Here is a 144,179-nt window from a genome sequence, read left to right on the forward strand (position 1 = left end):
AAGCGTGGCGGGAGAGGTAAATAACGACCTGGCGTCACACAATGCGAATTATCTAACTACTGGGTAGTTTAGAGCTTCCAACCCATTAAAAAGAGCTCAGCCATAATTCTTCATCGTCATCAACCGTCGCATCAACAAAGTGCACATAATGCCTTACAGATGGTACCTCGCTTTTCCGCAGAATGACGGATAATGCCGCGGTGACTGCTTCCCAACTTCACAAAAATTATGATTTGTGGCGTAGTGGGTACGTTGCTAATGTACTTGTATTAGTAGCCACAAGAGAGTTTACATTGGGCTATGGAAATGCCCCTCTTCCAGCTTTCGCTGTTATTGCGCTGCGCCTTCCGCGCAGGCCTGGCGTTTTTTGCGGTGAGCGCTGAACTACAAGCTCGCAAGGAACGAGAACGCGCCCTCGCCCGCGAAAGACAACGCCGGCGCAGGCAGCGTCTTCTAGCGAGATTCTTATTGAAGAAACTGACTGATCGCGCTGCACAACCGTTCACCGGCCACCGCGTATATATAGGCACTGGATCTTGACGTGCAATGTAGTGCCGGTGGGAGATTTCTCTCGTGCGTAGTTGAACAATAACGATTCGCAGCGTGCATGTTAACTAAAAGCGGATTGCAGGTCTCTGTATGTAATCTCTCTTCTGTCTCTCATTGCCAATTAGCAGTGATTTTGCTGTGGGAAACACCGGCGCACACTGCATGTTTCGCCACTCCAGAGGTTTCACGTTAGTGGAGCTGAAACACACTTCCCTGCATGCTTCGCCGCTCCCCAAAGTTTTCTCGGGGCCAGCGTAAGCGGGGAACGCGGTTACAGAGGCAGGCGCGCGTCGCAGAGCTTTTTTTAGTTGGGTGGATGTTATGAGCGGGGCCGAGGCTAGGGCTAAGTCGCCACCTCGCGGTGTGTTAATTCATTGACAAAATTGCACTTCTGCGATTGGAAACGCAGCGGATGTGACGGATGCGTAGCAGACTTCACTTTACCGCTCCCAGACGGCGACACCACCCCATTAAGATATAAAACTCTGAGCGCAAATAAACGACGTAGGAGGAAGAAGTTCATTTGCGCTCAAAATTGTATATCATAATGCAATACCAACTAGCCCACCTAGCTATCCTGCCATCACCCTGCCGACGAAGAGCACTGCGAGAGGAAAGTGTGAGATATAAAATGCGCGTTTGTAAAGCTTCCAGAGCGTGTGACGGTACAGAGTGTTAATGCGGGTTTGTTGGTACATACTGAATTACGGGTAAACACCGCTACAACAGGAAAAAGAAAGTAAGGACAAGACCAAGCACTTTGTCTTGTCCCTTTTTTTTATGTCCCGTTGTTGACCCGTAGGTCAGTCTGTGACAGTGGCGCAGGAGATAGCACGCCGGGCATCTGTTGTCGGGAACGGAGAGGTCGTGGGTTCGACTCCCGTTGACGAAACTTTTCTTATTCGCCATCTGATCATGTGCATTTTTTCGGCGTCATTTCCGTGACGGAAATGTGTCACTGGAGTCTTGGTGGAGCCCGGCGTAAAACACTTTCGTGTTAAAAAGAGCACGTTTGATCCCTCCGTCATAGGAATCGGTATAACACGAAAGGGAACCGGGTCTTCACCTGAGTAGTTGGCTATTTATTGCGCACTTATGTGAGAGCTTGCTCAATGTCTATAGGTGTCTGGCAGCTATAGCACTGTTGGAGGTGGATGCACCCACGTTGACGCTTAGTGGCACATGTCCATCCGGACGACTAACGTCCATTTTCTTGACTTAACCCTTGTGGTAGCCGAAGTAGTCAACATACACCAGGACACATCATAGGGTGGATCTCGCGAAAAATGGCCTTAACAGGCACATAGTAAACACATAGTATACACTGGCATTCGATATGCGCCTATGGAAACCGTCGTCATCTGAGGAGAGAATTGGCAAGGTGGGCGCTCTCCAAAAACGGGGTAACCTAAACCTTTGCTTGTGTGTACAGCATCACACAGGGCCTATTCTTACCATTTTGTACGGCGTCATTGTCTTAGACAATCCCGCGAGGAGGTTTTTTTCACCCCGGCCCTGAGCATCCCGATTGATGGAATGTTGAAATCGATAAAGTTTCAAAGTCTCAAGCATGCCCGGTGAGAGCGACGAAATGAATACTCAGTATGCGCAAACGCAGCCGAGGATGGCTGACTAGTTGGCATGATGAAATTATGAAAGTGTGGTCAACCCGGAGAGTTACGAGCTGGTACTATTGATTAAATACCTTACAGTAATGCACAATAGGACCGGATTAATAGCGTAAAAGGAGACGGGGACGAGCAGAGGAAACACTGTGGTCCCGTGTTGCTTCTCGCCCTTGTTTCTTTTAGGCTAGTAATCACGTCCTATTATTCTTGATACCAACTAACTGAACTTTACGCCTTAACTGTTACAGTATAGTGTCAGTACAGCTGAATGGCAAGCATCTGGTATTTACAAGAATATCATCATCAGCCTGTCTACGCCCACTGCAGGGCAAAGGCCTCTCCCATGTTCCGCCAATCAACTCGGTCCTGTGCTTTCTGCTGCCACGTTATACCTGCAAACTTCTTAATCTCATCTACCCACCTAATTTTTTGTCTCCCCCTCACGCGTTTGCCATCTCTTGGAATCCAGTCAGTTACCCTTAATGACCACCGGTTATCCTGCCGACGTGCTACGTGGCCGGCCCATATCCATTTCTTCTTCTTAATTTCAACTATGATATCCTTAACCCCCGTTTGTTCCCTGACCCACTCTGCTCTCTTCCTGTCTCTTAAGGTTACACCTATCATTTTCCTTTCCATCGCTCGCTGCGTCGTCCTCAATTTAAGTTGAACCCTCTTTGTAAGTCTCCAGGTTTCTGCTCCGTAGGTAAGTACTGGTAAGATACAGCTGTTATATACCTTCCTCTTGAGAGATAGTGGTAGACTACCATTCATGATTTGATAGTGCTTGCCGAATGAGCCCCATCCCATCCTTATTCTCCTAGTTATTTCACTCTCATGGTTCGGCTCCGCGGTTACAAGAATATGGCGCCGCTGTAACCTACAAGTAAGTACCAGGATCATGGCCGTGTAGTACAATATGCGGAATACCATGTATCCGGGGAGGCAGTGTGCTTGAACCTAGCAGTGATACGACGCCGTGGCCCCAACCAGGGTCACGATGTACAGCAGGTCCAAATGACTGTGTCACATAGACTCGCAGCAGAGTCTGATACGCCTGCCGGTGGGACTGCGGGCCTGTTCCATTCATCATTGATGAGTTGTAGGGCTGCAGCAAGATTCTGGATTAGCTGTCCACAAGAAAGCGCAACAATGTCCCACTATTTAAGTTTTTTTTGGAGGTGTACGTGAAGCCGCTATAATGTCCTGAGATGCCATGCGATGTATCACTTCGTGGTACAATGTGCCGGTGTACAACATGAAGAGTGCAGGCAAATGTACACCCCATTTAAGAGAAGATTTAGAAGGAGCAGGAGGAGGATACAACGTTTATGAATGGGAAGACGGAAAAAGGTTAGAAAAAATAAATAAATAATAGGAGGGGGAAATGTCAAGGGTGGGTTCCCCATTCCAGGACACCAGTGACCGCCGCTGCTCGCCCGGCTTCATTCAGGAGGGCGGCTGTCCTCGCCCGAACTGACCTAAAGGCCCAAAGAAAAGATTTAGGGCGTCGCCCTCAGCCCTACGATGTTCGTCGCGTAAATGAGTTGATAAAGTATCTAGAAACGAGAGCGCATCTTTTGGATTAAGTTTCCTGTTTGAGATGGTCCTACGCAAAAGTGGTAAAGGGGTATCATCTTAGAAACGATAATAAGCAGGAGTGCAGAAATTCATGAAAAAAAAAATATGTTTATCGTGTGTTCGGCTTCTCCTGGCGATTAGGTACACGTTAAAGAACCCTAGGTGGTCGAAATTTTCTGGAGCCGTCTATTACTGTTGTTGTTATTATTATATTCTCCTGGCGAGGTCGCGTTTCCCGCATTGCCTCATTTTAAAAATATTTTTTTTTCTGTTTCTCGTAGTCTTGTCTCTATAAAAAACGGGGTGAATATTCTTCTGGACACGAATAAAGTTAACTATCTATCTATCTATCTCCTTGGTGTGTTGACTCCAGGTATGAGAACGACACTCATCTAGTACGACAGCGAAAACTTTAGGGCTATCGTGATAATCACGTATGAAATTTCAACAAAAAGAATAACAAAAATGAATTGGTACACAGCACGAAGCATAAACTAATCCAGCATTTCTCGGTGACCACCAAGTGACGTCAAAAAAGGGCAAAGTCGTAATGCGATAGTGAATGGGTGGTTTCGAAGGACGACGAACAAAAAATGCAGCAAGTTCTGAAGCTCGAGAGCGATGGTTCTTCGAAAAACAGAAGCAGTTATTTCATATGTTAATTTCCTGTCAGTGACAGCTTCGTACGGGGAAGAGAAATAGGACAAGTGCCGAGTTGCTTGCATGAAGCTCAGTGGTTTTTGCGCCATTATAGTAAGCAAGTAAGGCATCTCTCACTACCGCCTGTAGGCTTTACTTTTCTTACTATACACCATTTTCCGGACGCGCTCAAGCGCCGCCATCTTGGACTGATAACGTTGCAGTTTTGTATCAGTATCAAATAAGCAAACAGTGCTACGGTGAACTAGCACCCACGAAAACGCTTGGGGCGGTACATTCCACGTTTCATGACCATGATGATTTCATATTACGACGTAGAAAATCGGCAAAACAATCGCTTATCAGCCAAAGATGGCGGCGCCCATGAATCGAAAATAAAATCCCGTTTAACAGGTAACTGCATAAACGAGAAGCGTGCTTGGAACTTCAAGATACTGGGGAAGTTCAATTGGACCCTCGTTTTTCACATTGCATGTCATTCGCGTGTTGGGCTTTGTGCGCAATCAGGAGAATAGAATACGTTCTGTAAGTTGAGGAAAAATGTGACTAAGTGCGTATAAGATGTCACACCTGGTACAGCAACTTTTTGAATTTTTTTATACAAGTCCGCACATTCAGGTGTTCGAGCACATAGACAATGTAAATAATAAATACAGGGTGCTCTGAATAGATGGATCTAAGCGATTTTGATTCCCACCAGCAAAACACTCACGGTCTACGGGCCAGCCCTGCATTATGCTGCACTGTCCGGCCGTGCACTGACTCCACTGTACTGCCCTGACCTGACATGCACTGCCCTCACATACCCTGCATTTCCCGCTCGTCGTACATCCGTCCGTTTGTTTCTGGAAAAGCGCGTATCTCACTAACATACCAAATAGCATGGGCCAAAAATCTCGTGGCAGAGATTTGTGACAATGAACAGTTTTAGTTGGGCGTACGCAGGAGCTCTGCAAGAGACCAACTAAAACTTTGTAATAAAGAACTTTTTGTACGTTATCGAGATGTTTAGGCGCACGATATAGTGCAATCTTCTAAGCCTTTTGCACGCACTAGCCACATGTTAAGTGCTACCGTGTTTTTATTTGCAAGTGGGAATTATTCTTAGCTGCTTGCAGACAGACCCGAAAGGTATGGCGTTTTCCTACGTTCATGACTAAGCAACGTCTTTCGTTTTGAAAAAAATTCCCTTATTTTTGCTGATTATCTTGACAATGCTTTTTTTTGTTAATTTTCTACTCTCATAGCGCCGCCAATATTCTATCTTCCATTTCGGCCGTTTTATTCACGAAATCTTGTAAACGAAAATGTTTAATAAATTTTAAGTAAGTGTGATAGGTTAAGAAATGATTTACTTTCTATGGACACATCTAAACAGGGTGTACAGAGGCCAAACATGAAGCAAAGAGAACAATGGGATGTAGAATAACGCGTTGAATCATCGCCCCGGAAGAAGTAAACAGCAAACAGGTCGCATTGTATTGATAAGTTTAAAAAAAGCATGATAGGCTACGAGAACATTCAATTTCTGTATACATATGTGAACATGCCAGGAGTACTGACTCCAAATATAAATCAATATAAGGCACGGAGGTGAAAGAACACTGGCTCCTTATGCGTTGTGTTTATCTATGTTTGCTCGTTGGGGGCGGGCGGAAATTGGGGGGGGGGGGGGGGCAGCTGCACCCCGCGCCCCCCGCTGGCGCCGCTCCTGGCACCGCTTTGTCGTTCAAGCACATCGCATAGTGCGTTTGGCGCCGTCCTAAACAAGAGAAGCAATAAATGTCCAAGTGTGAATGCAGAATTTTAGTGATACCATCTCGTGAATTGTTAGCGATGTCTAAATCTTTTTGTTACTGCAAAGAATGATCAAGCGTCTGCAAAGACTGGTTAGCGGCAAAAGAGGTATTAAGTCATGCACTTCTACAGCGTCGCACTTGTTATTACGAGTATAATTTCGCGAGTGTCGCTTAGCGTTTACGCGACGAGCTTTAGCTGTGCTTAAGATATCCTTTTATTGTGTGGTCCTTGTCCTACTTCAAGAAGTATTTATTTTCGCCAGTGATGTCCGGCGCTTTTGTTCATCAGTTGCCTGCTAGAAAGAACAAAAAATGGAATGGAATGAAATACAGTATTACATGTCGGTTATGCATGAGACGGACATCATAACACTGAGTTACCGGAGGCTATTATAGCTAGTGAGAAATTAATATACAAATGCAGCCGTTTGCTTAAACTTAGGTACGCTTTAAAGAATTCAAGGCGATCAAAATAATCATGACGGCGTACCTGTCAATCATATCGTGGTTTTGACGCAAGCCTCACCTTTTTTTATATATATACATATTGTAACGTGGGCTTCTGAGTGGCGTTCTTGTAGAGTGAAGGACGGCAGCGGCCATTATTTTCTGAAGAACAAAAAAATAGTTTGGTCACACAGAATAACTGGAGTGTAGGTGCGCCATTGACCTTCAAGTAATCATACATAAAGAAACCATCGTGCTGCACTTTTACGTGTATCTATTTAGACTTTTGCTGCAACAGGCGTGTTCAACAATTTCATTGCGTTACTAATGCATTATGAGCACCGTAGTTTTTATTTAATTATTTAATTATTTACATAGTTCCTGCAACGCCGTAGTGGTATTACTGCAGGGGGGTATACATACAAAGTCGATATGGCTGATAACATTTCTGCGATAGTACACCAAAACATAGTGGAAAATTGAATTATAACAACATATAACGATTACAGCCCATAAAGAAAAATATTTTAGTACAATATGGCACGTGACAGACAGGCAAAGAAAAGGGAAATACGCATGTCACAATTTCACAACGATGAGAAAAAAGAACTGTTGTCACTCAAGTTTACTATATCTTCGGGAAGTTCATTCCAGTCTCTAATTGTTTTTAAGAAGAAGGAGTTGGCAAAAGTCGTGGTTTTTAATGCGTATTCTCGTATTTTATGTGTGCGTTGGCATCTTGTGGAACGATATGTTGGTGCTAGTAGGTATTCCGACTTATCAGTTCCTGTTAGGTTATATTATATACTATGCAGAAGTTTTAATCGAAATTTCCGTCTTCTACACTGACTAATCTTATTAACTGTGCTGTAGTTTGCGGATAATTAAAAAAAGAACAAAATCGAGATGCGTATTTATGCAAACAGAAAAGCAGCATGCACAAAGTTCTACAATTGACTCACTGCGCAGAAAAGTAAGTTTTTTTTTTCTTTCGATAGCCGTTCAATCGAAGTAAATACTTACTTGGTCTTCGCGCGACACTATTGATATCGTAGCATAGTGACAACACAAGCTAAAGATGTACAAATAATACAAGAAAATAAATCGAGCACAGTGTTAAAACGCACGACTATCGCCGAAGGTCGGAACCCCCATTCATTGAGACGTCGCGCTTCTCTCAACGTAGTAGGAACGTTAGGCCGGATTCATCCATTCATGTGGAAATGTAGAGCGCGTGTATTGCAAGTAGGCTGGCTGCGGTCAAAGAGCTTTATTCGACAACAATCGGCTCAGATCGCTCACAACGAAGCGCCGCTGCGTACAATTACAGATACACGCCAAGGAGTACATAAACTGGTAGCGAAACTTTATAGAAGTCGATGTGTCAAGTACTTGGAGGCTCGTTGCAACCGTCGCTATCTACGTATCGCGGGGACAACTAACAGCAAGCTATATATATATATATATATATATATATATATATATATATATATATATATATATATATATATATATATATATATATATATATATATATATATATATATATATATATATATATATATGACGTCACAAACGGAAGCGGTAGCGACGTCGCAAACTTGCACTACTTGGCGCGAAATTGATTTTTTTTAATTCCTGACCTTTTACATGATTTTGATCACTACGCGATTTCCCACTCATAAGTACTCACTCACGTTCACACTCACTTCTACTCACACTCATGAGTACTCAGTCACGTTCATACTCACCTCTACTCACCTCTACTCACACCCCTCTTCACTCACTCATACTCATACTGACAACTTTCAAATGAGTGTGAGTGAGTGAATGTCGTCATGAGTGAGTATGGCGAGCTATGGTTATGACGATAAATTCCGTTCGTACTATCGCTATGGAAAGAAACTCCAACAGTGCGACATCTGTGCGCTGTGCTGTTTCGCATTACTTTTCAAGCGGTTGTAGCTTGGATGGCAATAAAAAGCCACTGGCGTTATCCATTATACATTTACGACCATTCTAGCATATTGTTATTGTCACCAAAGTCAGAGCGCGATGAAAAGAGCGCGAAGCACTGTTCTCGTTTCTTTCCATACCCCCGCTTATACGCACGAACTACCTTTTTCAGTTTGCAACAGAGCGCCAGTGGTGCGGGTACAACTGAGGAAGAATAACCGGCGGAGCATGTAGACGTGTCACGTGGTTCAGAAGCGCTCAGAGGCAAAAGTGAGAGGGGGAGACCGAGCTTTACTTCCACGAGCGAAGAAAACATCCATCGACTCATGTCACGTACTCACAGGGCTCATAATAGAGGGAGTGGCGGGGAGGAAGGTTATCGCATTATCACGAGAGGCTGTAATGGCTTCCCGATTGGGACACGGAGTTCGCTAATAATACACTAGAGGGAAATCTGGCACCAGTGCCTATGGGAGCTGCAAAGCATGGCGCTTCAGCCAGCATGAAATGATTGGTAGTCGACGAATTTGTGTAAACTTCGTTCTTTCGGCTCCGTTTGCCTCCGTGCGGCCTGCCGCCGCTTTGTCTCAAGACAAAGTTCAGCAAACGCGGAGCGTTTCCGCTTCATCACCTTAACCTTTTTAGGCTCACAAATTCAAATCGAGTCATGAAGTTCACAATGATCTATTCTTTTATTCGAAATAAACGCCAAAATACAGCAATAAACAAAGCCACCAGTGCGTTCGAAGGCGCAAGCACAAATATCAGGCAAATCCATGTACTGCTCGTTATTCCTGAAAGATCACAGCGCCAGAGTTCCTTCTAGTAAATCTTGTAGGAAACTCTATGCAATGCGCGACACAATCAGCGAAGGGCAAGTGGCAAAACGGAAACAACGAGACGCCCCACTATATCTTTCTAAAGTGCGCAACACATCGCAAACCCCATTCATGGTATCGATCATAATGCCGACAAATAAGAGGATAAAAAAATGTCTTAAAGACTCCGTGAGACAGCACTGTATCTTTCTCATTCACTGTATTGTTATTTCGTTATGTTGTGTTTTCTTCGCAGCACGCCTCACTAACCCCGATGCATGGTCTTAGCATGTGACCGCATCGCAAAGTTTCGCAGTTTTTAAAGAGAGATGGAGTACCCAGTTGACAAGCCTCGAGCAAAGATGACAATGTTGCGGAGTGTCTATGAGCGTACACATGAGCCACCGCGAGTTTGTAGAGTCTCTCAAAAACACGACAACGCACTTCGTCGCTTTTAGCTTCTACTCATAACTTGTCACTTGCTAGACAAATCAATGAAAGAAACTTCACTTTGTTTCTAAATTTTCTTACTAGAGCTAATGAGACTTGACTGATCATTCTGCTCACTGCCGCACGTCAGAAGCTTCCCGGGATGATTGATCGGCGAGCGCGTGGTCCTTATAAAAAATTTGAAAGCCCGCCTCTTGAAAAGCCGTTCCGGTGCGCACGATGCATATAAGTTTCCAAAAGCTTCCATGTTCTGTGCTTTTTTTTTGTCATCACAGTTTCTGCTGCGCTATGTATTTGGATCAGACTTGGCTGCTGTCTATTTTCTTCTCTCGATGTGTTGTGCACCATCGAAAAAAAAAAAAAAGAAAGCCATCGTAAAGAAAGAAACTTGCTCGCTTTCACGCGTCTGACAACGTCCAAATGCGGTGCGAGGGACTCGAGATTAATGACGTATACTCGCGCTATCTGGAATGCTGTGCGCCCATGGAATAGAAATTGAAGAAATTACGTCGCATATATAAAAGTTGACGATCAATCCTGGAGTCGTCAGCCTCGGTGGTACAGTTGTTAAGGTGTTCGGCTGATCACCTGAACGTCGCTGGTTCGATCCCGACCACGGCGATCACATTTCGTTGGAGGCGACATGCTAGAGGCCCGTGTGCTGTGCGATGTGAGTGCACGTTAAAGAAGATCAGATGACCCAAACATCCGGAGGCCTCCACTGCAGACTGCCTCATAATCATGTCGTGGTTTTGGGACGTTAAACACCTGATATTGTTATTACTAATACTCAAGTTATCCGACTGAAAGCAATGTTTCGACAGCGCTACTTCTTTTTGTCAGACGCTGATGATATTGATTATCCAAGTGAAAGTGCTGGCTTCAGATAAGGGCTTTTTGGGCTCACTGTCTTTGGGTATCTTTGATTCCTAAAGTTCCTATCATTTGTTTGCTTCGTTCATAGAGAGCGAGAAAGAAATAAAGAAACAACAAGATGTAGGTTAACCGGAGGAGATATTCAGTTGGCTACCTGTGCTTGGCAAAAGGAAATGAACCACGAGACTCTGTGAAGGCGCCACAATTTAATGATTACTACCGCAGTGTAAATGAGAACCAAAATACAACCAAGACAAGGAAAGTATAGCGGACGTTATCTGTAGCCTTTCCCATTCAACAGCATGTCGTTTCTTGTGTAAGCGTACCTTCAATTTCCCTTCACTGCAGTGAAATTAGGTATCTAAGGGGTTCTAGTGTGACAGCTTTCTGATATTATGCTCGAGCTGATTATCATTGTTGCGTGGATGTGCATTTCTGCTTATGTTTCGTTGGTGTTCGCTGATACCTGCTTCCTATATATTGCACTTGTTTTGAAATAAACCTTGTTTGTTAGTTCAGCGCCGTGTCTTCATCTGTGTCTTCATCTCGTCCCGCCTTAAGCGCCGTTGTAACGCGATAACGTGAAAGAGCGCGTTTCTCAGAAATTCCGGCGTCGGCGTCGTTGGTTGCGAGCGAAAAACAATCATCTTGTACGTGACCAAAAGAATCTAGAAAGATGCAAAAAAATAAATAATAAAAACTTCGGTTTGAGTGAGAATTGAACCCAGGCTACCTGCGTGGCAAGCAGGCGTTCTTTGACAGAGCCACACCATTTTTTTTCTTTCATGGTATTTATTACAAATGTGCGTAACGTACATACATAGCTAACAAAATGCTCAAGGGAGCCTCAACAAGCGTACATTAAGCGATGCACAGAAAAGAAGATTCAAGTAGCACTGTGTTCTAAAAGGTAATCAGAGAAGTGCATTTCATGAGCATGGATACCAGTCCGGCTGGAACTGTAGCTGTTGATAAAAGTATTTTTTGATAAAAGTATGCATCCGTGATGATAAAATTTGTTCCGCATGCCTGTCTAACATGCGAGTTTTCCATAAACTGTGCATACCCATTAGCAAAAGCATGTCAAAGGGCATAGAATTGCTTTTGTGTGGCACGAGATAACGTATGCTATAAGAATTTAAATAAATATGTTTTTTTTAAATACCTTTGTGGGATGTCCCATAGGAGGATGGCATCCTTACAGCTGATGAAACAATGTTCAGTAGTTTCTGGAGCTTCACAGAGGCGACAATTAATTGATACAAAGATGCCTTTTCTGCTTAACCCGGCCTTTACAGGTAGCGTTTCTGTCTGCACTTCGTAGAAAAATGACTTGCATATTGGCGAAACAGGCATTTTCTTCACACGCACAAGCACGTCATGTCCAGATAATTCATTATATAGACATCGGTATAATGGTACAAGAAGTAACACAAATATTATATCATTATATAGGTATTTCCTTGAGCTGGAAAATAAATAGTCATTAGAAGATCTGACTGTCAGAAAACACACTGAGTCATACACTTCACGCATGAATCCTTGCAAATAAGGGAGCGAGGCGCAATTTGCAGACACTACTAAAATTAGCAAAACGTCGGCGAGATTCACTTGTAACAATGTTCGAAACAGCGGATGAGCGCAGTCCCGAAAATAGAAGAAACGAGACATCTATTGTGCAACAAAGAGCCACGACCTTTCTTGAAACTCCTTCGGAAAAAGCAATGTCATCTAGCGGAAGGAGTCTCCTTAACGCGAGTAATGTACCATGGCAGAAGCGTAGAATCGCGCCAGGCGTCAAAACATGTGAATTCCGCAACGAGCGGGTGTTTTAAAGGTCCACCCATTACAAAGCGCTCAGACATATTTAACCATCATCATCACTAACAACATCAACAAAGTGAACAGCTGCGTAGGATCGCGTGCTGCCTTGAGGACACGTAGTGGGCCCTTCGCTGATTCGCAAAAGGAATAATTATGGCGTAGTGGGCACTTAACAACTTTCCTTGCAGTAAGCATTCTAGGATACATTGAAACGGCCAACGTTACGCGCACAGTCGTTCGTTTCCTTACGGCACGGTTGAGGCATGCGCCGGGAACCGAAGCTATAAGCTAGCAATTGAGAAGGCGCTGCGCACGCGACCCGATTAAGCTATCGCGTACCACTCCTGAAGGCGAAGCTCAAGCGCCCTGCAAGTTTTTACAGCGAAAGCTGTTATGAGATCATTTCACCGGCCGTTTTTGGTGCCGTAGTTGTCCGCCGCCGCCGCCGCCGCCGCCGCTGCCGCCGCCGCCGCCGGTGTCCGTAACCAGTATCGCTCGAAATAAGAAAAAGAACTAAATAAGAAAAAATTCCAGGATGGAACGAGGTTCGAACCTGGGTCCTCTGCGTGGGAGCCCAGTATTCAACCTCTGAGCCATGCCGGTGCTTGAAACTGCTTTGCAAAAAGGTCCTATACAGGCTTCATGTCGGGAAGGAACCACATTATCATATGCAATATAGCGTGGTAAAAGAGTAGAATAAGCACCAAGCGTCGCACAACGCGAATTCTGTAACCAGGCGTCACACAATGCGAATTGCGCAACGAGTAGGTTGTTGAATGCTGCCAACCCATTACAAAGAGCTCTGCCATAATTCTTCATCGTCATCATGCACAGCATCAACAAAGTGCGCATAATGCCTTACATGCGTTTAGCAGGTACCACGGCTGTCTGTAGAATGACGAAAAATGGCACAGTGCCTACTGCCCTACTTCTCAAAAATTACAATGATTTATAGCGTAGTGGGTTCCTCGCAAGTGCACTTCTGTTGGTTGCCAAGGAAGCCCATAAGGCTCCGATGATCCATTTCCTCAGGGTCTCAATAAAGTCAATTCTCTCTCTCGCTCGCTCTACGTTTCTCCGGTTAAGGTATGTTATAAAGCGTGGTGGGACAGTTAAATAACGACCGGGCGTCACACAATATGCATTACGTAACTAGTGGGTCGTTTAAAGCTTCCACAAAGGGCGCAACCATGATTATTTATCGTCATCAACCGCCGCATCAACAAACTGAACATAATCGCTTACGTATGGTACCTCGCTTCTCCGCAGAACAACGAATAATGTCGTGCTGGGTGCTTCCCAGCTTTGTGGCGTAGTGGGTACGTTGCTAATGTACCTGTATTAGTAGCCACAGGAGAGTTTATAACGGGCTCTAGAAATGCCGCTCTTCCAGCTTTCGCTGTGACTGTGCTGCGCTTTCCGCGCAGGCCTGGCGTTTTTTTATTCTTCATCGACTATACACCAACTAGCCCAAACAAGCACACTGCTAAATTGCAATATAAATGTGAAGAAATCAATTTCGACAAAGAGACAACTTGCCGCCGGCCGGGACCGAACCTGCAACCTTCGAATAATGCGTCCGATGCTCTACCGATTGAGCTGTGGCGGCGGTCGTCTTCCCGTACACTTTATGAGGTATATATGTGCATTTAAACCTGGGAGTTTTAGTCTGCGCCGCTCGTAGCCATGACGGCGAGTGTGAACCGCTCTTCTTTTGCCTGCTGGCGTCACGTAACACATGGTATTTTACGAGCTGGCTTAAAGACTTATTGACTTATAGGGCATAGACTACGAACTATTACCTGTCGAGGACTGCGCCGGTTAGTGTCGCAGAAAGTTTGACAAAAGCGGATTTTCTTTGATCCTATCTCCATTGGTACATGAAACGGTGATATCTGCGACCAAAGACTGATTTCCTAGAACTTGAGACAATAAGCTCTTACCCTTGAATGTCTGTGGCTGAATGGTACCCCACGGATGGGGCCGTTATGAGAAGTTAAGGTTGTCTCTAGCTGCGACTTTTCGAAATTACACTGAGGTGTCGGCTTATGCACCTAAGAGGGTACAAGTATTCAATGACTCGAGTTTGTAACACAACAATAGGGGATAAGAAATAGGCTTAAAGGACAATTAGGTGCAGGAGCGGAATAATGGTCTTAGGACTCTAATATTCAGCTTTGCTCTGTACATTTAAGACATGCTCGGGCATGAGAGGTGACCACGACCCACGGCTACCTGGAATAAGGAGGCCACCGACCGAGAGCGCACATTGCGCTTGCAAAGTATAAAAGTTTATTCTCATATTTCTCTCAAAAATCTTCGGAAAACCGAAAATGCGTATCGCATAGCACGTTGCAAAGCAAAAGCTCTACAAATCATCACCATTATCATCATCATCATTATCATCATCATCATCATCATCAGCAGCAGCAGCCTTACTGAGCCCATTGCAGGGCGAAGGCCCCTCTCACGTTTATCCAATGAACTCGGTCCTGTGCTTGCTGCGGCTAGGTTATACCCGCGAGCTTCTTAATTTCACCTGTCTCCCCGTCGCGCCTTTGCCTTCTCTTAGAATCCCGTCTGTTGCTCTTAATGACCAGCGGTTATCTTACCATCGTGCTACCTGCCCTTCCCATGCCCATTTCTTGATTTCGACTGGGATGTCCTTAACAAGCGTTTGTTCCCTGACCTAATCTGCTATCTTCTTGCCCCTTAAAGATGCACCGATCGTTTTTCTTCTTTCTTCTCATGGATCTCTCTAGGCTCTACAAATATACAAGCAATATTGCTGTAAAAAGCATAATTCGTGAGAATTCGCGAACAATTACGGAATATGCCTTCGTTTGAAGGAAACTTCAGATGTGCCGAACAGTCTTACTTTCCCAGTGTTCCATCAAAGCTGAATCTATAGTTTGTAAGCTGTTGCTGTGTATTGTGGCACTTTGTGGTCGTGCGAAGCCTTCGACGGTTCCTAGTCACACTTCTATACGTGCAGAAAGGCTGCTATAAGGTATGGGAACAACGACGTCGAACAGCTTCAGAGAGCGATCAGTTGAATGCGCCAGCCTCATGACGATATCCCCGTATCCAAAGTCAGGAAAGCGTCGATATACAGGCAACCATGGAACCGCACGCGGAACAGCGCTGATTCAGTGAGAACTGTCATCGGAGCCGAGCTCAATTGCGCGAAACGGATAAGGGGGGGGGGGGAGGGAACAGACGTTGTGTGGCCTCTGGAGGCTAGCGCTTAATGAAGACGTTTCGGCTAGAAGGACGTTTCGCCGTTATACCACGTATGGGCACGAATAGTGCGCGGCTGCAATCTATGGTGTGTGGGGGACAGGGTAGTTTCGCGACTTGCCGCGGTGAGAGTCAAGTGCGAGGAGCGCGGTCATTTATCAAGGGCTAGGCGCAACCACCATCACCACTGTTCTCCGGTGGGCTGCCGAAACGTCATTACACAGCAACAGGAAGCGAGTGGAGGTAGATAAAAAGGGTTTTCTTCCCCATCCCTTTGTCCTCGTAAAAGGCACAGGCCGTGTTGGCGTGGGCAATCTAGTGGCTGACCAGGCGATGAAATTAGAAGCTTCGGTGGCGTCAACTCAAAGCACGGTCTTAACATGAAACAATGCGGGATGCCAGTAGTGAAGCACGCAGTTCCTGTTAAGAATTGTTGTAATCTAACTATATTGAGGGAAAGTTCAGCACAGTGGCTTCACAGAACTTTGTTTTATACTTGAGGTAACGAAACCGGCAATTTTCTTCATTTGGCAAGCGCATTCATAGCTATACCAAATTCAGACTCAATAGCCCTGAAGTTGATTTTCTTGAGTTGATTTAGTAGGGTGTGCTGGGCCGTAAGTTAAACATTAAATTAAATCCCGTGGTTGCAGGCGCCAAATCCATGACAGGATTACGAGGCATGCCGTTATTGACAGCTCTGGATTAAGTTTGATTACCGGTGTTCCTTTAACGGGCACCTCAATATAAGTACATGGGCGTTTCCGCATTTCACTCTTATCGAAATCCCGCCGCCATTGCGGGGAATCGAACCCGTGTCTTGAAGCTCAACAGCATGATACCTCGACCACTAAGCGACCAAAGTGGACGTCTGGGTGACAACGACAACAGCGCATGGGACAGAGACGATCTGGACTACAACGGCTGCGTTCCAAATCCAGGACCCATTTCTCGGTGATGGAGCAGTTTGGTAATGCTGTTGTAACTGGCATCTAGAACCATGGCAATGTTACAGGGATTGTGATTCAATGCCGTAAATTTACATTCAAGCCGAATAGATAGAAAGGAAGACAAACACGTGGGCTGCGGCGCAGATTAACTATATTAAAGTAAACTTGAAGTTAAACTAAAAACGGATTATAAATTGGCGGAAACTTCGAAGAGGCAAAAACTTTAATCTCATTTGATAACTTAAGTACGCCACAATTTATGCCTTCGTAGGTCCTGGCTTATGACGTACCGAACTTTTTCTTCCGAAAGGTGTTTCTCGCATCTTTACAAATGCAAAGAACATCCGTGTGCTTAGAGATAGGTGCACGTTAAACAACCCCGAGAGATCAAAATTCATCCGGGCCTATCCACTACGGCGTCCCGCATGATAAGATAAGAGGTTTCGGCAACGTAAAACCTCACAAATTATTATTATTGAGATATTTCTCCGCAATACTGGAGACGTTGCAAAGCATACTACAAGTATTTCGCCCGTCGGTTTGAGCAATTTAGCTTAAACGGGCAAGCTTATCTTTGCTATGGATATACTAAACTGTGGACATTTCTTCCAAAGTGTATTCATCTTTTATTTTGATGCTTTAGATTTACTAGAAACAACGGAAGCGTACAGTGTTTTCGGAATGAAACGCGAAATCATGGTGTAAAAGCTGCTATGAGCAATCACTCGAAATAACCTGGTCATGTTGCTGAGAATCTGGCCGCTAAAGTTGTTGTTGTTTCTGGTGTCCGTGCATGAGCCAATATTGCGCCGGTATGATACGAATTACTGGCGGTCGAAACGAAACTACGTCCTACACACAGCCATGAATTGTCATGTTTCGTTGCGTACACAATGTATACCTCTAGGAGGGGCATTCGGGGCCACCAATATCACCGTTGGATTGGCTCACTCCAGATTGATGGATGGATGGGGCCATACCCTTTTGATCGGGCGGCGGCTCAAGCCACCTAGCCGTAACTCACGATGTAGTGCTGACTCTATGTAGTGAAGGAAATAATTTTCTTTCTGCAGAATTGTGGCGATTTGGCCCAGTTGGTTGTACATCAGAAACGATATCTAACGCAATAAACATTTGTTGGTAGTCAGCGCTCATGTGTCGTCTTTTGTCTTCTCTTGTGTCTGTGTGCCTTGTTTTTATGATGCATTAATGCCGTCATGTTAGCCGCCAATCAAGTAATCTCCTCGTAGCTATTTATACACGCTTAAAGTCTTGCCTTCACTGTCCCTAACCCTAAGGCATTGACAAACTCAGCCCCGTGCATTGCATTGGACTGTAGGGCGAGTTCGTTTAGATGTCAGTACGTGGCGTGACTAAGATGCATTCCGATTATACTTAGTCATGTCCCCATTACTTTTCTGTTCACAGGTACCGTTTTCAGCTACCGTTTACAGCTGTCATCTTCGAAGCTTTACGGCGTGTGCGTCCGCCTAAACGAGGGTACTGGCTGGTCGTTAAGCGAAGATTACCGCATATAAGGTCCCGCTTTATGAGCAAAACCTTTTATTTTTGCTCGTCTACTCTTTTCGAGATTATACGGTAAGTGCTTACCAACGGTATCACCACCGGCGGCCGACTCAAATAGGGCGGCAGCAGGAGTGACCCATCATTTCTCAATTACGACCGAAGTTCCCACAGCATTAAAACGCGGCACACTCCTACGCAATAGCGCGCCGCGAAATGACTCATGGTTTTCTGGTCCTGACGTCGGAGAGGGGAAACTCAGCCCGCTGTTTCGGTCCCACAGATGCTTCCCTAACACGAAATTCGGAGATATATTGACAACGTAAACGCAAGCGATATGTGGAGGTTCCATGGCGAAAGGCGCGGAGATGCCAGGATGTAGAATTCCGGAGACTGTTCGTTCTAGCCCGGTGAACAACGACGCAGTATACGTTCATGGCGTAAAATGGACACTTTAGGAAACGGGTCGTAACGCCCTTGTAAGGTTTTCTATCAGTGGCAGATTCTGGGTGAAAGCAGGCACTGTCGGTACGTTTGAGTGTTTTTACGTCGAAGCTGTCTCAGTCTGGCGCGTGCTGTCGTCGTCGTCGTCGTCGTAATCGTAGTAGTAGTAGTAGCAGCAGCAGCAGCAGTAGTAGTAGTAGTAGTAGTAGTAGTAGTAGTAGTAGTAGTAGTGGTAGTAGTAGTAGTAGTAGTAGTTGTAGTAGAAGTAGCAGTAGTAGTAAGCAGTAGTAGTAGTAGTAGTGGTAGTGGTAGTAGTAGTAGTAGCAGCAGCAGCCGTAGTAGTAGTAGTAGTAGTAGTAGCTGTAGTAGTTGTAGTAGCGTTAGTAGTAGTAGTTGTAGTAGTAGTAGTAGTAGTAGTAGCAGCAGAGCAGCAGCAGTAGTAGTAGTAGTAGTAGTAGTAGTAGTAGTAGTAGTAGTAGTAGTAGTAGTAGTAGTAGTAGTAGCTGTAGTAGTTGTAGTAGCGTTAGTAGTAGTAGTTGTTGTAGTAGTAGTAGTAGTAGTAGCAGCAGAGCAGCAGCAGCAGTAGTAGTAGTAGTAGTAGTAGTAGCTGTAGTAGTTGTAGTAGCGTTAGTAGTAGTAGTTGTTGTAGTAGTAGTAGTAGTAGCAGCAGAGCAGCAGCAGCAGTAGTAGTAGTAGTAGTAGTAGTAGTAGTAGTAGTAGTAGTAGTAGTAGTAGTAGTAGTAGTAGTAGTAGTAGCAGCAGTAGTAGTAGTAGTAGTAGTGGTAGTAGTAGTAGTAGTAGCAGCTGATAGTACAACCACAAAACAGGGTAGTAGTAGTAGCAGTAGTATTAGTAGTAGTAGTAGCAGCTGATAGTACAACCACAAAACGAGAGTTTCTAAACTGTCACGAGCTCTAGGGTTCCGCGTGCCACATCGTGTATAAGTGACGTAACAAGATAGCGCAAGGGTTGCACCCCGGCCAATTAGCTGTGGACCACTGAGCACCGCTATCACCCGTTGCGTATCGCCGGAAGGGTGAGGCGATGAATACCCCGCCGTCTGCTGAGCGAGCGCTTGTACCATACACCCCTTCCCTTGATGTGCGGCGCACGGCACGCGTGATGCGAGTTAATGAGGTGAAATCACACCGGATCTTTAAGTTCCGGTCTTCCATGGTCTGGGTCGCCCGCGTAAAGTGGTAAAATGTGACCCGCGGGTGACCACGCAGAAACAACCATTTATTGTGCAAGCTGTAGTAGGGAAGAGAAAATATTACGTTATAGAACAAAAAAAAAGACTAGGTGAATCACATTTTGTTCTAACCCTCTGCGACCAAAAAAGAAAGAATGTTAGAAAATTGACTTAGCGGAATGAGAATCACTGCAGACTACTTGCCAATATGCAGTTACGGGCGGTGCTCATATTTCCCTAAGTGAATCAAAAGGCAATAAGCGATGCTCTGCTTAAGAGCGCAGGAAAGTCCTTGTTTCTTTTTCTTTTTAGGCGAACGGAAGGCCATGAAAGGAACAAAATATGGAACAAACTAAAAATAAGACGCGTGGCTTCGTTCCCGTTATACGCGAAGCGGCGGCGTTTTGGTAAAAGGCGTTATAAATATTTTTGTTTCAAAAGCTGTTCGCGAGCTCTTGTGAGCTTTCCGAGCCATCAAATGACGCGTGTAACAACACCAGACGCACACACACACACACACACAAATGCTTTTGGATGCCTGGCAGCTACTCTCCGAGAAATGTTGTATGGGGCCTAATTTCGCAGATCACCCATGACTGAACGCGGCTTTAAACCACAATTGCAAGTGAACAGGAATCGAACGCGCTCTTTACTCATCGACATTAGAAATCGGATATCCGATATTTCAAGTGAGCACTGAAAAAAACAGGAAACAAGTGTTAAAGGCGCGCACAAGAGCTCAGAAGCGCTTTTGTTGCAGTCTTTACCTCTTGTGCACGGCTTTGTTTAGTGGTCTCTTTAGAGTGTCGTACCAACTCGCCGAACACATTATCCTCCTAGGTTTTCCGACAAACTGTTTGTACATTTTATTAGGCATAGTACGGAATGCGACTCTGTATTCATAATCACGGATAAAATTTCGTGAAAGTGGCTTCACTTCACGCTTGAATGCAGTAACGGAGATATTGAGCGTACTCACCACGCCGTACATTCATTTTCATTGTCGCAACTTCTATCCATTCCAAGAAAAGTCATGCAAGACGCTTGGAGGGAGTAATAAGTCAACAACTTATGCTGCAATCTCAAGAATTATGATTCTGAATTATTCATGCAGCACATATTTACATTTTCGCAGAAAGGCTTTTGCACTTAGTCATTTAAATAAAAAATCACAGCATATCCACGGAGTGAATGATGATGAGTGGGCGAAGCTGCGAAGGTTCATCGGTAAACCGTGAATCTTCCGTGAATTCTGCCCAGTACATCATCACCGACGTGAGATCGGGCGCGTTTATACTAAAGGTTCGATGAGTTATGACGACTTGCAGCTCACTTTAATTTTACACGTACGCTGTGAATTTTCGTTGTTTAGAAAACCATTCCTTTAGAAAACATCTGGCGTCTTTCGTTAAGCAGCTGGCGTCTTTTCGTTTTGCTTTAGAAACATCTGGCGTTCTTTCGTTTTGCTTTTACAAAACATCTGGCGTCTTTCGTTGGTTGATTTCATCAATCAACGGCGTTTTGAACAAAATTTTTATTGTTTAATCACGCACAGGAGAAATCTCACCAGGCACTACCTTGGAGGTAAACAATGGCTGCTAATGGGAATGAGAGACAGAAGAAGTCGGCTTTTAGCTAACACTTACACTTCTACTAACGTTTCCTACTGGAACATGCCAATGGCTGCTAATGGGGAATGAGAGACAGAAGAATTCGGCTTTTAGTTAACGCGCACGCTGCGAATTTTTTTTATTGTTCAACAACGCACAGGAGAAATCTCCCACCGGCACCACCTTGCAGGTCAAAGCGTAAGACTGGTTACATACTACGCTACGAGGGACGAACGGGTGCCGCCTTAAAGGGCTTCTCACCAGGCCACATAGCATATTTTAGTTAAACGCTGGAAGCTGTCGTGTGCCGAATTAAGAGCAGTATGCCGCAAGAATTTTTCAAATCGGTTCATTACGAGCTGAGAAAAAGAATAATTTGTAGCGGCGCGAAATCATGATGCGAGGAGGCGAGTTTCAAACCCTTGCCACTCGCCCCGTGTAGCCTTAGCAAGCCAAATCCCTTCCCTGCCCTCTTCACTTGACACATACGCATGAACACGTCATGCGCATGCATGGTCACGTGCGCATGACGTGCCCGAACCAGTCCGAGCACGCGAGCGGCGTTGCACGGCCGCTACCTTTTTTTTTATGTAGCGTCCGTGGGCGTTTTGTGCGCGTTCTCTGTGGTGTACTGCCTGTTTCTGCGGGACGGGCATGAAAGTTGAGACATTTGTACGGGCACGAGAGTGGCGGTATCATGAGCCAGTGCCGCATTAACGTTTACTTGGACGCGGTAGAATAAAGCAGCATAATGAGTGCTCGAACGCGCCAGAACATTACTTTCGTTTCCAGGGCTGGCGTCTGCTCGATGCGCTAACCGTGGGGACACGAACGCATAGGAAAGGGAGGCACATTAGCCCCGCATGACGCTGCAATTCACGAAAAAAAAATGAAAAAGACGCACACATTCCCTTTGTGTGTCTCATTACTTCTTTTAAGTTTTATTATTCTATTCAAGCAACAAATTACACAAACTACACATGTGTCAAATAATTATCGCAGTGTCACGTGCTGCTGTTGGCGACGTCAGAGCACAGTCGTCTACGTAGAGGAGCGATGTCACAGCACTACAATCTACGTAGGGCCATTTTCTTATGTACGTCATCCCCTCATTCTCTAAACCGCGCGCCCGCGAGAGGAAGGGCAAGCAGCGTTCAGCTTGAAATTTGGCCCATTTCCGCGGCGCGTAGCGTTGCAAATTTTGGCAGACGTGATCGTGAACGCCCAGTGTATGCATTGCGCTCGTTAGCTCAAAATTGTCAAACCTGGTGAGGGGCCCTTTAAGGAGCTTCGCCCCTAAAATGTGGAAGTGGTTTTCACACATGCGTGGCTACTTTTGCTACTTTTACTGCCCTTGGCTCAAGTTGGCTACATTTTAGCTAGCTTGTCCAATTTTCTGGCTATTAGTGTATTTTCGACCTGGCAACCCTGAGCCGAACTGTTTAACCTCGACGTTCGCTAAGAGGTATTAACAGAAACTATCATCATCAAGAACGGCCTCTACCTTGTACGGCATCTCGCGTCGCCTGGCACTTGGCAGAGCTACGCCTAGCGTGCACAACGCAATAACTTGGCCGGCGCGCGCTCTCTTCATCCTCTTCTTCAGCTTCTGCCTCGTTCCTCGGCGCGCTCTCTCCTTCGGCACCGATTCATCCGGCGTGGGATGCAATAATTCAGATGGTTGAGAGAACGACTACAGAGAGTGAGAAAAAGGTGGGAGAGAGAGAGAGAAGGAAAGAAAAGAAAGAGAAAAAAGAGAAAAACAGACACAAAGACAGAGAAAGAGAGAGAGAGAGAGATATATATAAAACGTACAAAACAGAGATAAGAAAACAAGCCGCAAGACAGGAAGAGAAATAAATAGAGAGAGAGAGAGAAAAAATGGCCGCGTATCTGCGTGCTACACTGCAAATGCCGCCGAAAGACGATGGACGAACGCTTCGTGAAATATGGGCGCCATCTGGCATACGTCGGAAAACATGAGCTTGTGCAGAGGGTTTCCATCTTCCGTGTTAGAGGACGTTCGTCGCCGTGATAGCATAGCATTTTCAGCGCAGCCGCATTTTCAGCGCAGCTTAAGAAACTAGGGTCTTAAGATTTACGTATCTATGTATTTTCTGATAAAGGAAAACACCACCTAATACTTACGTAGTGGTGTTGCACCTCAGATATGCGTAATGTTTGCTTTTTGATCGACAATGTTCACAAGTTTAAACCTACACACCAGTTCAAGATGGCTGGCCCTTGGGCTAGTGGTTCAACTTTGGCCGGGTGGTTGAATCGGGTGAGACAGACAAACAGAAAGAGAGACAGACAGACCAGAATTTCTGTTCGCCCTATGTGAAAGTGTTAGTTTTTGTGATGTACAATTGTGAAAATGTGAATGTGTCCCTTGAACACTGATATGTCACGCAGGATGTATACTCTGTACATAGTGTAAATAAATTTTTTCTAAACAGAATTTCTGCGTTTGAGTTCCCCAAGAAAGACTATCGTCTTTAAAAACACACGATCTTCCGCTAAAGGGGACCATGAGGCGATGCGAAGCAGTGTTGCGGCATGTCGAGCCCGCGTTTCAGAGGGGGAAGGGGAGAGGGAAAGTGGAAATGGGAGGGGAGAGGGGGAGTGGAGGGAGAAAGTCGAGAGAGGGAAATGGGAAAAGGAAAGTGAATAGGGTGGGGGAGGGTAAGCGGAGAGGGGGAAAGGGGAGAGGAGAAACGGAGAGGAGTTGAGATGGGGAAAGAGGAAAGGGGAGTGAATAGGGGATGTGGAGAGGGGAAATGGTGAGAGGGGGTGTGGGGAGAGGGTTTGCGCATGCGCAGTAAAGGTGGTCACGCCGCACACCACCATCACCGGATTGAACTCCACCATAAGATGGTTCACATCTAAAAAAGAAAGGGAAGAAAAACAGAAAAAAGGAACATGAGACGAACCGCTGGACATAAAAGCACTGCATAGTACCGTTTTGTAGTGATCACTTGCGTAGCACAGCTTTAATATATATTTGCTTTCCTCTTAGATGTTTGCTTGAAAGTCATAAAGGGACCCTTAGGAATACTAACTCTGGGTCTTCAAAACTTGATTGCTCACAAGGTTTCTTAGATATTGTTACGGATATATTTAACTTGTTTACAGTATGGAATAGTCCAGCAGTCAAGATGGCGGTTGTGTATCTTCAGAACACCGACACGTCGTCTGCCTCTTCTTCGCACACCTCACCACAGTCATAGCTGCAACCCCGCTACAATATCCAGCAGTGTCGTGGCGCGAGCTGTTGTACGCAAAAGTGACAAAGGGTAGCGCAACGTCCCAGTCGCGATGATCAGTCGAGACATACATGGCGAGCATGTCAGTGAGCGTGCGATTCAAACGTTCTGTGAGTCCGTTCGTTTGGGGATGATAGGCCGTCGTAAGCTTGTGCTTGGTTGCACAAGACCGAAGTAGGTCCTCGATTACCTTGGATAAAAAGTAACGACCTCGGTCCGTGATAAGTTGACGAGGAGCGCCGTGATGTAAGATGACGTCTTGTATCAAAAACTCGGCGACGTCTGTAGCGCAGCTGCTCGGGAGAGGTCTCGTAATGGCAAAACGGGTCGAATAATCCGTAGCGACGGCGACCGATCTGTTACCGTTGTTAGAAAGTGGGAAAGGTCCCAAAAGGTCGAGGCCGACACGAAAAAAAGGCTCAGCAGGTACGTCGATAAGTTGAAGGAGCCCGGCGGGGTGCACAGCTGGCCTTTTCCGGCGTTGGCACGACTCGCAAGAAGCGACATAACGATGTACGGAACGGTAGAGGCCGGGCCAGAAAAAGCGTCGGCGGACACGGTCGTACGTTCTGGCAACACCAAGATGGCCGGCCGTTGGTACATCATGTAGTTGCTGAAGTACGGTCGAGCGGAGATGAGTGGGTACTACAACTAGTAGTTCCTGTCCCACTGGACGCATGTTCCGGCGGTATAAAATGCCGTCGATGATGACGAACATGCGAAGCGAACTGTCCGTCGAGTCAGCATTCAGGCGGGTGATTCGATCTCGTAGGGACGCGTCACGCTGTTGCTCGTCACCGATGTTGCCGAAAGCGGAGAGCGAAGAAATACAGGTGGACGTGTCATCCGTTACGAGGTCTGGATCGTCGACGGGGTACCGAGAAAGGCAGTCGGTGTCTTGGTGTAGACGGCCGGACTTGTAGACCACTGTGTACGTGAATTCCTGGAGGCGCAGAGCCCAACGAGCTAGGCGCCCTGTTGGATCTTTGAGTGCTGAAAGCCAGCATAGAGCGTGGTGGTCTGTGGTAACGGTGAAAGGTCGACCATATAAATAGGGGCGGAATTTACCAACTGCCCATACAAGCGCCAGGCACTCGCGCTCAGTAATAGAGTAATTGCGTTCGGCAGGAGAAAGGAGCCGGCTGGCATACGCAAGAACTCTATCATGACCGGATTGACGCTGGGCTAACACAGCGCCAATGCCGTAACCACTAGCGTCGGTGCGGACCTCGGTTGGAGCGGACGCGTCGAAGTGGGCGAGGATCGGCGGCGTGGTGAGCAGCGTAATGAGGCGGGAAAAAGCACTGGCTTGGTCAGGACCCCACCAAAATGGCACATCCTTCTTGAGAAGGTCAGTGAGGGGGCGGGCAATATCTGCGAAGTTTCTGACGAATCGTCGGAAATATGAGCATAGGCCCACAAAACTTCGAACGTCTTTGGCACAAGTTGGTACGGGAAAATCGAGGACAGCGCGAAATTTGCCGGGATCGGGTCGGATGCCAGATGAGTCCACGAGATGCCCTAGAATAGCAACTTGGCGATGGCCAAAGTGGCAGTTCGATGAATCAAGTTGTAGCCCAGCCGCACGAAACACGGAAAGAATAGACGAAAGTCGGTCGAGGTGAGACTCAAAGGAGGGAGCAAATACAATGACGTCATCCAGGTAACAGAGGCAGATAGACCATTTAAAGCTGCGCAAAAGCGTGTCCATCATCCGCTCGAACGTGGCCGGCGCATTGCACAAACCTAACGGCATGACTCTGAATTGGTAGAGACCGTCAGGCGTTACAAAGGCGGTCTTCTCACGGTCGAGGTCGTCTACGGCGATTTGCCAGTAACCGGAGCGTAGGTCTATCGAAGAAAAATAGGTAGCGCCATGAAGGCAGTCCAAGGCGTCATCGATACGAGGAAGCGGGTAGACATCCTTTTTGGTGATCTTGTTTAAATGCCGATAATCTACGCAGAAACGCCAGGTGTTGTCTTTCTTTTTAACTAAGACTACAGGGGGAAGCCCACGGACTCGAAGAAGGCTCAATAATGCCTTTTGTGAGCATCTTGTCGACCTCCTGTTAAATAACTTGGCGCACTGATGGTGAAACTCGGTAAGGACGCCTGTGAATTGGAGCTGCATCACCGGTATCTATGCGGTGCTTGACTTGCGAGGTTTGACCTAAGGGCTTACCGTCAAAGTCAAATATGTCAGAGTAGGTCATAAGGAGATCACTGAGGTCTTTAACTTGAAAGGGCAAAAGGTCTAAGGCAATCATCTTGGTTATGTTGTTGTGCAGTGTAGAAGAGGTGACTGCGTCGAGTCGATGCGGGTTTGGAGAGACGACAGCGGGCAGTTCGGGTGACACCATATGTAGGCGAATTTGTTCTTCTAAGGGGAGTAAGTATGAAGGCTTTTAATAATGCAATACGTTGGCACTCCCTACTTATTTGGGTCCGCAAGCAGACATTGCGTCTAGAGTGCAGTCTATAGTGCTCTAAACAGTCGACACATTTAGATGCGAATCAGCTTTTGCGCTGGGCTTTGTCCGTAGTTCCATTGGCGACCGTCCGCTTTCTAAAACCTACCATAGCCATCTGTAACATATTGAGCGCGCGCTCGTGCCAAGGAGAAGTCTTCTTCGTCTTGTTCTTCGACCGCCTTGATGATGATACGTGCAGAGCACTTTAGGGGCCCGGGCTGCCGTATGCGGTCCTAGCTTGGCGTAATACAGATAAAACCAGGTGTGCTGGCGCGCGCTCGCGTTCGGGCCTGTTTAAGGGGCTGGGTAAGACGCTGTGGCTTCTCCCCTTTACACTCCCTCAGCAATCATGTGGTGGCGTCGGCGAACGAGATTCTGCAGACGCTGCCGACGCGCAGAACGCATTGAATCCTAGTCAGAACGCGCTCGCACGCGCTAGCGCGTTCAGGCCTGTGTAAAGGCCCGAACACACGTACGCGTTGCAGCGCATCAACGCGCGACTTTTTGACGCGGCGTCGCGCCCTCTCCCTATAAAGAGGGAGGGCGCGCAGCTTCGCGTAGCCGCGCGCCCTCTCTCCCCATAGGGAAAGGGCGCGACGCCGCGTCAAAAAGTCACGCGTTGACGCGCTGCAACGCGTACGTGTGTTCGGGCCTTAAGGGGCTGGGTAAGACGTCGTGGCCTCTCCCCCTTACAGTCTCTCAGCAATCACGTGATGGCGTCGGCGAACGAGATTCTGCTGACGCGCGATGAACCCGCGTGGGGTGCTCCAACAGGAGTTCGGGAAGAGTAACAGCAACAGCAACTACAGTGAATTCATGGTGTGCTCCACATGCAAAGACGCGTTAACATCGGGCAAGTTGCCCGTGATGAACGGAACTTTAAATCGACCCATGCGCTCCTTCGCATCCCCACATGGTCCCCTTTAGTGGCAGATGGTGAATTTTTTTTTCTGAGCAGAAAGACTGTAGTTTCCAGTAGTGCAATATTCCTTTACGACAGAGACAAGAAGTTCTGTGGGCTTTGACGAAATGTGGCGTTCATTTCAACAAAAAAACTTACAACTAGGGGTGTGCGGATATACGAATTTTCGAATATTTTTCAAATAGTGTTTGCTATTCGATTCGCACCGGAAGTTGACTATTCGAACTATTGGAACTTCCGGAAGATAAATACGTCCGATTTTCGGAGTCTCTAGGGACCGCGAAATCCTCCGAGAAATGGGGCTGTCCGAAAAAAACGAATTCATGCTTTCTTTATTCCGCTCACGCGGTCAAATAGCCACAGCCACGTCCGAAAAAGCTTTAATGTCTCCCAGTACACTAATCAGCAATTTTGGTGCGCGCCCAGGCTCTCGCGAATACATTCGGCGCCTGCCGCAAACCCCGCTTAACTACGTGCCAACCAAGGAGGTTAAAAAAAGTGCCCACCACCAATTGCAAACTAGCGTCTCGTGATGAGCGCCGCTGATACCAGCAAAGCGCGCGATATATTACGGCAATCACGCATAGAGCGTTTGGAAACGATGACGCGGAACGCAAAGACTGAGGGAAGAGCGGACGATTCGTCCGGCTTTCGCCGATGCGTATGCGCGCACGCATCGCCGAATTTCCGCCGATTCGCAGCATTTGCTGCCGCGTGAAGCCGATCGTTCCTAATTGTGTGCGGCACATCGCCAACCAAGCTGACGCCGTCACTGCCGGGGCGCTTGCTGTACCGTACGCACGCGTTTACCGTGATAGCGTTCGTTCGGATAGGCCTAGTTATGACAGGGCCACCAAGGTCAATATAAATAGGTCGCGAAAGTCGGAACGAAAAGTGGTCGGAAACCTATTGCGACAAACATCAACACCCGCGTGACGATTAAAGCGCTACTAGGTGAGGGGGGGACAAATAATGAAAACAAAAAATTATTTAAACGTTTATTTTCATTAGTTTTAATTTTATTTGTCACGAATTAAATTAGTAGATTACTTTAATCAAACTTTAGTCTTGGGTATGTGGTTGAGTGGCCAATTTTTTTCGTTTATTTTCAGAAACAGCGGGCACATGCAGGCAGTCAGGTAACATGGGCCAACGGTTTTGCGCATTTTCAGATGCAAATGGCGTCGCTCGTTTTTGCGCAGTAGGTTTGTGCCTGTCGTCCGTAGGTGATTTCCTCGCATAAGCGTTGTTTTCCAGTCGTGGTACTTGGCAGAAGGTAATATAGCCCATCGCAGCCATCGGGAACCGTTTCAGTGACTGTGTTTTGACAGCGCACGGCCGGCGTGCTGTCGCCCTTCGGGACGATGAGTCCGCCACGCTACGCGAAGAAACGCTGCGCTGTCTACGGATGCAAGAGCAACACGTGTGCAAGGTTTGTGTGCACGTTGAATTGTTATGCTACTTCTGATTTCCGTGTTATATATTTTGGGGTAATATCCTGTTCAACTGCAATGTTTCGCCAATAAAATACACCTTATTTATCAAATCTGTCTTTTTCGTCTTCCCGTTATCTTGCAGGCTTCCATTGTGGAGCCGTCATAGTGATAAGAAAAAGAACGTGCAGCTATAAAAAAAAGTAAGAAGCGGCGCCTTGTCAAAAATTTTCATAATTTCGCGCCGATCGCGTTAAAACGTGACGTCATTACCTCTTCCGGTTGTGACGTCATTTTTTTTTCTTTTTTTTAATTCTGTTTGTCCCCTCCTCACATAGATGGCGACTGTTGCAACAACTAGCCACCGGCTTGACACGTGGGCTTCTACGGAAGTAATACCCCTGACACACGGGTACTCTAAAGTCCTTTAGACAAGGGGACATCTTCCGGAAAGGCGTTCGGGCGCAGTGACACACGACAAAGGAGTAACTCCTTTCCGGCAAAGGATCTTTTCCGAAAAGCAGATCCCGCATCTACTTTTCGGGCAGTAAGGGAGTACTCTCGCACACAGTGTGCAGAGCTGATCAATAAAGAAAGCGTGTCACAACGCTAGGTTGCCCCTTGATTTCTTCCCCTAGAGAAAATGTTTTCATTTTCAGTAGTGAAACGATTTGTTGAAGAGTAAATGTTTACAGTAGCTATACTCTCGCACGCCCGCATCACGTCACTGGCGCCGCCACGCTGGTGTCTTCAGTGTGTGTTGTTATCACCGTGCCTGCAAAACCCGATCTGCAAGGTCAACTCGCTTATCGAGGAACACGCGACTCCACGCTACCTGCGAGTGCGCTGCAAGGGACGCTCATCGGCGTGTTTGCCATACACGGTCCGCGTCCCACAAGAACGCTCAGCGAGAAGTGCGTCGGGTGTGCGCTGGCTTCGGTCGCCTCTGTTGTGTGCATTTGTTCGCTCATATTGTAATGTGAAGGCGCGTCTCTGCGCTCTTTTGTAAAGGCTCTGGCGAGTAGTGGTCTGACTTTCTCCTGCGCTGCGGTAATCTAACCACCAAGAAATCCGAGAGCAACAAGCGGCAGGGTTACCAGAACTCTTCCTTTATCGCTACCGCTAATTACTCCGCTAATCTGTCACGTGGTCACAGTTGTTTGAATAACGCTATCAATAAAACGCGGCACGCCGGCACTGACACAAACGTGAGAAAGGACGGCAAGAACGTGGGTACCAAAACACCGGCTGTTCATAGTTGCAAAACTAATCGAGGTCGCTGCTAAAATGCAAAAAAAAAGAAAAGAAAATATACGAACGTGAGCAATATAAGCCGTCAAACATTAAAAACAAACGTTTTCGAGTTCTGGTATCGCTAAAAGTGATCTACATGCGCAGGTTTTTTAAAAATACATCGCTCGCACAAGACGCGCCATTTATTTTCAGCGTTCTTCTGAGGAACCACCTAAAGCACTAGTCCGGTGCCGTGTGTCATCGGCGCAACTCCTTTCTGCAAATGGTCCCTTTGGGCGACAAAAGTGGTTTACTTCAAAGCACTTTACTTTTGCCCGTGTGTCAGGGGCATTACGCTACCAGTTTACATATACCTTGGGGCCACTCCGTTCCCGATCGCATACGGGCGCCGCGATGGCGAGCTGCTTTTGTTCGTGAATGCAACACGTCTGTACGGCGCACTTAGCGGTCTCGCACAAAGAGGCAGCATGAACGGTGGCGCATACAACTGCGCATACATATTACATTATACGCATACAACTGCGCTAGGCCACATGCACCACTGAGCAGTTAGCTGAAGATGCTTATCTTAAGGGTTGGGCGCGTTTGCCGCCTGCCGCCATCACGCCTACCAGGATTTCCTGTGCTTATCTGTAGACATCGCCGCACTGCGCCCTGACAGTGGCCCCTTCAGATTTTCTATATACTTCACCCCACGACTACGTAGAACTGCGGCAAAGCTGCCTTTCGGACTCTGCTACGGCCGCAAACAGGATGACTTACGAAAGCGCTGGTTCGAACCGACGAAATTATCGATAGACGCGACAGAGGCGGGGGCTTTAATTAATGCCGTTTTGTACCTGAAATTTGGGCAGAAAGTCCGAGAAATCGGACGCCGAAGAGTTTCAGCGTCCGAAATTCCAGATGTTCTTATAGATCGACGTCTACACGGGCCAGCTTACGAACTCCGGACTCAAAGGGAGGGTGTAATTGCCCATTACATTAGTTGGGCCTCCACAGAAGTTGAAGGAGGAGGACTGATTGAGGAAATAACAATTTTTCCTTTCGAATGCAAAGTGTTGTCGACACCACTTTGGTTGCACCAAATAATATAAATAAATAAAATTCGGCATCTGCATTGCGTCATTCTTGATAAGACAACTAGGGAACATTACTCCTTCAGCGCTTCACCAACCTCGCCACAAGAAACGCTTTCATGTTGCTGCCTCATAAGAATATGCTTAGGGGTCCCTTGCAACTTTTCTAGCGTGAGCTACACTGGCCGAGGTTGAGCCGTTTCGCGCGGCCCCTGGAGAGCAGTGCTGCGCATGCGCGAGGAGCGATGACGTCACACGGCGAGCAGCAGGCGCGCCGGAGCCGCCGCCGCCGCGCGCCTCGCGGGTCTGCGCATTCCAGAGTGACGTCATAGCCGCGACAGACACCCTGGCGCGAACGCGTGCCCAGCTGTGCACCTCCGTTGCACTGTAGCCAGGTCTGACACTGGGCCGCAGCCGCTTTATAGCGTCTCTCATTTTGTGTGCATGCGCAGAGGTATCAGTGGGGGTATACATATAGCGGGGCGTTTGCCATTGCGGTATAGTCATGAAGAAGGAGAGCGAAATTGCTGCTCAGCGGCGCAGAATAGCGGAGAAACTTAACTCATCGGATCCCGAAGTAGTTGCCTGGCATTTAGCTGTTGAGCATAGGACGAACGAAGAGAAGAAGGCTGAAGGTGCTGATACACCGGAACAAAGGGAGGAACGTCTATAGGACTCTAAGCGCGGTAACGTTTACTAAAGGTGCACATTTTCACAAATGTGTGTACCTACAAAATAGAAGTTATCTGCTAACTTTTACGAAATTAACCTTTAATAAAAATGCACAAATTTACTTTTAAAAGAGAAGTTACGGAAATAACCTTTAGTACCCGTTTACAATATCGAGCGTTCTCACGTAAAAATAGAGATGACGTTGTACAGTACCCCGTATACTGTTTACACAAAACGGCTTGCAGGAGCTTTTATAAGGCCACCGCTCTGAGACTCTTCCCGTTCGTTCGCTCTTCTTTCTTCGACGCATTCCAGGAGGTAACGCTCATCGCATGCTTTCATCAGCCTGGTGTACCGCAGCAACGGAAGCACGGCTTTCCACTCTTTAGCGCTTCTTGCTGCGTGTGCCTCGTGTTTTTTTTCTCGCTTCCTTGTGCGGTTTTAATACACCGTCTATATATGTACGTACGCTGAGAAATGTGAACTTTTGCGGAAGATGTCACATAGAAGGTGCTTCTCGGCACACAGGTGCTGGCGCATTGTAGTAATTCAAGTGCATGACTGCTTACAGAACGAGACAATTGCGGTGAGCGAGGCCAAACGCGTCACTTTTGCTCATTAGAAGAGGAAGCAAAAAATATATATATATCGCATACTCCAGGCGACTTATAGTTAGCATGCACTGTACAGTAATGATGCCTCAACCGTGATTATTATTAAAATGTGGTCGACTCGTCAGTATCAATGCAGACCAGAAATTTTATAACAGTATAATGATATACGTGTCAGGCTATCCTCCATTTGTTCAACTTCTGTGCTGTTTAAGCATCAGGTTGGCGTGATTATAACACGTGAACTAGCCCAACGGTTCACCCAACGGTTAACACTTCTACAGCAAACTTCTTGTTAGAATACGTGCTGGTTACGGCCCTCTGAGTTAAAACACGATAAAATACAACATGAACACTGACGCATATGTTCGCCCCGGTTAGTTTCTATAAAGGCTCCTCCTCCTACGGTATAGTCCCGAAATGTGGGTGTGTGCCACCATTTGTGATCCTCGGCATCATCATCATCGTTATGATGGCGACGCGCGGACTGAACGAGGCGGCACGAGCCCCAGAGGAAGATAAAGCAGAAGAAGCCCGGTGGTTCGCTCAGTCAAGAACCAATGTTTTTCTAGCCTTGAATATTAGTGTGAGTTTTTCCTTACATATCCTTATTATAAACATATTTGAAATGTAAAACAATTTTATCTCAAAAATAAGGTGCCGCCCGTTTCATGGCCGATCCCCCACAGTGGGTTGCGCCAGGTTGACAAGGTCCAACCAACCAACCAACCTGTCCGGATCACCGACCTCAAGTGCTCGACCTGCTAAGTTCAGCGGCGTCCCACATGGACCAAGAAATGGCCGACACGAGGCAGGCTAGCGTGGCCTCTACTGCCACCAAGTCTTTCTCGTCGGGGAAGTCGTCCTCTTCGACTAAGTCCAAGGACAGCGCGAAGGTCAGGAAACCGAAGAAGTCGCGAGTTCACGACGTAAGCAAGGTGAGTTGCGAGGGCGATTTGAGACCGCCTCTTCAAATATGCTGGTAGTATAGACATTGAGTATAAAATCAAGGTACTCTGCGAAGCAGGAGGGCACATGTTCGGCTCTCGGTCACGCTATAGCGGTATTTCAGCGAGGGTGAAACGTAAAAAAAGAAAACAACAAAAAAAACAATCTTAATTCGCGTGCTTACGTTTAATTGCATGTTGCGTAACCAATTCTGCATAAAAAGATCGTTCGCCCTAAGCTTGACCACGCCGCGTCGGTTAGGGATGCATATCGTAATTGGTGCATTCACTAGAAATTGTAAAAAATAGATCACCGTCCGGTTGGTACTTTCTAATTACAACCTAATCGCGAGTGTCACATTAATGAAAGCTAATCTTATATTACATACGCTTGCTTATTGTCGTACAACGCTCGGCTTAGGGCTTTTCCACAAACTATTATCATCATTCCCACTTACGTGAATTATTACTAATACTTCCTCCTCGTTATGTTTCGCGTCGTTTGCATAATGCTCTCAGGGTTCCTACAGTCCTACTTGCCACTCATATCAAGTGGCTGCATTTCTCTCCAAACTTTTAGTAACAATTTCAGATCATGACACACTTGTGCCTTTATCAGCCAATGTTTCATGATATCTTGTTCTATTTTGTATCTTAACAGGCATTACAGTTTAATTAAGAACAATGCGCTCTTTGCGAATGGGTATATGTTTTAAGATAATGTTGCATTGATCCTCTTGACAACTATTATTGGATAATCCTAAAGATTAAACTGATTCGTTCTGTTTTTTATCTTCTTTTTCAAGTTTTCTACCACACCGCACTGCAGTCTCTGTTTACATGGGAAAAAAATTTAGACGCCTAAGTTCCACCAAAAGAAAGACGAACACATGAAAAGAGGTGCTTATGCGTCTAAATTTTTTCCTCAAAGTTATGTACCGACTGGCCCATCAACAAGTTGTTCTAAGTCACTCTGGGATATCGTACTGCGCACTACGGCAGGTTGCCTAAAGGTCACGGTGACTTCAAGTGAGAACTCATGCCACGAGATGCTTTGGAAACTTTCGCGATGGCATTGAAGAGATGCAAAACTAATTTTAGGGAAACATCTGTGCGACGTTGTTAGCATATACGTACCTACCACTTTCCTCCCGTCCTCCTCATAAACCTTCGTAACTCTCTTTCCTCGTTCTTCTGTAGTCTCTGGGCAGCGTAGGATACGGGAATGTGTTTGCTCATGAGCAAGCATGTGCTGGGCTGCTACGCTGTCCATGTCGATCTTCCTGCTTGCCTTTGACGAACTTCCAAATTGTTCTTGATCAAATGAACACTTAAAACCAAATCCGAATAACAAATAAGAAAAGCAACATAGATAATCGCTGAATACTAGATACGTGATATATTATTTTGTGACGCTGTTTTGAAGCAGGATTGCACGAAGGACAGCACATTGCATGATTCCAAATAATCAACAGTGATTTAACTGGAAAGAAATTCGTTATCTGGGCGTTGCGTCGCAGTAACGAAGAAACCGAACTCGCCAACACGACCGCACGAAATCGCAGCAGAAAACCTATAGGATTGAGGTTCGGCAACAAGGTCAAATTGGTCTTACGGATCACTATTCCTACGCGCGATACAGAGTTATTTGTAGCAAGAAGTGACTTGCGTCCGTATAGGTAACATTTGTTATAATACGTAGTCTATGCGGATGTGCTATGCGGTCAAAGGCGTCTCCGAGGAGGGGGCACAACTGGTGCGTCCGCTTCCCCATCCGCCGACCAGCCCTCCTTCGCTCCTAAAAGTTCTGCTAATGGTAGTGTAGCGGACATAAAATGACGCCCGACAACACCGGCCTGACCAGCCACGCCTCCCTGGAAATGCCGTGCATTCCAGGGAAGAGCGTGCATTCCTTCTCCGATAGAATAACAATTTCTGTTAAACGTGCTGCATCAAACTCGCCCAAATATCAGTTCTTCCGTAGCAGTTTCTGGTCGCGCCACAAACTCGTTTACTCTGATACTCACTCGCTTATTCCCGTGCAGAATCGTTTAAAACCCCATAATCGTTTTTTGAACTCAGAACCACTGTCGCAGCAAGACATTTAAAAAAGCCCTGCAACCCTTTTCAAGTATTCATGAAGTGACCTCTCCGTTGGAGTCTATTGCCACACGAATCGATTGCCGCAAATTTTTTTTCCTCCTCAAATATGAGGCTAGTTAGAGATTTGGCACACGCTTTCAGAGCTTTCTCTCTCCTTTCGTCCCGGCGAGCGAGCTGAAAAGTTACACAGGGGAGGAAGGGGGGGGGTGGAGGGATGAAAGGATGCGCTTTCTTGGTTTTCTTGAACGCACGCGCGGCCAACATATAAACGTTGCCCGCGGGCATGTCGCGCAACACCCCGGCGGCCGCGGTAGCTTTGCGTTTCACGATGTTCAAATCAGCCAATGGCCGTGTATTTTAGGTTATGTGACGCAGTTGATTTGGGTATAGGGCATCGTTTGCCAAAAAAAAAAAGGCGAGCGATTTCTCACTGACTTTGACCTTTATTTGATAGATCCCTGCCGCATGCTGCGCTATGGCCTCTGACTCGCATGCTCACAAGCGCATCGACTTCGGATCGGCAGCATTTCCTGATAATGATCAAAAAGTAGTGCAGAGGCCCTTTAAGAAAAACTTAAGGCCTGCGCTGAACACGCAGCACAGTCGCAACGCAAGCTGCAGGAACGACATGTGAAGATGTCGTCTTCGGCTCCTAAATTTTAAGTTGCTTAATAGCACTACTGAGCATAGAATGTAGAGGTTTATTATGCACGCATCTATCCAAATGCATTCATGTGTGGTCCTCCTATCACACAAATTATGTGACGTGAGCTTGTGTAGCGTTTAAATGAAATGTGTGACGCTATACGTTTCCAGACTGCAGATGGCTCAGTTGCACCGGAAGTGCCACCCACGGAAGTCCGTGCATTGTCTGGTCATTCAAAGGAGCCTTTGAAGGGGAAGAAATCGAAAGAGAAGGTACGAATCCACTTTATACAGATTACGACTGGATGACATTGTCAACAAAGCACGTAACGGCGTACACTTTGAGAATGGTAACTTCTGTACAGTGTTGCATATTGTCACAGTTGCAGAGAAGCGTGGTTCTTCTTACATTCATTTATTCTAATACTCCGCGCGGGTTAAATATCACTGAAACAATATGATATTAATTTGCGCAAAGGCCTTTAAAAAACCCAGAGGCAGGTGTTATGCTGCAGCAGATTATAACATGAAGCTTACGGCTGCAGTTGTCTGCTGTTCCCTTTTACAACTTTAAGCTCGATTGCTCTTAAGTTAGTCGTTATAACCAACGCCATAAGACATAATTATTTAAAACACTGCTCAATCACAAATTGCGGAAATGCACGTTCGTGACTACTGATTGTGTCAAATGTGTGGTCACAGCTTTTGACCGCGGCGGGTCGAAATCCAGAGGCCAGATTTTTCCCACGTCATATCAAAGTGGTGCTTATAGGATCGTGTTAGAAGTTGTTTCGGCTTTTAACTTCCCAGTCTTTATTTCTTTATTTAACGGAAAAGAACTACGCTTAGAAATGTCGTGCTTGACATTATTTTTAATGGAATTGCTTCTGTAAAAATTTACCTATGTTATATTTACTTCATAACGCTCAATTTTCTTTCAAGCCGGGCTTGTATGAACGCCAGTTACGGCACGTACTGAATTTTATAAAAAAGGTCTGTCCAAAAATGTTGATTCAGTAAGTCAGCAAAAAAGAAAGCGAGTGTTTACTGTTGCCCCTCTATCGCTCTTTCACATGAAATCACTCGGGTGACATAAAGTACGAGCTCAGATGGATGAACGAAAGAAGGGGAATTTTAAGGGCTCGCTTTTCTTTGTTAAGCACTACATTAATTAGAAGTAACAGAGAAGAAAGCCAAGGAAGGTATAGGGGGTGTTATTTATAGTAATTATGATGTAAATGCGACAAATTACAATATACAACCTGCGAATAACTCGTTCGAATAACGCGTCCGATGCTCTACCAATTGAGCTACGGTGGTGGTCGCCCTCCAGTTCATTTCAGTGGGTTTATCTGTAGATTTGCATCAAAATGTCTTCAAATAACATCCCATATGCTTTCCTTTGCTTCATTGTCAGCTAGTGATCATTACACTACAGTTAGAAAACAACTAATAATCTTTCCCTATTGCTTTCTTGGCCTAACTGTCCGCAGGTTTCATTGCTTGTGTTTAACGAAGAAACTAGCCCCGCGAGCAATTTCCCTTCTTGCGTACTCTACGAATGACGTCACACATGACGTTTCTGCTCAAGTCACATGATCTCGGGCTCTTGGGCTGTAAATAGGTGTCGCGCGTTAACAGCAATTGATTACTCTTTATGCCATTCGCGCCAAATTTCACAATAAATCGGATAGTGACACTTCGTTCCGTCCGTGCGCCGATTCTCATTTGGAGAAACGCTTGAAATGCGCTGCGCAAAAAGTGTGCGCATGAAATTCTGCCTTGTCATACACTCAATTAGGCTCAACATTGATACATTCAGGAGAATTCTAGTCTCGTAGCAAGTACGTATTTTCAACTATAACGAGCGACATATTGCGTGCTTGAACACAGAGTATACCTAGGGCTGTGGTCAAATTATCGCGGCTGACTATGTCAGATGTTCGATGTTCCATGTAAAAAAATGCACGTTTATACTGTTCAGTGAATGATAAAAGTTGTTTCAACGCTGTTGTTGCTACATTCTCTGCCCTTTCGACTACCGATGTCTTGTTTTAGGCATATATTTTTGCTGGTTTTTCTGTTCTATAGAAATGTCGTATCGTCCGCCTGCTGTGCCCGCATGTGTCAAGATAAATAATTAAAAGAAATAAAGCAGAGTGCCGGTTATCTACAAGACTAGAAAAATGATGCACTTATTATAAGTCGATCTCGTTTGATAATGCGGGGCGATAACTTCTGACCGCAACAGTTGACGAAACGGGTATACGCTTTTCTGTTAAGCACCCAGGTTGTGGGATCGATTCCCATCCGCGGCGGCGCGAGCGCGGCGTCCGTGTTCCATGGGCCATATTGCAAGGAACACTTATACACTAATCCGAAGTTCTCATCCTTGGTGTCTTTCCTTTACTATTTTGCAAGTTTGAGATGTTCAGTTTTCAAAATATTAGAAGCAGAACGTGCTTATCGCGTCGCAATATACAGTTTTAAAACTGCGTCGCGTGCATTCTGATGCTCGACTCTGCGTAGACAACGCCATTATAGGGACAGAATGCCACTACGTCACTTGCAAACATCCGGTACTGGGGCTCCGACGCAAACTTGCTAAAGCAAATGTTTGCCTTCAGTTTGTCTCTTTGGAAACCACTTTTCTTTCCTATTCCGCTTTCCGCTTTAATCCTCGCTCCTTACACTTGCATAGTTTTGCAGAGGTAAATGTACTTGACTGCATCACAACTGCTTATGTTTGGATTGTTGGTTGCATTTTGTACATTATAGCGAGACGTACCGTTGCATTGTTTGCACTAAGGACCTATTTCGGTACATATTCCTCTATATGGAACCCTACATAAAGCCGCAACCTACATTCAAACTATACGCTTATGCGTCACTCGGATGACTCCCAAAGAAAATGCAGCGTGAATATTTTTTACTATGTCTTTCTTAGGCTTCTTTCCAGCTATCGTGCCAGTTCCCCACCCCAGTGCAGGGTAACAGACCGCCTACTGGCGCGATAATTAACTTCTATGCCTATCCCCTTTGTCTATTCCTCTGTGCTCATCCATCAGACTGCAACCGACGAGTGACAACGATTTCTCGCTTTGCAGGCTAGTGTTACACCGGAACCGCCACAGCAGTCGGAAGTGCCCAAAGCGCGCGCCCCGTCGAGGGAATCTGCAAAGGCGACCTTCATGACGGAGAAGGTGCGACTCATTTACGTATGATTGATGCGAGACTTTTACACGTAGCAAGAATGAGGAGTATAGTATAGTAGGACTGACAATTCGGCTAGTTGGTAACGATTCACATTTACCTTGTGTTTCGTGTGCTTCTTCGTGTTTTCGTCTTACTTCGTGGCGCCGTTTCGTAAACATGAAGAATGATGAGCAGCAATTACTTCCTTTAAAATATAATTGATTACAATTACTAATCACCGACTCTTGATAGAAGCGGAGTGAAAGCTACAATGAAACCGATTATATCTTCGTTACATTCGTTCTAGCCCTAGCAGTGTACAAAGCTACAGTCTGCGATAAAATAACCTGGTCTTCGTTTCTTATAGAAACTAACCTTCATGCTAACAAATGGCAGTTTAGTAATTTGTGAAAGCAGCGTGCACAAACGGAGTTTTCTAGAGCTATGACCATGGAAATGTCCTCTCGGCTGGCGTGATAAAAACAAGCACGAAAGACAAGCTCCGGCACGCGCAGTTAAAACTTTGTGTTCATTCGAACCTTCGCAGATGCTGCCATATTTTGCTCGGCGAATGTACAATACAGAAAAGCGCACTTTTGATTTATGGAAAGGGCCTGCCTATAGGAGATGCATTCGGGGATGGAAAGTTGCCGAAAAGTCGATGGGCCCACTTGGATTGGAAACTTACCGTAAAACCTCGAAAGAAGCGGTGCGCAACGGTACGAGTAAAGCTTCTTTTGCAGCCAGAGAAGTCGCGAGTAAGACTTGCATCAATAAGAAAATTCGGGAAGCGTGAGGAGCCAAAGTGAATGTACATAATAGTACTTTCAAAGCATGGACATCATATGTAGGAAAAAAAAACAAGAAAATTTGTGACCAAATGAGGAGTGGATGAGATAGAAAATAGAGGACTCTACCAGGCGCCTGCCTTTGTCCGTGTTTTTTCGTGTGCTATAAGCTTAATCCGCCTTTGTTGCTGCTGCTTCCGCAACAGATATATGCGCAACAGACCTGAGGTGGACATGACGGGTAAATGTGCGTAGGCAAGTCCGCATAATGTAGTACTTTAGAGAACATCCATCTTCCAGATGCACTCCGCTTGAAAAGCTTTGGGGGCGTCGACCAGGCAGCGGTCGAGACACGGAACATATTGCCAAGGGCATTAGCAGTTTAGTGCAGCGGTGCTAAAAAAGTGAGGATGGCCTAGAGCAGGGTGTCGGAACGAAATGTTTTTCGTGTAGGTTTTAGTTTCGTTCTACTGCAAAAAGTTCCGTTCCGTTTCTGTTCCGGAACGAAACAAAAGTGTTCCGTAACTGTTCGCAACGTTTTTTTTTGTATGCAAAAATTTGAGGTTAAGGTAATCATAAAAAAACGTTAGATTTTTTTATGTTGTTACATGTACCACGAATTCCTACCAACTAGCACAAACCAGTATACTCTTCAGAGTCATAGTATTTATTTTCTCAAAAGTCAATTACGAATGTTTTGAGCAGACACAGTGCTTTGTGTCAAGGGAATGAGAATTCCGACACCGGCCTCAGTATTCTCTGATGCGCAAGGCCGCTGTTCTGATAGAAAGATCGCCAGGCCTGCACGCAGCACAGTCACAGCGAAAGCTGGAAGAGCGGATTTTGTAGAGTCCGTTGTAGAGTCTCTTGGAGCACCTAATACAAGTACGCATGCAAGGTACCTACTACGCGATAAATCGTCTAATTTTTCTGAAGTAGCGAAGTTCCCACTATGCCATTTTTCGTGATTCTTCGGAGAATCGTGGTACCTGCTACATATCTGTAAGGCATTATGTGTACTTTGTGTTGTGGCTGATGACGATGAAGAATTATCGCTGAGCACTTTGCAGTGGGTGAGAACCATTAAACCACATAACTCTTTGCGCAATTAGCATTGTGTGGTGACTGGTTGTCATTTTACTATTCTGCCACGCGATATTACATATGTTAACACGATTCCTTGCATAGCATGACACCTGTATAGAATATTTTACAGCGAAAGCTGTTATGAGATCACAAGGGCCGTGTCTGGCGCAGTAGTTGTCCGCTGCCGCCACCGCCGCCGGTGTCCGTAACCACTGTCGCGCGAAATGAGGACAAAAAACGAAATAAGAAAAAATAGCCAGGACGGAACGAGGTTCGAACCTGGGCCCTCTGCGTGGGAGCCCAGTATCGACCTCAGAGCCATGCCGGTGCTTGTAACTGCTTTGCAAAAAGACCCGTTACAAGCTTGATGTCGGGAAGGAACCACATTAACATATGTAATGTAGTGTGGTAGAAGAGTAAAATAACAACCAGGAGTCACACAACGCAAATTTTGTAACCAGGCGTACACAACGTGAATTGTGCAACGAGAGGGTTGTTGAATGCTTGCAACCCATTACAGAGGGCTCTGCCATGATTGTTCATCGTCGTCAGCCACAGCATCAACAAAGTGCACATAATGCCTTACAAGTGTTTAGCGGGTACCACGGTTCTCCACAGATTGATGAAAAATTCCATAGTGGCTGCATGCCTACTTCACAAATATTATGATGATTTACAGCGTAGTGGGTTCCTCGCACGTGTACTTCTATTGGTTGTCAAGGAAGCCTATAAGGCACCCACGATCCATTTCCTCAGGGTCTTAATAAAGTTGATTCTCTCTCTCTCTCTTTCTCACTTTAACGTATGTTATAAAGCGTGGTGGGAGAGTTCAGTAACGACCATGCGTCATGCGCGCAATGTGAATTACGTAACTAGTGGGACGTTTAAAGCTACCAACCCATGACAAAGAACTCAGCCACAATTCTTCATCGTGTCAACCGTCGCATCAACAAAGTGCACATAATGGCTTACAGATGGTACCTCGCATCTCCGCAGAATGACGAATAATGTGGTGGGTGCTTACCAACTTTAAAAAATTATGATTTCTGGCGTAGTGGGTACGTTGCTAGTGTACTTGTATTAGTAGCCACAATAGGGTTTATAACGGGCTCTAGAAATTCCGCTCTTCCAGCTTTCGCTGTGACTGTGCTGCTCTTTTCGCGCAGGCCTGGCGTTTTGAGTTACAAGCACCAGCATGTCACTGTGGTGGAAGACTCGACCGCCACGCAGAGGGCGCGGGTTAATATCCCATCCGATCCTAGAAATTTTTTCTCATTTCATTTTTTTCTTATTTCACGCGATAGCGGTCACGGACCCTGGCGGCGGTGGCGGACCACTATGGCGCCAAAATCAGTTGTTGTGATCTCATAAAAGTTTTTGCCGTAACAAACTTCAGCGCCTACAATGCCCTGTTTACTTTGGCCTGCGTGACAGGCGCGCAAAAGTCCACTTGCGTTAATATAAATATCTCTGGCTGCCACTGTTTTCGTTTTTCGCACAATTTCAACATATCTGTGCTTTGGAATTTCTTCCTAAGGTACGCGTTAATACTTTACCCTAGATATGCTCACATTGCATGAGCGCAGTTGTTCCGGATGGCGAAGTTTTCTCGTGAACCGAAAAACGATTGAAAAAATTTCGGTTTCACTCCGGAACGAAATAATAGATAAAGTTTCGGTTACGTTTTCGTTCCGGTCAAAAATATCGTTTTTTTTTCGTTTTTCGTTTTCGGTTTTCGTTCCGTTCCGATACCTTGGCCTAGAGTGATGCCGGCACGGTATACATTTGTGCGATAAAGCAAGGTTGATATTTATTTATTTATTTATTTATTTATTTATTTATTTATTTATTTATTTATTTATTTATTTATTTATCACATACCCCCACATTCGCTCCAAGACCATTATAGCAGAAAGAGGGGGGGGGGGTGTATACATAGGCATCTGTGAACGCAAATACAAAACACAGTGTGACACAAAGCAAACAAGGTTTTATAAACAGCAACAGACACAAGCTTAATATTGCTAGTAGCATACACATATTGGCCTCGAGGAGTTACGGAGTCGTCCTCTATCGGACGCGCCTCGATTGCGTGCTAGGCAGGATACCGCCGGCGCGCTCCCCATAGGTTTTGCTGCCAGCGCTCTACAAAAACACCTCGCGGAAGCCCTCCGGGGCATTTCTGTAAGTACTTTCGAAATGAACTGTGTTCTTTACTGTCAAAATAATCATTTTCGACGAACTGAAAGCACAAGATAGTCTACAGTCGCTGTCTCTTTGCAGAAAACCGAGCACCCGCTTCACGCTGTCACCGCGTTGGAGACCCCTGAACCGGCTTCTTGCGTGAAAGGTAGTCACTCGCTGAGTGAAAACTACGTGACATATCTCGTTAGAGTAGACTGCCTGTATAACCAAACGGAGCATAACAGAAAGAAGCCTCAAGCCAGCGATCGCACGGGTTCGCGACGACTGACGGTGCCTCTGCATGCATGAGCGTCTGCATGTATGTTCGTATACTGATGGTTTCGCTTTTGTTACGAGCGCGTTTTGGCACCACGCTGTGAACTTTAGGCCGCAAAATATGAGAATTTGTGAGTAAACAAACACCCACTGTTGCGCGGACGCTATGAGAGCAGTTCAAAAACAATTTCCTTACAACTGCGGCTTCGGTGCGCATGGCAACTTTGTGATCTGCCGTCCCGACGATTCAGTGTCTTTTTTTTTTCTTTTTCGGTCTAAATTCGGGTACGTTTCAATGTCATTTGAATTTCATTGTCATTTGTCATTCAATGTCATCGGTCTTCTCAGCGGGCAAATGCCGCTGCTTCTGTTTCTTTATTCAGCGCATTCGTTTCGTTTGGTGCTCACACAAAACGTGAGCAAATGCGACGCCTTTTTTTGATGCTCCTTAATTATTGTTCCGTTTGCATTCCAGTGAACTTGCCGCTGTCTGTCATCAACAAATTCATAGACCAAAGCTTCACCACTTCGAGATTGCTGGTGGAAGGAGAACCAGTCTACGAGACCGAGCATGTAGTAGCTAGCATGCGAGGCCTAGGAAAAGTAAGAAAATACAGTAACGCTCGCCGGACTTGTTCTGCAAACGTCGGCTGTGAACTAGGACCCACATGAACTTGAAATAGCGGTGAATAAAATAGAAGGTATTGCAGCAACCAGCAGCCGCAAAACAGGATAGTAATTATTTGGCGTGTACTCCAGCAATTTTGGCAGCAGTGTCGTGTCTAACGCCAACAGGGTGGCATCTTTCCCTCGTAAATAAATGAGGCTCTAAGAAAATACATGGGGTTGGCCGGTGGGCCGATCATCGGTGGGCCAATCACGGAGGCAATGCAAAATTTATGTAGCTTATGAAGCAATGCATGCCTCATCAAATGGGAAGGTTGCCCGTCGGCGTCCCGTGTTGGCGGCGTCAACACGAGTGATGCAAAAAATAATCGTCACGTGATGGTGTCACCATATGACGTCATCATGACGTCACAGATCGCCAAAATATGTAGCGTCATTATGACGTAACATAATGTGACGTCACATGGTGATGTATTCACACGTCATGGTCGCTTTGCATTGCCTCCGTGATCGGTCACGGAGGCCGTGCAAAACCGCGTTAGGTGCAGAACGCTTTTGGAGGGGGGCGCGGGAGAATCAGTACATCGAGTTACAAGAAGAAGATGGCTTTCGCCTTCTAGTCATCTTTAACGAATGCATAAGGGACCCTGTGCGTTTTTTAATTCAACGTATCTAAACAATGATTTGCGCATCTGCAGCCGATTTTGTGGACGCTGAGCACGGGGCCGACGATCAAGAGGTCGCATTGGAGGGTTCTGAGATGGCATCGCACGTGGTAAAAGGCAGCGCTTTTATCATCCTGTGGCAGATAAGCATCATTTGCCGGCGGGAAGGGCGCGCGAGCCATCGTCTCAGTGCGCGCTGTCTGCTACTCACCGAACATCGCAGGCCCGACGCAGTAACAAAAGTCTTCGTCGCGGAAGTGCTTGTTGCACACAAGACTCGTAGCGGATGGCTACTTGCCGGTTCTTAGCTTTACAACCCATGCTTCACGCTGTTTCTTGTCCCGCGGTTACCAGTGCAGGCTGACACTGGGCTCCTTTGCGTAAGCGCGGCACTGCGGCACCGAGCGGTAGAGCCCCATGTTCGTCGCCTTCGGAGGCAGCCATTCTATTACAATGGTTTCAATTGAGTAAAAAATGAGAGAAAACTTCCGAATTTGAACAGACCGCAGCGCATGTGGGACTTGAAACTTGTTTTCAAAGCACGCGGCAGTGCGCCACAAGCAGCCGACGCGGCCGCTGAGACCACGTGATCCTGCCAAGCACGTCACGCCGACGGTGGCGCCGGCGTTTCCAGTGGTGGGCCTCGAGGCCAATAAAACAAAAGATGTAGAGGACAACGCAGAGGGTTCTGGCGGAAGTAGCCTACGAAGGCTTGTCGACTATTTGTTGTCGCGCCTAGACACATAGGATCCCAAAGAAACCATCATTTTCCCTACAAGGCGTCTTCAGACACATGCCCAAGTTTCTCCATGTTGTTGCTTTTAGTGTTAATGCGACAGCAATCATACTTTGCATTTGATGCTGATGATGATGATAACTCCAGGCGCGCTTTTGTCCTCGCCGTGAAGTTCCGCACAAAGTTTGAATAGAAAACATCACCACGCTCGTCGTATGCTCTATAGACGTCAGACTCTGGAGTTTCCTAGATGTGTGGCGCCACCTGTCGAAGAAGTATTGAGTAGTGCATAGACCGACTCTCTCGCACAGTTTGCTATGGGACCACGTGCAACTAGCGAGTGCGAAACAACGATTGAGCTTAATATCGCGTGTGTTTGCGCATTTAGCACTCAGAACGAGAGCTGTGAATTGCTCTCCGCTAGTCGGACGCGCCACCGAACCGTCGTGAAGTGCTTGCTGGATCACTCGCCTGAACGACGGCGAAAACAGCAGCAGACGAGAGCCCTCCGCACGCTACGAAGAAACTCCGCAAAAGACGCACTGTTGCGTTGTGAATTGCCACGGGCGTAAAAGGCTGAATAACAACGTTCAGTTTTACCGATTTCCATAGTTGTCGTACGAAGAAGAAAGGCGAGAGTGCTGTATACGGGCCGTTGCGAGCGTGTTGGGTAAGCGAAGTACCCGCGTTCTCCACAGCCGGTGGCATGAATGTGTGGCTCTGCTGTTGTTTTGCGTAGCCCTGATGCAAAACCGTGGTAACCTTGACTATGAAGCTCAGCAGAGGCTCTGACCGCGGTGCTTGTCGTGTAACACGAAGTGAGCAGCTAGAGGCAGACTGAAGACGCGTGATACGCACACCGCGACGAGTTGGTCGTCACAACACAGCATCGCGGACGTACGTACGTTTTGAAGGCTCAGAGATCTGGTTCTAACTAGCTAACACCACGTGCGTCATACAAGTAAATCGCAGAATGTTGGTCGTGACCCCTTTCAGGTTTGTTTCGCCCGTGTCCTCCGCGGTTGCCGTCCTATCTCGGAGGCCACGGTTTTGCCTTTGGTTGTACCCCGCGAAAGTGGACACGCACGTATCCCCATTTGCAGTACATACAAACGGAAGACGACCATCAAGAGACCATTTGAGGATGCGTAATAAAACACTCCAGTGCACAGGAAGCGAGAGATGAATTAAGGGAGAATACAACTGAAAAGGCGAAAATCGCCGGAGCCATTCGCCCCTGATGAACCAAGTTTTCTACCAGTGATCGTAAGATGCATAGCTAAGTAAATTGATCGTGTATGTAGGTACTTTATCGCTGTGGCATACGTATATACCCGATTTTAACGCATTTATGCTCTAGAGAACGGATGTCGGAGGGCTTGCCTCGAACTCGGTGTCGTGTGATGCTCGCTTGTACTTGCGAGTTGCAGCGCGCGGGAATAACTAAAACTCGCATTGCATAACTAAAACTTGCATTGTACTCGCGGTTCGCTTTGATCAGCTTCCTTTGTTTCTGAAGCGTGGATTGGCGGAAGAAGCTTTCCAGGTCCTTGATTTTCAGGAAACCGCGCCTCGACACCAACGAAAGAGGAGGGTTATATTGCGGCCTATGCACATTCGCTTGCGGGCGGCTCTCTTTGCACTACCCAGTTAGTGCCAGGGCTACGATGAGGGCGCTGGTGGCGGTGTTTTTCGCAGCGCCGCCTGGGCAGAGTCTGACGTCTATGTGCGAGCGAAAGCGTGCGGTGGCTGCCGACGATTGCGGCTCAAGCGGAGAGGAAATGTGCCTGCCGTCTCTGTCGTGCGAATGGCGCATGGAGGGGTCTCGTAGGGATGGGAGAGAGGGGGGTAGCATGGCTTTAGCTGGAACTGCGTACTCTGACCGACCGGGCTGGGTCGGCCGCGGTCGCACGTGCCGTATCTTTACAGGGATGAGCAGACGGTTCATACTTTTGTACGTGTTGTCTTCTCATCGCAAACCTTGCGTTGAAGCCATAGACAGCATGAAGGTCACTTTGCGCAGGGCAGCGGCCGCGTTTCTCTACGCGAAGGTGTTGTTGAGTGACATCACGTCGAAAGGTAAAGGAGTGAGCTGGTAGGCTTACTTCTAATATCCAAGTTCTTGCTATCGCATTCATCGATTCGCACTTGCGGCGAAAGCGTGAATTTGTTTTTTCATTCGATACTTGCGGTCTCATAATAAGTTATCAGTACCCTATTTTTACACATCTTGCGCAGTCACGTGCAATGTGCAAGATCTTCATTTTATGCGATAGGGAAACATATCAACTTTAGTGTGAAGAAACAATTCCTGAAAAAGTTTTATGATGACCAGAAGCCTCGTCAAATCGCTGTGTATTCGCTTTTTGGCTCTCAAGTGCCACTTTTTGACGTTGAATAAAGTCTAACTCTTCAATCCCTACTTCGCAGATGTCATTCCAGACGACAGATGCTGGCCCGCTGATCCCGACAGTGACCCCTACTGCTTCCCGACAGCAGCCGAGGAAATCGATTAGCGTTAAAGGACAGGTGCGTTTCCGGTACTCGTCTAAAGCAACCGGAACATCACGTGTGATGCGCACGTGGCTGTAGTCAACGCCTCATACATGTTGCTTAAAGGGTTGGTGCCACCAAATTTGTGGCTTGCGCGTTCTTTGCTGTAAGCGTTTTCTATAGCTCCAGGAAGCATGATGCACGCACTAAGGTTCATGTATTCTCGCTAAATAATTTGATATCGCCTTTTGATGTGGACATCTTTCGGTTTCGGTTTCTGGGCGCCGAGGTTAGGCAGTGACGTAGAAGTGTAGGAGGCGTGGTCACGTGACCACACAAGGCTGTGACGCACTTAGCCAGGAAGTTATCGAAACTCGGCGAGTGATGTAGCAACCGATGCTTTGCCGGTACTGTAGTGAACTAGAATATATTCTAGTTCAGTACAGCCCGTACGTGCGTTACGGAAGTGGCGGAGGTCCGGAGGTCACCCACGTTAATACAGCAGATCTGGTGTGACGTCACTACAACTTTCGTTGCCCATCCTACAGATCTACGTCAGTGTTGGCGCGCTAGCGATGGGTTTCGATCGGGAAAATGGGCATTTAGGTACACTTTGGAAGTGAATTAAAATATATTCTAAACGTTTGCTGTGTCCGACCCTTCGTGTGGAATGTCCTTGCATACAGAGGAAACCCACAACAGGCTTGTTATAGCCTCGAAATTTGATGGCACCACCCCTTTAAGGAACACTCAGACGCATCAAAGGCTCATTATGGATAGAGTGGCTAAGATTAGTGCTTTGTAGAAGTTCTTGTTGCGAAACGGCAAAGCTAGGTAATTTAATGGTTAATATTTAAATGCTATTTCGGCGCACCAGGCACAAAACCTGATGCTAAGGACCCCTCGCCAGATTCGGGCACAGAGAACGGTAAAAGCCCGGCACGTAGATCTGTCGATGGCGAATGCGTCCGCGAAATATAATAGATACAAGCAGCGCCGTCAGAAATGGAATATAGAAAGAGAAGCTGCACGCCCTTTCTCTGAAAAGAGATGCACTTTGAGAGAGCGGAGGAGGAGGAAGAGACAAACGGAAGGAGAGATTGTTAGCCGCCTACGTAACAGGCGTGCTATATGCAAAGCATGCGCTCATGAAAAAGTCAAGATCAGGGACCTTGATGCTACATAGAGAGAAAAAAACGGCGCGATGCTGAATAGAGAGAACTTGGAGAACGATTGACCTTCGCTTTCAAGAGTACAACACAATAGTGCAATCGGACCATGTTCGTATCGCCTTCCCAATGGCTAGCCTGGCTTCGCTTCTCGATGGACCATTAAACCGTGCTGCAAGGAAAGCCAAAGAGCGGCAGCCCTCCGACTCCTGAATCCACGCATGCGGCGCGACGAACCACGGCGGGGCGAGCGCGCCCATGGGCCATTTGCGCCATCTCGCGGGTGATAGGCAATCCTCTGCCACGTTGAAGCACCTCCGAGATGTGCGTACCACCAACCGTAAACGGTATATACAAAGAATTCGCCGTTAGTGCGCGAGAGGATGTACGCGTGGTGGCCGAGCGGCTAAACGCATCGAGCCATGGTGCGAGGGCTCGCAGGTCCGAATCCATGGTCCACTCAAACCGCAGATTCTTTATTAGTTCCTTATTTACTTATACGTCGAATTTTCGCTCACGGACAACGCTGGTGTTTTGCTGACAACCAACGATGCGGTCGCCGACACCGAAATTTCTGCGAAACAAGCTCTTTAACGCTATCGCGTTAAGAGAAAGGGTGCGGGGCTCCTCAGGTGAATATCACGCGCTCCCTCGCCTCCGGCAGCTTTCAGTACGCAGCGCTTGCGAACGCTGGCCAACGTAAAGACAGAGAGTCCGCTTTGAAAGTTAGGCCTCTTGGTGGCATGCTAGCAAGGCAGTCAATTTCTCCTTACATCAGCAATAATTAATCTGTTTGAAACATTCACGCGATACATTTGAAGAGCATCTGTCGCAGAAAATGCGGCGTCAGAGTCGGCGATGTTGGTTGTGAGCAAACAATCGGCGTTGCCCATGGGCGAAAAAATACTAACGGATGCAAAGAATAAAAGTCCGGGTTCGACTACGAATCAAACCGAGGCCTTCTACGTGCTAAGCAGGTGTCCTACCACACACTAACGCCAGTGCTTCAATGAGCTTCGGCAAAAAAAATCCCTATGCAGTCTCCATGCAATGTGAGCAGTCGCGTTAACAAATGTAATACTGCGTGGAAGAAGCATAGAATCAAACCACACGTCACGCCATGTCGTGTCACGCCTGCAGACATCAAAATTGCGAGATCGAATCCCGGCCGTGGCGGCCGCACTTCGAGGAAGAGGAAATGCTTGAAGCCTGTATACATAGATTTAGGTGCACCTGAAAGAACACTAGATGGTCGAAAATTTGCGGAGACGGGCACTACGGTGTCCCTCATATTCACGTCGTGGTTTTGAGACGTAAAACCCCAACAATTATTATAAGCTTTGCGCCTTTATTACCAGATAACGATCGCGTCTGAAAAATACCAAGCTCTTGCGTGGAGCGAACATGGCCGAAACTCGAAACAGAACGCGACTTGCCCTTCTTTTCGCGTGGGCCGCGCTTCGAGAGAGAGAGTGATAGGTAACACGCGCGTATCTATGCATTCTTAGAGTACCAGCGCGACATTGACGGAGACACACAAAAGAAGAAGGACACAGGAGGAGCGCTCGTGGTGTGTCCTTCTTTTTCTCTTTGTCTCCATCGTTGTTCGCGCTGGCATTTCAACTGGCCCACCCTTTCACCTTACTACAATTCCTATCAAATGACACCGGTCTGAAACGTCATTGATGACGTCGCGTGCATTTGGTTCTTCATGAATCGCGGTGCGGATAAAGCTGCCGCAGCAAGTATGCCGGAAAGCGAAATAAAAGAGCTGTGGCTCGTTGCGTCACTATGACATGCTCCTTCTCCTTGGACACTTGAGGCAACTCAATGGAGCCAGGCTACGTGATAGCACTAGCCGAAGGGGAAAGAGTGTCGGCTCTCGCAATGAAGCTCGCCTCCAGGAGGTGGCGCTAAGCCGTGCTCTCACATGGAGTACGTGTATGGTTCCCATCAATGGTAACTTATACTCGCGCTTACAGTAACTCTCCACATAGCAATGTCGTGCCACTCTGCACCAGCGTGTGCTGCAGGAAATAGCGTCAGGCCATCCTTCTCATCAATGAGCACATCCCCACTTCTTCTAACATGTTCGAAATTGAACGGATTCAAACAATTATTTCATTAAAACGCTTCCCGGAAAGCCCTTGCATGTTCCATTGGTTCACCAAAATCTGCAACGGCGCCTTGGGAAGGGCATCACTGAGCCTTCGTGCTCGGTGTGCATTACGTGTGTTATAATGTCCGTGCTTTGTACGAACTGAAGCGCTGTTTGTGGTACATGTTGCGATGTTTGGGCCCACCGATTATAGCTAGCAGTTTAATTGTGCAACGGAGGCACCTAGCAGTATGAAGCTCCCTACCAGTTACACACTCGTGCAAAAATGTGCCTGGAGTCATCATTTAAGTGTATTTTGTTTTGTCTCGCAGTACGTCGAAGCGACTGCGAAAGCTGAAGCGCAGTCCAGGTACCACGGCAAGGTGATCATGCTGTTGGTCCTCCCAGCGATCGCCGTCTTCCTCGTCCTGATGACGGTGCTTATCTACGTGGTCACCCTGGAAAAGCCCCGAATGCACGTGGATACGTGCAGGAGCGACGACTGTGCTGCCTTTGGTGAAGAGCTGCACGCTGCCATCAATTGGTCGATCGACCCGTGCCAAGATTTCCACGCCTTCGTGTGTGGTGGTTGGGATGACCCTCGGCGCCAAACGACGACCGAATCACGAATGGTAGCCGCCGCCTTAGATCTGGCGATCGAGGAAGTCAAAGCTGACCTTGCGAGGCAAGGCAACGCACCGCAGCAGCGCAGCAAGGCCGCGCAGTTCTTTGAGAGCTGCGTCATCGCCGGAACGCAGAAGATGCACAACCTGAAAGAGTTCGCTGATTTTCGGCGCTCCCTGGGGCTCTTATGGCCCGAGCACAATCCAGGCGACGCGACCCATCCTCTCGACGTCATGATCAATCTAGCGCTGAACTGGGAAATGAACTTCCTCTTTGACCTCGGTTCTGTCGCCACGCGCGAGTCTATCGCTCTGCTTGTCTCGCGCGGTCGCATGGACGCTGTGTGGGAGGAGAAGCTGCGTGGTGCCAGCATGATCGAAGCGTACGAAAATTACGTGAATGCTTACTACGACGTTCTCAAAGTGAATGGTTCGCAAATTGGCTTGACAGCAGACGAACTCCTCGATATAGAGAAAACCATCCTCAAGGCGAAGTATGAGTTCCTGCATGGCCCATCTCGCCAAGACTGGTTCCAAGTGAGCGCCCTAGATGGAAAGACACCGTCCGTACCGGCGGGACTGTGGCTCACTCTTCTAAAGAAGCACGACAAGCAGTACAACTGGGCGGGCGAGGACACCGTGATAGTTGAGGACGTCAAGATACTGGAGAACCTGGACCACCTTGCTGAAGGCACTGGGCCACGGCAAGTTCATCATCGGAATGTCGTGGATATTCATTCAGACGCACCTCTGGGCGGTTTATGGGGCACCATCGCTCCGATTCAGTGGCACGCAGGAAGAACTGATACATGATGCAGGAACGTGGCTGCATGGAATACGTCGGCTCTCCTCTCGGGCTTCTCGGCTGGGCAAAGAGGCTGACCGACAACTACCGCAACAAAGAGGACCGCCTGCACGTCACCAGTTTCCTGCACCGAATCAACGAGCACACGAAGCGCCTCATTAACCAGCTCAGCTGGATGGATTCCAAGAGCAAGCTGATGGTTTTCTCGAAGCTGGACAAGATGTCCCGCGTCTTACTGCCCAGTGACAGCTTCTTCGACGAGAAAAAGAGGGAAGAAATGTACAGCGTGTTTCCTGATATGAGCGGCAAGACCTTCATGACAAACCTCATTAACGCGTCCAAAGTTTACCAGAGTCTGCGCAACCACGAACACTTCGCCGACGTGTACAGCATTCGCATGGTTCCGCGGTATGGTCGCGAGCTTTACCTCTATTTAGCGAACTCGATGGCGATCGCCTTAGTGACCCTCAGCCCACCGATGTACTACAAGGACGCAACGCTGGCGATTAAATACGGCGCCATGGGCTCCTTTGTAGGCTCGAGAGATGGCCAGGGCGTTTGACGAAATGGGTGTCACGGTGGATGATTCTGGAAAGCGCAAACTGTGGCTCGGGGTCGAGGCGGCAGCGGCGTATGACAACAAGGCTAACTGCGATGTTCACGCAGGCTCGGACAGCGCCGCGTGGCGTACCGATACGCGGCTTTGCCTGTCATTCCCGGGCTGGAGATTGCTTTCGAGGCCTTCCTAGCCGCCGTGGCGGTTGACTTCCGAGCCTTGGTTGATTTCAAGGTTCTTCATTTGGAGGCGTTCACTGACTCGGAGATCTTCTTTCTGGCGTACTGCTACTCACTGTGCGCTAGGAGGCCACACACCTTGCGCGACGAATGCAACGTTCCGGTCATGAACTCTCCTATTTTTGCTGAAGTATTCCATTGTCCCGCGAATTCACCCATGAACCCACCCAAAAAGTGCACGTTTTTCGACAAGTGAACACTTGCAACACAGTCTGTATTTGCCAGCAGCGTCATTGGGAGCCCATGCATATCGCTCAGGCATTAATGCCGACTACATATGAAACAACTACACGTCCCAGTGATGCCTATTTCTATGGATTACTTGTAAACTTCCAGCGTGGACCTTTCTTCTTTCCTTCTGCCATTTGGCACCTAATGTGCCCTTCTTTGTACGTTGACGTTAATTAGCAAATTTACCTCTGTTCCACAGTCATTTTCTCTCTTTTCTTTCATGTAAGCACAGTCGTAACTAGTCTCTCTTAATTTGGTTACTGCTCTAAAGTACGCGGTGTACGCGCACTAAACACATTGTTATCGCTTTGAAACCCTTCAGTAAACTTTATTCGTGCATTTTACTCTTGCTGTATCACTGTGCTCCCCAACCCCATTTTTTTGGCTGTTTTGCCCGTTCACATATTTCACCACGTGTTCTCAGTGCTAAATTCGACTATACCAGGAAGCTTCTGACAGAAAACTTGAAAACAGTAGCTGTTGTACCTATAGTACCATGTGATCAGTATGCTCACGTGTACATGCAAATATACTATACCGAATGAACAGCTAGAACACTTGGGCGCAATCCGCCGGAATTCGTCTGTCGGATTAATCAAAATTATCCGTAAGGGTGCAGTAGAGTACTTTACACAGAAACCACAGTAGCCTAATTCGCTATACCTGTTAGTGACACTGATATTTAAATGCGAAGCATTTCTTAGCGAACCCCAGTCAATTTTAGCGTTTCTATCTATCTATCTATCTATCTATCTATCTATCTATCTATCTATCTATCTATCTATCTATCTATCTATCTATCTATCTATCTATCTATCTATCTATCTATCTATCTATCTATCTATCTATCTATCTATCTATCTATCTATCTATCTATCTATCTATCTATCTATCTATCTGTCTGTCTGTCTGTCTGTCTGTCTGTCTGTCTGTCTGTCTGTCTGTCTGTCTATCTATCTATCTATCTATCTATCTATCTATCTATCTATCTATCTATCTATCTATCTATCTATCTATCTATCTATCTATCTATCTATCTATCTTGCCGCCTACATCTGGGTAGTCATGAACGCCTCCTCAGCTTTCCGTAGACCAAAATTGTCGTGGAAGGGTAAGAGAATTTGACGAATATGACTGTCTAGTCGTGACACGAATAACGCGAAAATCTTGTCGCGTACGACGTCAAACCCTTTCCTACAGAGACGTGTGGCACGTACCCATATACCACGGGCCCCTGTATTAGCGAGTATGAGCCACATGTGATTGACAGTTCATGTCATTCCAGGAATGGCGAGAACAGACTATCGTGATCTAAATGCAAGAGTCCAAAGAAAAACGGACATCGGCAGCGCTGACCCAACGAATGCAAAGAATAAAAATTAGAATCCCAGCAGGAATCGAACCAAAGGATTCTGTGTGGCAGTCAAATATTCTACCACAGAGCCAAGCCACGTCTTGCAACCACTTTGTAGGAAGACCTTATGCGGGCGTAATGTCGGTCCAACGTCAACTGTGCATGCAGTGCTGCCTATCTCATTTTGGAACAAAGCAATAAAGGTTAGACTTATTCTTGTTCAATAAATCTTTTAGTTGTGAGCAAGCGCTTGTCCTGTTGTCTTCCCTTTTTGTATTCGTCTGCGTGCGCTCAGATAAGTAAAACCATGCATTTCACCCAACCAGCCCAGTTGTCGATTCTCTTGCAATAAAGGTTAGATGTTTTCCTTTGATAGAGGCTTCATGCCGGATTAAAGGCAATTGTGGTTCCAGGGTTGGCTTCGTTAATAAAACATTACACTTGTATTCCTATGATTCAGGAAGCTATAATAAAGCGTTGCTCGACTCCGGAGGAATGCGCTAACGAAAGTTACCCGTGATATTCACATCATGGCACTTCGTTTCGACAATGCTGATGTCTGTGCTAAAAATGAGTGCTTACGTTACGTGAGTCCATAGTTACCCTTTAAACGCCACTGTAGTCGACGTGCGGGGTAAAGCGACGATGTGCGCACAACTACTACGCTTACAAAAACACGTCGATGCACCTAAACGCTTGGCTGAAAGCCAAAGGCGTGGGATCCGCCTTTTTTTTTTGGGGGGGGAGGGGGGGAATGAATTTAAATGGTGCATCGGCGTTGGCCCTGTATCCTGTTGTATGCCGCATAAATATGTTTTACGAAACCTTGTTTCACAGCGCTAAAATGGTCGCGCCGAAATAACGTCAAAGTTATACCCTACTTCCCCCTCCCCCCTTTCCGACCACCCCATCTTCCTTACTAGCTTACCGTGCAATATTCTCAAACATATCCTTTTCTCGCCTATATACACTTCCTTGAATGTAACTTGTTCTGTTTTTTCCACCGTCACAACCCGACCTTCGCAAAACCTACCCCTGTGAAACACAACTAACGACTTTTGCGTATAAATTAAATGTTATTTATTCTGAATAAATCTTATTTATCCGACTGCATCTTTCCCAACTCCTCGAAAGCCTTCGACAAAGTTGGCAATGAACTACTGTTTTATAAGCTTGCTCTGCTCAACATTGATCCTAAACATTTCACATGGATTGAATGCTTTCTATACAATCGTTCTCAGTTTGTGCCAGCTATCAAAACTAATTCAGGACTTAGCGCTATGAAATGTGGTGTTCCGCAAGGTTCAGTGCTTGGTCCTCTTCTTATACTATTATACATAGACGACTTACCCTCTTACGTCTCCTCAAATATTCACCTTTCTTCAGGTGATTGCTTAATCCTGAGGAAAATAACTAGTGATAATGAGGTAATCGTTCTCCAATCTGTCGTTTATGGCGCACTCTGTAGCTAATGTAATTAAACATAACTAAATGCAAGTTTGTGCGTAACCAAATTGAAGTCTACGCGACCAGTATACGGACTAAAACACCATTGTAACCTGTGTCATCGTACAAGTGTCCTTGTGTAAATATAACGTCTAAACTAATTGAAATGATATATAACGGATATTTTAAATAATGCAAATCGCAATCTCGCCTGCGTTCATCGAATACTTTCTAGGTCACTTTCTTCCTTAAAGCTTCTCTTACAAAAGTCGCAAACTAGATCAGAACTTGAATATGCTGCATCACCTTTTTCAGGGAAATCTGTCGCATGCACTTGAAATGGTTCAGAAGAATTCCATTCCTTTTATTTGCTCTGAGTACAGCCGCAACGCAAAGTGTAACAGCAATAAAATCCATTCTTCATCTACCTCATCTCGCATCCCAACGTAAAATACACCGTTTAGTTCTTTTCCGTATTCTCCAGTACGATCTGGACTTTGGTAACGAACTAATTTCTCTTTCTCAATATGTTTCTAATAGACTAGGTTACGTTCATGAAGTTGAAATGATTCATGTAGGACTTACGCATTTGTTAATTCATTTATACCGCGCAATTCAAAAGTGTGAGATTGCCTTGCCGCACTAACGGCTGAAAATTGACTATTGTGAATTGTTCATGCGTGCTTTATCAGTGATGTTATAACTCTTTCTTTGTTGCATATGTTGTACACAAATTACTGTTACGTTCATTTTCTTAAAATTACATTCTGTGCGTTTCATTTTTCACTGCTGTACTTCTTGTGTTACCCCTACTTTAGTTCATTTTTTTCTTCCTAAAATGCCAATGTATAGTGCATTAATATTGTGTGACTTATTGTATTATATTATGTTGTTTTTTGTATACACTGTATTATTTTATTTTAACTTACTAATTTAAAATTAGGAGTGACTACTACGCTTGTTCTCATTATTTTTTATTTTTTTTTATTTTTCTCGTTTTTAGTGTTTTTTTGTTAATATTGATACCATCATGGTGGGATAACGGGCTCTAACGTAGCCTAGCTGTCCGAGTTTTTCGTATATGAATAAAAAATACGCTTGTATTCTTAACCACTCTCTTCCTTAATGTCTGTTGACCCTGGGGATAAATAAAAACAAAAATCGCGCCAGACGGGAAGCTTATTTATCAAAGCACACGCGCATGCGCAAGTCTCCCTTCTGGGCATTCATTTTCTTGCGATGCACAATCGCTAGCTATGCTAGCGGGAAGGAAGCGAGATCGGGTTGCCTTAGAACGCGTAGTTATAAAGCGAGATTCATTAAAGAAGAAGAACAATGCACGTGCTGCGGGGAAGATAAGGAAACGGCGGAGCGTGTTCTGATTGAATGTGAGATGTCCAACCAGGTGTACGTTTGGGTACGAGCCTACATGAAGCCTTGGGTTTTAGAGACGACAATGGAAAGCTGAACACACCCGCCATTGAAATAAGTAAGAGACAGAGTATTGGTGGCAGAAAGTTATAGAGAAAGGACAAAAACTAAAGATTGGAAAAAATAAGGACATTATGTCGTAAAGGGCAGAGAACTGGGCTCAGAATTTAAGTTTTTTTTTTTTCTATCGTAAGCTAGATTTATTTGAAGTAGACACACTCGGCCAACACTAAGAAAAAGAAGAGTAAACGGATTTTTGTCGAGCCTGGTAGCACACTTGTCACCACCCCGTTATAAAGGGGACGCTCATAGCATCCATCCATCCATCCAAGGAAGAAGGAACAAACAGCTAGAATGACAGGGAGGTTAGCAAATTTTTTGACCTGCCGGATACTCTGCGATGGGGAAAAGGCGAGTGAAAGAGTATAGAAAATAGACGCTACTAAAAAAAGGAAAAAGAAAACACAAACAAAAATAAAAACAAAAAATAAAATTCCGGAAGTATTTTGCGACATTGTGTAAAGTGTCTTGCTAAGCCCATCATTATCATCAGCCTGACTGCACCCACTTGAGGGCTAATGGTTCCCACACATTCCGCCAATCAACCCGGTCCTGCTCTAGCTGCTGTCATGTTAGCCGCAAACTTGTTAGTCTCATCTGCCCACCTAACTTTCTGTCTCACCCTGATGCGTTTGCGTTCACTTGGAATCCAGTCGGTTACCCTTAATGACCAGCGGTTTTCTTGCCTACACGCTATATGCCCTGCCAAGTTCATTTCTTCTTGATTTCGACTAAGATGTCCTTCACACCCGTTTGTTCCCCGACCCACTCAGCTTTCTTCTTGTCCCTTAAGGTTGCACTTATCATTCTTGGTTTCCAGTGTTCGCTGCGTCGTATTCAGTTTAAGTTTAACCCTCATTGTATGTCACGAATGTATGTTCTTATACCTTGGCTCGAAAAATAACCATGTCCGTATGATAATGGTGTCACTTATTTCAGGCTATGCGTGCATGTCACCCACATTATTACGTGCCAATTAAAGAAACACCTGCACTGGCATCATGTCACGCCAATCACGTCATGACTTGTCTTGCATTCTCATGGTAGGCGGTCGTCATGCGTATGTATAGATATATTGCAACAGGCGGGTTCTTCTGAAGCCTTTCGGCATGGCGCCTGGCAAAATGGTCACGGATACAAGACAGCTTCCGCACAGAAACAGACCACGCGCACAACACACGAACGTCATCGTACTCACTCTCGGTGGTACAGAGCCGGCGTTCTGGTATATATGCCAAGAAAATGAAACGACCACCGTGGCGAAACCGCGACATCTTGGCCTATATGTCATGACATACGACATGCATATGAAGCCGTTTATGTGGAGGCCTGTCATTTATATTGATCATTCACTAGGGGCCTATTCTGAGACGATCACTTTCGGCGACAGTGCCGCTTTGAGTGACTTGGAACCTCGCGTGTCCAGAGGCTATGGCGACCACTTAATAGGCGCACGTAGAAAGCGATATTATGGGCACATCTCCAACACCGAATACGGCCCCTATTGTCATGCCACGCAAATTTCGATATATAGCATTTTACCGAAACGTCCGCGAAAGCACAAAGACTTAGTCAGGCTAGCTAGATAGACACGGAGCATCATCCTATAGCCATCGTGTTGCAGCGCCAATTCTTTGGGACGGCTGCTTGTTTTACGTTATGCGCGAACCATCTGATGCTTCCCGACCAAAAATGCTCTGCCCACGGCAGCCGCCTATCGTTAACACTACCATTCTACATAGGGCTACTCGTGGTCATCGAGTCTCTCTCTTCCTATGAGTCTGGCAACTCCATAGCAAACTTGCTGCTTACTTAGCAAGCTTGTGTTCACTACATTTCTCCTAAAGCTGCTAGCGTTACTAGGCATAAGATTCCAATTTGTTGCTATTGTATTCATTGCTTCGGCTTTGCGGCGAAATTGTGACTTTTCGAACAATATTACACCCTGAACAGAATGAAAACACGGAGAGCTCCACGAATCGCATCACTATCGTTTCACAATAGCTTCGTCCGAAACGGATTCCAACCTTGTGCTTTCATTGGCCAATTTCTCCCCAAATTTTAACAGCAAAGCTGTTTAGAAAATCGTTCTTTGTATCTCGTATCACGAGAGTATCACCATCATAAACGGGTATGGGCCACAGACATTGGGTGAATACCACTATTCATCACTCGTCCACTAAAAAGGAAGCAGGTAACACTTAGGCGAACACAGGAAAGACAACGGCGGCTGCGGGAAGACCCGGAAGCGATGAAATGCCTACGCCAACGACGACCTGCCCGTAGATCTATGACAGGTGTGAACCCTTGGTCACGGTGTTTTAGAAGTACAGGTGGAACGACGCAGCACCGGCGCCATGCGCTTGCTGTGTCGAACTTCGGTTCCTCCGCGCCGCGACGCCGCGAGATGGCAGGAGCAGTCACGTGGCTCACAGCGCCACGCGCCGGCCTCTGTTCTGCCTTAGACATAGCCACGGTGTTAGAAGTATTGGACAAAGCTACGGTGACAAAGCAGTTGTCGCCACGTTGCTTTCTCGTTTAATTCTTTTTGTGCGATGGCAGGTCATGCTATTCGAGTGAGAAAGCCGTGAAATGGGCAAAAACTGTTTTTTGCCGCGGAGCAACTCTGGGTACAAGACCTGCACTGAAAAAGTCGATTTTTGCTGCACCCCAAGATGCGGAACGCCTGAAGGTTTGGCGCCATGTGATTCCGCGCAAGGACCGCGTGCTGCAGTCGACTGATTACGTGGGCGAGAAGCACTTCGATTGTAATGTAGATGCGCTGAGCGAAATGCACAAACGAGAAACATAACAGGAGGACAGCACTTGTGGTGAACTAGTGGACTGTCACGTTTCTTGTTTGTGCATTTCGCTCAGCGCATCCACATTACAATGCCGTACCAACTAGCCCAAATTGAAGCTTTGCTAAGCACCTCTAGTCGAGGTACGTAAGGAAGACGTGGGAAGCAGTCTACAAAGGGCACGTTCATGTGAGCACACCACGAAAGGCGGATCCGGCTAATGACGCGGTGCCGACGAAGTTTCGAGTTCGTTTTGAGTTCATCGTCTTGAGTTCATCCACGCCGTGTGTTTGCCCGTTTTTTTTAACCATACCTACATGCGTGTGCAGTCTTTCTCTCTCCGTGCGAAAGCTACGCTTGTTAACATTGAGAATATTTGGGGTTTTACGTGCTGAAACCACGTTATGATTATTAGGCACGCCGTAGCAGAGCTCCACAAATTTTGGCAATGTGGTGTTATTTTACATGCACTGACATCGTAGAATACACGGGTCGCCTCCATCAAAATGCGACCGTCGCGGCTGGGATCGAACTAGGGAACTTCGGTCAGCAGCCGAGTACCGTAACCGGTGTACCACCGCGGTGGAGTGGCTACTCTCGTAAAGACTCCACACACCGCGATCGGCGTGTTCCTTGAAAGACTAAGTAGTAACGCTGTCTTCGGGTGACTATGCGAGACATAAACAGTGAAATATATTCCTCAGTTGGCAACAGGGAAGAATCGGAAACATATATCCACCATTCATAATGTCTCCGCTTCTCGCAGTGCCAAACCAGGGTGCTTTTTCATGTCCTTCTTCGGTGCCTCAAACTTGGCTGCTGGCATTCGCTAAAATTCAGTATTTTACGCACGACCAGCTAAACAGTCGCATTCGTCACACATTTTTTTATCCGCGATCAACGACCGCAAATTACTTCAAATGCTCGGGACAGCACAGACAGTATGCATTTTCTGTAGTAATACTACGGCTAATACGTTATTTTTTCTAACTATCTAAACTATACTTCTACAAATAGAACTAATTTCTGTCATATTTCAGCGTGACGTCACTGTCATATGTTTAAATGCACGATTTCACATGTCCGAATGAAGAAAGCATCCTCCTATTGCGAACCTTCGAGGTGGCAAATTCAATATATTCAACAGATAACGGCTCTGTCGCCAAAATTTCGATTTATTCGCAGCTTTTATTTATTTGCTTATTTATTCGTTATAGCGCGAACGCACAGTTTTTTTTAATCATTTCGTGGGGCGTTCGCGCTTCCGAAGCGACCATGCCTGATACCGCTCATGAACCGCCTGGAGCCACCTAAAGTCACTGGAACGGGAAAAGTACCGCGACCGTACTGCCCGCCGCCATGTTTGGTTCGGCGCGGCAGCAGCTGCGGCGGCACGGTGTTGATTTCACGCGGAGTGACGCATTTTTTATGCATTGCGTGCGCTTTTGCAGCCCCGAATGAAGCATACCGTTCTTATCTAACTGATTTTGACAGAAATAGCGGCAGTTTTTACGTGCCTACACGCGCACGCACGCGATAAATAAATGCGAACTGCGCGGCATTTACGAACTGGGCTGCCGGTATTATTTATTAAATTCGAAGCCTTTCTTAGCGAATTTCTGCGACTTTGGACATATCCATCCATCCTTCCGTCCGTCCTTCCATACATACATCCATCTATCCATCCATCTATCCATCTAGCCGCCCACGACTTTGTGCTCTCCTGGCCGTTTCGTTAATGGGATGTACACCAAATCTGGTGTGGCATAACATGGCTGTATGACGAATACAAATTATAGGTGATGACATAAAAATAATAACATGCATGCCATTTCCGGCATGATTTACATTCCACGCTCATGGTGCGCTGGCGGCCGCTTCGCTAGCTTGATACACACCAAAATTGGTATGGCGTGAGAAGAGCGTATGACGAACACAAGTTACTGGTTATAACGCGCAAATCAAGAGAGGCATCCCATGTAAAACATGACTTACATGGCATGGCCTCGGGGCGCTCGCGGTCGTTTAATGAAATGCATATATAGCAAAATTAATATGACGAGATATTTCTATATGACGAACGTGAGTGACAGGTGGTAACATGTAAATCATGTCTTAAATGACATGCCTGCCATTATTTTCATGTTACCACCTGGTATTTGTGTTCGTCATATAGTCACGTCACGCAATACCGATTTTGGTCCATATCAAGACAGCGAACCGGCCGCAAGTGCACCATAAGCATGGAATGTAAATCACGCATGCCTTACATGACATGCGTGCCATCATTTTCATGTTACCACCTGGTATTTATGTTCGTCATACACTCACGTACATCACGCAATACCGATTTTGATGTATACGAAGCCAGCGAACCGGCCGCGAGTGCACCATGAGCTTGGCATGTAAATCATGTCCTACGTGACATGCGTGCCATTATTTTCATGTTACCACCTGGTATTTATGTTCGTCATATAGTTACGTCACGCAATACCGATTTTGGTCCATATCAAGACAGCGGATAGGCCGCGAGTGTGCCATGAACATAGCATGTAAATTGCGCCTTACATGACATGCGTGCCATTATTTTCATGTTACCACCTGTTATTTATGTTCGTCATACTGTCACGTCACGCAATACCAATCTGTTGCAGTCAGTTTTCATGGCACGCTGCTCGTTATATGTGTGCCCAAAGGCGTCAGTTTTACGCCAAACATAATTAAAAGCTGCCCGGCAATGTTATTGCGCATGAATTTTATGCGGCAACCACGCGAAACAAGCTGCACTAATGCAGGGGAGAGGCAAACATTCCCCGAAACAACATATGCGAATTCTTAATGAAAGGCTTGCCTCACTAAGGTGGGTATCAGTCGCGGGAACAAATTTTTCCCGCCGTGTTTTGTGCAGTCACAAAGCCCGTCGCTTGGCATCATTGTTCCCGTTGGGAATAGCAAAGAGGGCTTTGCCCGTTTCCCGCCGGTTGCTGCACCCAAAAGCGCAGCACCCAGGCATTCTTGGATGCCTCGACATGCTTGCGACGAAGTGCCAAAACGATACGGGATGTCGTAATGTTCCTCCACCAATTTCTGAGGCTATAAAAGCAATCGCCCTCCAAAGCGCCTTGCATCGCCGGCCGGGAGACACTAGCGAGGTGAGCGAGCTGGACCATTTGTGTGGCGAAGCCACCGAAAAGGCGCGGCGGCGAAGAGAAAACGAACGTGGTACTTTTCCCGTTACAGTGACTTTAGAGCCACCGGTAGTGTAGCGCCCTCTAGGTCTCTGCGCAGAAAGCGCCACAAACCGCGGACAGAAGTTCGCCGCTTCCGGAGGCGCCGCCGGTCCACCTATAATACTTCTAACACCGTGCTCTTGGTTTCAGCGCGAGTTTCTGTCTCTGGAGTCTGAACATCCGTGTCATGTCTGTAACTGCATGGGAGGTGCAAACGCTTGCTTTCAGAGCGAGTTTCTCTCTCTGGAGTCCGGACATCTGTGTCTGTGGCTGTCTGTGTTTTAATACGAACCTCACTGCACTGAGAATCAACGTAGAAACAACCTAGCATCACCTAGCTAAAGCCAAGTAAGAACCTAGAAGCAACCTAGTAACAACCCTCATCAGCTAGATAAGGCCTAGAAGCAACCTCGAAGCAAACAGATTAGTCTTCAGGATCGCCCAGTTGCGCTGTGTCAAGCCTTGCGTGGCTTAGTGCAAGCTTCGCCAATTTTTGTATGTTCGTCAATTAATTTTGTACGTTCGTCAATACGCTGCGTCTACGTGCTCTCCTTTGTCTGTTGTCTAGTGTTTGCGCTAAGTACCATTCTAATGAAATACAAGTTTAGGTGTTTCCATTACCTCCATTTGCTTGACTGTTGAGGAAATGTTATCTCTCCCCAGTAGTTAAACGAACAGCTTTTGGCTTTTGTGTGCACGAGCTCTGCCCCAAGATCAAGCGGAAGACGAAGAAGAATCCAACCCAGATTTCGATGCCGTGTCCCCCCATTAAATCTATACTTACACAGAGCTGGTCTGACGATATCGCCCCTATGTCAATTCTGCGGAGAATTAGAAAATATTGCACATTTCTTTTTGTCATGCAGCAGATATTCAATTATTAGATCACGACTGCTCATTACTCCGCTGTTAAAAATAGGCTTAAACTTAACTGAAGAAATTATACTAAGCTTCGGAGCCTCAGGGTTGGGATACTGCCATAGGGATGCCTTCAATGCCGTGTGTAATTTCATGCAAAACACTAAACGTGTACCTTTTTAATCTTCCTTCAAAAACACTCTTAATTAAAATGCGGTTCAATATATCTGATCTCACCAAATTGTTCTGATAAGGTTAATACGGCTGTCTGAAAGACGAGCGCAATAGCATAATTTTTGAAGTATTAATTTGATGTCTTATTTATTGTTACCATTTCTACTCTTAATTTTTTTTTTTAACCATTTTACATTCTTCGAATAAGATTTTAAGCTTCAACTACATATTCTTGGCCCATCCCCCAGAGTGGGTACGTGCCATAGAAAAGTAGGCAAAACAAACAAACAAACGCTCTCTGTGGCACGCACTTGCCAGGATCCCTGGCTGCAGTCTCGAGTCCCCCAGCATCCAATCTGAACTACAGCGGCTCGTGACACACCATGGCTGAGATTTCAAGGAAGAGCAGTTTGAACTACAGCGGTCAGCGACCCGCCATGGCTGAGAGTTCAAGGAAGAGCAGTTTGAACTACAGCGGCCAGCGACCCGCCATGGCTGAGAGTTCAAGAAAGAGCAGCGTGAACGACAGTGGCCAACCACACGCCACGACCGTGCGCTCAAAGACTCCCAGTTTGTCGTCGAAATCGTCCAAGTCGTCGGAAAAGTCACGCTCGTCTAACGAAAAGACTATCGGTCCTGACAAGAAGCGCCGGAAGCCTTCATTCTCGGAGGAAGCCGCCAGCAAGGTAAATGCACTAGTTAGACAATCAGCTTCAATGTGTCGTTGTTTGAGAAGCGCTGCGCTGCAGATCGTACGTCGTGCCTAATGCTAGGTTGCGTTTACAGCGTTTACATTCATAGGACTTCTAAATATCATTACGACGCATCAACATTTAGTTTAAGAGATACTTTGCTGTGTTTACTATTTTTATATACCACCTTTCGACCTCTTCTGGTAGCTTGCAAAAGAAAAGGTTAAAAACACCGGAAGACACAATGCTAAGACTGGCTATTGTGTCTTCCGCTAAATACCTTTCAACTCTTCACGTAAGGAGAGCTGCTGCAATTGATGGTTTCTGTCTAGGAAGCAACGCAACGGCAACTCCTTAGCAAACGTAGGTAATCCAGCACAGATACCTGCGCTCGATATGTCCCGACAAAGATGTAGACATCTCATTTAAATATTGGGCTTGCAAGCTATCATTGCGTTGATCAAACCCTGCGTAAAAGAGTTCCAGATAATGCTTCCTCTCAATTTACTCCCCGTCGCAGGTTTCGCTGACGTCAGAGAAATCCCTGGACATACCTACGGTGCCCACCCTCTCAAGGCGACTGCCGTCAAAGAGAAAATACAGCGCAGAAAAGGTGAGACTCCTTCGCATATATTCACGACAATAGACCCATCGTACGACCACATCCCGGCAAACTCACTCATGAGTGGACTCGTTCAATCCCTCACCGGATACCCGAGGCCAAAGCTGAGTGATCCGGGAAGCGCAGAGTTTCGGCGATCACAAGCAGTTTCAAACGTTCACGAAAAGAAAGCTTCCTACACAACGTGTGAGGCAAACAAAAAGAGAATGAAAGAGAAATGTTATAGCAGCTTCAGAGCACGATAAGTTGCGCATGATCAACACAAGAAAAAGCCAAAGAAATAGAAATGTTCAATGATTCTAGTATGACCAGAAAATACCTTTTTTTTTTTTCATTGAGCGGCCGTGCTACGGCGCTGCCGTATTAGGAGCGAGCGAGGTCGACGCTGACCATAAAGTTGACAAGCGTCAGTCTCGCTGGCCTACGACAAAGAATGAGGAAACCCCTTACATGCAAAGCAGTCTGCAAGCCGCTGGATACCGTCGATTTTTAAGTGATTAGTCATCGTGTAAATATTGCGTAAGTCCAGTCCATTTTCACCGGCCTTTGCGTAAATGACCATAAAAGAACTCGTGGACTGGGAACCTGCCAAAACACCGCACGTTTCTTCGAGTCGAACTTAACGATATTGCAAAAACATCGGTGCCTACATGGTCATTGCTCGGAGGTATGCGGTTCATGAAATAACTGTAGATACCAGTACCTCTTGCTTCTTGTAAGTAACCGGAATGAATTGTTCAGGGTAGCCCGCTCCACCTCACGGACATCTTCTAGGGAGATCGAAGAGAAATGAATGACCTGTAAAATAGGCCGTAAACCATAGCATTGTAGGACAATAACGAAAGAAGTATGACATAGACATACGACTACTTCTACGCAAGCCCCTAGCTGCACCAGTGAAATGAACACAAACACGTAACCTTGTGTTTGGTTTTAACAGAGCAAAAGGGCTAGCTAAGAGCATCGTGGGCTGTACCGTTGTTTGTGACAGAGACGATATCGCTGTAAACCGTATCAAAACTAATTTCCACCAGATACCTTCCCGTACACCAAACAGAGACTGTGCACGGCGCCATCAGCGTAAAATAAGCGCACATGAGCGTTATACCGTTTGTCGGCTGTTTGCAACGCTGTCGGAAGATGATGCGCGTGTCCAAAAACCTGAGATCTAATCTAATCTAATCTTTCACTCGCAGAGCAGCGCAGAAGCGCCAAGAACCAGTCGCAAATGCAAGGCAGCTGTGCTGCTCGCCGTCGCCCTGCTGCTGCTGCTCATCGGTGCACTACTGGCTGCCTATTTCTTCACGACTGACACGAATAGCAACAACGTGGTCATTTGCACCACCGACGACTGCGCTGCCTTTGGCCATGAGCTGAGCGTGGCCATCAACGAGGCGACAGACCCCTGCCACGACTTCCACGCTTACGTGTGCGGCAACTGGGACGACCAAAGCCGTCAGGAGTCGACCGAAGCTCGAATGAGGGTCGCAGCCCTAAACGCCGCACTCAAGGAGGTCAAGGACTCCCACGACAGCAAGGCGGCGCATTTCTACGACAGCTGCAGCAGCGCCGACAACGACCTCAAGGAGAACCTAAGACTATTTTCAGAGTTCCGGAAATCCCTAGGCCTAGCCTGGCCCGAGCGTAGCGCACAAGGGGCTAATCACCCGGTGGACATCATGGTCGACTTGGCGCTGAACTGGCAGATGAACTTCTTGTTCGACATGAGCGTCATCTTCGTTCGAGAATCCCCTACGCTTCTCATGACTCGTGGTCGCGTGGACTCGATGTGGGAGCAGGACATCCGCAATCCCAGGACACCCGAGGAATTTCAGGCTTACTTGAACGATTACTACGAAATACTCGGCGTAAACGGCTCACAAGGTCGAATTGAAACAGCCAACCTGATTCAGATTGAAGAGGACATTGTCGGAGCCAAGATCGACTTCCTCTACGACGCCCCCCAACAAGACTGGTTCAGTGTGAACGCCCTCAATAGTAAGACACCAACGGTACCGGCGGGCCTCTGGCTAAGTGCCCTTGCTAAGCACGACAAACAGTTCAACTGGACCCGTGACAGCACAGTGATCGTCGAGGACGTCAAAATTCTAGAAAACACAGACAAATTGCTGAAGAAGTTCACTCGCGAGGAGTTAGTCGTCGGGTTGTCATGGATATTCATTCAGACGCACCTGTGGGCTGTCTGCGGTACGCCATCATTAAGGTTTCGCGCATCCTACTCCGAGCTGAAAACAAAGCATGAAGACGGTTGCATGATGTACGTAGAATCCGTTTTCGGTCTGTACGCAACATCGAAAGTGATGACCGTACGCTACGGCAACGCTGAAAGCCGTTACAAGGCCTTCAGCTTCATGCACAGAATGAACGAGCACATCAAACGCCTCGTTAATGACCTCTCCTGGATGGACGAAGAAAGTAAGCGGATGGCATACTTAAAGCTGGACAGAATGAACAGTTTCGTAATGCCAGCTGACAGCTTCTTCGTTAAAAAGGAGCGCGAGGCACTGTACAGCGTCTTTCCAGACATGAAGGGCAAGAATTTTATGACGAACCTCGATGAGCGCTTCTAAAGTTTATCAGCGGCTCCGTAACCAGAAACATTTCAATGACGTGTACAGCGTACGCATGTTTCCCCGTTTCGGTCGCGAGTTTTACTTGTACTTGCCCAACTCCATAACACTCGCTATCGGCGACCTAAATCCGCCGCTCTTCTACCGGAACGCCACACTGGCCATCATGTACGGCGGACTGGGCACTTTAGCTGGTCGACAGATCGTCAAGGCGTTGGATGAAACAGGCGTCACTGTGGACGCCGCCGGCGTTCGCGGACCATGGCTGAAGCCTCCTGCGGCTGCAGTGCATGCCGAGAAGTCCAACTGCGACGTCCGCACGACGACGGACAGCACCCAGTGGAGACCACTACGATTGTTTCCCGCCGTGGTAGGTATGGAAGTTGCCTACAGGAGTTTCATTGCCGCCGTAACAAGGGACTACCGATCGCTGGAAGACTTGCGGGTCATGCACCTCGAAAAATTCACGGACAGCCAGGTCTTTTTCCTCGCGTTCTGCTATTCGCAGTGCTCGAAGCGGCCTCAAAGGAAGGGCGACGACTGCAACGTCCCGGTGAAGAACTCGCCCCGTTTTGCGGAAGCGTTCAACTGCCCTTCAAACACCCCCATGAATCCACCTGAGAAGTGCACGTTCTTTGAGCACTGATCTGCTTTACGGTTTCTTTAATTTTGTCAGTGCGGACTTTTGTAATCGTTGTTTTATTTATTTTCGTGGCTCGGAGACTCGGAATGAATGGATGCTCTGCCCAGCTGTGAATAAACGAACGCGTTTACGTTTGTATAGGTATGCCTTATGTTAAAAAAATCGGCACATCTTTCTTCTGAAGACTGCGTAAACTGCTCGCTCATTAGCGTTCCTCTTGATACTTAAAAGGATGCCTTGTATTCATTAAAAAGGAAAACGTGTGAAATTTTTTTGAATCTCCGTACTGTGTTTAAGAGAATTCTATATGCCAGCGACAAGAGGACACCATCGAATAGCCAGGACAGTCTTGTATCCCAGGTTGCCCCACCTTCTCGCATAGAAATAGCACTTTCCCTGGATAAAATATTATGCAAACAACTAGCTTTTGCGTGCGCTCCGCCAACTTTCTACCCTCTTTCGAGACAAGAGACGACTACTGCAAAGTATCCTGGACTGCTTGGTCCACGGTAACATGCAAGAGGGTGACAGACAAATCTTTAATAAAGAATGAAAATATTGCCCCTAGGGTGGATCTACTCGTAATTCATGGCATCATTGGAGGAAAGAAGGTGACTCTTAAGGGCTCGTTTTTCTTCGTTAGGCAGAATAATAATGAGAACTAACAGACAATAACGCCAAGGAAAGTATAGGGGATGTTATATGTAGTATTTCGAATATAAATGTGAAGAAATTAAAGTGGAAGAAAAGGTAACTTGTTGCCGACAGGGACCGGCAGGGATCTTGGCGTTATTGTCTGTTAGTTCTCATTAATATATGGCATCATTGGGTCATGCCTTTCAGCATGCCCGCTAGATCAGCCGACGTTGTAGGAGCTGCTCTAGGCGCAGCTTTCCAGGAGGGGAAGCACGGTTCCTAGGCTTGCGTATTTGAAGAGCAAACACAGAAACAGATTGAATGTGGCTGCAGAGAGCACGGCTTATTGCCAAGCTGTTGAGATCGAATTGGCGTGTAGTTTGGCCATTCCTTGCCAGTGACAAATAAAACGCTCCTGTTTTACGCTGCATGTTGTGTTCATTTATGACCCCCCCCCCTTATTTCTCACTGCGAGGGGTTCCTCATCTCTTCCAGCGGTCCACAAGGGGTCCCCGAAACATCATGGCTGAGATTCACTGGCCGAGATAGTACGGACGTTGATAAGTTTGCACCTTGAACACAGCGTCTTCCGGGTTATACGGCGAGCTCTGAAGATGGCATCAGGGTAGTGAGCTTTCAGGCTATCGCACGATAACACCGCTACCGACGTTGGACGATAGAAGGCGTGGGGAGGGGGCGCTGTAAAGTTATTGTTACGTGGATACTTCTATGACAAGCTTTTCACGCAAGCTTTATGCCAGCACCGACGCGAGCTTGCACAGGAAGCCGAGATACGTACTTGCTAAGCAACCCAGTCGAAAGATCTCTCTCCGGTTTAAGAACTAATGACTTTGCGTGCTCTTTCCCTATAGTCGCTCGCTATGAGAGGAAGCGTTAGTGGGGCGAACGCATTAAGCGGGGAGAAACCGGAGAGGTGGGCGAGTGCTTGAGCCTCGGACTCCCATGAGGGAGGCACTTTGTCTGTGGTCGGGCTGCTCTCAAGGTAGTTCTGGCTGCTTTGGCCAGGAATGCTTTTTCCTCACCTGAGAGGAAACGCGCATAACACGCTTGACATACCGAAGCGACCGCACTGTTTCATTCCTTACCGCACGCGGGGCCCCGATTTGAAAACTGCGCTTTCAACTACACCAAACGTGACCTTAGGCGCTCTCCCGCTGTGGGGCGCTAGTTTCTTATAGTTTTAGCTAGGCGCTTCGACGTGACGCAGAATTCGTCTCGATTAACGACGCTAGCCTGTTTTATATGAACGTTAGAGCGTTTACGATTCAATTTCGGGATTACCAGACACAAAGCTAGAAATTACCATAAAAAACGTCACAAAAAAATTTCGTTGTAAGGGGCCCTTAAATAACGACTACTTAATTAGCATTGCGTTAATTATCATGGCGCTAATTAGGCCGTTCTTAACAGTGAGGTCGTAATGAACAGGTTCTCACTATGGTGTTCATCAGCATGATTTTAATTAGCAAGGTCCTAGGTAGCGTTGTCTCACTTATAATTGCTTAAATAGCCCTATCTTAATACGCAAGGTCCTCTACCTCTGTTCTTGTCTGTTTCTCTCTCTCTGTCTATTTCTTTCTCTTCCTTCTTTTGCGTTTATCTGTTCTGCGCTTATCTTTTGTTCTCTTCATAACGTACACGCATTGAAGAAACGCCTACATTGCACATACATCGTGTCAGCCTCAATGGACAGGCGATACCGAAAAATGTACTATAACCACCCTGGTTTCTCGAATGTCTGTACGTCCTCAAGAGCAAACTGCCTTTGTTTATAATCAGTCGTAATATATAAAGAAGAGGACGAAGAGAGCGCGCGCTGGCTGAGTTATTGCGTTGCACGCGCTAGCCGCAGCTTAGTTTTCTGGTTACGCGAAACGGTGCAACGAAACATTAAACTGCTGCTATGTTAAAAGAACAAATGCGCCGTCAGATTGCTTAGCACGGCAAGCATTGTCTGGCGAACGATTGCTTAGGGAAACTTCAGTAGACGATCCGCTGCGGCGACCGCTCGCAGCAGTGGGCGCTCACAATTAATCTGTGCCACTTCGATAAGAAGTGCATTCGACCTTTTCGTGAAAACGACGTTTAGATGTCGATTTCGACAAAGGAATGTATCATTGTGAAAAGTAAAAGCTGCTAATCGCCAAGAAGTTTCATATCATGCAACGAAAGCTGCCGGAAGTTTTCAGCGAGAGCCTTCAGTAGAGCACGCATGTATTTCTTCCTCTTCTGTTACGCCCGAAGCCGCGAAATATCGCGAAAAACGTGTGGCTTGTGTTGAATATCATATCTGCAGGCAGTGCACACATTACAAATCTCTACAGCGGTACTTTCACATCGTAAAGTCTTGGAGACTCTTCTGTTAAGGCAACACCTGGCTGAAAGCAGTTTTCCGGCACGATAAACGTATGCATCACTATATACACGTTCAAGTATTCCACCACCGTGAACATGCATGCCAGCGTCTTATGGTATCACAGGCTGGCTTTCTGCGTAATCTGCTACCGATAGAGATGGCCTGATTATTTTAGGCCATCAGAAAGTAGAAAGCAACGCGTTTGTTCTGCACTGGAGGCGCTCACTGCAAACTGGCAACAGAGCCAGGGGAGTGAAACTTCCTATACCATCTATGGAACGCGATATTCGCTCGCAGCGCCAGACGAACACCTGGTGTTTGGGGGCGGTGCTAAAACATGGCGGCGCATTGCAGACACGCACTGGGGGACGCCATCTTGATGAGGACTGAGGATCCGAGTGGCGGTGGGGGGGGGGGGGGAGCAATTTCCCACCAACTTCAATTGGGATGCACCAGGAAGCCAAATTGAGCTAGTGGAAGGTATTCAGATGGTGAGTGTGCGACCGTCTTCCTGTTGCGCAGCCCGCCACATGATCAAAACGGCAATCGTTGCGTTCTGATTGAAGAAAGTTTGCCCATCCACCTATTTTTGCCCCACCTATTCTAAGTAAGACTGTGTTTTTGTTTACGTGTACACATACATTAGACCAAAATAAAGAACAGAATTTGTTTGAATATTTTATTGCCTGAACGTACCATTCATACAGTAAAAACACAACACAAAAACAAAAGCAGACAATCAGAATGTAATAAATAAATCATGTACGCGTATGCTCAATTAAATTACACAGCTACTGCTCCAACCGCATCCTGATATGCCGTGCAAGCGTAGAAAAACAAAACGAGCTGCATGCACATTGTACCTTTCGTCCGCCGGGATCCGGAAGAATTTTATGCCGGTGTGGCGTGAAGAATTTCGACACCGCTCAGCACACACAGCACAATTTGTGATAACGGCGCAAACACATTCATGCGTCTGTTTCGCTGAAGCTTGGAAGGGTTTTTCCAGTTTCGCTGAAACATACTTTACAATGGTAAAAGCGGCCTTTGGGACACCGTAGGCCGTAGCATACACGGGCGCGCGACAAGAAACGCCCCTTTTTCGCCATGAGAGATGGGACGGCGCAGTTCCCGTTTTCCACTACGGGTGGCGCTCGTACTTTCGCAATCTCGAACTGCAGCCTTTAGGTTTACTTGCGTATTAAAAACTCCGGAGTTAATGAGTAAACTGGTAATAAATATAAAATGGAATAACAATGTTCATTTATGCTCGTAGGCATAGTACAGCCCCCAAACATTAGGAGCGCTGCGATCACGGGACAGAAAAACCGCGAAGTTTCATCCCCCTGACAGAGCTTTCGTTGCATGATACGGACAAGCCTGTTGACGATTAACGGAATGCACTTTTCGCAGTTACTTTATACACCACAGCACGCGTGTCTCGCACCCACGCTGCTGGCGAGCCGAGTGGGTACTCTCGCACCCAGACGCCGGGATGGCCGGACTGCCAAGGCGCGCGCGGGTTGCACGAAGTAAACAGGGCAAGCTGCAGTTCTGCGGCTTTAAAGTGCGAAAAAGTACCCGTTCACGCCGCTTCAGCGTATAAGAGCTCGTCTGGGCACTACTGCGTCGTCTTTGGATGCAAAAACAAGCAGCGCAACAGGAGAATATTACTTAGCGTTGTCTGCGGCGATCACGACGCGCCACGGGAATAGCACCGGCGCGGTGTTTTCAGCTTCGCCGCGAATGGATAACTGCGATTCAAGCAGAAAAACTAGGAGCCGAGTGAAAATGCGCGAGTAAGTACACTAGCTGCGTGTATTCTGCAGTGTGATGCCCACCTATTTCATTTTACGAACCTAATTTGCGTGACACGCAGCTGGGTTGAAGGCAGGCGCGAGCTTTGTGTGGGGGTGCACTTCATACCCTTAAGCGTTTCCTTTAACGAAAATGTAGTGCAAGGTAGTGCTTTCAAGCACAAGCAATCAGCATGCTTTGCCACTTTCAACGTAGTATCAAGCTTTAGTGCTTTCGGTGGCATCGACGCCTTCATGGTTACAAGCTTTCGCCTTTAAAAGGTAGTAAATGGTACGGTGTTCCTCAACAGCTGGCCAGATTTTCGTGCTTTCAATTCAGCGTTTGATATTCCCATAATTATTTGGACACGGGGCATCCAGCTGCACATAATACATATATTGGCACGTAAGTAAACAGTACTCGCGCCAGTGTCCTTTACGTCGCAGGCGTAGCGCTAGTTCAAGCAGCTAAATTTTAGCATATTTACACAGCACTCATTTAATAAGAGATAGCTGGATTCCGCCTGTTTCAATATCGGCTTAACTAAAAGAAGCATAGTTTCTCGTGTAAATCATCATCGTTACAGGATTAAAATCGCGCAGATAGCTTCCAAAAGGGATCGATGAACGTCACTGCAGGTGATACTCTCTGACAGCACGCTTTTGTGAGCAAGAAGCATTATTGTAAGAGCGCTCGTGGAACAAAAATTACGTTCTGCGAAACAACGCGCAAAGCCTGCTCTAATTATTATGCGATGCAAGTTAAAATGACGAGTTTTCACAAACCTTTGTGCGCAACTTGTAATATGCGGTAACAAAGCATCGTTTCACTCTTTCGCGAGCTGCACTGCAATTACGACTCATGCGTACTACAGCGAGGACGTTTTATTTACAAATGTAACAGCGTACGTACCTGACAAGGTTGCTTGCGCAGCCTGCTCAGCACGTATAGATAGCGTATACATTGTGTACTTGCATGAGCAAGGTGTTCTTGATGGTCTAATGAAAACGGCGAAAATGTCCAGGCTAGAAAAAACGCGGAGCACGCTCTCCGACGGGCTGAGTTTCGGGAGTTCCGCGTTTGCTCTGTGTAGCGTCTGCTGTAATGGCAGTCCAGGGACGTTGCTTCGTCGAGTTCCCGATAGACGGCGCGACGCGCGATGCCAAAATGGCGCTACGCATGGAATTAGTTGTGTTCTGGTCTATAGTGTAGGGACACGGTACTGTCGAGGTCCCCTCGTGTGGCTGTACTCAACCAACGCCTCCTAGAATGCGTTGGCAAACCTCGCGGAATTGGCCTCTCCTTATAGCGTTGTCTTCCATCCTTTACTACACCGCCTCAGGTTCCATGTTTATATGAAATATTAGTTCTGAAAATCACAAAGAATAAATATAGAGAAGGAGCTAGGTCCGATAGCACTACGTTGTAGGGGGACCTCCTCTCCAAGATTACAAAATAAATATTAACTAATTAGCAGTAACACCAATACTACAAGAAAAGCTTGCGCTGTGATAGTACAATAAAAAACAGTTACAGGTAAACAAAAATGGCACAAGAAGTGATGTTACGGAACGAAGAAATGTACACGTGGTAATTTTCTCTCCACCCGTCATCGTATGCCTCGTTACCTCGCATACCTTTTAAATAGTTTGTTAATGTGTTTGTTTATTTTCCGCCTAATCAACGTAGTGGGGAAGCAACTGCAGTGCAGCTTTAACCATGGGTCTTAGCGTAGCCGCGCATGTGCAGAGAGGTCATGTGGTCTGTGACACTGCGAAAATGCTTTCCGCGCTAAGTAACCGATGCTGCGCCGGCGTCTCCGACAGGTGCGCGTCCGCTGTTTTATCTTGCGGCAATTCATTGATGATGATAATCGCAGCAACCTCCTGATGACACAGATGCTGGCAAAGATAAGTTTGCAGAGCGATATCGTATAGCGTGGCAATATATACACGCGGTCGTTTTTTAGATACGAAGCATCTTATGGCGGAGTTCAGTACTGTGGTGGAGTGCGGCATGACCACCCTTACTGCGCATGCGCAAGCCCTCTCTCCACACCTCCTCTCCTCCTTCCCCCTCTCCACTCCTCCCTCTCCTTTTCCCATCTCCCCTTCCCCCGCCCATCTCCACTTCCCCTCTCCACACCCCTTTCTCCCTCTTCCCTCCCTTCTCGACTTTCCCTCTCCACTCCCCTCTGAAACGGGGGCTCGACATGCCAAAGCGCTGCTTCGCATCGCCTCATGGTCCACTTTAGAGAGAGACGGTGTAATTTTTTAATAGACAATACAGGTTCTGTATATATAGTAAAAGCTCGTTAATTCCGCTCTCGTTAATAAAATTGGATTATATCGACGTGTTCTTTGGCCCCGGAAAAGATATACATTGTTTAATGTCACCAAACTCTCGTTAATTCAGTCATATTTGGCCGCAACCCAGTTAATTCGGACGATCCTCGGAATGCACCAAGCTCGAAGCGCCGCTAATGTGCGACGCATAGTAGCGAAAACTGTTCCGGATAACCGAAACGACTGCGGGACTTCAGACAAGATTCGTCACCAACTACAATCTTTTTTTGGCGACCAAGGGTTCAGCGGCTGCGGCAAACTTGTTCCGTGGGTGCTATGAGCGCTATGTATACGATCGCGTCGATAGCGACTGGGGTATCGTCCGCAGCGACTGCGACAAGCTCGAGTTTCGAGTTCGACACGTGCCTTCAGAACTGCTTAGCCGCCATCCATGATTGCGCATTAGTGAGTGAAGCTTATGAAGCGGCAGATGCGGTAATCAGCAGTTTTGTTTCGACTATGAACGTAGGCCGCGCGCATGTCTTCAGAAGTGCGTGGACGTTATGATCGCGTCGTATTGACCCCGGCTTCGTGCACAGTGGATGCGACACTTAGTAGCTTCGTTTTGACTTGGTGCAATGCGCGCGCAGTGTGACACAACTGAAACATGGTGGAAGCTGTTCGAGAGCCTTAGCCTGGATCAGCAGGTTGGCATCAACTCGCTTGCTACATCGTGATGGACGAACAATCAGTTTGCGGCCAATTTTCCTGCGGAAAAATCGTCACGTGCGCGTGGTGTTGTTGATAGTGGGATAAGTAATAAAGGATCGGTTCAAAGCATGTTTCTGGCTGAGACACGGGGGTCTTGAGCCGCGGTCTTATTGTGAACGAAGCCGCGAATGACAAAAGTTGCTGCTGTTACATTGCTCTTGCGCAAAATAAGTACTGGTTTTACGTATTTTTACGTATAATTTGGCATTCGGTTAATTCGGACATTTTATCTGCTGCTGTGAAATCCGAATGACAGAGAGAGAGAGAGAGAGAATTAACTTTATTAAAGGTCCTGAAGGGGCCTGGGCACCCCTTACGGGGGCCGGCCCGGTGGCTCAGCCCATGTGGGGACTGGGAGTCGGAACACGCCAGCCACCTTTTGGGCCTTCTGGACGGCCTGATGTCGAAGGGCCCTGTCGGGGCTGCTGAGGTGGTTGATCCAGTCTTCCTCGGTGGCAGGAGAGCCGAAGCTAGCGTTTAGCGCGGGACACTGCCACAGCATATGACCGTCACTATTACCATTAAGAAAGGTGCAGTACCAAAAAATTACCTGGGTCCCTGATTCTCTTGAGTCATCTTGAAGGCGAAAGCGTATATGTGGCCGCCAGCAGGTCTAGCCAAGAGAACGCCGCAAAGACGAAGTGAGGTCCCAGCGTGTGCGCCTCCAGTCACGCTCGAGTGGTCACGTGGTATTCAAGCGCAGTTTACGGGCACCTTGCCAAAATGAATGAACAAATGAATGACCGCTTTATACAGTGAAATCTCATTCGGATTTCATGCCAGAACCCCAGGTGCGAAATCCGAATGAGATTTTACTGTATAAAGCGGTCATTCATTTGTTCATTCATTTTGGCAAGGTGCCCGTAAACTGCACTTGAATACCACGTGACCACTCGAGCGTGACTGGAGGCGCACACGGTGAGAGTTCACTTCGTCTTTCCGGCGTTCTCTTGGCTAGACCTACTGGCGGCCACATATACGCTTTCGCTTTCAAGATGACTAAAGAGAATCAGGGACCCAGGTAATTTTTTTGTACTGCACCTTTGTTAATGGTAATAGTGACGGTAATACTGCGTATCTTGAAAATGTAATTTTGTTACTGGATTTTGTATATGGATGTGTATCAATGTGCTTATATATATATATATATATATATATATATATATATATATATATATATATATATATATATATATATATATATATATATATATATATATATATATATATATATATATATGTGTGTGTGTATTTAACACGAAAGTGATTTTTTGCCTGAGTACACCAAGACTTCATTGACGTCGTTTCCGTCACGGAAGTGACGTTTTAAAATACACAAGAATACATGGCAAAGAAAAATTACAAGAAAAAGTTTCATAGATGCTGACGACCTGAGAGCCGAACTCACGACCTCTCTGTACGCGGCAATAGGTGCCTGGCGCCCAACCTACTGCGCTGCCTACACAAATACACGAGGCCCTACAAGCGCGTCGTATATCTTTCACACCTTCTGCGCGAGAGACACGCCAATATTAAGTGGAACGCCTTCGCGTGTTCACGGCTCCAACTATGAACTCTGCCTCTCACGCTCCTAAAGCACTGTGGGGGAGTGTATGCATGAGCAGAGGCATAGGTTACCCTATTACTGGCGGGCGTACACTTTACCGTTTCTCTTCTCAAAATGAAGGCTCTTTAAATGGGTGCATATCGAGTGCCAATGTTTATTGTGTGCTTGTTGATGCCATCTTTGCGGGGATTCACCATATGCTGAGTCTTGGTAATGATAACTACTTCAACTACCACAAACGTTTAATCATGATCATGGGCGTTAGTCGTCGGGATGCACATACACCACCAGGCGTCAACGCCGGTGCGTTCAAGTTAAACATGGCTCTAGCTGCCAAACAACGATAGTCATTGCGGAATCTCTCATATATCAATGTACAATAAGCAGCCAGCTACTTTTGTGAAGACATGCTTCACATTCGTGTTATACCGATTGCTATGACGGAGGAATAAATTATATTTTTGCACATAATCACGTATGCCATTTCCGTAAAAATCACAATGTACTGTTAAATTGGTGCTAGACAAAATAAAATGAACTAATTTTCTCGCTGATCGTATAAATCAGATTTTTCCTCAGAAACCAGACAACATGATTCTCTTCGCTGCACGAGCTTTTGCGGTGACATAAAGCGGAAAACAAAGAAGAATCCAAGTCGCGGTTGGCGTGGCACGCTTCTTTCCGCTGTCCAGGATCCGCGGCTAAAACTCAAGTCCTTCATTGCCCACATTAGAGTACAACGACCAGCAGCACGTCATGCCCAAGAGTTCGAGGAAATCAAGCCTGTCCAATAAGTCCTTCATCACAGCCAGCTCGCACTTCAAGGACAGCGCTGAGGAGGAGAAGCTCCGGAAGTCTTCACTCTACGAGGAACTCGCCCGCAAGGCAGGTGTCGTGCTTACTCATACTGTTTCACTATATCGCTCCTTCAGTACAGCACAACGCCGCAGTTCTCACGTCACACCTAATGCAAGATGGGGGTCATAGTTTGTTAAAAGGAAAGCGACTTACCGCCGGTGAACTACTTTACAGGTTCATGAGTATTGAAAAAAATTGGCATCACCTTACGCCCTCTGTAACATCTGACTGCGAAAGCCTCCTGAGCGCTTGGTAATGCATTAACTAATAGGGACCATACTTCCTGCAAGACATGAATGAGCCGCAGTGAAGATTGGCAACCCCACACTGGAGTGTATATGAGAAAATGAATGCCTAGGATAACTAGCAACAGGCGAGCCTAATCACGAAAAAGAAATTAACCGAAGAAAAAGAATGGGCTGGAGTGCATTCGGCAGGCACTCCCAAATAATCCCAGGAAATATGCCACTGTCATTAAAGCGAAAAGTATACAATCACCGCATACTGCCAGTTTTAACATAAGGGGCTGAAACATGGAGGTTAACAAAGCAACTAGAAATAAAGTGTAGGACTACGCGGCGTGTAATGGAGCGTAAAATGATATGGGTAACAATAAGAGCCCGGAGGATGGGAGAACGGGTCAGGGAACAAAGAGGGCTTGCAGATGTCCTTGTTAACATCAAGCGAAAGAAATTGACCTGGGTTGGCCACGTAGGGCGTAGAACAGACAACCGATGGACAGTACGAGCAACAGAATGGTTACCAAAGAACGCGAAACGCAGTCGAGGTAGGCAGAGAGTTCGGTGGTGTGAAGAGATTAGAAAGTTCGCAGGGATAAAACGGAAGAGGATAGGATAGTATAAATGATAGGATAAACATGGCAGATTAGGATAAACGTGAGATCATTGGGAAAATGCCTTTTCTCCTGCAGTGGGCTAAAACAGACAGAGAATGATGATGATTATAGTGAAAAACGCGCAGTTGAGTTGGCGTTCTCATTCAATTTCAATGTACCTCCCCCTTCCACTGAAGCTTGCTAGATCTCTCGTGGTGTTCCAGCGCCTCCGGGATCGGCCCACACTTGACCGATCGACGATGTCAATTGATGACGCCGTCATGTAGCTAGAGTCATCGCGTGACCTCACGACGACGTCACACATTTTTGCGATTTTTTGCGTCATTGTGACGTCACGTGATGACTTTATGATGTGTCGTCGTCGCTCGCTTGGAGAAGGTCACGTGTGTTTTTGGCGGGGTCTTGCGAGACCATGCGCAAGTTTCGCGAACGGGAGCGCAAACAAAGACACTTAAGACTTTAAGATACTAAGGACGTTTTGCAAACCGATCTACAGCTTATGAACTCAAATTTTTGTCCAGCTTCGTTGCTTCAAATGTTGGTTAATTACTCGTGCCTAATCACACAATTAGGCAGAACATAAAAGCAGTGTGAATTACACCTTCAGCAACATGCATTTGGCTGCTTCGTCATAGAACGCATCATCATATTTTTAAATTGGCGAGAGTTAGGTATGGCATCCTGTATATTTTTCGGAGGTCTCAACATCGATTAAACGTGTGCCCGTTATTCCCAGCTTCGTTGGTGTGAGCAGTGTTTCTATATCCTGTGTTCATAAGCGTGCGCAGGGTACTCCATGTTGTCCATCAGAAGGAGGGCGGGGCAAGTCTCATCACAGCGCCCCCCCCCCCCCGTTTGTCGGGTTAAAAAAAAAATAAACAAGCTCCACCATGTGTGCAAAAAATCATCACAGTTGCACCGCAAGGACGAAGCCATGAATGCAATAGCAACAAATTGTAATAATATACAAAGTAAGGCTGTCAGCTAACTCTTTTGAATCCGATCGCGCGTAACTCTACAAAGCGCTGGTATAGGAGAATACGGGCGCTCCAAGGAGAGAAACACTTTTCGCATAGTCCTTGCGCGTTGAGAGCTCAGCAAGAGTATACGAGCTGTCTGCTAATGCCTGCCGAGATAGCGCACGCGCTAGCGATCGCGACTACGACCTTAAAATCAAAGTTCACAGTTGCTGCTCGAGCGACACATCCCTCCCCCACCGCGTTATCTTATGCTCGTTCAAGACTGGTGGCGCGTTTCCTCTCTGCTTGAGTAGTAATCTACGGCAGGCGTCGCACGCGAGTATGTTGTTATCGCATGCGCCGTCCGTGCAACGGAGATCGGTCGGCTCGCTCAATCTCTGCTTCAGCGTTGTTCGTCGCGCCCTCCTCGCGCGCTTTTACCCGCGGGTAAAACACACGATGCGCAGGGGGAGGAACATTATCGGTTTGGCCTTGATGTGGAACATGACGGCGACGGAGAAAAAGCGTTGAGAGTGTACACATGTTTGCTATAGCAGTGAAATGAAAATGAAGCCATGGCGTGCTTCTCAGAGCTGCCTGCCGTAGGAACCGCCTTTCAGGGATAAAGGTAGGAAGCAATCCGTTCTATGAATACACCATCAAGGTTTCTCGGTCGCTATTGTTGTCAAAAAGCATGCATCGCCATAACCCCGCGAATTAAATGGCGGGAAAGGTTAGACTGAGTAAAAGCATTGTGCAGAATTGGCGCCCTCCACCTTCTTCAGATGACCAGAGGTTCTCGATGTTCTCCATGCCCCGCCCCCGTGCCTTCCTCGTGCGCAAGCCTATGGCTGTGGAGTACTTTGCAGTGCCGCTTATATGGTGTATATTCGGCATATGCCTTGCACCTTTCAGACTCGCTCTGTTGGCACGTTCGTTGTTTTATGATTCGATCGAGCGATGGTTGGTGTCTCCGCAGCGATGCATAGATGATCTACTTTGAAATCATTAGGGTCTCAGCGCTGAACAACGTTGTCTTTATTCTTCACGGAGTCGCGCGAGCCCACGCAGACAAAGAAGAGATACACAAAGACGAGCGCATGTAATCTAACGAATGTCTTTTTTTTTTTTCGAAAACCTTCACTTAACAACCTTCCGATCTGCGCGATCAGGTGAAAGAACTCGCTAAAAGCGCACATTGCACAGCTCGTGAACAAATGCCTTGACGTACAGATTACAACAGCAAAATTTCTTTCTCAAGCAAGGCAACACAGGGGTGGCTAACGCACTTTTCTTTTTGCTTGTCAATGTAAAACGCCTCCACTCTCTCACTCTAAATGTGCGATACCTGTATGCAACACACGTAAGCACACGCATGCAAGCTAACACAAATGTGGGGACATACCTGAGCTCGAAATGTACCATGGAATATAGTGACATTTCAGTTAAGTATGAGCCTCTATCTACATAAGTAGCACATGCGTGTGCAATGACTTCTGCATACGCCAATGCTCCTCACTTCACTCATATTCCAGGTGTCAATGACGACGGAGAGGTCTATGGACATACATACGATATCAAGGCTTTCGAAACCAGTGCACTCAAGGACACACATAAGCACAGATAAGGTAAGACTCTTTAATTGTATTACTTACGGCAATAGAATAGCTGCGCGAATACAGGACACACATGATTCAGTCTGCCATTAAGTGCTTTTCTCTCCGAATTGAATTCAATAACCTGTCAACAGCGTCAATGCTCTGATGATGCTCTGGCGGGCGAGCCCTCACTTGAAATGAAGCCCATGAGATGCGTAATGTCAGTTAGCATCTATTGCTTCATTTCGCGGAGTTATTTGGTCCAAGATATAGCGCGCTGGCCGTCTTAATCATCTTTTGCACAGATCAAGTTGCAACAGATAACTAGATAAAATATATCGTATGCCGTTAACAGCTGAGCTGTTTAGGCCAGCCGTAATCTGTCCAATGCGATAAAAAAAAAGGATAAGCGTGGCTCTGCTATCGCAAGCGCCATAGACCAGCGGAGCTGTGGAAAGCCGCTCTTCCAGAATTTTAATCTTTTTGCTGGGCTTCCTCCAGGTCAGCTCGCCTTTGGCTTTTGCGATAGCACAAGCACGCTTAATCATTTATGCGCTGCGAGAAATTACTAAGCAAACGCAACGCGACCTCTTTTATTCCACTGCGAGAGAAAAAGACCACCGTGAGAGTGAGCGAGCCCAGAAACACGTCTGAACATGCCCACGCAACGATCGTGCTGGAACGCTAGCACAGCGTTGATGATAGAGTTTCCTAAAATTAACTAGAGGGAACTCTGACGCTGCGACCGTTCAGCCACCATGGGAATGATGGGTAGTACACGGATTTGCCTAGTCTTCGTACTTTAGGGCTTCGAACGCACTTCTGGCTTTGTTTATTGCTGTGTTTTGGTTTTCTTTCGGATAAAAGAATGGATCGTTGTGAACTCCGTGAACAGATTTGAATTAGTGAGCCTAAAAAAATTTAAAGTGGTGAAGTGGAACTGCTGACTTTTGCTGAACTTCGTCTTGCTACAAAGCGGATGCAGGCGACGCGGAGCCAAACGGAGCCGAAGAACGAAGTTTAGACAAATCCGTGTACTACCCATCATTCCCATGCTTGCTGAAGCGCCATGCGTTGTAGCTCCCATAGACACTAGCGCCAGAGTTCCCTCTAGCAAGTATTGTAGGAAACTCTATGGCGTTGATAGAGGCGTGCGTTTGTGCACAAACGCTCCTTGCGCGCTAATGGTACGTGTATCAGCGCTGCTCGCAATGGCTTTCTGCACGTGACAGACTGATGACGTCGTTGCGGAGTGCTTTAGCCTTCTGTTGTCTAGATGGTGTTGTGCAGCCGTACCGCTCCTCCTCGCCGTCTATACCCTCGCCACGCCGCTTTCCTCTTCTCCACCTATGCTATCTTTACCTCGGGGAAAACTGCGGACGACGACATAAGAAAAATAGCAAGTTTCTACAGCTGCTTCGTAAAACGCCGCTCCGCGATGACGTCACCGCACATTGCCTAGCAACCGGTTGTACAGCTGCGCGCCTGCTTCGCTAGTCCATAGACGGCTTCACCAACAGCCCTCCTGCCCTACGCGGAACCGCTCGGTCGCGCCAGTAGTGACGTCATGGCCCCATGCCCCATACCTCCTTCACATGCGCTCCTTCATTTCGTACAAAGCCGACACGTGGCGGCGGTGCCCTAGACGCTGGCATCTGGAGAGCGGAGAAGGTTCGATCTGCCGATTAGGAAACCGCTTGCCGGTGTTGGAAGTTGAGGTTCTCGCGGCTGCCCTGGTTTCCTCGCGTCCAGGTAGGCGGTAGCAAACCTCGTCTTCAAGAAGAGCTGCTGTTCGAGGCAACCGCACTGAGGAGCCGATGGAGCATACAAGAGGTTTATTTACATTTGTAATGTTTTACTGTTCATTCCAGAATACGATTCTCATGGATTCGTTTGCGTCTTTTACATCCTTCGCAGTCACTAGATGCCAGACGTAGGGAAACAGGGGACGACGTGTTTTCATCCAATCGGGTGACCAATCCCGCGGGTCACGCTGGAACTGCCCCCGACACACACGCACACACACACAAAAGCCAAACACGCGTATTGTTCTTGCGACGCCATCGCATCGGGGAAAACATGGCTCCAGCATGCGGGGTGTGGTGAGTCCCTCGTTTCGCTGCTCTGGTCGACCACCCATGCTGTTGAATGGCGGCATCAGGCCAGGCAACTCCAATGGCATGTGTATGGGCAGCTGGCGCTGATTTGAGCGTAAGCGGCCTGTCAGCCGGAGACACACAGCGCTGTGGTCCGATGTCCCTCCTCCGTCTTCGGCGGAAAGTCGCCGTCGCGGCCTTTCATGGGGCACAAAGGCGCCACGTGTCGCATTTCCGCTCCGGCACCGGCGACAATGGGCTTGTCTCAAGCAAATTGCAACCATGAACCTCCTGGTGCATGAGAGAGAGAACCGGGCGCCTCCGCTCTCTTCCTTATCGCCGCAAAGTGAGGCAGCTGCCCTTATTCCGTACCGATGCCCCGCGGCAAAGGGTGGCTCGCCGAACGCAACACCGGGAATCGCGGCGCACTGCCAGGCGACAGACGGAGCAGACGCCATGATGTAGTACGTCGTGGCGTCTGCTTCTTCTGCTCCCGCCGTTTCGGCCATCCACGAGGCAGTACGGCTGAAACGGCGAGAGGCGACTTTCGTGGGCTCGACTAGAACTTGGCATGACTAGACATTACTTAACATCACTTTGTATGGCCAGGAACAGCTAGGAATCGATCAGCTCCGCTGTGCATTTAGTCTTGCGCCACTAGTGCAAGCTACGCCCGGCTTTTCTTTAAGTACTTGCATGAAAGTGTTTACATGTATGTACTTGCATGTTAGCAAAGATGAAAGTACTTGCATGTGAAGAACTGCAGCAGCTTAATAATTGCAAGCCCGCAATTGCACAGAATACTGGACGCTCATCATTACTGAAAACCAACATAAGGCAAATAGGCTCGTTCTACGTTCGCGTCAGGGCAATGCCGTTTGCGTGCGTGTTATACCTATTTTACAGCACTGAAACTATACGGACGAATAAATATGCTTTTTCTGCGTGTTTAAGGCGCCGCGAAACAAGGGCGCATCAGCGTGACATCGCCATTTTTGTGGCCCTGTATTCACAACATTAACCACCGTGTTGCTTAAAATTTCAAATTGCCAGTTCCCTGGGCTCGTATACAGTATTGTCTCTCTCCCCATCACGAATGAATGAAAGGCGTCCAGACGCTGGTGCTAGAGCACCAGACGGCAACGTCGACTATCAAATGAATGGGTGCACTGAGGAACCCCACCTCTTGATACGTCAATGGTCTTCAATACTTACAGAAAAACCTGCCAAAATTGTTAGTTACGCATAAGAAAAGACACGGAAAAAACTCGAGCTAAGCAATTTTGTAGGTGACCAGCTACAACGAATTGCCAGAGCGTTTTCTTCGAAACAACTGCTTGCGAAGGAAATTCCTGCTCTTATATGGTTTAGCCGAAATACACAGAACTAACTATATTGCCTGGATGCGAACTACTTGGTACGGTAACATATTGAGGCAGCTGCGGCACAAAATACACGGACGACTAAGAATCTGAAACATAAAAAGCGCTTTGTATGCCCCAGTCCCTTTACCGTCCGTGTCCTTTGCGGTTCACCTGCCTTAACTCGAGGGAAAGATCTTGCCTTCTTGACATTATGAGCAATTTTATCGAGACTGTCTTTTCATCGGAAGTTGACAAATTGTTGCTCTATAACGGATAACCCGAGTTTTAGTCTGAATTTCTGAAATGAAATTGCCCATGGTGCTTTTTTCTGCATCGTGCCTTTGTTTTTGTCAGTAGCCTTCGTCTTCTTGTGTGAATAGTCTTCGTTATCAGATACTAAGGGCATGTTCCTTGTGCGCAAAATAACTTACCAAAGGTCGAATTGGATCATAAGCCTTCATTGGTGCATGAGGCAACTTGATGCCAACAATTGAATCTGAAACACAACGCGGGCGCTCTTTTTCAGGGGCAAGTCGACCGATGCAGCGCGGCAGGATAAAAATAGTTTTGATAGCAGAAGTTTGTGCAGTCTGGTTCTCTTCTCTCGCTGCCGTGTCTTTCTTCTTTCACGAAGAATCACGGCCAACTAACTCAACTTTCTGCCGTTGTAATCTTGCGCTACGACTGTTCGTAAGAGAACATGTGAGCCAATCCTCATTGTCGGCATATGATTAGCAAAGCTATCTGGCCAATAGCAAATGCCGCTTTCGAGCGAAAAGCTTTGCGAATTGTGACCCTCTGTTTCGTGTTGCTTTAAGACAAGAAGCCCTTTCACGGATCTCAACCGAACCATTTTCACTCGCAGATTGCCGATCATAGCACCGCGGAGACACCGAGAACCAGACGCAAACACAAAATCGTCATGGTGCTCGCCACAGTTGGGCTGCTGCTGGTCATCGGCATTCTGCTGGCGGCCTACTTCTACACGACTGACACGAGGCGAAAGAAAGTGGCGACCTGTGTCACCGACGACTGCGTCGCCTTTGGCCAAGAACTGAGCGCAGCCATCAACAGGGCCGCAGACCCGTGCCAGGACTTCCACGCGTACGTCTGCGGCAAGTGGGACGACCCCAGTCGCCAGGTGTCCACCGAAGACCGGATGAGGGTCGCAGCCCTAAACATGGCAGTCAGGGACGTCAGAGAGGACACGTCACTCGTCGGGAAAGCGGCGCAATTCTTTGAGAGCTGCAACAGGGCCGCCACAGACCTCAAGGAGAACCTGAGACAGTTCACCGAGTTCCGCCAATCCCTTGGGCTGACCTGGCCCGAGCGCAGCACACTATACTTGAAGCACCCGCTGGACATCATGGTCGACTTGGCGTTGAACTGGCAGATGAACTTCCTGTTCGACATAAACACTATTGTGGTTCGAGAATCTCCAACGCTTCTCATTCTGCGCGGTCGTCTGGACTCCGTTTGGGAGCAGGACAAGCGTAACCCGAGGACACCCGAGCAGTACGAAGTTTACTTGAGCGACTACTGCGAAATACTCGGTGTCAGTCGCTCACAAGTCAAAATCAAAACGGCCGATCTGATTCAAATTGAAAATAACATTGTCGAAGCCAAGATCGATTTCCTCTATGACGCCCCTCGACAAGATTGGTTCAGTTTAAGCGACCTCGATGGTAAGACACCGACGCTGCCAGCGGGGTTCTGGCTAGACGTCCTCGCTAAGCACGACAAACAGTTCAACTGGACCCGTGACAGCACAGTGATCGTCGAGGATGTCAAGATACTAGGAACTACGGAAAAATTGCTGAAGAGTTTCACTCGCGAAGGTTTAGTCACAGCGTTGTCGTGGATATTTATTCAGACACACCTGTGGGCTGTCGTCGGTATGCCATCATTAAGATTTCGCGGCTCGGACTCTCAACTGAAGACCATAAACGAGCACGGCTGCATGACCTACGTCGAATCTCTTCTCGGTCTGTCCGGCGTGTCGAAAATGATGACCGACCGCTACGGCCACATCGAAAGCCGGCTCCATGCATTCAGCTTCCTGCGCAGAATGAATGAGAATATTAAGCGTCTGGTGAACGACCTGCCATGGATGGACGAAGATAGCAAGCGGATGGCATTTTCGAAGCTGGACAAAATGAACCGCGTCGTAATGCCGCACGACAGCTTCTTCGTCAAAAAGGAACGCGAGGCCCTGTACAGCGTGTTTCCGGACATGAACGGCAAGACTTTTATGACGAACTTATTGGGCGCCTCTAAAGTTTATCAGAGCCTCCGAAACCATGAACGCTTTCAGGACGTGTACAGCGTTCGCACGTTTCCCCGTTTCGGCCGTGCGTTTTATTTATACTTGCCCAACTCGATGACACTCGCGATCGGCGACTTGAACCCGCCGCTCTTTTACCATAACGCCACGCTGGCCATTAAATACGGCGCACTGGGCTCAATAGCGGGTCAACAGATTGTCAAATCGTTAGACGAAACAGGCGTCACCGTAGATGTCGCTGGTGTGCGCGGACCATGGCTGAAGCCCCCGGCAGCCGCAGTGCACGCCCAGAAGTCCAACTGCGACGTCCAGACTACGACGGACACCAACAAGTGGCGTCCGCTGCGAGTGTTTCCCGCTGTGGCGGGCCTGGAAGTGGCGTTCGCCAGCTTTAGCGCGGCGGTAACGCTGGACTACCTCGCCCTGGACGACTTCCGGATTCTTCACCTCGAACAGTTCACGGACAGGCAGATCTTTTTCCTCGCGTTCTGCTATGCGCACTGCTCAAAGCGACCGCAGACGGGAGGCGACGAGTGTAATGTGCCGGTGAAGAACTCGCCCCATTTTGCGGAATCTTTTAAGTGCCCCTCAAATAGTCCCATGAATCCGTCCAAGAAGTGCCAGTTTTTTTTACCATGATCAATGCTACCGTTCTTTTTTTCTTGGTGAATGCGTAGTTTGACTTTTTATTCTTTATTTTAGCGTGATCGAGAGCCTTAAAAACTGCACGCCTGTCAACCCAGCTGGGAATTATCGCACGAATATCAAATGCGTATTTGATATGCTAAAAATTTCTCGAGGTACCATCGGCTCTTCATTTATCCGCTTTCTTTTGAAGCTCTAAATAATGCTTTGCCATAAAACGAATATATTACAAATGCCGAAAGGATTATATTTAAACAAACTCTGTTGGGTTGATGCCTTTACACACATGCTGTATTTAAGCGTGAATACCGGAAAACGTAATTCATAGTCTATATTTTTCGATTCTCCCACCCGTGCGCTTACAAGCAGCCCTGTAGCACGTGCAGTCACTGCGTAAGCTGAAGTCTCCTTGAGTTCGTCAAATACTGTGGAAGGGCTGTGCAAGTACTGTGCACGAAAAGTAGTCGTTTAACATACATATTTTTATTTTTATCAGCTATGCGTTAATTATGGTCCACAAAGAGCTTTAGAAGTTCCTGCCAATGTAACAATTGACCTTGGTAGGATGATGGCGAACACGAGTCATGGACGTTCGTGCACTGCTGTCGATGCTCTCAGTGCGCCCGCGTTAGCCGGGCCATTGAGAAAGCTGTGACCTGCTTCTAGTGTTGCTGCTGCTGCTGATGGTGATGATAAATACTACTTGTAACATAGCCATTCCTAATTGTTGGAAGGTTTTGAAGCACGTGCGCATGGCGCAATTCACACAACGCATGGTACCTTGTACTTGCCACACTAAGCAAGTGCAATTTTTGCGCCTACGCAGCTGTTCACATGAATTATCGAGCGGCAAAATTGTGGCGAAACGAGCGAACGACACAGCCGCGAAGGAACAAACCGGGCACAGCGCTTCGTCCCGTTTTAATGCGATAGCGTTCATCTGCGTTGGTGTCTGCTTCGGTGTCGTTGGTTCTTGTGGGCGAAAATTTAGCGTTGTCCGTGAGCGGAAAATCGAAATTTATGCAAATAAACAATAGAAGTCTTCCGCTATAGTGTCAATCGAATCAAGAACTTCTTCGTGACAAGCAGATGTTCTACCACAGAGCCACGCTGGCGCTTCAAAGTGTCTCGAAAAAAAAATTCGGCAGGCCCCACGCGTTGCAACAATCGGTTTCATTCGAAGCAGTCGGCTAGTAATTTTCTGGGCTGCATTTTTTGGCTTTGAACCAAGCGTTACGATGTGGATCGACATGATTTTGTTAGTGTACTAGTTGTGGGCACATCGTGGGCTTACCAGGAACGTCTACTACATTGGCATTTAAAGGGTAACTTGTGGTCTGATGTTACGTCAGCACTCACGTTAGAGGAAAGACGTCAGTGCTATCGAAACGAAATGCACTTTACAGTGCGATGATGTGAATATAAGTAACTTTCGTTAGCGTATTTCTGCGGGCTCGAGCAGCGCTTCAAGATAGCTTGTTGAACCATCGTTATGCAAATGCAATGCTATAGAAGCGGACCAACAATGAAAACACAAACTTCATTAACCCGACATGACGCCTGTACCATAGGAGTGCAGATGTAATGTTGACTGCTTTGCTATAAAATAATATAACCAGCACTGCAACCACAACTGACGTTGCACCGACGTTACGCCTGCGTAGGGACTTTTTCCAACGCAGTTTCAAGACCTGGCGTGGCTGTGTGGTAGAGTACGTGATCACTACGCAGAATGCTTGAGTTCGATTCCTGCTGGGATCCTCATTTTCATTCTTTCCATTCGTCGGGTCAACGCTGCCGATGTTGGTTTTTCTTAAAGCTCTCGCATTTAAGTTACCAATGTCTGTTCTCGCCGTTCCTAGGTAGATATAAACTGTCAATCATCAGTGGCGCATACCCGTACACCACTGCCCGGGGTAAACGGGTATGTGCCACACGTGTCTGGAGGAAAGGGTTTGGCGACGTGCGCGACAGGATTTTCGCGCTATTCATATCATGACCCGACAGTCATATTCGTCAAATCCTCTTACCCTCCCATGCCAATTTTGGTCTACACCAAGTTAAGGAGGCGATCATGACAGCACCCAGACGTAGGCGGCTAGATAGATAGATAGATAGATAGATAGATAGATAGATAGATAGATAGATAGATAGATAGATAGATAGATAGATAGAAACGCTCAAAGTGCCTTGGTTTCGTTAAGAAATGCTTCACCTTTAAAAAGAAAGCCCTATACGAATGTCATGTACGGCGATGAGACGCCTTAATGCATGCAATATTGCGTGGCAAAAGCGTGTAATCGCACCAGGCGTCAAAACGTGTGAATTGCGCAATGAGTAGTTGATTTAAAGGCCCACCAATTGCATAGCGCACGAGTATTATTCGCATGTTGCACATTTGCATGTTGATGTCACAGATGTGTATAAATGCATTAAAGTCCATCTTCTAATTACCCCTAGCGTTGAATATAGTGCTGCAAGCTGGCAATAAAAACGCCGTGGCAGTGTCGAAAATGCAATTTTTGTTCCGCAACCGCTTCAGGGCCGACTACAAACGGGCGGTCACGCGTAAGCGCAGGCTCTACCTAGCCAGGCAAATTGACCTAAAATCACGCCAAGAGTCTACTAGAACAGGGGAGTGCTCGGAGCGGAAGCAGTACTAATGTACAGATAGTGAAGCCCAAATAGAGTCAATCCACCTGTGGCACTGCAATCGGTAGTCTGCAATGTGTCGTCATTTAGGAGTTGCGCGCGGCTCCGCCAAAGTGGTGCAGGGGTAGAATACCCGCTTCCCCCTAAAAAGGCCCGGGTTCGAATCGCAGCTGTAGATGGTGGATTTTTATTGTTAGTGTCACTTTTTATAGCCGAGTTGGTTTTCCTTTGTTTCTTGAAACTAGCTTCCGTTGCAACGTATTGCTAAAAAAGTAACGTAAAATGTGAAAACTCGTTTCGAATCTCGTATTCACGAAAATCTCGGAGGCCACACTTTACGTTTTTGTTCAATCGCGGGCGGTGGCGCAGCAAATAACTGCACCACTCACTGTCAAATTTCTTCTATTTTACTTCACATTTTGCATTACTTTTTGAACCAACACGTAGCAACTTAAGCTAGTTTTAAGAAACAAAGGAAACCCAATGCAGCTATAAAAGCTGACACTAAGAAATAAACCCACCATCTACAGCTGCGATTCGCCGTTTGAATGGGAAGTGGGCATTCTTCCCCTGCACCTCTTCGGCGGAGCCGCGCGCAACCATAATTTGACCGGATTTCCTGTCTGCGGGCATGTATTCTAGCCTGGTTTTGACTGAAAGTTTACCGGCAGCGTGTAGATATTTTCCTGAACTGCTAAGCTTTCCTTCTGTGGAACACATACAAGAAGTTCCTTGTAGGTTCATTCCACAAGGGGGCGGATTGGAGCTTTAGGGGCGAAGCTCCTTAAGACCTAGCCTTTTGCGCCGTCCGTGTCCGTCACGGTACATGAAAACTAAACCAAAACTGGAAAAAAATATCTGTGAAAAAAATAAGTACATGAGAGGGCGCATCAAAAAACCCAAAGAAAACCACATCTGGGAAAAAAATAATGCACGCGAGGGTGCACCGAAAACCGAACGAAAGTCGAAACTGAATAAAAAAGATAAAACATCTGTGAAAAAGAATACACGACAGGGCGCTGCGGTGCACGCCCTCTCACAACGGAGAACACGCTGCAATAAAGCTACCAACGGAACCGTCATCATGCCCACATGCCTGGTTCCGAATCTCTCCCGAGGCAGCGTAGAAAAGTACATCGATGTAGCAATGAGCGAGTATGAAACAAAGTACAAGCACAACTCCTTCGTGCTAGTCGGTGACTTTAACGTTGACATCACCGACAACGACTGGCTTGTGCAGTATATGACGTCTCGATACGCTCTACAATGCATTTATTATGACTGTAAACAGCCAACAACCATCAGGGGGACGTGCATAGACCTTGTCTTTGCGAACTTCAGGTTAGATTCGATCGAAGAACCATTGCTATATTTCACGGTTCATAAAGCGGTTATATTGAAAGGAAAACGGAATCCAGAACTCAACACGACATAGAAAGTATGACCAATAAACCAATAAAGTGTATATACTCTACACACGTGTTGTCACTCATTTACATGATGAAGACATGGCAATGTCACGGGAGATTCACGGCTACCGGACAATCCGAGCGTCGCCCCATTCTTCATCATTCACTTCGTGGATATGCGCTGATTTTTTTTCATGAAGATTACAGCTCCTTCCAGACTTCCGCTCAATTGACCTAATAGGTACGCCAGGGCTCCTAATGTGTCATACCGCTAAACGAGGCTTTATGAACCACTACTTAAGGATAACAAAAGTTCACATAACAAAAGTTATGCGTTCGCTTAAGGAGACCCGAAGGCAAAATCCTCTTCTTTTTTTTTCTCAGTCGATGTATTGATCCTGTCCGCCACCACCCGAAAGCTTTCTGCACCTAACGTGGTTTTGCACTGCCTCTGAGATCGGAGGCACCCCACCTGGTTTTGCATTGCCTCCGTAATGGGACCATCTTTGAACAAGCTACAATGTCATGTGATGACGTCATCATGCAAAGTTACGTCACGTGACGTCACAGTGATATCTCGATGACGTCATAATGACGTCAGATATTTTGGCGTGCCTGTGACGTAATCGTCACCTCATGACGTGACGATGGTTTTAAATGCGAATGCATTTCTTAGTCGGGCTATGTGAGGCATCCGGCGTTGTCCGCGGTGCCCTCTCCCATACCAACAGCTGCGGGCGCGCCCGCTTATCCTCGCCCCTAGCAACCGGAGCATGTGGTGCGAGAGAGTGTAGGAGAAGGTAGGTGCAACGCTTCGCCGCTCCTTCTCTCGCTGTCTGCTCTCTCACCTCCCTGCGCTCCACTTTCCCGTCCACTCGCGCCTCACTCTCGACCGTTCGCTGGCTGGGCGCCTCTCAAGGCGATGACAGAAGTTGGTGAAGGCGAATGTCTGACGGCAACGGTACCCTCTCTCGGTTCAAGAAATGCATTCCTCACGATTCCCTCCGGGGAGGTGGGGGCATTTTGCATCCCTCGCGCCGACGACGCCGACGTAGGACGCAGGCGCTGAGGGTCAAATCTTGCGTTTGATTTGGCATCTACGGCGTTCGCTTTAAAAATGCTCTTGCAGTTGTGGTGAACGTCGCTTCATTTGCCTCATTTGGATATCTCTATCTGTCGCTATTATGTATATATATATATATATATATATATATATATATATATATATATATATATATATATATATATATATCGAAGTAATGTGTTATGTTGTTTGGAAAAGTTGAATGCGTGAGTTTGAATATGTAGTTAGAGGATATATATATATATATTGTAATGAAGACAGCGGCTAGGGCGAAGCGAAGGAAGACGAGGAGAATAAGAACAGCCGGCCTAGTCAACAGGCGTTGTGTCTATTTCTCTGTGTCTTTCCTTTCCGGCGCAGTCGTCGAAAGGCTTCGGCGAACCCCAGCTGTTAGCTTGATGCGACGCGTCTTCCAGAGGAACGCCGTCACGCTTCCTCGCTGATTGGTTACGAGTCTTTTGAACGCGTGCAAAACGGTGGCAGAGGCGTTGTTACTCTAGTCAAAAGGGGCTTCACAGTCATTGATCACGGAGACATAGATAAGCGCTCGCATGCCGAATATGTCTGTATTGAACTCTTACCAGGAAAGAACATGCGCAGGGGAGTACTTATCCTCAACGTATACAGTTCACCAAGGCGACGAGACGAGCGATTCTGTGGTCTTATCGGTAAAGCAGTAAAGATGGCTACCGATTCCGGCATACCACTCATAGTAGCCGATGACTTTAACGCGCCTCACTCCACATGGGGCTACGTTAGAGACTCACCGAAAGGGACCTCCATATGCAAAGCCATACAGGACTTCAATCTCATGTTGCTCACGGACTGCGGTTTTCCCACTCGTTTAGGCAACTCGGTAACGCGACCCTCGACCCCAGATCTCTCTCTGGTCGCCTATGGCGGCAAGTCGTCATGGCGCAACATGGGTGAAGATCTGGGGTCTGATCACTTCATCATAGAAACGACACTGCATGCTCAATGCAAAACCGTCAGAATTCAGCGTATTATTGATTGGGATCTCTTCAGATCCAGCAGGAGGGACAAAGGCCCTCCTAAAGACTATGAAGATTGGATAGAAACCCTCTTCAGTGACGTCGCTGCCTCCACTAAGGAGATAGAGTTGGAAGATGACTTCTTCCCAACCATAGACAGCCACTTAGCGCACCTTTTTGAAGCTAAAAAGGCTCTCAAAGAACGGTGGCTAAAGAACAAACTTAACAGGTCACTAAGGAAACGAATCGCCAAGATCAATCGCAGAAATTGCCTCGTACTCTAATGTGTTAGAACAGAAACACTGGGTCGAAATGTGCGACAAAGTGGACGGGCAGATGAGGGTGGGCGGCAAGTGGAACTTGCTCAAACACCTTCTGAAACCCACCGACACTCGCGCCGCCCAGAGATCGGCAATCGAGATACTTCTTCACCGAGCTCTTACTCTTCGTAGCAAAGATTCTATCATGACAGATCTCGCCAGAATTCACCTGCCACTGGACACCACCTCGTCTACGCCGCCGCCCCGCTACGCCGGAAGCGATTCCGACGAGTTGGACAAAGACATAGCGGAATGGGAAGTAAGGTCTGCGCTTCACAAACTCAACAGCACCTCGGCTCCGGGTGCTGACCGCGTCACGAACCGTATGCTCAGGAACCTTGACGATGAATCGGTCACTTTCCTGACCGATCTATTTAACAAACATTGGAAGAATGGATCGTATCCACAAGAATGGAAACATGCCACCGTCATACTGATACCCAAACCCGGTAAGAAGTGCACTACAGAAAATCTTAGACCGATTTCACTCACTTCGTGTGTCGGCAAAATTTTCGAACATGTCATAAACGATAGGGTCTCTAAGCACATAGAGCGCAACGAACTCTTCCCACCCAACATGGTGGGCTTTCGCCCACACTTATCGACACAAGACGCCATGCTTCTCATCAAATCGCAGGTCATCGATGCCTCTACTAGAGATCCCAGAGTCATTTTGGCTCTGGATCTCAAAAAGGCTTTCGATACTATACTTCATGACCACATCCTCGAAGCAATCTCTGAGCTTGGTCTCGGAAGGCGTTTCTTCGAGTTCGTTAGGCAGTTCCTGTCAGACAGAACCGCTACCATCCGGTTAGGGGAGATAGAATCAGCCAAGTTCCATCTAGGCAACACGGGCACCCCGCAAGGGGCAGTGATTTCACCCCTTCTATTTAACATCGGTATGACGGCTCTCGCTAGAGAGCTAGATAACAACAGCGACATCGGCTCCGCAATCTATGCCGATGACATTACCATTTGGTGCCGGGGTGGCTCGGTGGGTCACACCGAGACTACGCTCCAAGAAGCCGTACATACGGTCGAGAAACACCTTTCTCGTATTAAACTCGTCCTATCTGACAGCAAGTCCGAGCTCCTAGTCTACCAACCAATCCGCATGGGGCGACGACCCCAAGGTTGGGTACCCACCGCGGAGATCGACATACACTTGATCACAAAGAACGGCGCGGTAATCCCCCGCAAAGACACCATACGCGTGCTAGGCATGCTCATCTCGGAGAACGGCAGGAATGCAGCCACGATACACAAGTTGAAGCAGCACACCGCTGCCATCGTTCGGCTTATTCAAAGGATCTCAGGTAGAAGAGGAGGCATCAAAGAGGACAACCTCCTCCGGCTCTTCCATGGGTTCCTTTTAAGTCATATCAATTACGTCGCCTCCATGCACGCGTGGAGCGCTGCCGAAAAAGCTAAACTAGCAGTCCTTATTAGACAGACTATCAAAAAGGTTTTAGGGCTCCCTTCTAGAATGAGTACCAGAAGACTCGAGGCTTTGGGCGTACACAATAAACTCGACGAATTAATAGAAGCGCAGCGCACTGCTCAGATTTCCAGGCTTTCGTGCACTGGAGCGGGCAAAGCGATTCTAGCCAGAGTAGAAATCACCTCTCCCTTGACTAAGGAGAGAGCAGTTCCACTTCCAGACACCGTAAGGTCGGCGATCATGGTTCACCCCCTTCCCCGAAATATGCATCCGGTATACAATCATGGTAGAAGGAGAGCGCGGGCTAAAGCCTTCCTCTCTCAGTTAAACAGCAGAAGAGAAAACGCTCTCTTCGTCGATGCATCTCGCTCGGGACCGAATAGCTTCGTGGCCGCCGTGGTAGACATGAGCGGCCGCACTGCGAGTGCCGCCTCGGTAAGGACCAGGTCCATCGGAGTGGCCGAGCAGGTTGCCATCTCTCTGGCACTAACAACTAAAGATCCATGCCCAATCTTTTCCGATTCCATGACAGCCGTCAGGTTCGTTTGACGCCAATCAAATCTCCTTGGCTGCTCACAGCATTTTAACTAAATCTACAATATTCCCCCATGAGTTGACGTGGTTTCCCGCCCACATGGGCGCCTCCGTCGACGGCATCGCCAACCCCAACGAAGTGGCTCACGCTCGGGCGCGAGGACTCATTCTCCGCCCCGGGCAAACGAGCCCCCCGCAGGCTGCGGGGGAGGGGAGTGGCGATGGCGCCGACGGAGACCTGTTGACCACCTTTCACGAGGTCACTTCACACTATAGGCTAGGCAGGAAATCCTTTCCAGATCCGCACAGAGAGCTAACTCGGAACCAGGAGATCGCCCTCCGACTCCTCCAGACTAGATCGTTCCCGTCGCCGGCCACTATGGCCGTGTATACAGACATTTCGCCAAAGTGCTCAGCTTGCGATCAGCTAGCAACTTTTTCCCATTTAATGTGGCGGTGGCCCCGCTTGCGCGTTTGCACAAGAAAGCATCACATCAACAAGACAGAATTCTTAAAATGCATCGCAAGTCAGGATCCTGCGAATCAACTCCGGGCGGTCCAGGGAGCCTGTGAAGCGATCGGGAGCCTCTGGCTCCCGACCCTTCGCGGGCGATGCCCTCCGCGCGTTTTTAGGAACCCTCGTCCCAGGACACAATAAAGTTCCTCTGTCTGTCTGTTCCTCGCTGATGGAACCCGCAAGTAGACCACCGCGGCAAGCATCCATCCCACCACCAGCGGACGGCGTCCAGGCCTCCATTGTGGTTCCGGGGAACTACTTGTCCGGTGACGTTCTACTTCGCGGCAACAATGGGCACGGGTCCTCTCGCCCAGGGACGGCGTACATGCCTCCTCGCCACCACCTGCCAATCTGTCGGCGCTTCAGGCACCGTCCGTGGACGGCGTCCAGGCCTCCTCGGCGGCTCAAGCCTCCTTCATCGACGCCGCAGTACCAGTTCACGACAAGACATCGCACGGGTACCGGTTACCTCGGAACGCGGTTGACGCTTCCAACGGCAAGGATCCCGGGAATGGAGGAGCGGGCCTCAAATTCGACGTTGCTCGGACACGCGGAGATGTCGGCTCTTGCCGTTCTTGGCACGCCTCCAGTGAAGGCACCGGAATAACCCATCGCTTCCATTGCCGTGCTCGACTACTCACTGGAGCCGCTTCCTCAGCTTCTAGAGCAGTCACCTACCCAAGGCGTACTCGATCGCCTTGTTGTACGGGAGACTAAAAATATAGGAGTGGTCGTATTAACAACAGATACCCATCGGGAAGCTCGCAGGACACGCCCATGTTTTCTTTGTGTGGAGTTAAAGAAAACCAGAAGACGTGAGCTAAAAAACGACAAGATCGAAGCACCCTCACATGCTCACAGGAGACGTCCTGAAAGGGAAAGGCCCACAGCACATGACGGGAGACCTACCAGGGATGGAAAAAATGAAGTACAACGTGTCCAATACGCCACCGTTGAGCAAGGTCATCCAAGACAAGCGCAAGAATATTACGCCGTCGCACCGTGGCCGAGGTCGACCGCCGGGACGCAGCCAGTGCCTCCCCCCAGAATGTTCAGCAGCTAGCCAAGACAAGTCACCACGTACACAAGACCGACCGTCTAGGCACAGTCAATGCCGCCCGCCAGAGACAATTTCGGCAGCTCGCCATGCAGTGTCGCAGCGTGGCCGTCAGCGGCCTCTGCGAGGCAGCCAAAGCCGCCCGCCAGAAGCATCGGTGTCTCTAGAAGCCGGCGTCTCTATAATGGTTCTGGACCCAGGACCTCTGAATGGTTTACCAGCGAGGAAACGACCACCGCCAGTGAAGGGTCATTTTTTGGCAGGACATCGTGCTCGCAGCGTGCCCGAGTGTAATGAAGACAGCGGCGCTTGGGCACGGGCGCATGCTCGGCTAGGACGAGGAGAAGGAAGACGAGGAGAATAAGAACAGCCGGCCTAGTCAACAGGCGTTGTGTCTATTTCTGTGTGTCTTTCCTTTACTATATATATATATATATATATATATATATATATATATATATATATATATATATATATATATATATATATATATATATATATATATATATATATATATATATATATACGAGAGCTATCCAACAAACAAAGGGCAATTTGCTAATATTTAAATATTTACACATTAGAATGACGATTTAATTGTACAGCGCCATCTGTTACTTCTTCGCGAAGGTACTGGTGTTACTGTTCTGACTCAGTAGTCGTCTGCTTCTCGGGGAATGCCAACGACAATGTCTGCGAAAATCGTTGCTCGCGCCTGTTGTGAAGTTCGAGTTGTAATTAAATTTTTGCTTGCAAAAAGATCATCAGCGTCTAAAATTTATGCGGCATTGTGCGAAGTTTATGGACGTGAAGTGATCAGTCAAGGAAAAGTAATAAAATCATGCCGAGACTTCACAAACGGCCGCACAAATATGCACGACTAAGAGCAGAATGAAAGGGCAAGAATCCAGACCAATGAAACTGTTGAACAAGTGGATCGGGCGTTACGATTAGATCGACGACTGAGAGTCAGTAGTCGGTCGGACGAATTTCCTCTTGAGAGCCGCAATACAATTTGCACAATTGTAACTGAAAAGCCTAGAGATCACAGTGTGTGCAACAGCAAAGAATTCGCAGGCGGCGAACTTCTATGCAGAGGGACCAAAGAAACAGTACGAAAAGGGCTTAGAAGTTAATGGTAGTTATACGGCTCCTATATATATATATGCCGCTACTCTTCTCTGGCCATCCACCATGGCGTTAACAAAATCACAGTCCCTGTGCTTTCTGTGCTGACAGCTCGTAACTGATGTCAGAACAGATGTCCATGCAACCGTCGTTGACTTCATAACTGATGTCAGCGTTATGTATAGGTTGGAAAGTGAAAGAGGCTGGGCTGCAGAACGGATCCGTTTTACCATATCGGCAGTATTATAGATTGCCGATGGCTCTTCGTTGGAAGCATATTGATAAATTTTTGGGTATTTGCAATATCTCTTAGCATTCACGCCTCAAGAGTAAAAAGTAACTATTAGTAACATTATTTTACTCTCTGAAACTTTCTTCTTCTTCTCGCTCTGTCTCTTATTCTGTTCTTCTTCTTTTTTGCTACTGAAGTGTGAGATCCACCACGACACACGGTGGTATTAATGACGATGACGACGGTAATGAGTTCCGACACAATAAAATCGATGAACTGCGAAACATTTATTGAGCATTAATTGTTATTAAGGTAAGAGAACTTCGTCGAAACAAATAGTGTATAACGCAACGCGTCATTACTTACTATTTGGATCAAATTGAATCAAGTAAAGGCGAAGTATTTCAGCGGACTAATTCTACACCGCGTTGGTAATTGTTTCAAGAGAAATGCTCAAATAAATAACGTATAAAATGAACACAGTAATAAAAATATGGCATTTTTTATCGACATTAGCTAGCACTTCGTCTTTTCGCTATTCGAAGGGTTTGCACGACAACGAAGACGAAGAGCATTTTAATTGCGCTGAAGGCATCATGGCATCACAAGACACCGAGGACAAACCGGCCTCCAGTGTGAAATGTAAGCAGTCAGATCACTTCATTTTCTTAATAAGAATGTTATACTAAATTTGCGAAACGTTACATGTCATTGTAGCTAGTGAGCTCTGTTTCAAAGAAGTGTAAACGTGCCCTGCAGTTCTTTAAGCTGATCCTGATGAGCATTCCTAATTATATGGGAATTAGCATGCCTTTGTGTACAACTTCGTTTCCCTAGCCTACGTGCAAGCTACAGCAACATACATAGCAGTGATTTTCACACTTTGTAGTTCAGATTTTTCCAGCCCCGCTTCTAATTTTGCTTATGCCACTATTTTCTCCAAATAAGTAGTAGAAGCAGCACACTAGAAAAGCGCGTGACTCATTTTGGTACGCGTCTGTGCTGTGGGTGTGAACTGCCACTGCGATTGAAGTGAAAAAATTACGTTGGCTGTCTGAAAGACCATCGGTGTAGGTGTCCGGTAATCTTCCGATAAATAATGCTTTGCTTTGAGGAACTAGCCGGGAGCATGCAAAGAAACAAACGCACGTATTAAATCTGGCACGATAGGCCAGAAGGAACTGTTGTAGTACAATTCATATTGCGCCTGATGTTACAGCAGGTCCCGTCAGAAGAACTTTGTGAAACTTTCGCAGATGGATACATTAGGAACTGCTTCAGACTTCTATGCCTTTTGCGCGGCCTTCGTCTTTCTAGTAATACACATAGGAAATTGTTTTATGCGTCATAACCTCTCGCGGGTTAGAACACGTTCAGAACATGTTCAGAACACAAATTTTCCCATGTCCTTAGGTTACCAAATTTCTGCAGAGGAATTGCAGTGGTAATGACATGCCGATGAGATTTATATATTCTAGTTTCGGGCATGGAAACGTTGTAGTCGTGCTTTCTAAAAAGAAATCTGACCAGCGGTATTCCTTTGAGCATATATATAAAGAAGTCTGAGGGCAAGCCGCGCAGTCTATTTCTGCCAATATTAACGTAATATCAATCAATTTTGGTGGCACCTAGAATAGTTTTATTACGGTTTGTAATAATAGACATGTGAATGATAAATTGTCTTTTTATATTTTCAGCGCATGATGACTTGTAAGTACTTAATCGCTCATTGCAGAACTTTCCGAAGTTACTGAAGAAACATGGAACACAACAAAATGAATGATGTTTTGTTTGTGGCACCGATCGCAAGATCCCATTAAAAGGAATCACATTTGGTGCAGATAAAAGAAGCCAATAGCACACATATGCCACGCAACGCGGGAAGTAGATGATACGCGATATGACGTATGATAAAACTTTACTCCCTATTTATTGTTCTGTTTGTAGAAATATTGGCGGCAATTTTGTAGATTTCACTAGAATACTAACAGCGGTTGGGTTGCTGCGCTAAGCCGTTGCTTGAGGAACACATACGACTGATAACTAAAATTTTTGGAAAGCGTAAGAGCTAAATATAGTAGACTGCTCCAATCCTGTGTGAAATAAAATGCGATAGAAATATTTGCCCAACGTGGCCCATTCTGGCTTATTGCTTTACTGAAAGTTTGGTACGATTGAATGCAACGAAGGAAGAAGAGAAAATAAGTCATCTGCGATAGTAGAGGGATGTCTGGAGCTGCGATCGTGATGCCACAATGCAAATTAAGGGTATGTTGTGCAAGAATTTAGTAACTTATGTACTAGTGGATGCACGTTCAGCTTTAGTGACTGCACTTTAACTAAGCGTATTGGCCTAGATTTTAAGCCGATTCCGTTGCTTGAAGCCACAGCTGAGAATGCTGGACACTGTCGGACTCGCCACACACACACGCAATCCATGCGCAAACGACTATTTATGTGTTAGCTGAACCGGCATGCTTGCAGCTGCCGGACACACTGGAACCAGAGTTGCAGATAACATTCGGATGAAATGCGCGGCAAGGCGGGACACAAGAGAAGTGAGGCGCATGCCTCTCTCGTTTATTTCTTTGTCCCATTGTGCAATGTAGTTTGACCAAATATGAAACCGTAGCGGCAAGATTGGATTTAAACGCGACTTGCAGGTAATACGTTTTGTTGGGATCGTCTCCACCTGAAAGGTCTCGAAAGCTGTGATGTGCGTTCGGTTACGCAAGTGATGAAGAAAAGTACAAACATCAGTCATGGTTTCTAAAGCCGGTTTTGTTGGAATCAAGGCAGAGTGCCACATCCCGTTACCGGCGTAAGCTTAATTTCTTGTGTGGTGGCATCGATTTCCCTTGCGTCTCACTTTATGTATCGTGAAGATGTGACGCCTGGTGTATGCTGCGGCATTTCTAATCACGCACTCCGTAACGCAAGACCTCTCAATCGCCGATACTGATTGAACGTGCACCGCGTAACTGGCGAGGGACAAATGATTAGACAATACAAGCGATTTGCCCCTCGTCTGTGTCGTGCGGCATGCTCAATCAAGTAGGTTAATGTACCAACTCGTGCAACTTGCCACGCCGATAATGTTTCGTTTTGGCCAAAACCGCCAATTAGTTTTTTTTTTATATTGGAACTGTAATCGGTATCCCGTGCTGTTTAAACAGATAAGAATCATTCCATCGCAGGCCAATGATATGGGACACCAGGAGCATCCTGCTCACCGTTGGATTTTTCGGCGGTGCCTTAGCAGTGGCCTGGGCTGTCGTAACGGTCCTCGGTTGTTTGGCGGTGAGTGCTTCGCATATCCCCTGGATATTCGCTTTTAAGCATCGCCCCCGATTATAGCACGGCGCAGGACGTCATAGGCAGTTGCTTCATGAATCCGAGGCTGTTATATATAGCGAAAACTTCAGGGTCGACACGGCGAGAGTAGGAACAGGAAGATTTAATCATTCAGAGACGTGGAGCCTCACTGATGTGTTTCACGTCTAGAAACACGTATTGGGTTTGTCACAGGTTATATGTCGCGTCGTCACAGGATACATATGGCTCGTAAAGTGCGCATATTGCCGCTTAGCCAGATCACGTATATAACTGCTACGATTGCTTTCGACTGCGCTTGGAAGTGGTGTCCGAGGCAGTTAATGGCTTAAAGAGGTTGGAGCTGGTAATAAAATGATTGTAGCAGTGTGAAGGTGCCATTAGTCAAGGTAAAAAACTGAGTTTCGCCACAAGGGCGAAGTAATCCATGCAATAGCAACAAGCTCGTATGTTACGCGAAAAAACGCTAGCAGCTCACTCCTTTAAAAAGCGCGACCGCTACAGTGAGTGACGTGACCTTCGTGCTGTGTATGGCTTCAACGCGCACTTTGCGATGAGAAAACAACACGCACAAAGCGATCTGTTGACCACGCTCTGTAAGACACAGTACGCATTTCCTCTCTGATGCACAAGCCCCCTCTTCACTTTGGGTCCTATTTTAAAGCGGTACTGACACGAAACATTTCAGTTGTACTTCTGCATCAAATGAAAGGCGAAGCCCTCAAGAACCCAGAATATGTACTGCTAAGCATGAGCGCACCCTCAAAAAGTAATTACAGTATATTTTAAAAACCTAGTTTCGGTTGCTACTGTACCCGGACGTCAAAACATGGTAGGAGGTTCTCGTCACGTGCTCGCGCAAGATATCGTAACGTTTCCAGGGCCGCTCCGCACCGTGGCTCCATTTGTGACGCATAAGCGGCTTAATTAAGGTTCTGGTACTTGACGTCATTAAAACTAGCCAGACTGCTGCGCGAACTCACCAGAATTAGTACTGTAGCATGCCGTCAAGGCAGTGTCGATGCCCTTAGGTGTACCATGGGAAAATTGACTTTAATATCAAAATAAAGTATCTTATCAGTCTTTCCTGAGCTTCACACTTGCTCAGAGCTGTTTCTGTATACAGGAGATTTGTATGGCACTGTAAACTCACCTACAAATAATGATGTCAGTAGCCCTTTAATGCGCCGCGATGAGAGCAGGGTGGGACGATGCCCTGTTATCATGCCCTAATGCCCTTTACGCCATCTCGTGGGTTAGACAAGACTCAGCGACGCTGAAGCAGCCCAGAGATGCGCGTACCGTTAGTCGTAAAGGATGTCTACAAATAGTCTACACACACACACACACACACACACACACACACACACACACACACACACACACACACACACATATATATATATATATATATATATATATATATATATATATATATATATATATATATATATATATATATATATATATATATATATATATATATATATATATATATACGTTTTTAATACGTTTGTATTGAACATGGTCACCCGAGCAACATCGGTTTCGCATTATTGTTGCTTGATGCGCACCAGTTATGGTCAAAAATCGATTGGGACATTTGCTGCAAAATAGGCGACGTCATTTTTTAAAAACATTGAAGGCTAATCTGACTTCAAATACACATTCTCAGGTTTAAAAGTTGAATTGGAGCAATGCAAACACCGCTAGCCAAGGCAGCGAGAATAGGAAGAGCCCCTTTATGCTCTCACGCGGAAACGTCCTGTCGGAAGAAGCACGACATTTAAGGAATGGTTGATTCCTTCGTCATAAGAATCGGTATAAGATGAAAGTAATACCTGTCCTCACAGAAGTAGTTGAATGTTTATTGTATGTATTGATTTGAGGGAGCTTGCACAATGTATATTTGTATTTGGTAGCCCTAGCACTGTTTACCGTGAATGCACCCTTCTAGCCACAATACCGTGTTCACACTTGGTGGTACATCTTTAACTGGACGACTAACGTCCATGATCGATTATTAAGCGAACCCTTGTGGTAGCTGTTGTACCTAATGATGAGAGCGTAATCAGAAATAGCGCTATTACAGCCCAGAAGAGCGTCGCTGATTGGACTCAGAACTTGGACTAAGGTCGCCATCCCGCGGCATGTTAAAGAGTTATTGAACCCCACGGTCGGACTAGAAGGAAACGCAACGCGCGTTGTGTCTCCCCTGTAGCCTGGCCGTGGTTTTAGGGGCGAAGCTCCTTAAAGCGGCACCCGTTCGTCCCTCGTAGTGCGTAACCAGTCGTAACGCTAGTACCAGATCTTGACCTCCAAGGTGGTGCCGGTGGGAGATTTCTCCTGTGCGTTGTTGAACAATAAACAATTCGAAGCGTGCGCGTTAACTAAAAGCCGAATTCTTCTGTCTCTCATACCCCATTAGCAGCCATTGGCATGTTCCAGTAGGAAACGTTAGTAGAAGTAGAAGTAGAAGTGTTAGCTAAAAGCCGACTTCTTCTGTCTCTCATTCCCATTAGCAGACATTGTTTACCTCCAAGGTAGTGCCTGGTGAGATTTCTCCTGTGCGTGATTAAACAATAAAAATTTTGTTCAAAACGCCGTTGATTGATGAAATAAACCAACGAAAGACGCCACATGTTTTCTAAAAGCAAAACGAAAAGACGCCAGATGTTTCTAAAGCAAAACGAAAAGACGCCAGCGACTTAACGAAAGACGCCAGATGTTTTCTAAAGCAATGGTTTTCTAAACAATGAAAATTCACAGCGTGCATATAAAATTAAAGTGAGCTGCAAGTCGTCATAACTCTCATCGAACCTTTAGTATAAACGCGCCCGATCTCACGTCGGTGATGATGTACTGGGCAGAATTCATGGAAGATTCACGTGTGGCGAAGCAATTGGTACTGTTTAACGGCTGCGTTCTCCAGCGGCTCCTAGTGGGTCGTCCTCTTGAAAACGCCGCTCGCTCTCGGAGCCCGTGCTTTGGCCTGGACTGTCGCCATAGCGAATTGTCGCCGAGTCCCGTCCAATAAACCGCTTAACAAATTGGTGGAGGTGCTGGGTACTCAGGCATGACCTCCGCGATTTCCTGCTCAATCGCTCGACGGAGGGGAGGGAGAAGAGTGGTTGACGGCTGTTGAACGTACTGAGGTTGAGCAAAGTCCAGCAGCGAGAACTGGCGCGCAATTTCCTCGCGCACGAATGACTTCACCTCTGCGAGCAAGGCGGAGTGGTCGGATATGGTCGACAAGCCAGCGAGCTCGGCGTCGCGGGATGGAGAGCGACGGGTCATCGACCGCTGCCGGCGCAGCTCCTCGTAGCTCTGGCAGAGCGTGATGACCTCGGCCACTGTGCTGGGGTTTTTGGCGAGCAGCATCGTGAAGTCATTCGTGCGCGAGGAAATTGCGCGCTGTCCTTGCGCTGTCCTTGCGCAGCGCAAACCAGTGTTCCCCGAATATGTCGTGGCATACGCAAGCCGTACGCTTACCAGAGCCGAGACCAATTACTCAGTCACGGAAAAAGAGTGCCTGGCGATCATATGGGCCCTTACAAAGTTTCGACCTTATTTGTATGGTCGCCCATTTGATGTCGTCACCGACCATCATGCACTATGCTGGCTGTCGTCATTGAAGGATCCCTCAGGCCGTCTCGCCCGCTGGGCACTTCGCCTGCAGGACTACGACATCCGCGTGCTGTACCGCAACGGACGCCAGCATGCTGACGCCGACGCCCTCTCGCGCTCTCCCTTGCCTGACGACAATGCCCCCTGCTCAGTATCTCACATGGCTGTTGCTTCAATCAACGTTCACACCATCGCTACCGAACAGCGCAAGGATAAATGGATCACCTCGCTGATCGACTTGCTCACTGATCCGTCGGCAACACCATCCACTCGCGCGTTGCGTCGTCAAGCCCACCATTTCGCCGTTCGTGACGACCTCCTGCACCGACGCAATTACAACGCCGACGGCCGCCAGTGGCTACTAGTAATACCCCGCAGTCTGCGTTCTGAAATATGCGAAGCCTTCCACTCTGACCCGCAATGCGCGCACTCTGGGGTATCCAAAACTTACCACCGCATACGACAACGATACTTCTGGCGTGGGATGTACCGCTACGTGCAGAAGTTCGTTCGCTCCTGCCTCGATTGCCAACGCCGAAAACCTGCAACGCACGTGTCGCCAGCAGGTCTACAACCATTACCTTGCCCTAACCGTCCGTTTGGGCGCGTGGGCATCGATTTGTATGGACCCCTTCCTCTGACTTCGGCTGGTAACCGCTGGGCCATCGTCGCTGTTGACCATCTAACGCGATACGCCGAAACCGCCGCCCTCCCAGCGGCTACAGCGCGCGATGTTGCCTCCTTCCTACTACACAGATTCATACTGCGTCACGGTCCACCCCAAGAGCTTCTCAGCGATCGAGGCCGTGTCTTCTTATCGGAAGTCGTGGAAGCCATTCTGAAAGAGTGCCATGCTGTTCACCGCAAAACTACTGCTTACCACTCGCAGACGAATGGCCTAACTGAACGCTTTAACCGCACGCTCGGCGACATGCTGTCAATGTACGTCGCCGCTGATCACACCAATTGGGATGCCATTCTGCCCTTCGTCACCTACGCCTTAAATACCGCCCCTCAGAGCACTACTGGTTTTTCACACTTTTTCTTACTGTACGGAAGGCACCCGTCGCACACCATCGACACGATACTTCCATACAAGCCGGATCCATCTGAGTGTGCGCCTATTTCTGACACAGCCAGGCTTGCTGAAGAGTGTCGCGAGCTTGCCAAGACATTTACGACGCAGGAACAAGAGCTGCAGAAGAGCATTCGCGACGGCACCACCACTTCTGAGCCCACGTTCCTCCCTGGAGCGCTCGTATGGCTCTCGGTCCCTACCACTGCAAGTGGCCTCTCTTCAAAACTGCTGCCGAAATACGAAGGCCCATACCGGGTCGTCGAGCGCACATCCCCGGTCAACTACTTGATCGAACCCATCGAACCAGCTTCGGACATGCGCCGTCGAGGGCGCGACATAGTCAACGTGCAGCGCCTCAAGGCCTACTATGACCCACTCATAGTGACGAGCTGTTAGGTCGCCGGACGGCTCCCTTTTCGTACCCGGGGTTATTGTGGCGAAGCAATTAGTACTGTTAAACGGCTGCGTTCTCCAGCGGCTCCTAGTGGGTCGTCCTCTTGAAAACGCCGCTCGCTCTCGGAGCCCGTGCTTTGGCCTGGACTGTCGCCATAGCGAATTGTCGCCGAGTCCCGTCCAATAAACCGCTTAACACACGGTTTACCGATGAACCTCCGCAGCTTCGCCCACTCATCATCATTCACTCCGTGGATATGCTGTGATTTTTCTCGGGGCGAGCTAAGCGGGAAGTTTGGTGTTACAGTTAGGCGAGGCAGGCGCATGTCACAGAGCTATTTTTGGTATGGATGGTGCTATGAGCGAGGCCGAACCTTGGGCTAAGGTGGCCTCCTCGCGGTGTGTTAAGCCATTGACAAAATTGCATTTCTCCTATTGGAAACGCGCCGAATGCGACAGACTCGTAGCAACGACGCGTTGCAGAAGCCAATCGCGGAGGCCACAGCCATGATGCATTACTCAATTTACCATTCCCAGAGGGCAACACCACTCCGCCGACCAAGAGCACTGCGATATATAAAAGGCGCGTTTGTAAAGCATCCAGATTGTGCTACCGTGGCTTAGCGGATAGCGTGCCCGGTATCTGTTGTCGCGGACCAAGTTGTCGTGGGTTGGACTCCCGTTGACAGAACTCCTTTGCCATCTGATCGTGTGCATTTTTTTCGACGTAGTTTCCGTGACGGAAATACATCACTGAAATCTTGGTGGACCCCGGCATAAAACACTTTTCGCGTTAATAATAATTGCTGCAGGTATTGCCGAACCCTGTACGGGTGAATCCAGTTGAGCGATTGGCACAATCGGTCACATGAGCATTTTTGTCTAGCAACGACAACGTTAACACTCCTTCATGGACATTATTACACATCATTTTTCTTTGTCGTTATTGCGACACATTGTTACTGACGCAGCCGGATCGCTGGGTTTTGATAACGCAGGGAGTGAGTGTTGCGTTTTAATGATGAATATTTAATCAAAATTAAGCCCTATCCTTCATATACTTTTCGGTGGCTCCTCTAAATTGCGCCTGCACCTAAACCTTTCATTTAACACCTTTCCGCATCGCTTGGCTTGATTGTCTGTTGGTTCTAATTAAGGTTGTGTAACTACCGTACCGTTGCTCATTTTAGTGCGAGACTTGTATTATCAATGACATAGCATGTACGTCTAGCCTCACGATTAATTCGCCATGTTCACTACGCTGCCAGCCCCTTTATAATAAGTAGATGTTCGTGGGGTGCTTGTAAGCATGGCTTACCGGTGGGACATTTTAACGCGATAGCGTTAGATAGCTCGTTTCGCAGAAATTCCAGTGTGGGCATCGGCGTCGGTGTCGTTGGTTGTGAGCGAAAAATCATCATCTCGTCTGTGACCGAAAAATCGAGAAAGATGCAAATAAAAGAGTAATAAAAATCTAAGGTGTGTGTAAGATTTGAACCAAGGCTGTCTGCGTGGCAAGCAGGTGGTTTACCAGTGAGCGACGCTATTGCTTTAAACTGCTTCGGAAGAAAACACCATATGAATGTCATGCAGTGAAAGACGTCTCAACGCATGTAATATTGCGTGGCAGGAGTGTAGAATCGCGCATGCGTGAGAACGTGTGAATTGCGCAACGAGTGGGTGTTTTAAAGGCCTATGTATTTCAAGGCGCTCAGACATATTTACCACCATCATCAGCAGCAAAAGCTTCAACAAAGTGAGCAACTGCGTAGGTTCGCGTGTTGCATTAGAGACACGCAGTGGGCCCTTCGCTGATTCTCAAAATGAAGAATTATGGCGTAGTGGGCACTTAACAACTGCACTTGCTGTAGTCTTTATAGGATAGTTTGAAACAGCTAATGTTACGCCCACAGTCGTTCGTTTCCTTACGGCACGGTTGAGACATGCGCCGAGGACCGAAGCGAGGCTAGCAATTGAGAAGACGATGCGCATGGGGCCCGATTAGGCTATCGCGTTCAACTATTGTAGGCGAAGCTCAAGCGCTATCCAAGTTTTTCAATATATGCTGCATTTAGCGCATCCTTCAAAAACAGGACCGTTAATTAGCGCTGCGAACGCAGATTACTGGGCCTATACGACGCAGGAACATTCATCCCAGCAAGAAGGCACAGAGAAGGTAATGTAGGCATTTCAATGAAGAACTATTGCTGATAGATGTTAAGTTTTTATTGTACTTCGTTAAAAAGAAGGAACTTCTCCTCTTTCAGTAATATAGGATCAGTCTACCAAGTGTTTCTTGTAAATTTAACAGATATGCTACACAACATTTGAAATAAACCATATATAATTTCTGGAGCTCTAATTTCGATAGAGCTCATTTCTCTAACATCTGAAATGCCTAACCAGTTATCTGGCATGATGTGTAAATGAACGCTTCAAGTGTTCATGTTGACGCAGTCTTCCCGCTTAGTTCATTAGGGGAAAGGTTATGGCAGATATCCCAAATAGGAGAATCTGAGATACCATAACTTTTGCAATAATAACTATCAAAAGATGCGGTATACATTTAGCAGAAAGGTTAGCCTACTTTTCGGATGAAGTATCTCTGTCATGCATTGAACCTCTATCCTAGGGTTTTCCATTAAGTGCGGGTCGATGTTGAAGTGGAGTAAAACAAGCTGTGTGTGAGGTATTAAGAAAATTCTGTTTTATTTGAAAGGCCCATGTATGCCATTATGTATTGAGTATGACATCGTTCAAATATCCGCCGCGGCCTTTCACGGTGGCATGGATCCGAGTGGTACAATTTTAAAAGACTCTGCCAAATAGATTTGGCTGAATTTGAGCGATGACCTAGGTTATGCTGACTTTAAGGGCATCGGTAGATTTCGGCTTATTGGTATAGACCTTTGACTTCAGGAAGCCACAGAAGAAAAATCTAGCTGGGTTGAATCACAGGATCTTGGTGGCCACTTCAGGTCACGTCTGTGAGAGCCTCCATACCCTCAAATCGTTCATGTAGAATGTCCATCGTTACGTGCGCTGTGTGGCACGTAGCACCGTCCTGCATAAACTACATGCCGCCTACGTCCATATCGCTGAATGTCAGTCAAAATAAACAGGTAACCAACTGTCCATAGCGCACACCGTTGACGGTGATTGCGTCACCAACTTCATTCCCAAAAAAGTTCGGACCAATGGCGCCGCCGACGCGAAATCTGCACCAAGCAGCAAGTTTTTGTGGATGGATGGCCGCCTGGTGAACCTCGTGTGGGTTGGCGTCGTCCCATATACTGCAATCGTGCTTGTAAACATAGCCGTTAATCCAAAAATGCGCCTCATCGCTAAACATGAATTTTCGGCGCAACGTTTGCACGAACGAACAGTCATTTTGATAATAAAATTTCATCAAATGTTTGAATGAGCTGCTCAATCATGTCAGTTGCCATGCTGATTTGGCATCAGTGACGCAATAATAAACGACAAAATAGACAGACGTCACGAAATCAACATGACCGCCATATATTGCCAACATCGACCCGCCCTAAATGGAAAACCCTAGATAATGAATTTTCACCGGCACTCATAGAGTGCACATGTCAAAATTCGTCGATTTCTCGTCAATTTTTTGTGAAAACAATAATGTTATAGAGCAATCGGCAGCACTGAATAAAATGCTTGAGAATGTAAGGGTTATTTACATTCACCTATTGGCTATGCGCCGTCAAAAATGTAAGAGTGCAATATGTTCAATCTGTCAGCAGCTAAGGAATAATAAAATAATTGTATTGGGAGAATATATACTGTGTGATCGCTAAATACATGAATAAACAATTAGGCTAGCGCAATTTATTGGGGCCACGTGCATGTGTGCCTCACGGTTCTTGGCTGCGTAGCCTTGTGAATCGCGTTATTCGATTCTGTGCGCTGTCGAACTGAGCGAGCGGATGAGAATCACGTCGGTGACGCGGTTATACAACTCGCTCAACAGTATTTTTTTTTTCATCTCTCCTGTATTCGATTTTCCGAGTCAAATTAGCTGGAGCTCTTTTGACGGCGCGATTAAGGTCAGCGATTGAGATCAATCGAGCAGCTGCTTTGATTGAAAGGCTTGTTCGCTTTGCAATATGCATTCTACAATTCGTGCAAATTCCTTTCTTAGAGCCACTAGGCGGTAGGACCATATCTCTCATCGCCCCGCCACGGTGGTCTAGTGGTTATGGCGCTCGGCTGCTGACCCGAAGGTCGCGGGATCGAATCCCGGCCGCGGCGGCTGCATTTTCGATGGAGGCGAAAATGTTTGAGGCCCGTGTACTTAGATTTAGGTGCACGTTAAAGAACCCCAGGTGGTCGAAATTTCCGGAGCCCTCCACTACGGCGTCTCTCATAATCATATCGTGGTTTTGGGACGTTAAACCCCAGATATTATTATATCTCTCATCCACCTTGCATTCAAATGATTTTAGGCGGATTTTATGAACCGCCCAGTCTACGCACATACAACGAAGAAGGAAAGTTGTGTTACGCTCATGAGTTATGTTCGTAATTATTGCACGGAAGTATCCCGCAGGCACATTTGTTTTGCCGTAATTTTATACTCATAGCTATAATGCGAACATTCATGGCGCATTTTACGAACACTTCAAGCCTAAATCGCGATAGTATGGTAAAGTGTATTGGACAGCAATGATTAGTCAGCGAACAACCTAAGGGAACGTCACCTTTGTAGTGAACGGTTTCTAGTGACACATCATCGCCTGAAAATGCGCTCTCGCATCGGTCGTTCGCCTCGGCCTCGACTACTATGTCCAGCGTCAGATGTTCGGGGCATTTTTCTTATTTACCGGTTACGTTATGCGCTTAGGTGCAATATGTACAAATGTTCTGAAATTCAGACCAGAAGGAATGTTACCGGTCAGTGGTACGGGTGATCACAATACTGCTCCAAAGGATTGGTTAAAAGAAAGCTAGGAAGAGATCGAAGCATGCGTAGTCGTAACAAGGATATCTAAATGTGCACTACACCTTTGGATGTTTATCGAGAGACTCCGTAATTTTATTGGGTCACCAAAATAGATCGAGTAAAACATGCAAAGCGGAAACGTCAGATGTTTATTTATGTCGACACGTTGCGAGGCCATGGAATAAAAAAACGAAACGTCATGAACTGGTCAACAATCGCTGAAATATATGTCTGTTTATGATGACCTCTATTGTAGCACTTTTATCAGACGACGCCATGCGGGGGCTGCTTGATGTCCTGTGCATCACTCAACGTATTTATTCGCTGTAGCCATGTGATAATGTGTGACACTGCAGGGCACAACCGCATGATCCTGCTGAGCCGTGAAGAGGCGGCTCGCATAGTCCGCGAGCGCGGCTGCAAGTGCCGCAAATCACGTTCGGGCTCAATCTCGGGCATTGGCAGGCCACGGAAGGACGACTACGTGTGCACTTGCCCTGACTCGGTGAATCACGAGACAGCGAAAAAGCAACCGAAGAAGAAAAGCGGTGAGCGTAACGAACGCCGCAGATTTAGTGGTTGCATCTGCGTGACTGATATATATTTATGTAGATGTACATATGATTGAAGAGAAGCATGCACATACGAATTGTGTTGTTTTAACGTTTCGATCCACCAGCCTAAACGTTAATGAAACTGTATTGGGTACGCCCATCCTCCTCTTCAATCATCGATCGTACGGGACCTATATATATATATATATATATATATATATATATATATATATATATATATATATATATATATATATATATATATATATATATATATATATATATATATGTGTGTGTGTGTGTGTGTGTGTGTGTGTGTGTGTGTGTGTGTGTGCGTGTGTGTGTGTGTGTGCGCGTGTGTGTGTGTGTGTGTGTTTAATAACAAACATGATAAGCTGCAGAAGATATAAATGTACTTCAGGACTTCATTACTGTTTCCGCTATACCTCAAATCAAATTAAAATTGTGCGGAAACTTATGTGGATTACCAAACCCACCGAAGTTTGAAATAGTTTTCTGAAGAAGGCCATTTTCCTATACTTGAAATCTCTCCAATTGATGTCGATGTCGAGGAAGTTATCATTCTTTGTAAAAGAAAAACATTGTTTGAGTTGCTAGCATGTTTATTATTCCGAAATGCACGAGCTTTTTATTGTGAATTTAACTTGTCTGTAGTAATACATTCCTGAAATACAGGTATATTCTGCCGTTTATCATGTTTGTGATTTTTTTTCTCAAGAGCCCTTCGACATAAAAGGGAGATGAAATAGTCACAATATTGAATCTTCTTTGTTCGCTGATGGGAATATATATTATGATCCAGGCGAGCACCGTAAATTCGATACGGGGCGCTCGAATCTCAGAAATTTCGAAATAGGCAAAAATGTTTTCTAAGGCTTAAGTTTGTAATTTTTTTTTCGTGGCTTGAATTTGTACATTTTTAGGCGACCGCATTGTCTTTTTCGCGAAGCTATCTTTGAAATCACTCTTCAAGCTCTAAAGCCTACGCCTAGAGTAAATTTCATCAAAATCGGGAATGGTGACCAGGACGTCGCGTTCACTCTTACCTCGACAGCCAGTGCCCGTCGCCCATTCATCGCCGAGTGGGCTTAGAGCTTCATTCCACATCGCTATGGGCCCAAATAAGCTTCAGCATTCACATTCATGGGAACTTCTGAGCATCCCCCATAATATTTTGCTTCTCTGAACTCTGGATAGCTGCTAGTAATATCGCCTTAAAGGAGCACTGACACAAAAATTTTGTACCTTGTTTTTTTTTGTTGCAATAGGTAGCTTATGATCCACTTATCACGGCTACAAACCACCTTTGAGCGAGTGAGCGACGGTTATTTATTTAGAGACGTTTTTAGAGCGCCCAGTCGCAGTTTCGGTTTCAAAGAGCACCGAGCACGGTGTAAGAATATTCAGGTGTTGACACTAAGCGGCCAGAAAATGTTCGGTCGTCGGATGGATGGATGGATGCTATGAGCGTCCCCTTTAAAACGGGGCGGTGACATGTCTGCCACCAGGCTCGAAGAAAAAAAAAAAGCTTCCTTGTTTCATGTTGGCCTAATACCTTATCTACATTGATTAAATCTATGTTATTATACCAAAAAAATATAAATTCACGGTCCATCTCTCTGCCTCTTAAGGCAGAATGACCTTATTTTTCCCCCATTATTTATTTTTGTTCTTTATCTCTACTTTTCTGCCACCAATACTCTAACCGTCTCTTACTTATTTCTATCGCGGACGTGTGCAGCTTTCCATTGTTGTCCCTAAAACCCAAGGCTTCATGTAGACTCGTGCCCACACGTATACCTGGGTGAATATCGCCACATTCAATCAGTACATGTTCCATCGTTTCCTTAGTTTCCCCCGCAGCATGTACATTGTTCTTCTTCGTTACTGAATCTCGCTTTATAACTACGCGTTCTAAGGCAGCCCGACCTTGCTTCAACAGTAAAGCGCTTCCCCTTGAATTATCATAAAACCTTTCCCTCCTTATTTCGTTTTTTCCCTTTCGGTAGTTACTCAGAGCCGGCTTCTTTTCCATCGCTGCCATTCAATAAGTCCTCTCCGCCTCTCTGACCTTCCGCTTAATGCTCCTTGTTGCCATATCGCCCGCACTGCTAGCCGTGTATTTACTGATGAGCCTCCTAGTTCTTTTTCTCCACTGCGTGTCAACGCTTTTTCTATACAAATACCTGAAAACCTTCTCTGCCCATCTATTGTTCTTCATTTTCCTCAGCCTCTCTTCGAATCTCATTTTGCTCTGAGCTTCCCTCACTTCAAAGCCTGTCCATCCCATATCACCCTTTACAGCCTCATTTGTCGTCTTCCCGTGAGCGCCCAACGCGAGGCGGCCCACCGTCCTTTGATTTACATCCATTCCTGATTGTACCTTTGATTTCATGCACACTACTGAGTTCCCAAATGTAAGCCCCGGGACCATCACACCCTTCCACAGCCCTCGAAGCACCTCGTACCTATTGTATCCCCATAAAGCTCTGTGCTTCATAATTGCAGCATTCCTGTTTCCCTTTGCTACCGATGCTTTCTCTTGTACCTCCATATATCTATCCCCCTCATTTACCCATACTCCGATGTACTTGTACTCGCTTACCCTCGGTATTTTTTGGCCCTGTATAAAGACCGCATGGTCCTCGTGATCATTGAATACCATCAATCCACATTTTGTTGCACTAAATCCTAGTCCTAGAGCCTCACATTCCCTTCCGCATATATCTGCCAGTCGCTGTATATCATCTTGACTGTCCGCAAATAAGACAATATCATCAGCATAAAATAGACCTGGAAGCTTCTGCTCAACCATCGTGCCGACCTGCTTGTGTGACAAATTAAATCCAAAGTTGCTACCTTCTAGCGCTTTTTCCATCCTCACCATGTACAGCATGAATAACAGCGGGGACAAAGGACATCCCTGTCTCAGCCCCTTGCTAATTTCAACGCTGTCCTTACTACTTATTCCTTCCCATTCAAATACAAACTGTATTTTCTCGGTATATTTCCCTCAAAAGCTGTATACAGTCGTCACCTATGCCCACTTCTTTCAGTATATCCCACAAAATTTCCTGATTAACGTTGTCATACGCCCCGGTAATATCTAGATAAGCTACGTATAAGGGCCTGTTTTCTATTTTCGATATTTCTATACACTGGGTAAGAACAAACAGATTATCGTCTAACCGCCTGTCAATTCGAAATCCATTCTGAAGTTCTCCCAAAATATCATTTTGTTCTACCCACGCTTCTATTTTTAATTTACTGCCTGCATCGCCAACCTGTATAGCACCGATGTAATGGTTAGCGGTCTATACGAGCGAATGTTATCCTTTTCTCCCTTGCCTTTATAGATTAAGTTCATTCTACTTTTTCGCCAACTGTCTGGTACTTCCCTCTCCTGTAAGCACTTTTCTACGGCTTTCAGCAGTGCTTCTTTAGTGTTATGTCCGAGTTCGTTAATGAGGCTGACGGGAACCCCATCTAAGCCCGGAGTAGTGCGCTTAGGAATTTTTCCTTCGGCCTTCTTCCAATTGAAATTCTCTAGTACTACATCTTCGGTCGGTTGCACTCCTTTGCGTACTTTTACTCACTGGGGGAATCCCCTGGGCGACCTTTTTTAAACGAATCAGCTGTTATCTTTCGGATGTAAACCTAGCGCTTCATACCCTTCCAATTGATTTCCTCCTTCATCTACCATATGTTGTTGCATTGTGACAGACTTCCTACCCAGCGCTTTTAGGTGGCTCCAAAATATCCTAGGCGCGGCCTTCTTCATTTCGCGAATCTCTGTCATCCAGCGTTCACTTTCACCTTTAATTTTTGCCTCGACTAATTTCTGCACAATGGATTTTTGCTCTAAATATATTTCCCATATTTGGTTGACTTCGTCCTGTGGCCGCTTCTCCTTTTTTGCTTGTCTGTGCTCCCGTGATGCCTCACGTCGCTTCTCGATCGCCTCCCGGATTTCTTTGTTCCACCAACGTTTTTGGCTTTCCCTTTCCTTTCCAACAAACGGTCCGCTGAACGGTGCGCCATCTAGTGGCCTGAGGCGGAGTGCGCCGCGCTCGCCGTGCCCTCTCCTGTTGCTCTCTTGATTTCGCCCCTCGACGCCGCCTGGCGGATGCACATTATCCAACAAAATGGCACAAAAAAATGCACGTTATCAGCAGCATGCGCGTTGCTATGGAGACGACTGCCCCGCTTTTCGTAGCGCCCTCCAAGACGGCGCCGATGAAACTGCAAATCATCTGATAAGAACCCGAACATTATCTGGACGTGCGTGGATTGCGGTTTCCCATGCGTTGGGGGAAGAGTGTCATCACCTGAGTATATTCTTACACCGTGGCACCGAGCTAGGCGGCTACTTCCGGGGGGAAGGGTAACCACAGCTGGCCACGTGAACACGCAGAATTGTGACGTAGGCGGCGCGAGAGCGTGAGTGCGGTGGGCGCCGAACCAGGTCAAGTGGCGCCAGCTATGGAGGATTAGAAACAACTAACAAACGCGTAATCTATGTCCTCCGAGCATTCGGAAGCGCCCATCGCGACTCGTTAAGCTTACAGCATCCATTATTTGACTATGGCTCTCAAAAACGGCGCCGAATCGGGACGAATACATTGCTGTCGAAGCTTAAGGACATGAATCTAAAGCAAATGGAAGCATAAGTTCGGAACTTACACGTTACAGAGCGCACGGCGGCCACTTGAGATTCGAAGTGGACGACAACCGCTTTTGGCAGTGCTGCCATGTTTTTCGGAGGCGCGAATGCCTCGCCGGCTAAGCTTGCCGTGCAAGTTGGACAGCTCTCGCGCGTGCGGCGACGGCCGACGTTCTGCGGCACCGCGCCGTTGCGGCAGGCTTGCCGCTAGCGTGAGCGGACCATAACATCTGCCAACGGGCACGACGAGCGAACAGCGGAAGAGAACACAACTAGCACACGCAAAGCCGCAGGCACGGAAGAAGAAATGGCAGGTAGCACGGCACAAGCGCAAGGGCACAACCAGCCACCAGCCAACACAAACTCTTGACGTAGGTTTGTTTACACATCCGCCGCGTTGATGTCGGCGTCCCGAAGCGCTCGCATCTCGCTCAGCCGCGCGGCATGCACTTTAAAATTGATTTTAAATATGTTCTAGGCTATATTGGCCCTTGATATTTCGTAGACGTTGTGTACGGCTCCACATACATCTATTTCGCTCATTATTTCGCCATCGAAATTTTGTGTCAGTGCTCCTTTAATGAGCATTAATTGCGTTCGTTACCGGAGAATTCACCTAATAATCAAAAAGTCGACGAGGCATGTGTATGCATTTTAAGGGGCATCTACTTGCGTTATGTTGAACGAACTAATTACGCGCTAATTTTGAAAGGGAAGGCTTTCTTATCTATCAGAAAAAGTGAGCACACAATTAGTAGGTTGCCGCAAATAGCGTCGTTAGATGTCACATCAGGATGCCTCACATAAGAATAATTTTGTAAGTACACCTCGAGTTAAATTGTCTATTATAATAAACAAATTTATTCTTAATAACGAAAAAAAATTGCTGTCGCCAACTCCACTGTGCCGTCTAGGGCTTTTCTTTGCATGACGCAAGTAATCTTTTTTGAAATGTTGGTGCCCCATAGCTAGGACGCCCTGCATATATATATATATATATATATATATATATATATATATATATATATATATATATATATATATATATATATATATATAATATATTTCAAGGAGTGGTTGCCTTTGGTTGCCGTATAAGTATGAGAGGTGGCACTTCAAGAAAACTTCATTTATTACGTCGACGTTTCGGTGAGAGCCTGACCTTTCTCAAACGAGTTCAATATATATATATATAATATATATATATATATATATATATATTGAACTCCTGCCTGCTTGCTACAACGTTTTCCCAGATGATCTTCCTCAACTCGCTAGTGTGACTCACAAATGGACTTGCCGCAGTCGGTCATTGTAGCACAACAGTGGCCGTTGCTCGTCTATAAGTGCAATGCATCAGTGGGGAAAAAGACTGCTATGAGGTGGCACTCATGACTATGGTACTGAGTGTTTCCACATCGTACCATGTGTTATTGGCTACCAGGCATCTCGTCCAGTAATATGCCGCTTAGTAGCGATCATCTCGTCCAGTAATATGCCTCTTAGTAGCATTAACCACAACTTCCGAGAAGTTGATTTCTCAGGCTGCCGATATGATTGCTCTTGCACCGAACAGTTTACTTCGTTTCTCGAATGCTTATGTCACATTAAAGGGGGAATGCTTGTCCAAACTTCTGTGCCACGGTGTCGAAATTTTCCTTGTATGTGCGTTCCTCCACCACGCGGGCGTCGCAAAACTGATCCGCCGTGATAGTTTTTAGCCTTCAGAGCAAACCTGTCCCACGAAAACAATGGGGGCAAAATTGGCATCAGAGCACGAGCATGATTTTTCGGTAATTTTGCGTAATGCTGTAATTCCTTGAGAAAGCGTTTCGGACAGTTGTGGTGCATGGGTAGGGCTCCGTGTTTTCTGAGCTTATTTTTCGTGAAACTCGGAGGGCGCTTTTAGGAGTTTATTATTTTTTGCGGAAATTCGGCGTTTATCGGAGTTTGTCTTTCATAAATGTCCAATTCTCGGAAATTCGGAGTTCAATTCTGCATTGCTTTCAATGCTCCAATATCTCAGATGACACGATATCTCAACACAAAAGCATCAGAACACACGTAGCGTATTTTTATTGTCTGGAATGTTTGAACGCACAAACATATAAGCACACAAGAACGAATTCTTCAATACAAAACAGCTACGTTTATTTTATATTCAAGTATTTTAGCCTATGTGTTTGTGAGTACCTGTGTCGCTCTGTGATAGAACACAATTTCTCTCCTACGTTTGTGCGTGTTACAATCTTGAAGCTTGTTGCAATAGACGCAAGCATACTTTACGAGGTCCGCATATTCGATATCATCGGGCATACCCCAGTGCCGCCAGTGGACCATACTCACAAGATGTCACCTCACGCTCTCGGGGACCCTACATACGTTAACGTCTCTCGCTCTATGCGCGACAAGCCCTTAGGTAAACGTGCTAGGCCTGGTGCGGTCTACGAGAAACTGTTGATGTGAGGCAAAGTTTATATTGGCCAAAACCGGCCATTGTATCAATTAGCGCTCGAATATGTCCCTTGGATAAAGAACGGAACAGGGTCATATTGGCCTTTAAAATCGGAGTATATCGGATAGATCAGAATTGTCAAAGAAATTTACCGGGCGAGTGTTTATCGGATTTTTTCGGATTTAGGCGAAAACACGGGGCCCTATTTATGGGGTTGAATGTACCAGGACAACTGAGCCTGGCAGAGACACCATATTGGTGTGCTCCGCGTAATTTCCGCCAGCTGCGATTCATTAAGGTGAACTGACATCCTGATATTCACGGGACTCTAGTATTTTGCCTCTATCAAAGTTCGACTGCCGCGGCTGGGATCGAACCCGCGCCTTTCCTATCAGCAGCCGAGCGCCGTAACCACTAAGTTACTGTCACTGCGGCGGTTAGCGTTTTGTAAATAAGCTATCTTCTATGTGAGCGTCGGTGTTATGCGAAACGCGAAAACAGCGAGAATGTCGTTGAATATATCCAGGAGCCACTCGTAAAATTATTCAATATTGACGAAACGCTACAGTTGAGGAGGCGTGCCTGGAATCCAAGTCGCATTTTCCAATGGTATGTAAACTGAGTGGTGCTTCCTTTTACGTCCACTTGGCGTAATATATACACTGACCATTGATGCCAGATGACTGAAATTTGCCTAGCATATGAGCAAGTGATTTCGGACCGAAATCTTTATATGAACTTAGAATTGTGAACTGCCATAAAGTTCCGGCTCCGCACCCTCTGTATTTATTATATATTAGGCTTCAAATGTGCCGAAGTTATAATGTGAATACTGGTAAGGCACGTCCTTTCAGCCGTTCATAGGTTTCGCTATGGTTCCATCCATGGCAGGCAAATTGCTAATTCCAGAGTGTTCTAATGCTTTTCTGGCCATGAAACTCGTCACGAAGGTTCATACATAGACAGCAGCTACCGCAATGTTCGCCGCTGTCAGCGTGGGACGACCGTGGCTGCGCATACAGCACATGGCTGGAACTGTTGTGCCAATTGAAGGAAATTGTATATCTCGCATCAAACCGCTAACATTCTATCAGTCATATTTCGCCTGACATACACTGGGATTTTGGCATGTACGTTTGAAAAGAGTAGTTTCGATTACACGACATCAAGGCTACTATGGAGGCACTCGTGCATACGCAGGAATAGGGTATGTACGTATTGTTGCAGCGTACGTGCTAAGGCCTGGTAAGGCTTTCCTTTGGGCACATGTTATTTACGTGCGCTTGTCGCATTGAAAAAGCGTTATAAACAGCCATTAAGCAAACTGAAGTCTCACAGTGAGACTTCAAGCAGCGCCGATAGCGAAATTTACAATCTAACAGCCTAGGCCCCAGGCGTTTCGCGTGGCTATAGATTACAAAAAAGAAAAGCTTGAGGCTTCCTATACGTATCCATTTTATAAACGATATCTTCACTCCGCTGCAGCCTGTCACATAGAGATTTGCCAACGTTTCAAAGCGAAAACGACGAAGCTCTTTGAAGGTGTTCGTGCTTCGTGTAGACACACGCTGAGCTCTCTAGCCTAACCTGGCTTTAACTGCGTCCTTACAACTAGCCTCCTTTCACGTCCAACGTGTAATTTTATCAAGCCCCCGTTACGTAGGTATTTTACGAATGACAGTGCGTATCCCGCTACATTGTGCAACAATGCAAGGACAAGCGGGCAGCTCCTTTTCTTCCTTACGTTGCGCTTTCAGAAATATCTCACCTTCTGGTACGACTCCCACCGCCAACACCCATGCAATTTGACATGTTTCATATTAGTGTTTTTTTAAGTGGGACTACACCTTTTGCACTGCGCGATGCAATGAAATAGTCGATGAAGACTATACCGGGGAGACTCGAATAAATGAAACGAAGCCTCGTTTTATGTCTCCAATCTAGAATAAATGAGCTTGACTACGAACTTTTCTCTTCAAGGAACGTCTGTGGCTTCAAAAAATTTTTTGCACACACTGACGTGTTCAGAATCATGGGTAAAGACGCAACCTTCCTGTCGCGGCATTGCACGTTTTAATTTCTGTTGACCGGTGTCACTCGGTAAGCAAAACAAAGATGATTTCGAGCCTACCTCTGGCCGGAACCACGAACGAGCACACAGCAAGCTTTAGGTTTCGCCGCTCACGTGACTGTCCTTGTGCCCTCGTACACAAGGCTCAAAGCCTCCATATCCACAAGTTTATGGGAAAGGAGGAGTACTGGATGCGGATTCCGCGGATGCGGATTCTCTCAGCACTGCCAAGCGGCAGCTGTGGAAACATAGTAAGCACTTCCTTAGTGTTATGGTGAAGTTTAGTGACCAGTAAAAGCTTCGTAGGACTCTGCTGATACACATTCAGCCCGAGAAAGGCAGCACCTGAATTTCAAACGTTTGTTTGCGTACTGTTTGTTCTACGGGAAGGCCGCCGTCTAAAATGGATACAGCAAGGACTGCAAATTATGCTTATTGGATTTTTTAACCTAAGAGAGTTATATGAAAGCAAGCACAGGAGATGCTACCTGATGTCTTCAGTTTGAATATAGTGTCATTAAAGGTGTGACACCTGTCACTAAATAGGACAAGAAACGCAACATAATACAGGATATATATTTTTTGTGTAATCGCAAACATCTAATGCACGCAGTTGATCAATAGTTGAGGCGTGGTATTGTCGGTGATGGTCTTGCTGCCTACATCGATCAAGGCTGCAGCAACGTTCGTATAGCTTTGACTAAATGGGCACTAGAATGTAATATTGATCAGAGTAGTAAAGAGTACACCAGTACGGTGTGCCTTACTCGCCGGTTGCAATTTTAGGCTCTTGAAAAATGAAAATGTTAATTAAATTTGAAGTGAAGCTTTGTTACTGAATAAAGAATTGCAACCAATCACAGCTAAATGCGACTTAATGCAGTCATTGTATGGCAGGTGATTAGAAGTGATAATCGGTGCATAAGGTCACTCAAATGTGATCGAAGGTAAAATAACAGGACTTAATTGACGATGAATTATACGTGAATTCGAGTAGCAAGAGTATGCAAGTGATTCAAACACGTATGAATAGTGAAACAAGAGTTAAAGTAAAGTAATTACTTTACTTTAACTCTTGTTTCTACGCACCTTAATTTAGATTAATCTAAATTGAGGTGCGTAGAATGCCAATTAGCTCCACGGAGACCAGGCTTCTATCTGCAGAATAAGCGCGGATGCCAAGGCGACTAAAAACGAACAAGCACTAGGAAGCGACAATGCAACCGAGTAACAGCCCTTAATCAATTAATTAGTGTAGAGTGAGAGCATAGCTTTTTGCCTGCCGTCTCTTTATCGTTAGCTCAACGGGCCGTAATTGTTGTCTTCGAAATATAATTTAGTGCATGCGTAAATGTTATGAATGGATAATCACTGTTATAAGTAGCGAATGTGTGCATCCTAATTAATCTCCAATTACCTTCGATAGAGAGCTCGAATGCGCCATGGCATATTGATGGAAGACGTCTGTGCGAAATCCTTTCCCGTAATAGTAAGTCAGGATCCCGCAGAGAGTCACATGAATGAAACATATTGCCAGGAAAAATTATATTGGTCAGTGCGGTTTTTGGTCATGCATTATAGCATTGTTTCGCTGCTAGTGTTTAAATTAAGGGATTGATTTTCATTGACATATCTTTCGAACAAAGCGACGTGCGCCTTTCGCAGACCTTGTCGGAAAAGATTTGACGTGAATGAGAATAAAACAAACTAGAATATGCCAGCTCGTTCAGGGACCTTGTGTGTGTCATGCACATAGATATGTTCTAAGATATGACGATACGAAAGGAAGTTTATCGACATATTTACCACAAGTACTGTGATTAGGCTTTTCAGTTAAGATATACATCAATGTGTATCATCGCATTCCCATCTGTTTCCTGCAGTCTCAAAACCAAAACCTGCTGGAAAACCCGAGCAAAAAGTCCCTGCTTCAAGTTCAAACGCTCCTGCCGTCAAGGAGTCCCTTTGACCACTGCTCTGGTGACCAGTTTATCAAGGCTGCGTTCATTTGATGCAATGTTTGTGCAGACACACCAGCCCGATGTTGATTCCTGTTTCGTTTCCGTGAATGTTCACAATAAAGCCCGAGAAAATGAGCTATACTGTATTCTGGCCGTGCATAGACTAGAAGTTGGTTGGGGAAACGATTGTTTCATGTTGGCGTACCGCTGCCGTGTCGCTGTCAGGCTTTCCATAAAAAACATCGACAATAATTTTGACGTCATTATCAAATTTTGCACATAACGACAATTGCAGATGTCGGGGAGCTAAAAATTTAGGCAGAAAATAGGCGACTGAATGAGATTAGGAATTGGCGGGTAGAACTTGGCCGCAGCGAGCACAGAATGGGGTTGATTGGCGAAACAAGGGAGAGGCCTTTGCCCTGTAGTGGGGTAGTCAGCCTGCTGCTGTTGCTGCTGCTGCTGACGGTGATGATGAATAATTCGGGACACGTGTTAGTGTGTATATTTCACTACGGCAGACAGCAAGATTATTCAAGTGTTATTGCCATAATTTACAGAGCGAATGAACTACTCGCCTGAATTTTCTTGTTTATAAGGGCTTCACTGTTCAGCAGATCATTCATTGTTCACACCGCACCAAAGTACTATCATCAGCGTAAACGGGCATGCGCCACAGAAAATTGGTGAATACCACTGCTCAACACTGGTCGACTGAAAACGAAGAAGAAAACTATCGTCATCATAAATTGGTATGTGCCACAGAAATTGGGTAAATCCGACTACACACAACTTCTACTAAAAAGGAGCAAGGCAACAGTTAGGCCAGCAAATGGCTGCGAAGCGACGGCCGCAAGCCGAAGACACTGAGTACGTACAAGAAGAAAATACTAGGGTACGGGAAAGGCAACGGCGGCAACGAGAAGACCCTGAAGCGATGGAAGACCTACGCCAACGACAACGTGCCCGTAGATCTATTAGAGGTGCGAACGCTTGGTTTCAGCGCGAGGTTCTGTCTCTGGAGTTTGGACATGCGTGTCGTGTCTGTGACTGTCTGGTTTAACTCGAACCTGGCTGCGCTGAGAATCAACGTAGAAGCAACCTAGCATTACCTGGCTAAAGCTTAGCAGAAACCTAGAAACAACCTAGAACCTGCATCACCTAGCTAAGGCCTAGAAACAACCTAGAAGGAACCAGATTAGTGTTAAGAATCGTCCAGTTTCACTGTCTCAAGACTTGCGCGGCTTGTGCATGCTTCGCCATTTTTTTCAGAATTTGATGTAAAACTTTTTATTTAGGCTATTGAAGAGAATTAAAGAAAATAAGGTTTTAAAATTTCCATTCTTTTGGGTGCAATTTAAAATGAAAATTGAATTCGCTAATTACCGAGCAAAATTAAAAAGAAAGTGTAATATAACCTAACTACTGTGTTAGAGCAGTCGAACGTCTATATTCAAGATTTTGCAAAGGATGAAACTAGGAAGGTTAACCCTAAGGAATACTAACTTTTGCAAGTTGGTTTAATTTCTTGTCCAAAATTCAGCACCTAACACAAGAAACCCAGCACACCCATTATGTGGTTTCCGTTAGAAATGCACGAGCAAAATATTTCACGAATAGGTAAATTTTGTTGTACACGAAAATAATTATAGTGAGACTTATTTTTCAAATGTATCGACGCAATCAACAAGCCAAGATTACTGTTCAGCAGTTTATCACACATGAGGCGACAATTTCAGTTCTCAGAACATACAGAGGCTATACAGGGTGTTTCAGCTAAAAAGCACCAAGTATTAAAAAAACGTCAGAATATTTTTTCCTATCTGCCAAGCTCGGCAATTAACAAAGTTTGGTTAACGAACTTTTGCAATAGTAACTCCAGAGAAAAGTTTTTAATAGAAGAGTTCTAGCGCTTATTGATAAACATCGAATTTTCAATCTGCGTTGAGATAACTCCCCTGCTTTGTTTTTTTTTCTAGCCTTTCTTTAAAGCGCGCGAATTTAAAAAAAAATACCACGTGACTGCTGCCAAACGCGCGGCGCTTTTAGTGCCCTCAAATGTAAGTTGAACAAATTATCAAAGGCTGCTCCGCGCACGAAGGTCGATTGAGCAGGGTACAGGTGGCTGCGATGGACGCTAAATGATGTTAGAGGCCTACCAGCTAATAGAGCGGCCTCCACGTGGGAGTGCATAGTTTATCTCGGTCCTTCAGCACGCTGTCACCCTCGCCCATTCCGATGTGTTTCTTCATTGGTGCGAAAAGAAAAAAAAATGCATACGCTGCATCAAATGCTGCCTACGGTCTCAGGTAGCATTTGCTTCGTGGTTGCAGCTCTCTCACTGAAGAAAATGTTTTTTTTTGGTGTTGAAACGGCATGCTTATTTTGTCGCTTAACGTCCATCGAGTCATCGATATTTGTGCGCGAAGCAGTCTTTGATAATTCGTTCAACTTACATTTGAGTGCACTAAAAGCGCCGCGCATTTGGCGGCAGTCACGTGGTATTTTTTTTTAATTCGCGCGCTTTAAAAAAAAGGCCGGAAAAAAAATTAAGGAGGGGAGTTATCTTAACACAGATCGAAAAATTCGATGTTTCTGAACCGGCGCTACAACTTCCGTATTGAAAACTTTTCTCTAGAGTTACTATTTAAAAAGTTCATTAAGCAATATTTGTTAATTGCCGAGCTTGGCGGATTGCAAAAAAATATTCTGACATGCATTATATGGCTCAGAAGAACATTGCGCTAATTGGAGACGCGTAGAGCCTATGCTTGATTTTTCAATTCTTGGTGCTGTTTAGCTGAAACACGCTGTATGAAGAATCATAAATTGGAAAATGTCATAGTAAAAATATTTATGTGAAATAGCAGAAGATTTCCAATGAGAACGCTTTTCGTGCTGTAAGCTCGCCCTAGCTATTAAAACAATTTTAATGTATTATTGAAGGCAATATAATTCACAGCTCCAAACGAGAATTATCATTGTATTTGCCGACTAAACCATCCGAGTGCGAAGATAATTCAAAGACGCATGTTAAATTCGCCATTTTTCTGAATAATCCTTAGGCTTGATAGTAATTATCCTAAAGCACCTCCTGTCAGGTCATAGAGCACGTGCAAGAGGTAACTGCGAAAAACGAAAAGCTACTTCTTTAGAATGGTTTACATTCTCCCTGTTTGAGAGCATGTCGAGAATCACGGCATTGTGCGCTGTAAAGCAGTCCTTTCAGTAGTTTCTTCGTGTACTGACATGAAAGAAAAAGCAATTTTACGCATACTGTGATATCTGTGCTCTTTTTTTGTGATGCCCTTTTTTTTACGATGTGACTAAACAGGTCTGTTAAACAATTATAGATATGATGACTGCAAGGAATAAACATTTGTCGCAGTTCTGTCGCATGCTGCATATCAAGGCTTCGCAGGAATCGTCGGGCACAACCGCATACTACGCAGGAACGTTGTGTTGCCACCTGCGTGTCCGTCAAGCTTGTTCAAGCACTTCTAATGTTCATTGATATCAGAGTCGGCATTGTCGAAAAGGTAATACTCTGAAAATAGAAAGAAGGGACCCCCTTCAGTTTTGTATTCTTCCTTGCACGCATATGTATACTATCTTGTAGTAGAAATTACGCGATACAGATCTCGACGTAGCAACTTGCGCAGCTTGTGCAGTAGAACGGAATTATCAAGGGAATGATTAAATTTGATTAGCACAGGCGTGTGCACGAAGCAGCTTGTATGAATATAGTAGGCTTGAGGCAATGTAGATACACGTTGAATGCACTCACCGTTGTTAGATATCCGCCTTCACTCAATCACTATGAAATAATTATAATGGCGCAGTGTACGCAGACCACAAAATTCTGCGTGCATAATGAATCAACAAAGCCGAACCTTGAGTGTTTCCTTGATTAAGTGTATATGAAGCGAACACAAGGTAGATAGAAATTTTGCATCTGTATTCAAATAGGCGTGCTGGCAGGGAATTTTACTCTTCCAGCTTGTTGTCTCATGCATTCGATATTTTGCAGAGCCGACTACATATATAAGTGACATTTACTGAATAATGCCTAACCAGATGTTCGGTTTGTTAGATTCATTATATCGCCTATTCTGTAGCATATTTCGTGGTAAACGGACAATGCAACAAAATAAATACCAAGCTTTCTCCTCTTCTAATGTCCGTCACGGTGGAGCAGTGTTTACAGAGGCTGCTGACCCGAAAGTCGCAGGTTCGACACCTGCTGAGGTTTTATGTGTATCTATGTCCCAGTGCTCTCTATGTAAGGATAAATACAAGGCTTACCGTAGAGCTTCCATGTGTTCTACCAATTCAAGCAAAGCCGGTAAAAAAAACACAAAGAAACAACTCCGAGAAGGCTCCGTCGAAGTAAGAAAGATGTACATAGGCGAATATATGGTCGATAGCAAAAATTATTTGATTGGTTCATTGGGCGATCGTGAGCAGCTTGGCACCTTGCGAGACCTCGCGGAGCATATCTCAAACACGCTCTTCTTTCTACGTGACCTCTGAGATCCGTATCGGCAGCGCGCGAAACACAACGTTAACCAGAGGAGGACACGAGGGCACACAAATGCAGATGTGCGAGTGCCGCTGCCAGACATCTGAGTCAAGGATTTGGATCACATTCAGAAATTTGTTTCTTCGGCATCGGAACTGGCTTTCTGTTCACCACCTCCTTTCCAATCTTAACAGCCGCGAGGATACTAGATGGAAAATTAGCTTCTTCAAGCCGTGCTACTTGCTTCGTAAAACTGCAGCCCAGCAAGTGTCGGCACAATTTTTAAATGCGAATGCATTTCTTAGTCGGGCTATGTAAGGCACCCGGCGTTGTCCGCGCGCCTCTCCGCTCTCACTCCCTCTACCATAGCAACAGCTGCGGGCGCGCGCGCTTATCCTCGCCCCTAGCAACGGGAGCAGGTAGTGCGGGCGGAGTAGCGGAGAGTGAGTGGAGAGGAGGAGCGCGCTCTGGCGTGTGAGGGCGCTCGCATCGTGGGAGCTCGGCGGAGCTCCCTTGTGTGTGGAGAGAGTTTAGGAGAGGGTATAACTCCTCTTGAATAACTTTTTTTCGGCAAGAATTTCCTTCCTCTTTTATATGTCTTTGTTCCCATCTCTCTGTTTGTTCCTCTCTTTGTTTCTTTGTTTCTCTCTCTCGGTACTCATTCTCCCATCCGTCAGGAGTATTACAGGCCACGCCGTTGCGGTGAGTAGTAGGTTTGCCCAAATTCTGTGGCACATACCCTTTCATTATGATGATAGTCTTGCGGCAGGGTCGACATTTTACGGCCGGTTTAAACCGCTTCGCTGCTAATAAAAGGCGTCCCAAGTACTCAAGGAGAAGAATGCACTGCTATTCTCAAGCAGGTGGGGCAGGCAATAAACTGTCCAGTTTCGAGAGATGACATTGATTGTGTTCACCGTGTTGCTGCGAAATTTGTGACAAAAATTATAATTACATGCTTTGTTTGGCGTGAGAAAAAAAAAATGAATTTTAAAGAAGGCGCATAAAGCACGGACTCACACATCCCAGATCGGCTTCACTGGTAGTACTGATCGGACCGTGTATGTAAACAATAACTTGACTCTTGAAAACAAGAACCTGTTTTCTAGGGCCCTTGCGTTGAAGAAAGAAAGAAAGGCGCGGTCCTTTCTCTGGACAGAAAAGTGTCAAATAAGGGCACGATAGATTAACTACAGCAGGGTGCTTCGCATTAACGCTAAATAAGATATTCGCATATTCAGGTAGATCTTTTTCTGTTTTTTGCCGTGTTAATGAAATAGAACGTATGAGGGAAACATGGCTTCTATGTCACCTACTAAAGTTCGATCTTTGATATCTAACAACTGCCTCGATCACTTCAATGCAAGAAGCCTTGGCGTAATCACGATAATATCAGTAGCTTTCTTACTTTCCTTTGCATTCCATTTTTTTGATATGCATCGCGGAATCCTGGGTTTGTTATGATGACACCAACGTGTTTGGATTACCTTCTTGTTATCCTGAAGTCTGTCACTGCTCAAATGATTGTCATGAAAAATCAGCTACAATTATTTCCGACAATATCGCCTACACGAGAAGGCGTGACATTTCGATACCTATTGCGCAGTGTGAATCGGTATGGATTGTACTAGATCATTTGTATTTGCCCATTGATTTAAAAAAAATTCTTTTGGGCCGCATATACCGCATCCCATCATGACGTTCACCTGAATTTATGATTCACCTCGATAGCGTTTTCAACATTTTAGCTGTAGAAAATAAAACATGTTCTCATAGTGGGCGATATTATTATCAGCTTGGTTGACATCGACAGTAGGCTGTGTGAAAACAACACCGATTGCTTGAGTGGATTTGATTCTGAGCAACTCATAACATCGCCAACAAGATGAATTCTTTATAGATGCGAAACGCTTATAGATCATGCATGAAATAACCTCACTCCCACACCTAAGTCACGGGTCATTAAAACTTACATTAGCAATCATTATCCTCCTTTCGTCATCTTCAACTCGTCGAATAACTCGGGCAGTTCACGACACTTAGCCAAAGTATTGAATAAGGATAACTTTATAGCAGATGTGAGTAATATTGATTGGTCCGCAATTGACCGGGTGCAAGACCTTGAATATGCACTTACAAGGATCTGCGATTTTTTTCGAGAAGCCGTGTTTCGGAACACAATGATTAGGAAATGTAAACAGCGTTACAATTCACCTCGAGGTCCTTGGATAAGCAAAGGTATTCTTGAACGTATGCGTAAAAAATAAAACTTCTACAAAAAAGAAACAACCATTGAATTTAACTTTGGCATCAAGATACAAAAAATACTGCAGCATTTTAAATTTTGTTTCTGAAGAAAGCTAGAGAAACTATTATGAAAATTTATTTGTAAGTTGTCAGAACAATTTAAAAGAAAATGGGAGTTGGTCGCTACATTCCCCCACAGAACAAAATGTCAGGCTTTCATTTCTAAAATTTAATATGATGGTTCTAAGCACACTGACGCGCTTGAAATCGCTAATGCTTTCATTGACTTCTTTTTTTGAAAGTTACACTCAGGATCACGCTGAATGCTGAATGCAGTATGAATGGAGTTTACTTTCTTGTTTCTTTTCTTTTCCATGTAACATCAGAAGAAGCTTTCACCGTGATTAAGAACCTACCTTAAAGATACCTCGCCCGGATTAGCTTGCATTCATGCACGCCACATAAAACGGTTGGTTATTTAATCTCTCGAACATTGGCCAGCCTAATAAACAGCATCTTCAAAAGCTTAATTTTTCGATGCACCCTTAAGAACGCCAAAATCATACCCGTTTTTAAGGACCATGATAGGTAATTTATTTAAAATAACGACCTATTTCTATCTTATCCTCTGTTAGGAAGATAATGGAGATGCTATTTGTTAGTCGCCTGAATATTTACATGAAAAAATTTAATCTCTTGAAAATCTCCCAGTCCGGTTTTCGTTCAGAAGTTCAACCGACTTGGCGGTAATCTCATTAACAGTCTACGCTAAGAATTCCATTGACTAAGGATTTCTGGTTGGTTCCGTATTGCTAGATTTTCCCTAGGCTTCGGCATAACTAATGACGGTATTTTACTGAAAATATTAGAAGCTTATGGAATAACAGGTACAACGTTAATATTTTTGAGAAACTACTTGTGTGACAGAAAAGTAACAGTTTATTTATCTGGCAAGTGTTCAGACGCTAAAATAATTAATCAAGGGGTGCCGCAGGGCTCAATCTTGAGACCGTATTTATTTATTCTCTATAAAAATGACATTCCCCACACACTTCACCCTCACAATGCATGTTATATGCTGATTAATGCAACTGTTGCAGACTCGGATGTATCTTTAACATCGCATCAGCTAACATTGCTGCTTGGCCTCACATAATAACTTGATGTTAATTCCAATCAAAACTGAATTCATAGTTTTCTGTTCTCCTCAAAAAAGAGTGCAATTTCAACCTGAAGTTAACCTCGACTCCCACATCATTTCGACTTGCGTCCCTGGTTCATTTTTGTTGCTATCTATGATGCCTATATTGTATGACTGATAACTATGACCTCGATGACCTGACACATTTCACAAGCTAGGAAAATAACTTCCTTCGATGTAAGAGCACCATTAAAAGCTAGACATCGTCTGTCTACTACTGCTCTCCTTTCACTTTATCACGCATTCATTCGCAATCATATTTATGGTATTGCTGCCTACGGCAACACGTATCACTGTCACTTCTCGTTTATTCAGCATATACAATACCAAGCTCTGCGCACTATATCTAACTTTAACGCAATAATAATAATAATACCATACACATCGAGAATAAAGTCCTCGCATCTAATGATTTATTCGCAATAAACTCAATTACTATGCTTTTCAGGTTGATTAATAACGATCTCATCCACGAGTATACTTCCCTAGATTCCTTGAAGAATAATAACCCTAATAGTTTTGCTGATAAAAATAACCTATTGCTGCCTAAGATTTCACTAATTATGGTAAAATAACAACATCATCCTGTGTTAAAAAATATGTAATTCTCTTCCTCAGCCCATCAAAAAATTTTCAGCTTTTACGACGTCTTAAAAACTCATTTTATAAACTATGCCGAAAAAGCTCATTTTATAAGTTCATATTGATATGGAATATTCATAGCGTGTACTGTGTTCTCTTCATGTTTTTTTCTATCCTATTTATTTATGTAATGAACACTACGTGAGATGCATTCTTACTGTTCATGATGGCCTTCCTTGCAGGTTTTTATTTCTTTATCGAATGTATAAATAATTATGAAATAGTTTTATCTACCCAAGAACTTTGTTTATTATTATATCCTATGATTGTATTAATTTTTCTTTGCAACTATTGTATCCGTTTTTTCTGTTTAGATGTTTTTAAATTTTTGTGCTTACTTCGTTATTTGTATCTGATAACCATGTACAGAGGGTCCCGGTACGGTTTCCTGAACTTGAGACCCTCTTCTGTATATCCTCCACGATAAAAGCACACTATGCAAAAGAAATGTTTCATTTGAAAAAAAAAATGATTTGTAGGCAGTACTTTGCCTCAATCCAATTGAACAGACGTGCAATAAATACCTTAATATTTGTAATATTAGTTGTTTCATATCCGTGAAGAAAACTGGCCGCTCATTTACATTGTGCGGGATCGTCGCGGTGACATTCAGACCTATGCCGAATTTAGCATTTGCATGGAGGTCGAGATAGCGTACTCGCCAGTCACATTATTTCTGCTTCTGCTGCCTGCTGAAGGCTGTAAAATGCTCATGAAATGCATGCCTAAGGCTCAGCGGTATACGCACTAGCGTGTCCTAGCCAATCAACGCAGAATAGAGAGAGTGAAGAGCGGGAAAAAATGCACTTGCGCACGCCTCTTTCAGCTTCCTGTGGGCGTTTCCTTGGCGGGACGGCCTGCAAACGGCGCGCCACGAGGAGAAGACGTGGTGCTGTACGCTTGCGAAAAGGTCAATTATAATGGTTGCCATTGAGAATTGTAATAAGACAGTCGGCTAAACCATCGATAGAGGAAATATTACTCTGAGATGCAGAATAATTTGTTCATTTTCCTATGCATCATCAGCCTTGTGATGAATTATTTTGAAAATATTGCACAGTGAGCTATGTTTTTTTTTATTGCGATAGCAATTATATGGACAGTCTCGGCTGGTTTTTGTCCGTCTCCGTCGCCGTCATTCACCGTATAGGTATAAGTACGTGTATAGATATATATGTATGAAAGTCCCAAAGAAAAATTATTTAGAAAATTGCTTCCGAAGCGCGGAATTGAACCAGGGACCTCTAGCTCCGCAGCCCGTGGCACTAGCCACTACGCCACGAAATGCCCATCATCTAGGGAGCTAACGGCGAGCGTTATATCACACCCTTTACCGCTCGCCGGACTCAGAGGCGGCAGGCGCTTATAAGCGTTTCTTCATTGCCAGCGAGATGGCGCGAGGAGCGCAACGAAGGTCTTTCGCTCGCTGCAGCGGCCGCGTTTGCAAAAGGAGCGCGCTGTTCAAACAGAAATAAGTAACAACTGCGACATTTAGTTCGCCCTCGTCCTGTTGTGTACCTGTTCGTTGGTTTCTTGCGTCCTGCTTTATGTTTTAGCAGTGCGCTTCAACTATCGAGCTGTGACGCATGATAGTTCGCGCTCGTCCTGTGTGCGTTCTTTTCGTGCGTCCTTTGGGCTCGAGCGACGCGCTGGCAATTTCGAGCTGCTTTCCGTTCTTCGCGTTAGATTCCAATTTGTTGCTATCGCATTCATTGCTTCACCGTTGCGACGAAACTGTGACCTTTTTTCTATGCAACAGATTGGCGGCTTGAAAGCACATGGAAAAGGACAATGGGAGAACCGGAAAGTAGGGGTGTGCGAATAGTTATTACGATATAAATACCCGTTACACGGACATGCAAGCAAGCGTGTTAAGTTGAGTGAACTTCATTTCAATCCGAGTTTCAAGTTTGTTGGCGTCTTTTGTGCACAAGATTTGTCGCAGGTAAGCCTGGCTTTTTTTTGTGTGACTTTAGTTTTAGTATTTCGAACGATTCTTGTTTTTGATGCCAACGCCGTTGTATATTAAAAGAAATAATATCCGCGTGCTTATATATACCTTCAGTATAGAAACCCAGATGGCCAAAATTGGCACTATGCCGTGTCTTATAATCATATCGTGGTTTGGATACGTAGAAGCTTAGCAATAATTAATTGGCTTTGAATCTTGCTCAACCTTACGGAATATTGTTGTTTCGCTGATCACAACGGCACAAAAAGATACATATGTGATGTGTGTACAACAAATGCAACAAAATGAAAACTTTTCACGGTGCCGCGAACCAGGATCTAATTATCTTCACTATCTGGATTAGTGGACACCTATCTATAACATCACGAACATCTCTGAATGAGTCCTCCAACATAATGTAGTCACCACAATTTCCATAAACTCGATCCCCAGAACTTAGCGAATAAATTCTAGAGCTACTAAGCTAATAACCATGCTTGGTCATGCACTCTATGGCTTATTGTGTGCCCTACGCTGCCCAGGAATGTTGCGGAAAAAGAAAACTGTCCGCAACCATTACACTTTACAAACGCCAATAACAAACCCTGTGAGATATCAAGAAATACTACGGAGAAACATTTTACTGACACTTCTCTAGATGCGTACGTGATTTTGATGAAGTTAACGTTTGAACGACGGAGGACGTTGATTTCGATGAACGAACGGGGGAAAGGGCTCAAATATGCCATTCATTTTTAACAAGCGATACCACAGGCAGCTAAAACAAAACAAAGAAGACAGTTGTACTGCGCAGGTGTGTTGTAAATGTATGCCGTAAAATCCCGAGCAAGCGCCCCCCTTATGGTGAAAGATAATGCGACAAGATTTGGAGGGGGGGGGCGGAGGGGGGTCTTGCTCGGTCACGGAATCTTCACTTAAGATGGCGGCGGAAGTGCCCTTAAGAATAAATGCTCCACACCCGCGCTTCCGATGAAATGCTCTATTCACTAGGCATGCATTCACTGTTTCCAAAACAGTGTACGAAAGAGTGAAAAGGGCGGGAGTTGTGGGTGGTGAGCGCTTGCTCTGTTACTGGCGCATTTTCAATTCTGTCGAAAAAAAAAGGAGGAGGGCGCTTGCTAGGGACTTTACGGTAGTTCTTTTTCAAACTTAACCCACGAAGAGACGAAGACAGAATACACACAGCATCATATAAGCTTTATTGCTTCGAAAACACAGAATATGTACATATGATTTCTACATATGATTTCTGCAAACAGCGCAGTAGGCATCTATGTCAAAGCACAGGGGTACAAGCCTACGGAAACATATCCTTCATGAGTGTTGTCAATGCAACATACAGCAGAAACAGTTAACAAAAGTAAGAAAAAGTCTCACCATCGCGAAGAACCAATGACGCTGAATGCACGCTCAGAGTTTAACTATATTTGGTGTATTTGCAGAAGAAATGGCACAGGCAGATTATTTCACGTAGGTAGTAAGGTAAACAAGCATCGAGTGTAGAATCAGTTTAAGTCCTCATGTACGAGTGACTTATGAAATGTATAATTTCTGGACTATTCTTTGCTTTCAGGCATGAATGCAAGTCTTAGAACAGTCTGATCACTTTGGAACCACCCATATATCAGTGAGCTGTTTTTTCTAATTTGAGACTGGCGCTTTGTCTGCGCACGGTCCTTTGCAATCTCAAATGAGATATTGAAAATGAGCTTGTTTATTACCAACGAAATCGCCTGTCAGGTGGTTGACAGTGCATTGAAGTGACATGGCGATATCCAACCCATGGGACAAAGAAGACAAATGCCGTGCAGATTTCTTTCACCTGGAAACACACAAAAAACACTTTATTTGGAAACGGTAAACACAGGTTTGAGAAAATTGAACAGCAGCGTCGAACAGTGGCGACTGAGCATAACAGGTGCGTTGAAAAAAGACTGAACCTTTGGTCATCATAAATACGTTCATTGATTAGAAGGTACGATATCCTAATACATTTCAAAGTAGCCTCCTCGATAATGCATGTATTTATCTCAGCACTGCCGCCATCGCTCGAAACACCTCTGGAACGCATCTTTAAGAAAGGCGATCAGCCGGGCCATCGCATTGCGTCTGGTGTCTTTTCTTTACTGAAATCGGTTCCATTCAGCGGAATTTTCTGCTTGGGCAATAGCCAAAGGTGACCCGAAAGTATGTTGGGGGAGCAGGGAGCCAGACAAGTCACAGGAATGCCTTGCAGGTGGAGTTTTTCCTGCTCCACTGTTAGCAGTATTGGTACGAATGTTTAGGACACACATTTCATGTATAATGCCATGTCTTAATTGAATGTTCTCATCAAATGCTTACATGTATGTCGTTCGTAAGTTCTCAAAATTTTACGCGATGGCCCTGCATGACCGAAGTCCACTATTACTCAATGACATTCTCCTTTGACTTGTCGAGAGTCTGTCCACTGGTGTACGGCGATCTTTTAGGCATTTGTGTCCCTCCTTTATCTGAAAGGCATTCATGGCATCGTCACCGAAAGCTTCTTGAATCGTTCAAATGGTCTCGGCTTGAGTATCGCCAAGCATTGGGAAATATGTGATGCTACAAGTGGTACAACCGTACACTACACGTCCTCACTAATGGGCCGACTGCTAGCAACCAACGTTTATCGCTAGCGGGAAAAAATTCACGCGTGTGCCTGAATGCATCTTCCATACATCCACCAAAGCAAGCATCCCGCACTCCATTCGTTTAAGTAGGAAATGAGAAGGTTCGATACTTTGAACACACCGCGTGGTTGTGCATTTGAGTATGCACTTATGGCCAAATTTATCCCAATGTATATAAGCTACACGTTTTCACAAATTAGTGGATTATTACCTTTAAAACATAAGCAAAATCGGCCGTACGCATTCTGGCTCATGCGCGAGATTGAAGTCTCAATTTATGGCACAACTGCCCCATACAGAGTGTTCGCGTTTGCGGCAGTACGTGTGAGAAGAGTTCATTTTGGTTATATTATCCGTACGAACAGTTAACTACCCCACAAGTGGCGCTATTTGAACATCTGATATGCATCTTCTGCTAATGTATGTGCCCCGTTCGGTTTAAAGGGGCCGACAACTGCCCAGAACATGAAATGAGATGACTGCACCGATGGAAAGATTGTCCTTCGCATTGACTCAAACCAACCCTGTTTATCTCGTGAGATGTGGATTTATATTTTTATTTCTTCATTGAAAGTCGCGAAAAATGACCTTTGGCGCCTCTGGCGGCAAAATCATAAACGGTCCGATGAAGCCGGTCACGTGACCATTGATTTGTGTATGCGTTCGATGACTTTTCTGTTAGTGCTGAAATATTGTTTATTTCTTTATATTAAAAGATATTACTCCACAAAAATGTACATATAGGCCTGCGTTAGTTGTATGCAACAAAGTGGCGCTGCCTTCGCTTGGCGTAATGATCCCATGCCGGGACAAGCCATCCATGTCACAGGCGCAGGCAACATTGGGCGCAGGCGCACACAACGCTGTACAAATACCGAGAAGGTGTGCGCCACATCATCTCATTGTAACAGCTTGCTATTTTCAAAAATGGTTTGAAAACTCAAAATGAAGGTGGTTAGCATAGCTACAGTAACTCCTGCGAAAGCAGAACAACGACAGCTTTCACAAGGGCTAGCGGCATAGCTATCAATTGTCAGCGTTGCTGGAGCAAGCCTTCATGCGTGTTTGGAGCCTTTCTGATCGAAAAATACTGCTTATAAAATGACTACGTGCTTTTAGGATAAACTACTGCAGCTACAAACGCTGCGAAGGGTAAGCTTCCTGTCGCGCCGTAAAAAAGTAGGTCGAGAAAAATCAGTTGTCGGTCCCTTTAAGTACAACACATAACAGTTTGAGTGCTATACCGTTGTGCCCATTCGAAAAAGAGCAGTATAGTTGTTTAAAGGGGTCATGAACCACTTTTCCAAGTAATGATCTAATGCCTCCCTAATCGATTGCCGCAAAAAATTTCTCGAATCTGTCAAAAATTAGCGGAGTTACGGGGGTTCGGCGCACCCTCTCAGCGCTTTCTGTCTTTTCTCGTGCCGACGAGCGCACTGGAAGCTAGACAGGGAGGGATGGCATGTGGGAAAGAAGTTACGTCAGCGCGCGTCATGGAACGCGATCGCTCTCCCGCTGTGATTCGCGTGCGCGAGTGCGGCTACCGTGTACTGAGGAGTGCGGCGCCGGCAAGTGGCGGCACCCCGTGGCAAGAAGCGCATCTGATCCGAACGCCGCTCTCGATTTACGTCGGCTATCGGCCAATGAGGATGCTATGTCTTTTGCGACGCGTCGATGCAGATCGCGACGTCACCCGGCAGACGCCCCGCCCGCCGCCGAGAGTGAGAACCGGCCTCTGTTTGAAAAGAGGGCTCCTGAGAAAACAGCAACTTCGCGTTCCGCTTGTAGCCTTTACGCGGCGCGCACGACTGCAATATTTTGCTGAGCAGTTCATAGCCGTGTCAGCTTTCCGCAGTAATTCACGGCGTGCTAATTAAAACATTACGAATTAAGACATGACTATTCAACATCACGTCACCATCACAATTGAGACCGAACTGACGCGGTCTTCACTGCGAAGCACACTGAGCAAACTGAGTAGACGAGCCACGTAAAAAGCTGGAAGAAGCTAGGTAATCACAAGCTGCTCCGATGGCTCCAGCCTTGAACAAGTACTGCTAGCTGACCAATGTATTTTATATCCAAAGAAGCTGCTCCTTAGCGTCCACAGCATGAAACGCTCGGCAGTCACACCGGCACTATGAGAGTCAAGAGTTGCATTGGCGCCTTTTCAGAATCAACGGGTTTGTAGCCGAGGCGCCGAGGTCCCGCGCCGATCAGTTTCATTGACAGACGCCCGCGGCGAAGATCGGGTCCGCCCATAGCGTTTGATCTTGCCGAGGAGCAGTGCTCACGCCGCAATGCCGGCTAGCGGCACGATTCTTCTATGAGCTTTATTGCACAGAATATGCACACACGCACGAAGAACTAAAGGTTATATCACCACGTGGCCACGACGTCTCGCATTCAATTTAACCGCGCTCACGACGTAACACTCACAGCCATGAAGCAAGCGCCCCTGGTGGCATTTGCGGCGAGAAATGTTACTATATTTAATTGCTTGTGGAGGCATTGCTTTATCGATCCGTTACTGCAGAAAAATCTTCAGACATGCAACGCAAGTAGCCGTAACCTGTCCATTTATTTCTAATATTCGAGAGAAGCGAAGCGAGCTGCACGAGTGTGCTGCGTGTGAGCCCTTGTTGCTTTCGAGAGTGGAAATTTCTGCCGGTGGAACGAAAGAACTTGCCCGAAAGAAGACAAACGCCCACGAAAAGGCCTTTGGGAGGCGTGATATTTAATGGGACAAAAAGATAGCGCGACGATCACGCTGACGTCGCGGCGCTGTTGAAATGTTCGCGGTGTTCCTTTCAAAACCGCCGCAAATGCCGCACATGCGTTTGTGACGACATGCTCGTACATGTAGCTGTTTTATTGCGATAGCAATTATATGGACAGCCTCGGCTGGTTTTTATTCGTCCCCGTTGCCGCCGTCATGCACCGTATATGTATAAGTATGTATATATAAATAAAAGCCCCAAAGAAAAATAATTCAGAAAAATGCTTCCGAAGCGCTAAATCGAACACGGACCTCTGGCTCCGCAACGCGTGGCGCTAACCACTAGGCTACGAAAGGCAGATCCTCCAGGTAGGTAACGGCGAGCGTTATATACACACCCTTTACCAATGCACGGACTCGGAGACGGCAGGCGCTTATAAGCGTTTCTTCATTACCAGCGAGGTGGCGCGAGGAGCGCAGCGGGCGCGGGGGGTTGTATGTCTTGTGCTTTCCCCGCGATGTCCGCGCTGAAGTCACAGAGCGTACGATGATCACTTCGCTCGCTGCAGCGGCCGCGTTTGCGAAAGGAGCGCGCTGTTCAAACAGAAATAAGTAACAACTGCGACATTTAGTTCGCGCTCGTCCTGTGTGTACCTGTTCGTTCGTTTCGTGCGTCCTGCTTTATGTTTCAGCAGTGTTTTTCATGTATCGAGCTGTGACACATGATAGTTCACGCTCGTCCTGTGTGCGTTCCTTTCGTGCGTCCTTTGGGCTCGAGCGACGCGCTGGCAATTTTGAGCTGCTTTCCGTTGTTAGCGTTACATTCCAATTAGTTGCTATCGCATTCATTGCTTCACCGTTGCGGCGAAACTGTGACCTTTTTATCAACACAGCTATCGCGCGCTCCACACTGTTTTACTGTAACGCCTGCCGCAGTGCGAGCTCGCAGCAAACTCGTGTTTCCGAGAAGCTCGGGCCCATCCTGCATAGCACCCCAGGCGTGTCTCTGGGGTAGAATACGTG

At 46.4% G+C, this 144,179-nt stretch overlaps 3 protein-coding genes across 4 annotated transcripts in view; 2 read left to right on the forward strand and 1 right to left on the reverse strand.

Moving 5' to 3' along the window:
* Positions 1-52,693: 52,693 nt before the first annotated feature.
* On the forward strand, positions 52,694-53,701 carry LOC119374870 (neprilysin-1). Its single transcript, XM_037645071.2, has one exon. It carries the CDS (start codon positions 52,697-52,699, stop codon positions 53,699-53,701), a length of 1,005 nt encoding a protein of 334 aa, XP_037500999.2. The 5' UTR covers positions 52,694-52,696.
* Positions 53,702-66,510: 12,809 nt separating this feature from the next.
* On the forward strand, positions 66,511-91,056 carry LOC119374871 (neprilysin-1). The gene is made up of 4 exons (XM_037645072.2): positions 66,511-66,759; positions 67,286-67,378; positions 84,263-84,355; positions 88,651-91,056. The coding sequence occupies exons 1-4, from the start codon at positions 66,511-66,513 to the stop codon at positions 90,706-90,708; spliced, it is 2,493 nt and encodes an 830-aa protein (XP_037501000.1). The 3' UTR covers positions 90,709-91,056.
* A 47,958-nt stretch (positions 91,057-139,014) lies between these two features.
* LOC119373856 (salivary cystatin-L2) overlaps positions 139,015-144,179 on the reverse strand; it is a 9,171-nt gene continuing 4,006 nt past the window's right edge. Inside the window, exons 3-4 of one of the 2 annotated variants that reach the window (XR_005179995.2) lie at positions 139,379-139,605; positions 139,015-139,181 (exon numbers count right to left, since the gene is read on the reverse strand). Coding sequence is in view for 1 of the 2 variants with exons in the window: in XM_037643924.2 (XP_037499852.1) it covers positions 139,501-139,605 (105 nt within the window). In the remaining variant the exon portion in view is untranslated. Of the gene's footprint in view, positions 139,606-144,179 lie in introns of both variants that reach the window. The other variant, XM_037643924.2, reaches the window with a different exon arrangement.

Source organism: Rhipicephalus sanguineus, chromosome 11 (assembly GCF_013339695.2).
Source record: "Rhipicephalus sanguineus isolate Rsan-2018 chromosome 11, BIME_Rsan_1.4, whole genome shotgun sequence".
In the NCBI taxonomy this organism is placed as follows: Eukaryota; Metazoa; Arthropoda; class Arachnida; order Ixodida; family Ixodidae; genus Rhipicephalus; species Rhipicephalus sanguineus.

Bases quoted from the DNA above. Each gene is read 5' to 3' on its own strand.
- LOC119374870 (XM_037645071.2), top strand. From the start codon at position 52,697: ATGACGGTGCTTATCTACGTGGTCACCCTGGAAAAGCCCCGAATGCAC.
- LOC119374871 (XM_037645072.2), top strand. From the start codon at position 66,511: ATGGCTGAGAGTTCAAGGAAGAGCAGTTTGAACTACAGCGGCCAGCGA. The intron at 66,760-67,285 runs GTAAATGCACTA...TCCCCGTCGCAG, and splicing joins CGGAGGAAGCCGCCAGCAAG to GTTTCGCTGACGTCAGAGAA. The intron at 84,356-88,650 runs GTAAGACTCTTT...TTTCACTCGCAG, and splicing joins CACACATAAGCACAGATAAG to ATTGCCGATCATAGCACCGC.